This window comes from Loxodonta africana, chromosome 12 (assembly GCF_030014295.1).
Source record: "Loxodonta africana isolate mLoxAfr1 chromosome 12, mLoxAfr1.hap2, whole genome shotgun sequence".
In the NCBI taxonomy this organism is placed as follows: domain Eukaryota; kingdom Metazoa; phylum Chordata; class Mammalia; order Proboscidea; family Elephantidae; genus Loxodonta; species Loxodonta africana.
This window is the reverse complement of record NC_087353.1, coordinates 53,542,659-53,680,670: the sequence shown is the minus strand read 5'-3', so window position 1 is coordinate 53,680,670 and position 138,012 is coordinate 53,542,659. Positions and strand designations below refer to the sequence as shown.

The 138,012-nt window shown below is 49.1% G+C and overlaps 7 protein-coding genes across 15 annotated transcripts; 4 read left to right on the top strand and 3 right to left on the bottom strand.

Moving 5' to 3' along the window:
- Positions 1–32,390: 32,390 nt before the first annotated feature.
- Positions 32,391–34,299, bottom strand: HBZ (hemoglobin subunit zeta). Its single transcript, XM_003417807.3, has 3 exons — positions 33,828–34,299; positions 32,752–32,956; positions 32,391–32,651 (listed from the first exon to the last, which is right to left on the bottom strand). Exons 1-3 carry the CDS (start codon positions 33,920–33,922, stop codon positions 32,523–32,525), a joined length of 429 nt encoding a protein of 142 aa, XP_003417855.1. The 5' UTR covers positions 33,923–34,299; the 3' UTR covers positions 32,391–32,522.
- Positions 34,300–45,407: 11,108 nt separating this feature from the next.
- Positions 45,408–74,189, top strand: NPRL3 (NPR3 like, GATOR1 complex subunit). 4 transcript variants are annotated; one of them, XM_003417707.4, is made up of 13 exons: positions 45,411–45,803; positions 48,142–48,211; positions 55,295–55,424; positions 57,568–57,642; positions 60,890–61,043; positions 61,842–61,923; positions 67,102–67,239; positions 67,336–67,492; positions 69,389–69,495; positions 69,887–70,016; positions 71,771–71,960; positions 72,406–72,598; positions 72,706–74,189. In XM_003417707.4, exons 1-13 carry the CDS (start codon positions 45,686–45,688, stop codon positions 72,869–72,871), a joined length of 1,710 nt encoding a protein of 569 aa, XP_003417755.1. In that variant the 5' UTR covers positions 45,411–45,685; the 3' UTR covers positions 72,872–74,189. The 4 variants fall into 4 exon arrangements, with proteins under 4 accessions (XP_023413366.1, XP_003417755.1, XP_064151325.1 ...); XM_023557598.2 differs by lacking the exon at positions 72,706–74,189 and having other exon boundaries at positions 45,408–45,803; positions 72,367–72,477; XM_064295255.1 differs by lacking the exon at positions 57,568–57,642.
- Positions 73,287–82,917, bottom strand: MPG (N-methylpurine DNA glycosylase). Its single transcript, XM_023557599.2, has 4 exons — positions 82,751–82,917; positions 79,026–79,268; positions 76,169–76,373; positions 73,287–73,723 (listed from the first exon to the last, which is right to left on the bottom strand). Exons 1-4 carry the CDS (start codon positions 82,772–82,774, stop codon positions 73,353–73,355), a joined length of 843 nt encoding a protein of 280 aa, XP_023413367.2. The 5' UTR covers positions 82,775–82,917; the 3' UTR covers positions 73,287–73,352.
- Positions 82,918–87,849: 4,932 nt separating this feature from the next.
- RHBDF1 (rhomboid 5 homolog 1) lies at positions 87,850–100,292 on the top strand. 3 transcript variants are annotated; one of them, XM_023557596.2, is made up of 17 exons: positions 87,850–93,616; positions 93,697–93,812; positions 94,633–94,846; positions 95,320–95,529; positions 95,621–95,743; positions 95,815–95,972; positions 96,365–96,622; positions 96,696–96,807; positions 96,922–97,014; positions 97,099–97,260; positions 97,826–97,926; positions 98,032–98,095; positions 98,472–98,566; positions 98,957–99,032; positions 99,097–99,197; positions 99,299–99,452; positions 99,615–100,292. In XM_023557596.2, the coding sequence occupies exons 1-17, from the start codon at positions 93,500–93,502 to the stop codon at positions 100,032–100,034; spliced, it is 2,574 nt and encodes an 857-aa protein (XP_023413364.1). In that variant the 5' UTR covers positions 87,850–93,499; the 3' UTR covers positions 100,035–100,292. The 3 variants fall into 3 exon arrangements, with proteins under 3 accessions (XP_023413364.1, XP_023413363.1, XP_023413365.1); XM_023557595.2 differs by having other exon boundaries at positions 87,852–93,616; positions 93,682–93,812; XM_023557597.2 differs by having other exon boundaries at positions 87,853–93,616; positions 93,682–93,812; positions 96,922–96,996.
- A 483-nt stretch (positions 100,293–100,775) lies between these two features.
- On the bottom strand, positions 100,776–102,953 carry SNRNP25 (small nuclear ribonucleoprotein U11/U12 subunit 25). Its single transcript, XM_064295256.1, has 5 exons — positions 102,846–102,953; positions 102,332–102,422; positions 102,083–102,188; positions 101,545–101,619; positions 100,776–101,128 (listed from the first exon to the last, which is right to left on the bottom strand). Exons 1-5 carry the CDS (start codon positions 102,885–102,887, stop codon positions 101,071–101,073), a joined length of 372 nt encoding a protein of 123 aa, XP_064151326.1. The 5' UTR covers positions 102,888–102,953; the 3' UTR covers positions 100,776–101,070.
- Positions 102,954–103,114: 161 nt separating this feature from the next.
- On the top strand, positions 103,115–107,314 carry POLR3K (RNA polymerase III subunit K). Its single transcript, XM_003417809.4, has 3 exons — positions 103,115–103,443; positions 105,525–105,612; positions 106,827–107,314. Exons 1-3 carry the CDS (start codon positions 103,333–103,335, stop codon positions 106,952–106,954), a joined length of 327 nt encoding a protein of 108 aa, XP_003417857.1. The 5' UTR covers positions 103,115–103,332; the 3' UTR covers positions 106,955–107,314.
- A 124-nt stretch (positions 107,315–107,438) lies between these two features.
- On the top strand, positions 107,439–130,986 carry IL9R (interleukin 9 receptor). 4 transcript variants are annotated; one of them, XM_023557602.2, is made up of 9 exons: positions 107,439–118,478; positions 121,225–121,332; positions 121,588–121,699; positions 121,793–121,971; positions 122,119–122,264; positions 122,742–122,940; positions 123,348–123,453; positions 124,544–124,628; positions 125,674–130,986. In XM_023557602.2, the coding sequence occupies exons 1-9, from the start codon at positions 118,448–118,450 to the stop codon at positions 126,190–126,192; spliced, it is 1,485 nt and encodes a 494-aa protein (XP_023413370.1). In that variant the 5' UTR covers positions 107,439–118,447; the 3' UTR covers positions 126,193–130,986. The 4 variants fall into 4 exon arrangements, with proteins under 4 accessions (XP_023413370.1, XP_023413369.1, XP_023413368.1 ...); XM_023557601.2 differs by having other exon boundaries at positions 121,213–121,332; XM_023557600.2 differs by having other exon boundaries at positions 107,439–121,332; positions 122,745–122,940.
- The last annotated feature ends 7,026 nt before the right edge of the window (positions 130,987–138,012 follow it).

Below are 138,012 nucleotides of genomic sequence, written 5' to 3'. Positions count from 1 at the left end.
CCAGAGATGTAAAAGACCTATACAAAGAAAAATACAAGACACTATTGCAAGAAACCAAAAGAGACCTACGTAAGTGGAAAAACAAACCTTGCTCATGGATAGGAAGACTTAACATTGTAAAAATGTCTATTCTACCAAAATCCATCTATAGAAACAATGCAATTCCAATCCAAATTCCAACGACATTTTTTAATGAGATGGAGAAACAAATCACCAACTTCACACAGAAGAGAAAGAGGCCCCAGATAAGTAAAGCATTACTGAAAAAGAACAAAGTGGGAGGCCACACTCCACCTGATTTTAGAACCTATTATACCACTACAGTAGTCAAAACAGCTTGGTATATAGACCAATGGAACAGAATAGAGAATGCAGACATAAATCCAACCACATATGAGCATCCGATATTTGACAAAGGCCCAAAGTCAATTAAACGGGAAAAGACAGTCTTTATAACAAATGGTGCTGGCATAACTGGATATCCATCTGCAAAAAAAATGAAAAAAGATCCACACCTCACACCATGCACAAAAACTAACTCAAAATGGATCAAAGATCTAAATATAAAATCTAAAACAAAAAGATCTTGGAAGAAAAAATAGGGACAATGTTAGGAGCCCTAATACATGGCATAAACAGTATACAAAATGTTACCAACAACACAGAAGAGAAACTAGATAAATGGGAGCTCCTAAAAATCAAACCCCCCATGTGTCTGTTAGTTTGTCCTATTGTGGGGGCTTGTGTGATGCTGTGATGCTGGAAGCTATGCCACCAGTATTCAGATACCAGCAGGGTCACCCAGGGAGGACAGGTTTCAGCTGAGTTGCAAACTAAGACAGACTAGGAAGAAGGACCCAGCAGTCTACTTCTGAAAAGCATTAGCCAGTGAAAACCTTATGAATAGCAGTGGAACATTGTCTGATATAGTGCTGGAAGATAGGCCCCCCAGGTTGGGAGGCACTCAAAAGAGGACTGGGGAACAGCTGCCTTCTCAAAGTAGAGTCAACCTTAATGACGTGGATGGAGTCAAGCTTCCGGGACCTTCATTTGCTGATGTGGCACGGCTCAAAATGAAAAGAAACAGCTGCAAACATCCATTAATAATCAGAACCTGGAATGTACGAAGTATGAATCTAGGAAAATTGGAAATCGTCAAAAATGAAATGGAACGCATAAACATCAATATCCTAGGCATGGACTGGTATTGGCCTTTTTGAATTGGATAATCATTTAGTCTACTATGCTGGGAATGACAACTTGAAGAGGAATGGTATTGCATTCATCGTCAAAAAGAACGTTTCAAGATCTATCCTGAAGTACAACACTGTCAGTGATAGGATAATATCCATAAGCCTACAAGGAAGACCAGTTAATACTACTATTATTCAAATTTACGCACCAACCATTAGGGCCAAAGATGAAGAAATAAAAGATTTTTATCAGCTGCTGCAGTCTGAAATCAATTGAACATGCAATCAGGATGTATTGATAGAGGAGGTGGGGCCAAGATGGCTGACTAGGTAGACGCTACCTCGGATCACTCTTGCAACAAAGACTTGGAAAAACAAGTGAATCGATCACATACATGACAATCTACAAACCCTGACCAACAAACACAGATTTAAAGAGTTGACCTGAGTGACAGAGACCGAGAATGAACAACTACGGGGAAGCAACGACTGTTTTCGGAGCCTGGAGCCAGCGTCCCAGTCAGGAAATCTTGGCGCCGGGCTTTGGACTGGATGCAGGGGAACTGAGCACGGCATCCTGTGACTGCGCAAACACGGGGCGCAGCCCTACTCCCCTGAACTGACCTCGGGAGGGGGCGCAGCCCGTCCGCATGGGCAGCGTCGCAACGCAGCTGGAGGGAGGAGAAGTCGCAGGGAGGCAGTGACTGGTTTTGGAGCCGGGAGTGCGGCATCCCAGCTGGGGAACCTTGGCGTGGGGCTTTGGACTGGGCACAGGGGAGCTGAGCATGGCATCCTGTGATGGTGCAAACATGGGGCGCACCCCCAGCCCCCTGAACTGTCCTTGGGGGAAGCCCAGTCAGTGCACACAGGCGGCGCAGCAACGCGGCTGGCAGGAGGAGAAGTCACCAGGAGGCAGCGACTGTTTTTGGAGCCGGGAGTGCGGCATCCCAGCCGGGGAACCTTGACGCTGGGCTTTGGACTGGCAATGGAGGAACTGACCTTGGCTTCTGAGACAGCGCAAGCACGGGAAGCGGGCCTGACCCTCGGGGGCAATCTCTACCCAGCCAGCACAACAGGTGACGTGCCCCTCAGGAATCTCAGATAAAACAGTCATCCAAAGCAAGATAAGTAACTTTGTCTATGTTCTGGGGTGCTACAATCTCCTGTTTATCTGAACCCTCCCCTCCCCTTCCCAGGCGGCTTCATTAACATTGGAATTTTCTGAGACAGAGGGAGAACTGCTCCGCGGTTTTTCTTTTCCTTTTTTTTTTTTTGGTCTTTTCCTAACCCATTCTTCTGGCCTGAGAGAAGCAACCACAAAAAACCCAGGGACCAAAAATCCTTCCCTAATTGGACTAAAAACACAGAACCAGCTCCAGCCAAGCATATGTGATCCACAGTCTCGGGCTTTCATCCCTACAGGAAACAAGGTGGCTATTATAATGCAAAGGCATTTCTGATATGGATCTGACTGCGATAGTTTTAGCGGATTTACTGGAAAGACAAGTTTCCCAGGTCTGATATCTCTGCGTATTCAACAGAGCCCTCACTGACCCACAACAGGGAACTGAGGGCTGAAGCTCCCCCCAGACCACCTAGCCTCCTGCCTTAGGGGTTTAAGGAGGGTGACACCTACCAATCTGTAGAGGTACTTGCATTGGGGGCCTAAGGTGCAGCTGCAGAGCCCACCCATCAAGATGCTTTAGGAATAGAGACACACCTACCTCACTGACACTTGGGGGAAGGCTGTCAGCATCCTGCCCCTCCTGGAGTGTGAACCCCAGCTGCTACTAGAATCTGGTGCACACAACTATCACCACTACTTCTCTAGGTGGATAGGTGACAGTCTGCATCACACACTTGATGACCCAAAATCAGATTCTACTCAAGAATAGTGAATGGACTCAGGCATATATATCTGGTAACAGCCCAAACCAGCTGGTTATAGGTCATAAGTGAGTCAAAGGCTACAACAATCAAGACAGTGCAATCTAGTAGCCCATCTACGTATACTGAAAGAAAACAAAACATGATAAGACTCAGTGAGCAAATATAGAATAAATCACTACAATATCTTAGTGATGGCTCGGAAACAGCAGTCGATATCAAACCACATAAAGAAGCAGACCATGATTGCTTCTACAACCCCCCAAACTAAAGAATCAAAATCTTTCCCAAACGAAGATACAATCCTGGAATTGCCAGATACAGAATATAAAAAACTAATTTACAGAATGCTTCAAGACATCAGGGATGACCTCAGAAATGAAATAAGGCAACCTACAGAAAAAGCCAAGGAACACACTGATAAAACAGTTGAAGAACTAAAAAAGATTATTCAAGAACATAGTGGAAAAATGAATAAGTTGCAAGAATCCATAGAGAGACAGCATTCAGAAATCCAAAAGATCAACAATAAAATTACAGAATTAGACAACGCAACAGGAAGTCAGAGGAGCAGACTCGAGCAGTTGGAATGCAGAGTGGGAAATCTGGAGGACCAGGGAATTAACACCAATATAGCTGAAAAAAAATCAGATAAAAGAATTGAAAAAAAATGAAGAAACCCTAAGAATCATGTGGGACTCTATCAAGAAGAATAACTTGTGTGATTGGAGTCCCAGAACAGGGAGGAATAACAGAAAACACAGAGAGAATAGTTGAAGGTCTGCTGGCAGAAAACTTCCCTGACATTATGAAAGATGAAAGGATATCTATCCAAGATGCTCATCGAACCCCATTTAAGACTGATCCAAAAAGAAAAACACCAAGACATATTATCATCAAACTTGCCAAAACCAAAGATAAAGAGAAAATTTTAAAAGCAGCCAGGGATAAAAGAAAGGTCTCCTACAAGGGAGAATCAATAAGAATAAGTTCAGACTACTCAGCAGAAACCATGCAGGCAAGAAGGCAATGGGATGACATATACAGAGCACTGAAGGAGAAAAACTGCCAGCCAAGGATCATATATCCAGCAAAACTCTCTCTGAAATATGAAGGCGAAATTAAGATATTTACAGATAAGCACAAGCTTAGAGAATTTGCAAAAACCAAACCAAAGGTACAAGAAATACTAAAGGAAATTGTTTGGTCAGAAAACGAATAATATCAGATACCAGCACAACACAAGGTCACAGAACAGAGCGTCCTGATATCAACTCAAATAGGGAAATCACAAAAACAAATTAAGATTAATTAAAAAAAAATGCTCAAACCAGGGAATCATTGAAGTCAATATGTAAAAGATCACAATAATCAAAAAGAGGAACTAAATACAGGTGGCATAGAACTGCCATATGGAGAGGGATACAAGGCGATATAGGACAATACAAGTTAGGTTTTTACTTAGAAAAATAGGGGTAAATATTAAGTAACCACAAAGAGGTATAACAACTCCATAACTCAAAATAAAAACCAAGAAAAACATAACAACTCAGCTAACATAAAGTCAAATACTATGAAAATGAGGAACACACAATTTACAAAAAAAAGTCTCAGCGCAAAAAAGTAAGTGGAAAAATGAAATTGTCAACAACACACATAAAAAGGCATCAAAATGACACCACTAAACACATACTTATCTATAATTACGCTGAATGTAAATGGACTAAACGCACCAATAAAGAGACAGAGAGTCTCAGACTGGATAAAGAAACACGATCCGTCTATATGCTTCCTACAAGAGACACACCTTAGACTTAGAGACACAAACAAACTAAAACTCAAAGGATGGAAAAAAATATATCAAGGAAACAATAAGCAAAAAAGAGCAGGAGTAGCAATATTAATTTCTGACAAAATAGACTTTAAAGTTAAATCCACCACAAAGGATAAAGAAGGACACTACCTAATGATAAAAGGGACAATTGACCAGGAAGATATAACCATATTAAATATTTATGCACCCGATGACAGGGCTGCAAGATACAGAAAACAAATTTTAACAGAACTGAAAAGCGAGATAGACACCTCCACAATTATAGTAGGAGACTTCAACACACCACTTTCGGAGAAGGACAGGACATCCAGTAAGAAGCTCAATAGAGACTCGGAAGACCTAATTACTACAATCAACCAACTTGACCTCATTGACTTATACAGAACTCTCCACCCAACTGCTGCAAAGTATACTTTTTTTTCTAGTGCACATGGAACATTCTCTAGAATAGACCACATATTAGGTCATAAAACAAACCTTTGCAGAATCCAAAACATCGAAATATTACAAAACATCTTCTCAGACCACAATTCCGTAAAAGTGGAAATCAGTAACAGAAAAATTAGGGAAAAGAAATCAAATACTTGGAAACTGAACAATACCCTGCTGAAAAAGACTGGGTTATAGAAGACATTAAGGAGGGAATAAAGAAATTCATAGAAAGCAACGAGAATGAAAATACTTCCTATCAAAACCTCTGGGACACAGCAAAAGCAGTGCTCAGAGGCCAATTTATATCGATAAATGCACACATACAAAAAGAAGAAAGAGCCAAAATCAGAGAACTGTCCCGACAACTTGAACAAATAGAAAGTGAGCAACAAAAGAATCCATCAGGCACCAGAAGAAAACAAATAATAAAAATTAGAGCTGAGCTAAATGAATTAGAGAACAGAAAAACAATTGAAAGACTTAACAAAGCCAAAAGCTGGTACTTTGAAAAAATTAACAAAATTGATAAACCATTGGCCAGACTGACAAAAGAAATACAGGAAAGGAAACAAATAACCCAAATAAGAAACGAGATGGGCCACATCACAACAGACCCAACTGAAATCAAAAGAATCATATCAGATTATTACAAAAAATTGTACTCTAACAAATTTGCAAACCTAGAAGAAATGGATGAATTCCTGGAAAAACACTACCTACCTAAACTAACACGATTAGAAGTAGAACAACTAAATAGAGCCATAACAAAAAAAGAGATTGAAACGGTAATCCAAAAACTCCGAACAAAAAAAAGCCCTGGCCCGGATGGCTTTACTGCAGAGTTCTACCAAACTTTCAGAGAAGAGTTAACACCACTACTACTAAAGGTATTTCAAAGCATAGAAAATGACGGAATACTGCCTAACTCATTCTATGAAGCCACCATATCCCTGATACCAAAACCAGGTAAAGACATCACAAAAAAAGAAAATTACAGACCTATATCCCTCATGAACATAGATGCAAAAATCCTCGAGAAAATTCTAGCCAATAGAATTCAACAACATATAAAAAAAATAACCCACCATGACCAAGTGGGATTTATACCAGGTATGCAAGCCTGGTTTAATATTAGAAAAACCATTAAGGTAATCCACCATACAAATAAAACAAAAGACAAAAACCACATGATCTTATCAATTGATGCAGAAAAGGCATTTGACAAAGTCCAACACCCATTTATGATAAAAACTCTCAGCAAAATAGGAATTGAAGGAAAATTCCTCAACATAATAAAGGGCAATCATACAAAACCAACAGCCAACATCACTCTAAATGGAGAGAGCCTGAAAGCATTTCCCTTGAGAATGGGAACCAGACAAGGATGCCCTATATCACCGCTCTTATTCAACATTGTGCTAGAGGTCCTAGCCAGAGCAATTAGGCTAGACAAAGAAATAAAGGGCATCCGGATTGGCAAGGAGGAAGTCAAATTATCTCTATTTGCAGATGACATGATCTTATACACAGAAAACCCTAAGGAATCCTCCAGAAAACTACTGAAACTAATAGAAGAGTTTGGCAGAGTCTCAGGTTATAAGATAAACATACAAAAATCACTTGGATTCCTCTACATCAACAAAAAGAACATTGAAGAGGAAATAACCAAATCAATACCATTCACAGTAGCTCCCAAGAAGATAAAATACTTAGGAATAAATCTTACCAAAGACGTAAAAGACCTATACAAAGAAAACTGCAAAGTACTACTACAAGAAACTAAAAAGGACCTACTTAAGTGGAAAAATATACCTTGCTCATGGATATGAAGACTTAACATAGTAGAAATGTCTATTCTACCAAAAGCCATCTATACATACAATGCACTTCTGATCCAAATTCCAATGTCATTTTTTAATGTGGTGGAGAAACAAAGCACCAACTTCATATGGAAGGGAAAGAAGCCTTGGATAAGTAAAGCATTACTGAAAAAGACGAAGAAAGTGGGAGGCCTCACTCTACCTGATTTCAGAACCTATTATACAGCCACAGTAGTCAAAACAGCCTGGTACTGGTACAACAACAGGCACATAGACCAGTGGAACAGAATTGAGAACCCAGATACAAATCCATCCATATACGAGCAGCTGATATTTGACAAAGGTCCAGTGTCAGTTAATTGGGGAAAAGAAAGCCTTTTTAACAAATGGTGCTGGCATAACTGGATATCCATTTTCAAAAGAATGAAACAGGACCCATACCTCACACCAAGCACAAAAACTAACTCCAAGTGGATCAAAGACCTAAACATACAAACTAAAACGATAAAGATCATGGAAGAAAAAAGAGGGATAACGTTAGGAGCCCTAATACAAGGCATAAACAGGATACAAAACATTACCAAAAATGGCGAAGAGAAACCAGATAACTGGGAGCTCCTAAAAATCAAACACCTATGCTCATCTAAAGACTTCACCAAAAGAGTAAAAAGACCACGTACAGATCGGGAAACAATTTTCAGCTATGACATCTCCGACCAGCGCCTGATCTCTAAAATCTACATGATTCTGTCAAAACTCAACCACAAAAAGACAAACAACCCAATCAAGAAGTGGGCAAAGGTTATGAACACGCAGTTCACTAAAGAAGATATTCAGGCAGCTAACAGATACATGAGAAAATACTCTCGATCATTAGCCATTAGAGAAATGCAAATTAAAACTACGATGAGATTCCATCTCACTCCAACAAGGCTGGCCTTAATCCAAAAAACACAAAATAATAAATGTTGGAGAGGCTGCGGAGAGATTGGAACTCTTTTACACTGCTGGTGGGAATGTAAAATGGTACAACTGCTTTGGAAATCTATCTGGCGTTATCTTAAACAGTTAGAAATAGAACTACCATACAACCCAGAAATCTCACTCCTCGGAATATACCCTAGAGAAATAAGAGCCTTCACATGAACAGATATATGCACACCCATGTTTATTGCAGCTCTGTTTACAATAGCAAAAAGCTGGAAGCAACCAAGGTGTCCATCAACGGATGAATGGTTAAATAAATTGTGGTATGTTCACACAATGGACTACTACGCATCGATAAAGAACAGTGACGAATCTGTGAAACATTTCATAACATGGAGGAACCTGGAAGGCATTATGCTGAGCGAAATTAGTCAGAGGCAAAAGGACAAATATTGTATAAGACCACTATTGTAAGATCTTGAGAAATAGTATAAACTGAGAAGAATACATACTTTTGTGGTTACAAGAGGGGAGGGAGGTAGGGTGGGAGAGAGTTATTTACTGATTAGTTAGTAGATAAGAACTACTTTAGGTGAAGGGAAGGACAATACTCAATACATGGAAGGTCAGCTCAACTGGACTGGACCAAAAGCAAAGAAGTTTCCAGGATAAACTGAATGCTTCAAAGGTCAGTAGAGCAAGGGCGGGGGTTTGGGGACTATGGCTTAAGGGGACTTCTAAGTCAATTGGCAAAATAATTCTATTATGAAAACATTCTGCATCCCACTTTGAAATGTGGCGTCTGGGGTCTTAAATGCCAAAAAGTGGCCATCTAAGATGCATCAATTGGTCTCAACCCACCTGGATCAAAGGAGAATGAAGAACACCAAGGTCGCACGATAACTATGAGCCCAAGAGACAGAAAGGGCCACAGGAACCAGAGACTTACATCATCCTGAGACCGGAAGAACTAGTTGGTGCCCGGCCACAACCGATGACTGCCCTGACAGGGAGCACAACAGAGAACCCCTGAGGGAGCAGGAGATCAGTGGAATGCAGACCCCAAATTCTCACAAAAAGACCGTACTTAATGGTGTGACTGAGACTAGAGGAATCCCGGCGGTCTTGGTCCCCAAACCTTCTTTTGGCCCAGGACAGGAACCATTCCCGAAGGCAACTCATCAGACATGGAAGGGACTGGACAGTGAGAGATGCTGATGAAGAGTGAGCTATTTGTATTAGGTGGACACTTGAGACTGTGTTGGCATCTCCTGTCTGGAGGGGGGATGGGAGGGTAGAGAGGGTTGGAAGCTGGCAAAATTGTCACGAAAGGAGAGACTGGAAGGGTTGACTCATTAGGGGGAGAGCAAGTGGAAGTATGGAGTAAGGTGTATATAAACTTATATGTGACAGACTGACTTGATTTGTAAACGTTCACTTGAAGCTCAATAAAAATTAAAAAAAAAGATGCATTGATAATTACTGGTGATTGGAATGAGAAAGTTGGAAACAAAGAAGAAGGATCAGTAGTTGGAAAATATGGCCTTGATGATAGAAACAATGCCGGAGATGGAATGATAGAATTTTGCAAGACCAACGACTTCTTCATTGCGAATACCTTCTTTCACCAACAGATGGAACACACAGAAATCAAATTGACTGCATCTGTGGAAAGAGACGATGGAAAAGCTCAATATCATCAGTCAGAACAAGGCCAGGGGCCGACTGTGGAACAGACCATCGATTGCTCATATGCAAGTTCAAGCTGAAATTGAAGAAAATCAGAGCAGGTCCACGAGAGCCAAAATATGACCTTGAGTATATCCCGCCTGAATTTGGAGACCATCTCAAGAATAGATTTGACGCATTGAACACTAGTGACCGAAGACCAGACGAGTTGTGGGATGACCTCAAGGACATCATCCATGAAGAAAGCAAGAGGTCACTGAAAAGACAGGAAAGAAAGAAAGACCAAGATGGATGTCAGAGGAGACTCTGAAACTTGCTCTTAATGCAAAAGGAAGAATTAATGAAGTAAAAGAACTGAACAGAAGATTTCAAAGGGCCGCTCGAGAAGACAAAGTACTATAATAACATGTGCAAAGAGCTGGAGATGGAAAACCAAAAAGGAAGAACACGCTTGGCATTTCTCAAGCTGAAAGAACTGAAGAAAAAATTCAAGCCTTGGGTTGCAATAGTGAAGGATTCCATGGGGAAAATATTAAATGACGCAGGAAGCATCAAAAGAAGGTGGAAGGAATACACAGAGTCATTATACCAAAAAGAATTAGTCAATATTCAACCATTTCGAGAAATGGCATATGATCAGGAACCGATGGTACTGAAGGAAGAAGTCTAAGCTGCTCTGAAGGCATTGGCGAAAAACAAGGCTCCAGGAATTGATGGAATATCAATTGAGATGTTTCAACAAACAGATGCAGCACTGGAGGTGCTCACTCATCTATGCCAAGAAATATGGAAGACAGCTTCCTGGCCAACTGACTAGAAGAGATCCATATTTATGCCTATTCCCAAGAAAGGTGATCCAACAGAATGTGGAAATTATAGAACAATATCATTAATATCACACGCAAGCAAAATTTTGCTGAAGGTCGACAGGGAATTGCCAGAAATTCAGGTTGGTTTCAGAAGAGGATGTGGAACCAGGGATATCGTTGCTGATGTCAGATGGATCCTGGCTGAAAGCAGAGAATACCAGAAGGATGTTTACCTGTGTTTTATTGACTATGCAAAGGCATTCTACTGTGCGGATCATAACAAACTATGGATAACACTGTGAAGAATGGGAATTCCAGAACACTTAATTGTGCTCATGAGGAATCTTTACCTAGATCAAGAGGCAGTTGTTCGGATCGAACAAGGGGATACTGATTGGTTTAAAGTCAGGAAACGTGTGCGTCAGGGTTGTATTCTTTCACCATACCTATTTAATCTGTATGATGAACAAATAATATGAGAAGCTGGACTATATGAAGAAGAATGGGGCATCAGGATTGGAGGAAGACTCATTAACACCCTGCATTGTGCAGATGACACAACCTTGGTTGCTGAAAGTGAAGAGGACTTGAAGCACTTACTAATGAAGATCAAAGACCGCAGCCTTCAGTACAGATTACACCTCAACATAAAGAAAACAGAAATCCTCACAACTGGACCAATGAGCAACATCATGATAAACAGAGAAAAGATTGAAGTTATCAAGGATTTCATTTTACTTGGATCCACCCACGGAAGCAGCAGTCAAGAAATCAAAAGACGCATTGCATTGGGCAAACCTGCTGCAAAGGACCTCTTCAAAGTGTTGAAGAGCAAAGATGTCACCCTGAAGACTAAGGTGCGCCTGACCCAAGCCATGGTATTTTCAGTTGCATCATATGCATGTGAAAGCTGGACGATAAATAAGGAAGACCAAAGAAGAATTGACGCCTTTGAATTGTGGTGTTGGCGAAGAATATTGAATATAGCATGGACTGCCAAAAGAATGAACAAAGTTATCTTGGAGGAAGTGCGGCCAGAATGCTCCTTAGAGGCAACGATGGTGAGACTGCGTCATACATCCTTTGGAGATGTTGTCAGGAGGTATGAGTCCCTGGAGAAAGACATCAGGCTTGGCAGAGTACAGGGTCAGCAGAAAAGGGGAAGACCCTCAACGAGGTGGATTGACACAGTGGCTGCAACAATGATTTCAAGCATAACAATGATTGTAAGGATGGCGCAGGACCGGGCAGTGTTTCGTTCTGTTGTGCATAAGGTCGATATGAGTCAGAACCGATTCGACGGCACCTAAGAACAACAACAAGCAAAAATCAAACACCTATGCTCATCCAAAGACTTCACCAAACCAGTAAAAAGATTATCTACAGGCTGGGAAAAAGTTTTTAGCTATGACATTTCCCAACAACACCTGAGCTCTAGAATCTACATGCTACTGCAAAAACTCAACTACAAAAAGACGAACGACCCAATTAAAAAAAGATATGAACAGGCGCTTCACTAAAGAAGATATTCAGGTAGCTAACAGATACATTAGGAAATGCTCACGATCATGAGCCATCAGAGAAATGCAAATCAAAACTACAATGAGATTCCATCTCACTCCAACAAGGCTAGCATTAATCCAAAAAATACAAAATAATAAATGTTGGAAAGGATGTGGAGAAATTGGAACACTTATACACTGCTGGTGGGAATGTAAAATGGTACAACCACTTTGGAAATCGATTTGGCAGTTCCTTAAAAAGCTAGAAATAGAATTACCATACGATCCAGCAATCCCATTCCTTGGAGTATATCCTAGAGAAATAAGAGCCTGTACACGAACAGATATATATATGCACACTCATGTTCATTGCAGCACTGTTTACAATAGGAAAAAGATGGAAGCAACCAAGATGCCCGTCAGTGGATGAATAGATAAATAAATAATGGTATGTTCACACAATGGAATACTACACATCAATAAAGAATAACGATGTAACCGTGACTCATTTCATAACATGGAGGAATCTGGAAGGCATTACGCTGAGTGAAATTAGTCAGTTGCAAAAGGACAAATATTGTATAAGGTCACTATCATAAGAACTCAAGAAATAGTTTAAACAGAGAAGAAAATATTCTTTGATGGTTACGAGAGCGGGGAGGGAGGGAGGGTGGGAGAGGAGTTTTCACTAATTAGATAGTAGATAAGATCTATTTTAGGTGAAGGGGAAGAAAACGCACAATACAGGAGAGGTCAGCACAACTGGACTAAACGAAAAGCAGTTTCCTGAATAAACCAAATGCTTTGAAGGCCGTGTAGCAGGGACAGGGGTTTGGGGACCATGGTTTCAGGGGACATCTAAGTCAATTGGTATGATAAAATCTATTGGAAATCATTTTACATCCCACTTTGGAGAGTGGCACTTTGGGTCTTAAATGCTAGCATGGGGCCATCTAAGATGCATCAATTGCTTGAAACCCACCTGGAGCAAAGGGGAATGAAGAACACCAAAAGATACAAGGTAATTATGAGCCCAAGAGACAGAAAGGGCCACATAAACCAGAAACTACATCAGCTTGAGACTGGAAGAACTAGGTGGTGTCCAGCTACAACTGATGACTGCCCTGGTAGGGAACATAGCGGAGAACGCCTGACGGAACAGGAGAGCAGCGGGATGCAGATCCCAAATTCTCATAAAAAGACCAGACTTAATGGTCTTACTGAGACTAGAAGGACCCTGGAGGTCATGGTCCCTAGACCTTCTGTTAGTCCAAGATAGGAACCATTCCCAAAGCCAACTCTCCAGACAGGGATTGGACTGGACAATGGGATAGAAAATGATAACGGTGAAGAATGAGCTTCTTGGATCAAGTAGACACATGAGACACATGAGTAGTTCTGATCTACTATCTAATTATTGAATACCCGTCTCCCACCATCCCTCCCTCCCCCCTCTCGTAACCATCAAAGAATATTTTCTTCTCTGTTTAAACTATTTCTTGAGTTCATATAATAGTGACCTTATACAATATTTTTCCTTCTGCAACTGACTAATTTCACTCAGCATAATGCCTTCCAGATTCCTCCATGCTATGAAATGTTTCACAGATTCCTCACTGATCTTTATCGATGTGTAGTATTCCATTGTATGAATATACCATAATTTATTTATCCATTCATCCACTGATGGGCACCTTGGTTGCCTCCATCTTTTTGCTATTGTAAACATTGTTGCAATGAACATGGGTGTGCATATATTTCTTCGTGTAAAGGCTCTTATTCCTCTAGGATATATTCCAAGGAGTGGGATTGCTGAATCGTGTGGTAGTTCTATTTCTAGATTTTGAAGGAAGCGTCAAAGCGATTTCCAAAGTGGTTGTACCATTTTACATTCCCACCAGCAGTATATAAGTGTTTCAGTCTCTCCACATCCTCTCCAACATTTACTGTTTTGTATTTTTTGGATTAATGCCAGCCTTGTTGGAGTGAGATGGAATCTCATTGTAGTTTTGATTTGCATTTCTCTAATAGCTCACGATCGTGAGCTTTTCTTCATGTGTCTGTCTGAACGTCTTCTGTAGTGAAGTGTCTGTTTCATATCCTTTAACCATTTTTTTAATTGGGTTATTTGTCTTTTATGTAGTATCGTGTCGATTTTTAGAGATCAGGTGCTGATTGGAAATATCATAGCTAAAAAGTTTTTCCCAGTCTGTAGATAATCTTTTTACCCTTTTGGTAAAGTCTTTGGGTGAGCATAGGTGTTTGATTTTTAGGAGCTCTCAGTTTCTGCATTGTCAGTAATGTTTTGTATGGTGTTTATGCCATGTATTAGGGCTCCTAACATTGTCCCTATTTTTTCTTCCATGATCTTTATTGTTTTAGATTTTATATTTAGGTCTTTGTCCCATTTTGAGTTAGTTTTTGTGCACGGTATGAGGTATGGGTCTTGTTTCATTTTTTTGCAGATGGATATCCAGTTATGCCAGTACCATTTGTTAAACAGACTGTCTTTTCCCCATTTAACTGTTTTGGGGCCTTTGTCAAATATCAACTGCTCATATGTGGATGGATTTATGTCTGGACTCTTAATTCTGTTCCACTGGTTTATGTATCTTTTGTTATACCAGTACCAGGCTGTTTTGACTACTGAGGCGGTATAATAGGTTCTAAAATCAGGTAGTGTGAGATCTCCCACTTTGTTCTTCTTTTTCAGTAATGCTTTACCTAACCGGGGGCTCTTTCCCTTCGATGTGAAGTTGGTGATTTGATTCTCCATCTCGCTGAAAAATGCCTTTGGAATTTGGATCGGAATTGCATTGTATGTATAGATGGCTTTGGGAAGAATAGACATTTTTACAATGTTAAGTCTTCCTATCCATGAGCAAGGTATGTTTTTCCACTTATGTAGTTCTCTTTTGGTTTCTTGCAGAAGTGTATTGTAGTTTTCTTTGTGTAGGTCTTTTATATCTCTGGTAAGATTTATTCCTAATTATTTTATCTTCTTGGGGGCTACTGTAAGTGGTATTGATTTGGTGATTTCCTCTTCAATGTTCTCTTTGTTGCTGTAGAGGAATCCAAATGATTTTTGTATGTTTATCTTGTATCCCGATACTCTGCTGACTCTTCTATCAGTTTCAATAGTTTTCTTGAGGATTCCTTAGGGTTTTCTGTGTATAAGATCAAGTTGTCTGCAAATAGAGATAATTTTAGTTCTTCCTTGCCAATCTGGATGCCCTTTATTTCTTTGTCTATCCTAATTGCTTTGGCTAGGACCTCCAGCAAAGTGTTGAATAAAAGTGGTGATAAAGGGCATCCTTGTCTGGTTCCCGTTCTTAAGAGGAAAGGTTTCAGGCTCTCTCCATTTAGGATGATGTTGGCTGTTGCTTTTGTATAAATGCCTTTTATTTGGTTGAGGAATTTTCCTTCTATTTCTATTTTGCTGAGAGTTTTTATCAGCAGTGGGTGTTGAACTTTGTCAAATGCCTTTTCTGCATCAATTGATAGTATCATGGGATTCTTGTCTTTTGTTTTATTTATGTGGTTGTTGTTAGGTGCCGTCGAGTTGGTTCCGACTCCTAGTGACCCTGTGCACAGCAGAACAAAACTCTGTCCAGTCCTGCGCCATCCTAATAATCATTGTTATACTTGAGCTCAGTGTTGCAGCCACTGTGTCAATCCACCTTGTTGAGGGTCTTCCTCTTTTCTGCTGACCCTGTACTCTGCCAAGCAATTTACGTGGTGGATTACATTAATTGTTTTTCTAATGTTGAACCATCCCTGCGTACCTGGTATGAATCGCACTTGGTCATGGTGAATTATTTTTTTGATATGTTGTTGAATTCTATTGGCTAGAATTTTGTGGAGGATTTTCATCTAAGTTCATGAGTGATATAGGTCTGTAATTTTCTTTTTTTGTGGTGTCTTTACCTGATTTTGGTATCAGGGATATGCTGGCTTCATAGAATGAGTTTGGGAGTATTCCATCCTTTTCTATGCTCTGAAATACCTTTAGTAGTAGTGGTGTTAGCTCTTCTCTGAAAATTCGGTAGAACTCTACAGTGAAGCTGTCAGGGCCAGGGCTTTTTCTTTGCTGGGAGTTTTTTGAGTACCTTTTCAATCTCTTCTTTTGTTATGAGTCTATTTAATTGTTTTACATCTGTTTGTGTTAGTTTAGGTAGGTAGTGTGTTTCTAGAAATTCATCCATTTCTTCTAGGTTTTCAAATTTGTTAGACTACAATTTTTCATAGTAATCTAATATGATTGTTTTAATTTCAGTTGGATCTGTTGTAATATAGCCCATCTCATTTCTTAATCAGTTTATTTGCTTCCTCTCCTTTTTTTTTTTTTTTGGTCGTTTTGGCCAATGGTTTATCAGTTTTGTTAGTTTTTTCCAAGAACCAGCTTTTGGTCTTGTTAATTCTTTCAATTGTTTTGTGTTTTCTATTTCATTTAGTTCTCTAATTTTTATTATTTGTTTTCTTCTGGTGCCTGAGGGTTTCTTTTTTGCTCTCTTTCTATTTGTTCAAGTTGTAGGATAATTCTTTAATTTTGGCCCTTTCCTCTTTTTGTGTGTGTGCGTTTATTGATATAAATTGACCTCTGAGCACTGCTTTCACTGTGTCCCAAAGGTTCTGATAGGAAGTGTTTTCATTCTCATTGGATTCTATGAATTTCTTTACCCATTCTTAATGCGTTCTATGATCCAGTCTTTTTTGAACAGGGTATTGTTCGGTTTCCAAGTGTTTGATTTCTTTTCCCTGCTTTTTCTGTTATTGATTTCCAGTTTTATGGCCTTATGGTCAGAGAAGATGCTTTGTAATATTTCAATGTTTTGGATTCTGCTAAGGCTTGCTTTATGAAGTAATATGTGGTCTATTCTAGACAATGTTCCACGTGCACTAGAAAAGAAAGTATACTTGGTTGTTGTTGGGCGGAGTGTTCTATATAAGTCTATGAGGTCAAGTTGGTTGATTATGGCATTTAGATCTTCCTTGTCTTTATTGAGCTTCTTTCTGGATGCCTTGTCCTTCACCGAAAGTGGTGTGTTGACGTCTCCTACTATTATTGTGGAGCGGTCTATCTCACTTTTCAATGCTGTTAGAGTTTTTTCTTTTATGTGTCTTGCAGCCCTGTCATTGGGTGCGTAAATATTTAATATGGTTATATCTTCTTCGTATATTGTCCCTTTAATCATTATGTAGTGCCCTTCCTTATCCTTTATGATGGATTTAACTTTAAAGTCTATTTTGTCAGAAATTAATATTGCCACTCCTGCTCTTTTTTGCTTGTTGTTTGCTTGTTGTTTGCTTGATGTATTTTTCCATCCTTTGAGTCTTAGTTTGTTTGTGTCTCTAAGGTGTGTCTCTTGTAGGCAGCATATAGACTGATCGTGGTTTTTAATCCATTCTGCCACTCTCTGTCTCTATTGGTGCATTTAGTCCATTTACATTCAGCATAATTATGGATAGGTATGAATTTAGTGCTATCATTTTGATGTGTTTTTTTGTCTGTTGTTGACAGTTTCTTTTTCCCATTTAATTTTATGTGCTGAGTAGATTATCTTTATACATTGTCCTTTCCTCATATTCGTTGTTGCTGATTCTGTTTCTGCTGAGCCTCTTTTTTTCTTGTATTTTACTTTGATGAGTAGAATAGTTCGTCTCCTTTGTGGTTACCTTATTATTTATCTGTATTTTTCTAAATTTAAACCTAACTTTTATTTCTTTGTATCACTGTATCTTCCTCTCCATATAGAAGGTCTATGATTACATTTTTTAGTCCCTCTTTATTGTTTTAATGTTGTCTTCTGTTATATAATAACATCGCTGTTACCGTGTTTTGAGCTTTTTTTAAAAAAATTTTAATCTTGCTTTTTTTTTTTTTTATTTCCCTGTTTGGGTTGATTTCTGATTGCACGGCCGAGAGTTTTAGTCTTGGGTTGATACCTGATATTACTGATTTTCTAACGAAAGAACTCCCTTTAGTAGTTCTTTTGGTTTTGTTTTGGCTTTTACGACTAAACTTCTGTTTATCTGGAAATGTCCTAATTTCACCTTCATATTTAAGAGACAGTTTTCCTGGATATATGATTCTTCACTGGCAATTTTCTTCCTTCATTTTTTTAAATAAGTCATCCCATTGACTTCTTGCCTGTGTGGTTTCTGCCGAGTAGTCCGAGCTTATTCTTTCTTGCTCTTCTTTGTAGGTGACTTTTCATTTATCCCTAGCTGCTCTTAAAATTCTCTCTTTATCTTTGGTTTTGGCAAGTTTGATTATAATATGTCGTGGTGACTTTCTTTTAACATCTATCTAATGTGGAGTTCGATGAGCATCTTTGATAGATATCTTCTCATCTTTCACAATATTAGGGAAGTTTTCTGCCAACAAATCTTCAAGAATTCTCTCTGTATTTTCTGTTATCCCTCCCTGTTCGAGTACTCCAATGACTCACAGGTTATTTCTCTTGATAGAGTCCCACGTGATTCTTAAGGTTTCGTCATTTTTTAAAATTCTTTTATCTGATTTTTCTTCAAATATATTAGTGCCAAGTGATTTATCTTCAAATTCAGAAATTCTGGCTTCTACTTGCTCAAGTCTGCTCCTCTGACCTTCTATTGAGTTGTTTAATTCAGTAATTTTATTGTTAATCTTCTGAATTCCTGATTGCTGTGTATGGATTTTTCCAACTTATTAAATTTTTCTTTATGTTTCTGAATAATCTTTCTAATTTCTTAAACTGCTTTATTGGTGTGTTCCTTGGCTTGTTGTGCATATTGCCTTATTTTCTTCCTGATGTCTTGAAGGGTTCTGTATATTAAACTTCTGTATTCTGCCTCTGGTAATTCCAAGAATGCACTTTCATCTAGAAGATCCCTGGATTCTTTGTTCTGAGAGCTTGTTGAGGTGATCATGGTCTGTTTCTTTATGTGACTTGATATTGACTGTTGTCTCTGAGCCATCTACAAGTTATTTATTCATTTATGCTTGGTTACTGTCAGTAGTGGGTTTTTTTGGTTGGAGTGGACAGTGTCGTAGCTTCTTGCTTTGTTTTGTTTTGGTATACCCCTATGGGTTGCTTGAATGAGCTAGCTTGATTATTTTCACCTTTGGAGCTCTGACACCGTCTCCCCAGGTCACTAGAGCTGTTATCAGGTATATCAGTCTAGGAGTCCATTCACTTTTCTTGTATGAATTCAGCTGAGGTGTTCAGGTAGCTGATCATCAAATATGTGGTACAGGCTTTGTCCTACCGTCTTAGAGGGGCAGGGGTGATTGGTGTAGGTACCCTTATCTGGTTGCAGCAGGGGGTCACGCTCTGAACAAGGCAGGGGGTTGAGAACTGACCCCTGAATGTCTCTGAGAAAAGTGCATCCCTGTTCCAAAGAGTGTGCAGGTGGATGGGTTCTGCAGATGGACTATGGTCACCCAGTGTTTTTTGTCATAAGGACTGGGATGTACCAGTTATCCTTGGACCCTTGTCATGAGTGGCTGGGTGACCTGAGTGGAGCTACCAGTCCTTAGGACCCTGATACGGGTAGGGGAGGACCCTGTTTAATAGGCAAAGCAGTGTCAAACTTCAAATACCCACCTCTCCTCCGCATAGCCGAAACACTTGGAGTCTACCAACAAGGGCCTATTCTCCTGAAATAGGCCCACACAGGTCCATGGAAAGGGGAAAGGTGCTCAAAATCCACGGACTGTTTATGCCTGGACAGAACCTGCTTCTGTCCTGAGCTCCCCCAGTTAGTGGAGCTGGTAAATTATCTTTTTCCCCAAATGCAAATTTTTTCCTTCTCCAAGGCAGGGAGGATGGCTCTAGGTGCACAACAGGGCCTGTCTTGGGACAAGGGAATTCAGCCGCTGAAACCGGCTTGGGAGTGCGGTAAAATATACACAGTCCTTATCTTTTGCCGAGAGTGCCATTCTTTTCTGGATCCGCAGGTGTGAGTAGGCTGTGTGGCTTGCTGCTTCTCCTTGAGGAAACTGTGGCAGAACGCTAGTACCAGCCCGCTGCTGTGGCTCTGGGAATGGTGCCTGAGGGCTCCCCGTAATTCAGGTTCAGTAACTCCTCTCCACTTCTGAATGGTCTCTTCCTCCTGCTGCCCCTCAGTTCATTTTCTAAGCTTGTGTTTGATGCTCAGGGATCCTAAAAAAAAAAAAAAAGCAGGGATCCTAGCTTGTCATAAATATACTCGTTTCACTTGTTTTTTTTTTTGGGTCTTTGTTGTAAAGAGGCTCGCCAGAAGCGTCTATTCTGCCATCTTCGCTCTGCCTCCTTCCATCTTCTTTTAATGCTTGCTGTGTACTTCAATATTTTCTCTGTAGAATTCTTCCTAGGCTTGAATTTTTTCTTCTGTTCTTTCAGCTTGAGAAATGCTGAGTGTGTTCTTCCCTTCTGGTTTTCTACCTCCAGGTCTTTTCATGTTTCATTATAATACTTTACTTTGACTTCTAGAGCCACTCTTTGAAATCTGCTGTTCAGCTCTTTTGCCTCATCATTTCATCCTTTCACTTTAGCTACTCTACGTTCAAGAGCAATGTTCAGAGTCTCTTCTGACATCCATTTTGGTTTTTCTTTCTTTCCTGTCTCTTAAATGACCTCTTGCTTTCTTCATGTATGATATACTTGACATCATTCCACATCTCATCTGGTCTCTGTTCTTTAGCGTTCAATGTGTCAAATCTATTCCTGAGGTGCTCTCTAAATTCAGGTGGGATATACTCAAGGTTGTACTTTGGCTCTTGTGGGCTCGTTCTAAACTTCTTTAGCTTCAACTTGAACTTGCATATAAGTAATTGATGGTCTTTTCCACAATCGACCCCTGGCCTTGTTCTGAGTGATGATATTGAGCTTTTCCACCATCTGTTTCCACAGATGAAGTCGATTTGATTCCTGCGTCTTCCATCTGGTGACGTCCACGTGTACGGTTCCTGTTTACGTTGTTAAAAAAGGTATTTGCAATGAAGGCGTCATTGGCCTTGCAAAATTCTATCCTGCAATTTCCAGCTCTGTTTCTATCACCAATGCCGTATTTTCCAACTACTGTTCCTTCTTTGTTTCCAACTTTCACATTCCAATTGCCAGTAATTATAATGCATCTCGGTTGCATGTTCGATCAATTTCAGACTGCAGAAGTTTGTAAAGATCTTCAATTTCTTCATCTTTGGCCTTAGTGGTGGTTGCGTAAATTTGAATAATAGTCATATTAATTGGTCTTCCTTGTAGGTGTATGGATATTATCCTACCACTGACAGCATTGTACTTCAGGGTAGATCTTGAAATGTTCTTTTTGATGATTAAGGCGATGCCATTCATTTCCAATTTGTCATTCCCAGCATAGTAGACCATATAACTGTCTGATTCAAAATGACCAATACCAGTCCATTTCAGCTCACTAATGCCTAGGATGTTAATGTTTATGTGTTCCACTTCATTTTTGATGACTTCCAGTTCTCCTAAATTCATACTTTGTACATTCCATATTCCCATTATTAATGGATTTTTGCAGCTGTTCCTTCTCATTTTGAGTTGTGCCACATCAGCAAAAGAAGGTTCTAAAAGCTTTACTTCATCCATGTCATTAAGGTCAATTGTACTTTGAGGAGGCAGCTCTTCCCCAGTTGTATTTTGAGTGCCTTCCAACTGAGGGGTTCATCTTCTAGAGAACCTAGCTTAAGACAACTGCCAATTGCTTTTCAGGTGATGTTATGGACTGTGATGGTTAAGGTTGTGTATCACCTTGTCTCGGCCATAACTCTCAGTGGTTTGGCAGTCATATAATGCTGTGATCTCTTCCATGATGAGATGTGATATTATGTGATCCCCTCCATGATGGGATCTGCTGTGAGTAGCCAATCAGTTGAAAGGAGTTTCCTTGAGCATGTGGCCTGCATCAAATATAAGTGGACATTCTGGCAAGGCTCTGGGGCTTTTGCTAGCTCTGGATCATGAAGCTGGCTCATGCTCATCTGACCTCCAGAGCTAGCAGCTTACCTGAGGTCTTGCCTGCTGATCTTGGGATTCATCAGTCTTCATAGCCTATGAGCAAGAGCCCTGCTCTCTGACCTGCTGATCTTGGGTTTGCCAGCCCTGTGGGTATGTGAATCAGGAGAAGCCCCTGTCTTGACCCACAGACTTGGGACATGCTCTCTATAACCAAGTGAGCCATTTCCTTGATATAAATCTCTCTCTCTCTATTTACCCCCCAGGCGTCTGTCAGTTTGTTGTTCTGTGGGGGCTTGTGTGTTGCTGTGATCCTGGAAGCTATGCCACCAGTATTCAAATACCAGCAGGGTCACTCATGGTGGACAGGTTTCAGCTGAGCTTCCAGACTAAGACAAACTAGGAGAAAGGACCTGGCAGTCTACTTCTGAAAAGAATTAGCCAGTAAAAACCTTAGGAATAGCAGCAGAACATTGTCTGATATAGTGCTGGAGGATGAGCCCCTCAGGGTAGAGGGTACTCCATATAAGACTGGGGAAGAGCTGCCTCCTCAGAGTAGATTCGATTTTAAGGACATGGATGGAGTAAAGCTTTTGTGACTGTCATTTGCTGATGTGGCAAGACTCGAAATGAGAAGAAACAGCTGTAAACATCCATTAATAATTGGAACCTGGAACATATGAAGTATGAATCTAGGAAAATTGGAAATAGTAAAAAATGAAATGGAATGAATAAACATTGATACACGAGGCATTAATGAGCTGAAATGGACTGGTATTGGTCATTTTGAATTGGACAATCATATGGTCTACTATGCCAGGAACAACAACTTGAAGAGGAATGGCATTGCATTCATGGTCAAAAAGAACATTTCAAGATCTGTCCTGAAGTACAATGCTGTCAGTGATAGGATAATATCCGTATGCCTTCAAGGAAGACCAGTTAATACAACTATTGTTCAAATTATGCTCCAACCACTATGGCCAAAGATGAAGAAATTGAAGATTTTTACCAGCTTCTACCGTCCAAAGTTGACTGAGCATGCAATCTGAATGCACTGATAATTATTGGTGATTGGAATGGGAAGTTAGAAACAAAGAGGAAGGAACAGTAGTTGGAAAATATGCCCTTGTTGATAGAAATGATGCTGGAGATTGCGTGATTAAATTTTGCAAGACCAATGACTTCTTCATTGGAAATACCATTTTTCACCAACATAAACAGTGACTATACACATGGACCTCGCCAGATGGAATACATGGGAATCAAATTGACTACGTCTGTGGAAAGAAATGATACAAAAGCTCAATATCATCAGTCAGAACAAGGCCAGGGGCCACCCATGGATCAGACCATCAATTACTCATATGCAAGTTCAAGTTGAAGCTAAAGTAAATTAGAACAAGCCCACGAGAGCCAAAGTATGACCTTGAGTATATCCCACCTGAATTTAGAAAGCATCTCAAGAATAGATTTGACACATTGAACGCTAAAGAACAAAGACCAGATAAGATGTGGAATGACGTCAAGTATATCATACATGAAGAAAGCAAGAGGTCATTAAAAAGAAAGAAAAGACCTAAATGGATGTCATAAGAGACTCTGAAACTTGCTCTTAAATGTTGAGTAGCTAAAGCAGAAGGAAAAAATGATGAAGTAAAAGAGCTGAACAGAAGATATCAAAGGGTGGCTCAAGAAGACAAAGTACTGTAATGAAATGTGCAAAGACCTGGAGATAGAAAACCAAAAGGGAAAAATACACTCAGCATTTCTCACGCTGAAAGAACTGAAGAAAAGAATTCATTCCTAGAGTTGCAATACTGAAAGAGTCTATGGGGAAAATATTAAACGACACAGGAAGCATCAAAAGAAAATAGAAAGAGTGAGTCACTATACCAAAAAGTATTGGTTGACATTAAACCATGTCAGGAGGTAACATATGATCTGGAACCGATGGCACTGAAGGAAGAGGTCCAAGCTGCGTTGAAGACATTGGCAAAAAAGAAGACTCTGGGAATTGAAGGAATACAAATTGAGATATTTCAACAAACGGATGCAGCGCTGGAAGTGATCAGTTGTCTATGCCAAGAAATTAGGAAGACAGCTACCTGGCCAACCGATTGGAAGAGATCCATATTTATGCCTATTCCCAAGAAAGGTGATTGAACCAAATGCAGAAATTATCGAACAATATCATTAATATCACATGCGAAAAAAATTTTGCTGAGGATCTTTCAAAAGGGGCTGCAGCAGTATATTGACAGGAAACTGCCAGAAATTCAAGCTGGATTTAGAAGAGGATGTAGAACCAGGGATATCATTGCTGATGTCAGATGGATCCTGGCTAGAAGCAGACTACCAGGAAGATGTTTACCTGTGTTTTATTGACTATGCTAAGGCATTTGACTGTGTGGATCATACAAATTATGGATAACATTGTGGACAATGGGAATTCTGGAACACTTAATTGTGCTCATAAGGAATCTGTACATGGATCAAGAGGCAGTTGTTCAAACAGAAAGGGGATAATGCATGATTTAAAGTCAGGAAAAGTGTGCGTCAGGGTTGTATCCTTTCACCATGTTTATTCAATCTGTATTACTGAGAAAATAATCCAAGAAGCTGGACCATACAAAGAAGAACATGGTATCAGGATTGGAGGAAGACTCATTAACAACCTGTTTTATGCAGATGACACAACCTTGCTTGTTGAAAGTGAAGAGGACTTGAAGCACTTACTGATGAAGATCAAATACCAAAGCCTTCAGTATGGATTATACCTCAACATAAAGAAAGCAAAAATCCTCACTCCTGGACCAATAAGCAACATCGTGATAAATGGAGAAAAGGTTGAGGTTGTCAAGGATTTCATTTTACTTGGATCCACAATCAACACCCATGGAAGCAACAGTCAAGAAATCAAAAGGCTCATTGCATTGGGCAAACCTGCTATAAAAAAAAAAAAAAAAAAGACATCTTTAAAGTGTTGAAAACCAAAGATGTCACCTTGAGGACTAAGGTGTGCCTGACTCAAGCCTTGGTGTTTTCAATCACCTCATATGCATGCGAAAGTTGGACAATAAATAAGGAAAACCAAGAAGAATTGATGCCTTTGAATTGTGGCATTGAATTGTGGTGTTGGTATATTGAATATACCATGGGCTGCCAAAAGAAGGAACAAATCTGTCTCAGAAGAAGTACAGCCAGAATGTTCCTTAGGACAAGGATGGCGAAACTATGTCTCACATACCTTGGATGTGTTATCAGAAGGGATCAGTCCCTGGGAAAGGATATTTTGCTTCATAAAATAGAGGATCAGTGATGGGATGGATTGACAGTGGCAGCAACAATGGGTCCAAGCATAGCAACAATTGTGAGGATGGCGCAGGACTGGTGTTTTGTTCTATTGTGCATCGGGTTGCTATGAGTTGGAACTGACTCGACACCACCTAACTACAACAACGTTTATATTTATACACTTGTTTTGCTTCTCTATAGAGCCCAGCCTAAGACATTGACTTTAGCTCCATAGTGAGCTCTTGGCATGCTCACATGGTGGGTGTGGGGAATTTGAGGGTTAACAGTTTCTACATGTACAATTTAGTGACATTGATTACATTCTTCAAGTTGTGCAACCATTCTCACCCTCTTTTTCTGAGTTGTTCTTCTCTCAGTAACATAAACTCACTGTGCCCTAAGGTTTCTATCAGTCTTTCAAGCTGCTGTTGTCAGTTTGATCCCATATAGATAGTTCTTAAAAGAGCATGATGCTCAAGGCAGGCCCCTGGGGTCAATTTTACAAACTTTCTAGGTACAGGCGTTTTGACCCTGTCTACTCTTGGGCAAATATTTTCTCAGGTCACTGTCACCCCTTTTCTCTGGCATCATTCCCCCACCCTCCCCGTGCCTAGAGCTCTTTGGGCAGATGGCCCAGGCCCTCCCCATCTGAAAGGTCACGAGTGCCAGAGGGAACCTAGCCTGGGACAGCCATCCTGACCCCAGGCTGCAGAAGGGGGTAGGAGGCCCCCACAGGAGCCTGCAGCCCCCTTTATCTCAGGAATTCCTCCCTTGCAGCCCCCTCTGGCCAGAACCCAGAGAGGCCTTCCAGATAGAATGGGGGGAGGAGATGAGACAGACTCACAGGACCTATGTGCTGGTGGGGTGGGGAGGAGTGGGGTGGGGTGGGCAGACTTGAGAGGTTGTGTGGTAAATCCACCTGGACTCCAGCCTTGAGCTCCCTCCTGCCAAGTGGGCAACCTTGCATTCCAAATGCCAGGGCAGGGAGCGGCAGAGAAGACCATCCATGGCCCAAGAAAGGGACAGTGAGAAGGGCAGGAGGAACAAGGGAGACCCAAGGGCAGGAGATAAAGGCCCCTCACAGGGCCCGGGAAGGCAGCCGGCAGCCCCCTTCCAGTGGGCAGGACCTTGGTCTGGGCAAGGTCTCCCCTTTCCCCAGGCTTAAGCTCGGTGTCCAGGCCTCTCCCAGCCTTTGCCTAAGTGGAGAGCACCATAGGCAGCTCCCTTCACTCCAACAGCTTTGCACCGCTTCTTTCTTCTCCTGGATAGTTTTGGGGCCCCCAGACAGTGCTGAGTGAGTTGTTTTCAATGTTAACTGTAAATGCCAAATGTCCCAGGCTCAGTCTTGTCCTGTCCCCTCGTCCCCCCGTCTGCTACTGTGGGGTCTGTGCCCAAGTGACCCTGGTGGGTCCTCTCCGATGTCGTCCCTGTGTATCTGCATTGTCTTAGACAAATCACATTTTCAGCAGCCTCCTGCTCTGCCCCACCCCCACCACGGTGACCCTGGACCTACCCCACACACTCACATCACTGTCCCTCATTCTACTGAACCCCCTCCCCCAGCTCCCGTCCTCATGTCCCCTGCTTCACAGTCCTGCTGGGGCTTCTCCACCCCTCAGCCTGAAGCCTGTGCCCCATGTGAACCACACTGACCACTCGATTTAAAGCCACAGCCCCAGCCCCATCCCACCTGCTCTTCCAATTTCCCCACCCACTCCACTTTTTCTTCTTTTCTCAGAAAAAAAAAAAAAAGTTTTTGTTTTATTGTGTATTATCCTCTAGAATGTAAGCTCAGGAAGGGAGGAACTTTTTGTTTTGTTTATTGATCTATCCCAAGCATCCAAAGCACAGTGCTGCCCATAGCAGGCACCCAGAAACCCTCAAGCACCTCAGCCTCACCAGCTTCTTGAGGGGTGCCCACCATGCTTCGCACAGAGCTGGTGGGTCCCCGTGACACTGAGCCTTGTGGGGCAAATGCACAGGAGGGGTTGAAGCATACTTGGGCTCACGTATACCTGCTCCATGGTGGGCAAAGAGGCTGGTCCTGTCTTCAATGAGCTGGCCTTGCACACTTGTCTTCAGTTTCACCAGCACAAACAGGTGATGATCCTTTGAAATATGAGGGTCCTCAGGGTCACCTGGAGGTGGAAAAACAGGCCTCAGGAGAGAGGAGAGGCCTGTCAGTGGCCAGCTTGGGCCTCAGGAAAGAAAAATTCCTCAGACCCAGTGAATAGATTGCTCAAGGCCAAAGGAATCCAGTTGCTGGCGAGTCGATTCCAACTCATGGTGACCCCATGTGTGCAGAGTAGAACTGCTCCATAGGGTTTTTAAGGTTATGATCTTTCAGAAGCAGATCACCAGACCTATCTTCCAAAGAGCATCTGAGTGGGTTCGAACACCAATCTTTTAGCTAGTAGTTGAGGCTTAACAATTTGCACCACACATGTGTCATGAGTTTGCCTGATTGGAATGCTGGTAACATACAAGGGATTGAGCAGATAGTTAATATTTTGAGGAGAAAAAAGAGAGTCAAACCTGTTGCTGTTGAGTCGATTCTGACTCATATTAACCCTATAGGACAGAGTATAACTGCCCCATAGGGTTCCCAAGGAGCACCTGGTGGGTTTGAACTACAGATTTTTTGGTTAGTAGCCAAACTCTTAACCCCTGCACCACCAGGGCTCCCTATTAGAGAAGGGAAGCACAAATACGAAAAGGGGGTTGGCCAAAATGAACCATGTGGTGTTGGAATGTAATTGGAGGCGCTGGTGTGAGGTCATGGTTTCTACTATATTTCGATTAAAAAAAAAAAAACCAAACCCATTGCCATTGAGTCAATTCTGACTCATAGCGACCCTATATGACAGAGTAGAACTGCCCCATAGAGTTTCCAAGGAGCACCTGGTGGATTTGAACTGCCAACCTTTTGGCTTTTAACCACTATGCCACTAGGGTTTCCATATTTAGATAGGCATAGAAACAGATATAGATATATGTATGTATGTGTATACATAAACATGTTTCCTGGCTCTGTCCACAGCCTGGGAAGAGTAATACTCTAGAAACAATGAACGTACCCAGTGCCCAAATCCTGGGTATCAAATATCACTCTCCACTAAGAGGAAACAGATCTCTGTGAGAAATGGCTGATTTCAGCGCTGGGGCAGGTAAAGCACAAGATGAGCCTGGAGACTCTTATGCCAGAAAGAAATAGTGTACTGAAAAAATGATGGAGACAAGTCAAAGGACACAGGTGCCAGCCTGAAGGGGCTTCCACTGGCCGAAATCTGAAACAACTTGAGCCTCAAAATAAAGAATGATGGTAACAGATTATAGTCCACTGAATACAATGGGAATTTATGATTCATGCCAATATAAAAAAGGAAATAATGGAGGACAGCTCTTCCTTACAGTAGAGTATCATCTAGTAAGTATGGAAGGAATGATGGAGAATTGGGCAACCATCGTAGTAACAATTGATTCAGACAATAACCATCAATGGATGCTAAGATCAGGGGGTGAAAGTTGTCTAAAGAACAGGATATTTACACAGTCTCAAACTATTGCTTTGCAAAATACTAATGAAGAATCATAAAACTCTTATTAATAACACTGTATTGGAGAAACGTGGCAGACACCATCTAACCAAGTAGTCAAAATGAACTTCTCTAGTAAAGGAACAACTCAACATCATACACCCAGGTGAGCTGCAATAAGAATGACACAGCATCACTTCTGTGATATTCCTGCCCAAAATGCACAGCCTGAATCTCACCATGAGGAAACATCGGACAAACCCAAACTGAGGGTTTCTACAATGTAACTGGACTTTGCTCTTCAAATTATTAAGATCACACAAGGAAAGATTGAAGAGCCAGGTTGAAGGAGACTGACCTGACACTCAAATGCAATGTTTGATCCTGGACTGATGAAGGACATGATTGGGGAAATGGACAGAATGAGACTGAGCTCTGTGCATTAATTGGTTGGGATTAGTGTTAACCTCCTGACTTTGATGGTTGTTTTTTGGCTGTGCAGGCGAGTGTCCTTGTTGATTTTAGGAAACTCACACTGAAGTATTTAGGGTAATGGGAAATCATGTCTGCATTCTACTCTCAAAAGGTTCAGAAAGAAAAGAGAGAGCAAGTGAAAGTAGGAGAATGGATAGAGAAGGTAGATGTGGTAGAACGTTAATAACTGAGGAATTTGGATGAAGGCTATTTGGAATTCTGCCTTCTTTTTTTTTTAACATCTTTATTAAAATATAATTCACATGTCATACAACTCACACAGTAAAGTGTACAATTACATGTTTTCTAAGCATATTGACAGTTTTGCAACCATCACCATATTCAATTTTAGAACATTTTTATCACCCAAAAAGAAGCCCTGTTCCCACTAGCAGCCACTCCCCATTTCTCCTACCTCTGTATTATTTGCAGATTTTTGATAGTTTGAGATATTTCAAAAGAAAAGTTTACAAGGTTATGATAGTGTTATTATGAACAACGAACTAAGCAAACATAAAAAAAAAAAAAGAGCAAACGTTAGGGTTTTTTTGTTGTTGTTGTTGCAACTCCTTCCATTATAGCCATGGTACTGTGTTCAGAAGTCACTTGGGACAATTACTTTCTCTAACATTGTTAGGTTAATTTATTTTATTTGATTTTCAATGTTGGGGTTTTGGATTTTGCTCTTTTAACTTTATTTTTCAATAAGTAAAATATTTACATGATTCAAAGATCAAAATTATGTAAAGAGTTATACTTGGAGAAGCTTTGCTCCGTTCTTCTATATCCCCATCTCACACTATGGATGGATAGTTTGTATCATTTGCCGTCTGTCCTTCCATTGTTACTTTTTGTAAAAACAAGTATATATGTGTGTGTATATGTGTACATTGCTCAGCATACAGATAGAACAAGCGTGGTCAGAGGGTACAACCCTAACTCATACCTTTCCTGATGTTAAACCATGCAGTTAGTATCTCCTTGTTCTGTCCAAACAACTGCCTCGTGGTCTATGTACAGGTTCCTCATCAGCATAATTAAGTGTTCTGGAATTCCCATTCTTTGCAATGTTATCCATAATTTGTTATGATCCACACATTCGAATGCCTTAGCATAAAATTTTTTTTTTTTTTAGCATAGTCAATAAAATATAGGTAAACATCTTTCTGGTGTTCTCTGCTTTCAGCCGAGATCCATCAGATATATGGGCTATATCCTTTCACCATACTTCTTTAGTCTGTATGCTGAGCAAAAAATCCAAGAAGCTGGACTATGAAGAAGGATGCGGCATCATGATTTTGTGAAAACTCATTAAAAACCTGAGTTATGCAGATTACACAACCTTGCTTGCTGAAAGTGAAGAGGATTTGCAGCACTTACTGAGGAAGATCAAAGACCACAGCCTTCAGTATGGATTACACCTCAATATAAAGAAAACAAAACATCCTCACAACTGGACCAATAAGCAACATTAGCAGTCAAGAAATTGAATGACATATTGCAATGGGCAAATCTGCTGCAAAAGACCTCTAAAGTGTTGAAAATCAAAGATGTCATCTTGGAGACTAAGGTGTGCCTGACCCAAGCCATGGTGTTTTCAATCACCTCATGTGCATGTGAAAGCTGAACAATGAATAAGGACGACCAAAGAAGAACTGACGCCTTTGAATTATGGTGTTGGCAAAGAATATTGAATATACCATGGGCTGCCAAAAGAACAAACATCTGTCTTGGGAGAAGTACAGTTGAAATGCTCATTAGAAGCAGGGATGGCAAGACTTCATCTCACATATTTTGGACATGTTATAAGGAGGGCCCAGTCCCTGGAGAAGGATACCATGTTTGGTAAAGTAATGGGTCAGCGAAAAAGAGGAAGACCCTCAAGGAGATGGATTGCCACCTTGGCTGCAACAATGGGCTCAAACATAACAATGATTGTGAGGATAACACAGGACTAGGTAGTGTTTCATTCTGTTGTACATAAGGTCGCTATGAGTTGGAGCCAATTCGTCAGCACCTAACAAGTATGTATATATATGTGTGTATATAATATATATGTACACACATATATATACATGTACATATATATGTATTGCCCTTCTTTTCTTACACAAAAAGTAGCCTGCTATATACACCATGCTACGTTTTTCTTTTCTTTCTGTCTCTCTTTCCCTTTTTTTACTCAATAAATCCTGGCTATCACTTCTAATTTTATCACTTCTAATCCATCACTAGAAACTGTCCTCATGTTTCTTTGGGCTCACAGTCTCATGTGTGGATATTTTTGGTTTATTTCGTCAGTCACCTGTGATGGACACTTGAGTTTTCCAATGTCTTGCAAATAAAGGAGCCCCAAGTCATTTTGCATCTGTGTCCTGTCCCCTCAACAATGTGTCCTGCCCTACCTCCCATATATAGGAGAGGTCTCTTTCTCAGCTGCAACAGATATGGTCAGACTCCTGAATTTTTGCCCATCCGGTAGGTGAGAAATTGGCCCTGGTGGGTTTTTAGTGTGCTGTTAACGTGCGTTTCTCCTATTATGAGTGAGGTCAAGTTTCTTTCTTACCCTGAAGGAACATTTTCTTTATTTCTGTGAACTCCGATATCCTGCCAGTCTTCCCACTAATTGTGGGCTCCCTGGGTGTCAGGAAGCTTTGCTTATTTTAGCTGCTGTATGCATAGCGGTGGTGCTTGGACCCTGTTTTGGGTTCAATAAGTGTTTGTTTAGTCTAGGAATGAATACATCTATCACTCCCCTCTTTGTTCCATTAGGGGTTGAATGGGATCAGATCATGCATAGCCAGGAAATAGTATAAATTCCGAGAAGAAGGAACACTTATGTGACCCAGGTAGGGCTATTTCTGAGGGGCTGAGTGGGGCCCAGCGCTGCCCTCCGAGGAGAAAGGGCAGAGAAGCCACTATGGTATCCCACCTGGTCCAAGTAACCCATACCCCAGGCCCAGACCTTCCGACCTCCGAGAGATCCTGGGATCAATGCGAAAGATCCCTACAGCCCACCCAGTGACCTCAAGGCAATGCTCTCCTTACAGCGGCCTAGTGACCACATAGACCAGGTGGAAGTTGATTTGTTTATTGGCGCTTCCTGCGGGACATGAGGGGCCTGAGGCCTGGGGCCGGGAAGGGCCTCAGCCTGTCTTCGGGGGACTGGGGACAGCGCTCAGCGGTACTTCTCGGTCAGGACGGAAGACACAACGGACAGGAATTTGTCCCAGGCGGCGTGGGCCTCGGCCGTGAAGTCAGCGGGGAAGCGCGTGCCCAAGGTCACCAGCAGACAGTGTGACAGGAGCTGGGGGCGGAGACGGCTCAGGGCCTAGCTTGGGCCACTCTGGCCGAGACCCCGCCCCGCCCCTCTCCCCGCCCACCCCGGCCCGCTCCGCCGCGCCCACCTTGAAGTTGACCGGGTCCACGCGCAGGATGTAGGCGTGCAGCTCGCTCAGCTTGGACAGCGCGCCCGAGATATTGTCGATGCTCTTGACCGCGTCACCCACAGCGGCCACCACCTTGGAGCCGTGCGCGCGCAGCTGCGCCGAGCCAGGGTGCAGGTCGAAGTGCGGGAAGTAAGTCTTGGTCTGGGGGTAGCTGGCGAAGAGCCTGGTGGGGCAGGGGCGTGAGCAAGACTCTCGGGCCAAAGCGTAAGGGGCGCCCAAAACCAAGTAGTCAAGATAAATTATATTTAATGCAATGTTAAAAAAATAAAAATACAAAAAGCCCGTGATGAACAAAACTTTAAAATTCTAAATACGAACAGAGTCGGTATTGCTGATTTTTTCTGTTGTCCAGGTTCCAGTATGACACTGCCTCATCGTTCATTCATTCAACAGATGTTTGTGGATACCCAGTGCTGGGCAACGCTGGGCACTGACTCAGTCCATGCCTTTATCATCCATCCTCACCTACCTACCCCTACTCACTGACCCCATGCCCTCTCCTTCCCACCACTCACCTTCACTCACATCCTCCACACTGACCCTCCTCACTGACCTCACTGATCCCCTCACTGACCCACCTTACTCACCCCCCCCACTGACCCTTCCTCAGTAACTCTTCCTCACTGACCCCCCTCACTAACCCTTCTCACTCTTGCCCCTCACTGACCCCTCCTCACTGACGCCTTGACACTGACCCCTTCTCACTCACCCCTTCTTGCTGACCCCCCTCACTGACCCCTCCTCATTGACCTCCCTCACTCACCTCCCTCACTCATCCCTCATCACTGGCCCTCCTCACTGACCCCCCTCAGTGATCCCCCTCACTCACCCCTCCTCACTGACCGCTTCCTTACTGTCTTTTCCTCACTGATCCCTCCCCACTGATCCCCTCACTGACCCCTTCTCACTGACCCCCTCACTCACCCCTCCTCACTGATCTTCCTCACTCACCTTTCCACAGTAACCCCTCCTCACTGACCCCTCCTCACTACTGCCCTTTCCCAGCCCCGTTTCATGTCCTGTTGCGTGCTTACCTCTCCAGGGCTTCGGTGCCAATACTGTCAGCCTGTGTGGACACCTTGTTCCACATGGACACGATGATGGTCCTCTCGGCCTTGGTCAGAGACATGGCAGTGGCAGGAGCTGGTGGAGCTCAGGACTGGCCTCGGTGGTGCTTAGCCTCCAGGGCCTGTTTTATGGAGCTGAGGGCCTAGCCAAGACCCTGGGAGAGGGGAGGGGGCTTTGGAGTTGAGGTCTCTTATCAGATCTTGTGATAATGGGCAGTCAGGCCTGGTGGGATTGGTGAAGTTAGGGGCTATCGTTCCTGCCACCCTCACTCCCCTTCCAGGGGGCGTTGGCCACAGCTTGACCACAAGTGGAGTGAGATAGGGGCCTAGACACCCAGAAGGTCACCCTTGCATCTGCAGCCTGACTCCTTATCCATTCTGGAATTGCAAAATGGGGGGAATGCTTGGAGCAGGGCCCAACATTCACCCCCTTGGCTGGAACGTGCCCTACCTGCTTCCCTCACTGGGCTCATTGGACTCCTCAGTGGGCTCCCTTTGAACTCCTGGGCCAGCCCCAGCCAGCCCCATGGCAGCCCCTCCTCCTCTAGCTCTACATTCTTGTTTTTTTTTTTCAGGAAATCAATAATTCTGAGAACCCAGCATTGAGGAAAGGTGTGCTCCCCTGACTAGCTGGACCAGGTGGCAGGTCCATGAACTAGAGTCCATGCAATATTGTGCACTCTTAGGGAATCAGTAGTGTACTCTACAACAGTCATTGGAAGATAATGAGACAAACGTTTCTTTTTTTTTGACTATGTTGATCCCTTTTTTAAAAATTGTGGTACAAATATATATAACAAAACATTTGTCATTTCAACATTTTTTACACTTACAATTCAGTGACATTAACTATGTTCATTAATTTGTGCAACCACCACCATTATCCAAATTTTTCCACGACCCATAACAGAAACTCAGTGCCCCCTCTGCTCCCACCCCTGGTAACCACTTATAAACTTTGATGTCTATATAATAGCCAATTCTCGGTATTTCATGTAGGTGAGATCGTATAATATCGAGGCAAACATTTCCTTCAGTTTTATTTTCGATATACAATAAATTGACTTTTTAAAGTGTACTGTTCTACAGTGAGGAATCTGTGAAACATTTCGTAACATGGAGGAACCTGGAAGGTATTATGTTGAGTGAAATTAGTCAGTTGCAAAAGGACAAATATCGTATAAGGCCACTATTGTAAGAACTTGAGAAACAGTTTAAACTGAGAAGAAAACATTTTGTGGTTACAAGAGGAGGGAGGGAGGGAGGGTGGGAGAGGAGTATTCACTAATTAGATGGTAGATAAGAACTACTTTAGGTGAAGGGAAAGACAACGCACAATACAGGAGAAGTCAGCACAATTGGACTAAACCAAAAGCAAAGAAGTTTCCTGAATAAACTGAATGCTTCGAAGGCCAGCGTAGCAGGGCAGGGGTTTGGGGACCATGATTTCGGGGGACATCTAAGTCAATTGGCATAATAAAATCTATTAAGAAACCATTCTGCATCCCACTTTGAAGAGTGGCATCTGGGGTCTTAAATGCTAGCAAGCGGCCATCTAAGATGCATCAATTGCTTGAACCCCCCCTGGATCAAAGGAGAATGAAGAACACCAAGGACACAAGGTAATTATGAGCCCAAGAGACAGAAATGGCCAGATGAACCAGAGACTACATCACCCTGAGACCAGAAGAACTAGATGGTGCCCAGCTACAACCGGATGGCTGCCCTGACAGGGAACACAACAGGGAACCCCTGAGGGAGCAGGAGAGCAATGGGATGCAGACCCCAAATTCTCATAAAAAGACCAGACTTAATGATCTGAGAGTGGAAGGACCCCAGTGATCATGGCCCCTAGACCTTCTTTTGCCCCAGGACAGGAACCATTCCTGAAGCCAACTCTTCAGACACGGATTGGACTGACAATGGGTTGGAGAGGGACGCTGGTGAGGAGTGAGCTTCTTGGATCAGGTGAACACTTGAGACTGTGTTGGCATCTCCTGCCTGGAGGATAGATGAGAGGATAGAGGGGGTTAGAAGCTGGCGAAATGGACACAAAAAAAAGAGAGTGGAGGGAGAGAGCAGGCTGTCTCATTAGGGGGAGAGTAATTGGGAGTATGTAGCAAGGTGTCTATAAGTTTTTATGTGAGAGACTGACTTGGTTTGTAAACTTTCACTTAAAGCACAATAAAAATTATAAAAAAAAATTAAAAAAGTGTACTGTTCTATGAATTTAATACAGGTATAGATTTGTGTAACCACCACCCCAATAAGGATACCCAACAGCACCAGCACCCCAACACTCTCACTTGACGCCCCTTTGCAGTCTCATCCCCCCACCCCACACCTCTGCTAAGCACTGATCTCTTCTCTTTCACTAAAATTGTATCTTGTTTTTCAAGAATGCCATATAGGTAGAATCACACACTGTCTTAGTCATCTAGTGCTGCTATAACATAAATACTGCAAGTGGATGGCTTCAACAAAAGGTTTATTTTTTCCCAGAGCAATAGGCTAGAAATCTGAATTCCAGGCACCAGCTCCAGGAGAAGGCTTTCTCTCTCTGTCGGCTTTGGAGGAAGGTCTCTGTGATGCATTAGTCTTCCTTTGGTCTGGGAGCATCTCATCACAGGAACGTCAGGTCCAACGGATGCACTCTGCTCCTGGCACTGCTTTCTAGGTGGTATGAGGTTCCCACATCTCTGCTCGCTTCTCTCTTTTATATCTTAAAAGAGATTGGCTTAAAACACTACCTAATCTTGTAGACCTCATCAGTATAATTACTGCTAATCCATCTTATTACTTCATAGTGAGAGGATTTACAACATATAGGGAAATCACATCAGAAGATAAAATGGTAGACAATCATGCAATCATGCAAGGGAATCATGACCTAGCCAAGTTGACAGATTTTTGGGGGGACACAATTCAATCTATGACATACAGTATGTAATCTTTTACGATTGGCTTCTTTTAAATAGCATCATGCCTTTGAGAGTTATCCAAGTTGTTGCGTGTATCAGTAGTTCATTTCTTTTTATTGCTCTGTAGCATCCCATAGTATGTCTATACCATACTTGTGTACCCACTCTCCTATGGAAGGATGTTTGGTTTGTTTCCAGTTTGGAGCTATTACAAATAAAGCTGCTATGAACATCGTGCAGAGGTCTTTATGTGAACATATGTTTTCACTTCTCTAGGGTAATACCATATCTAGGAGTAGGTTGCTGGGTCATATTGTAGGTGTATGCTTAACTTTATCAGAAACTAACAAACCGTTTTCCAGGGTGGCTGTGCCATTTTGCATTCTCACCAGCAATGAAGGAAAGCCTGAGCTGACTGCAATTTTGCCAGCCTTCTTTTTTTTTTTTTTTTAGCAATTTTATCAGCTGTGAAATAGCTGTCATGGGTTTAATTTTCATTTCCCTAATGATTAGTCATGTTGAACATCTTTTCACATGCGTATTTCCCATCTGCATATCCTCTTTGCTGAACTATCTGTTCAAGTCTTTTGCCCACTGTGTAGCTTGTCGTTTCATCTATTCCCCAAGGTTTGCTTTCCAAGAGCAAATCTCACCTGGGTTAGTGGCTCAAGTTCAGCCTGCCCACATCAGAGCCTACCCTTCCAGCAGGCAGCTGGTCTTTTCCTGGCCCTGCCACTTGCTCACAGGTGTTGGTAGGTCGAGTTTCTCTTTCTTAAACTAGAAAAGTTCTAAGGCTCTTCAAGCTTCATTTTCTGTGGTTCTCTATCTTTCACTCAGGCAGGAAGGGAATAGAGTCTCTGTAAAGCATTGGCAGGGTTGCCTCTGTGGCTGCTATTGGGGGCTCATGAAGGAGGGCTCGTTTTCAAATGGGAGGCAGTCAGTGCCCAAGAGGCTGGGAGACAACAGTGGTGACTCCTAAGTCAAAAAGTCTGCACTGTATAATCCCAGACTGTCAGAGCTGAGTAGGGCCTCAGAGAGCATCCAGGCTCATTTCCAGAGGGAGAAACTGAGGCCCAGAAAGGGGCAGTGACTTGCTCTAAGTCCCACTGCAAGTTAATGAGAGAGCTCCCAGGAAGCTGAGCCTTTTTCCACTGCAGGAGGGGCAGCCCTCTCTGGACTGTCAGGGACGGGGTAGGAGGAGTCAGAGAGAGAGGTCTAGAATAGACTCCAAATCCTTGCTGCTCAGGTGTGGTTGGGGTCCAGGGACTTGGGTATCTCTCATGACCTGCTGAATCAGAACATGCATGTTAAAGTTGAGGCACGCTGGGCGGAGACTTCACCCCCCTAGAGAGATTACTGTGAGGGGACACAGAACTAGGGATGCACCCCCTCAACTTGGGCCAGAGGACACCTCCTTGGTGCATGAAACACAGTAGACACGTGTTAGAGGTCTCAGGAGGTGCTCACCTGTGGTACCTAGGGACCCTGGGCCCCGTTCTCCAAATGAAACTTCCTCAGCATGGAGAGTGGCGCTCAGGCTCTGGGAGAGCTATAGGCAGACTCTTCTCACAACTGAGAGGAGAAGCAGGTTGTCTGAGCTCCCCACACTCCCTTTACCATCCCACATACCTGTGGCTCAGCATCTGTGCCTTCCTTCTGAGCTGGGTCTGCACTCCTTCCAGCAGTCTGCCAGTTTAGAACTGTGAATGTGACTTTGAGAGGACCAGTTTGGAAAGAGGTTGTCAGGGTGGGATGAGGTCTGCCGAGAAGCCCAGGGTTGAGGGCATGTGTTTGCTTGTTGGGTTGCTGCAAGAGACTGGCTACTAGGTCCTCCTCTGACTACAAGGGCCTTAGGCCTCTTGGGGCTGTTGTTTGGGGTTTCTGAGACATTACTGCTCCCTGGGTGGGTACCATGACAGGCTGGGACCTACCTCCTTACCTCCCAAGGGTAAGGGGACAGCCATTCCCTGCAGGGCCAGCCCATGCCCCAGGGCCCCAGGTCACTGACTCACCCAGCTGCTGTTCCAGCAGGCTCTGGGTTTCATCAGGGCCTCACCAGCATCAGGCAGGCAGACGGTTTGGGGCTGGGATTTTGGTGGAACCAGAGGCAAATGTTTCCTACATGCAAAGTTTTGGTAACAGACATGTTGCTGAATTATTCTTAAAGAAAATTGTGGTGCTTGGACAAGCCCTGTGAGTTAGGAAACATATATACAAACATACACAGGTATGGAGAATCATCGGTATGCCCAGTGCTGTGCTGGAGCTGTCTTACTGTGCTCACTTCATCTGTGCTGAGCTGTGAAGTGGCATGCTTGTCAGGGTTGAGGCAGGAGCATGTCTAACATCCCCTCTACTTAGCATACAGGGCAATGGGCTCCCTTGGCTGCTGGTGCCCATATGTGGATGAACTACCCAGGCCTGCAGGTCCTGTCTACCCTCCTGGGAACCTCTGCCAGCACTGCCTGACCCCCTCCTTCGTGTCTCTCTCTTATTTATAATTCACTGCTGCTCTTCCCTCATGGGGCAGGGTCCCCCAGAGGTCTGCCTGGTGCCATCCGAGTGGCTCCAGCATGCTTGCCAGGAGTGTGGCCTTGTCTCTCTGGGGCTCATCCCAGCCTGAGGCCTGCCTGGCCTTCTCTGGACGCCCCTTTCTGCTGACTGGTTAAGAAGGAAACTCTCGGCCATCAACCCAGCACCCAGGGCCTCCCCCGGCCACATGGGATGGGGGTGTGAGGCTGTTGCCCCCAGACTCAGGCAGTCCTGTGGCTTTGGCTCTGGAAAGGAGAGAGGGTGCACAGGGAGAGAAACAGTCAGAGAAGACAAAAGGAGGCAGTGGGAAGCATACAGAGCCGTGAAGATGAGCACAGGCAGGTCTCCATGAGGCATGTGCCAGGAGCACCCTCAGCCCAGGGCCCTGGACCAGTGGGGCTGCCCATCCCCTGACAAGGGTGGTGCTGGCCGTGGGCTCCAGGTTCCCTCTCCTAGGGCTCCATGCAGGGTACAGGTCTTCAGCTTCTCTTGGGCCCCAAAGCCTCCTCTCTGCCTGCTGGATCACCCTCTCAGGCCCCTAGCCTCACAGGAGAGGAATCCACAGGGGGCCACTTTTGTGTCTGGAACTTCCAAGCCCTGCAAAGCATTGTGGGCAGGCTTTGTTTCTTTTCCCTCTTCTCTTTGTTTAAACCTTTTTTCATTGTGGAATGAAGCACAATACACATTTTATAGCTTAATGAATGGTTATGATGCAGACCTCAATACCCCAATCACCTCCCCAGAGGTGACCCCACCCTAACTCACTTTCTTGCTTTTCAAGGGCTTTCGCCACCCAGACGTGCACCCTAAGCCTGTCCGTTTTTAGCTGACATCAATGGAGTGCTAAGTCCCAGACACGGTGCCAAACACTCTTCTTGCTGGGTCTTTGACCTCACATCGCTCTGTGAGGGAGGTTTCATTTTATTATTATTCTGTTTTTTAAGGTAAGGAAACAGAAACTGGGGGGAGGGGTTATGAAATTTGTCCAAGGATTCAGTGCAGGTGGGAGGCAACCCAGACCAGGAAGGTGACCTCTGTTAGATGTGAGCTGGGCTGTTTGCTCTTCAGGGCTCGGGCTATTGTGCCTTGGTTTCCCCACCCACAATACTGGGAGACCCAACCCCAGCAGTGCTTCAGGATGCTGAGAACTACTGGTCTCTGGGCCAAATTCCGAGCCCAGGCAGGTCCTGAGTAGTGGGTGCTGAACTCAGAGAGGTGCCTGGTCATGCTTGAGGGTGGGAGGCCAGGGTGGCCCTGGCAGGCAGAGTAACTGTCTGAGCCCCAATTTCATTGTTTTAGCCTTTAAGAGGGGTTACAACAGCCCCACCTCAGGATGAGGATAATCTGTGCCAAGTCCCCACTGTGCAGGCTCAGTGCGTGGATTCCATTATTATTGTTACTATCCTTGTGGCTGGTCTCCCTGCAGGGTAGAAGGTGTAGCCAAGAGGGTAGGGGTTTCGAGGTGGTCTCCCAGATAGTCAGCTGGGAGCCCCACCCAGCCCTCAGAGCCCCACCCAGCCCTCCCTCTGGCAGATGGTGGCAGCCCTATCTCAGCCAACCTGGTGGCAGGATTGATAAGGCCCAGTTGATCCAAGTGGCCTCCACCCTTCACCACCCCCCATCCCTGTGCTCAGGCTGGAGTTTCCAAAACTCCATTTACCTTGAAAAAAACAGGCAAAAAAACTAGAGTTACAGAGGGTGCACCATGTAGGCTTAGAGGTTTGGGGTCAAAGCAGAGAGGAGTCTGAGGCACAGCTCTGAGGGGAGTGGAGGTTGACCTGGGCACACCATTGTCACCACTGCCCCCTTACACGTCCCTCCTCTTCTCCCCATCTCTGAGTCCTCGTCCCACATCTGACACCCACATCCTCGCCACAAGGGAAACATAGGGACCTCCATCACTGCCACTCTGTCTCCCAGGCATCTGGCCTCTCCTGGCTTCTTTCCTCCCTATCCTTCCCAATCCCTCCCCACTGCCCTGCTGGACTCAGTCCTGCTCTGGCCTTCATTTCTATTCCAGAGATTCTCCTGGGAAGTGTGGGAGGAACTCAGAAAGCTTTTGATTGTACATAAATCTGTACAATAAGAGAAAATCTGTAACACAGGGTGACCACCCAAGTCATCAAAAAAGGACAAACGACCCACAGAAAACCAGGTCAGGAGGACAGAAAGGCAATGTCAAATGACAGAATTCTCCACCTCAGCAGTAACCAAAGACAGGCAACATGGAATAAGATACTACTTTCTTGCAACAATTTTTGAAAAATTTAAAATAAAATCAATGCTCTTCAGCCATATGCAGGGCAATGAATCCATCTGTAATGCCTAGGACATTTCAAATGCATGTCCCCTTTGCCCTGGTGATTTTAACCCAAGAATCCACCCTGCAAAATACGAGTATGAGACAGTGTTAGCACAAGAACAGTTACTTCAGCAAGAGAATGTTTATCCCGTAGTCAATTGGTTACGATCTGATGTATTTGATGTGTTCGGGAAAGATTTAGAAATAGTCACCTCCAGGGATAGGCAGGGTGATTTTTTATTTACTGTTTTTTTTTTTTTTTTAATTTAACAGCTTTACTGATATCATTAACAAATGATACAATTCACCTATTTAAAATGTACACTTCAATGGTTTTTAGTATATTCGGAGTTGTACAACTATTATACCACAATCTAATTTTCTAACATTTTCATCACCCCCCCCAAAAGAAAACCTATGCCCATTAGCAGTCACTCCCTATTTCCCCCCAATTTGTTTCCAGTCCTAGGCAACACTAATCTGCTGTCTCTATGGATTTGCTTGTTCTGGACATTTCACATAAATGGAATTATGTAATATGTGGCCTTTTTGGCTTCTTTCACTAACCATAATGTTTTCAAGGTCGACCCATGTTGTAGCATGTATCAGTGACTGAACGTTATTCCACTGAATAAATAGACCACATTTTTTTAATGCATTCATCAGGTTGATAGACATTTGGGTTATTTCCACTTTTTGGCTATTATGAATAATGCTGCTATGAACATTCCTACACAAGTTTTTGTGTGGGCATATATTTTCATTTGTCTTGGAATGGAGTGAAATTGCTGGGTCATATGGTAACTCCCTATTTAACCTTTTGAGGAACTGCCAAACAATTTTCCACAGGAGCTGAACCATTTTACAATCCTACCAGCAATGTACAAGGGTTCCTGTTTTTCCACATCTTCACCAACACTTGTTAATTTGTCTTTTTTTTTTGTGTGTGTGTCTTAGAAAAACTTTAATGTAGATTAGATTAACTTTTTTTTTTATCATGGTAAATATACATGTAACATTTGCCATTTCAACATTCTTTACATGTACAATTCAGTGACACTGTGTTCATCATGTTGTGCAACCATCACCATTATCCATTTCTAATTTTTTCCATCACCCTTAACAGAAGCTCAGTGTCTCCTAAGAAATGAATCCCTCCCCCCCATCCAGTCCACCCCAGGTAACCACTAATAACCTGAGGTCTGTATGCACTTGCCTATTCTAGGTATTTCATATAAGCGGAAGCATACAGTATTTGTCCTTTTGCAACTTATTTTACTCAGCATGATGTTTTCAAGATTCATTGATGCTGTAGCATGTATCAGGACTTCATTTCTCTTTGTGGATGGTAGTATGTACCACATTTTTATCCATTTCTCTGTTGATGGACATTTGTTTCCATCTTTTGGCTATTGTGAATAGTGCTGCAGTCAACACTGGTGTACAATTATTTGTTTGCATTCATACGTTCAATTCTTTGGGGTATATACATAAAAGTGGAATTCCTGGATCTTATGGTAATTCTATGTTTAACTTTTTGAGGAAGTGCCAAAATGTTTTCCACAGCTGCTGTACCATTTTATAATCCCACCAGCAATGGATAAAGGTTCCTGTTTCTCCACATCCTCACCAACACCTGTTGTTTTCTGTTGTTATTTTAAATCATAGCCATCTTAGCGGGTATGGAGTGATATTTAGTCTCTTTGATTGTAGTCACCCTAGTGGGTATGAAGTGTTCCGTCATTGTGGTTTTGATATGCATTTTCCTGATGAGCAGCTTTTTATCTGTGTTTGCCATTTATAAGACCCTCAATGAGATGGATTGACACAGTTACTTCAACAATGGGCTCAAGCATAACAACGATTCTGAGGATGGTGCAGGACCTGGCAGTTTTGTTCTGTTGTACATAGAGTTGCTGTGAGTCAGAACTGTCTCATCAGCACCTAACAACAACATATTTCCTTTAGAGAAATGTCTATTCAAGTCCTTTGCCCACTTTTTAATTGTTTTTTATTGAGTTGTTAAAATTTTTACAGCTGGATTCTGTAAGTCCCTCATCAGATATATGATTTGCAATTTTTCCCCCCATTCTGTAGATTGTCTTTTCACTTTCTCGATGGTGTCCTTTGCGCACCGAAGTTTTAATCTGAATAAGTCCAATTGAGCTATGTTTTCTGTAATCTCTTATGCATTTAGTGCTAAGAAACCATTGTCTAATCCAATGTTCTTAAGTTTTACTTTTTTAAAAATAATATTTTACTGCGATTTTGGTGAAAGTTTACACAGCAAATTAAAATCCCATTTAACAATTTCTATACAAATTGTTCAGTGACATTGGTTACATTTTCCAGTGTCAACATCCTCATTTCTGCTTTGGTTGTTCTGTTTTCATTAATCTAGCTTCCTCCCTCCCTCCCCCCTTACCTTCTCATCTTTGCTTTAGAGTAAAATGACTATTTGATATCACATAGATGATTTTTTAAAAGATCACAGTACTCACGGATGATATTATTTATTTTATGAACCAATCTGTTATTTAGCTGAAAGGTTACTTCCAGGAGTAGTTTCAGTTCAGTTTAAAGGGTATCTCGAAGTGATAGTCTTGGTGGTTCCTCTAGTCTCTATCTGGGCTTTTTTAGAATTTGAGTTTTGTCCTACATTATTCTCCTATTCTATCAGGGCCTATCTATTGACCCTGAGCAGAAGGTTGGTAGTGGTAGCAGGGTACCACCTAGTTCTTCTGATCTCAGGGTAGATTAGTTTCTTCTTTGAGTCTTTGGTTTCCTTCTCTTTTACTCCAGATAAGTACAGAACAATAGTTTATCTTAGATGGCTGCATGCAAGCTTTTAAGACCCCGATGCTATTCATCAAACTAGGATATAGAACATAAATTTTATGAATTATATTATGCCAGTTGATGGAGTTATCCCATTAGACTCTGATCCTTAGCCTTCAAATGCAGTAAACCAATCCCAGGAGGTGTTTGCTTATGTCTAAGAAGTATCCCTAACTGTGCCCCCTAAACTGTGCTTTGTTATATATGCGAATATACATGCAACATATCTTTACATGTACATACATATGCCTATAGATTATACCTACACATGCACACATATACTCTTTTTCTATACACATGTAGCATACATACCCATCTATGTAACCACACTTTTTTTGGTTGTTGTTGCAAAACTATATATCATCTACCAAAATGTTCCCTATTCTTGCGTATTTCCTAGTGACGGCACTTACCTTGGTAAACTTGTGCACATTTCACCCACCTTTGGTGTTACTTTTCCCATTACCCAAATACCAAGTGCCTACTAATGGGTTCGACTCAACGGCACTGGGTACTAATGGGTTACTGTGAATCGGAATCCATTCCACGGCAACTTTTTTTTTTTTTTTAATCTAAGAGTGACTCCTCCTCCCCCTCCATCCAGGTAACCACCAACAAACGTTGGTTTCCATGTGTATTGTAGATTTACGTTTTCTTCTCAGTTTTAGTTCTCACATTTAGGTCTGTGATACTTCGAATTGATTTTTTTTTACTTTTAAGCGAAGCTGAACTTTCCGCCCGAAGCAAGTGTTACTTTTATAAGTGAAGAAAACAACATTTAGATAAAAGCGGTCTTAAACGCCGAGAACCTCCCCCTTGGCAACTGCCCCGGTTCCGCCTCCGAAGACCGGAAGGCAGTGCCACACTGTGTGCGGAAAAAGCCCCGCGCCTGCGCACAACCGCTCTCGCCCACGCAGACGCCCCTCTGGCGCCCGGGCTCCTACAGTGTCGCATTTGGGCTCTTAGCCGAAGTCTCGCGAGGGCGGCAGGAGGCACTTCCGGTACTTGCGCAGGCAGCGCGTCAGTTCGTTTACTGTGCCGGGGCTGTGTAGCTGCCCCGCCCCCGGTCCGGTTGTATTGGGGCTTCCTGTAGCCGCAGCCCGGTCAACCCCCAACTCCCTCAGCCACGCTCGGACCCCGGGTCCCTTCTCAGGGCTCCCTCTTTGCCTCCGCCCCCACCCCCACCCCCGTGTTCTTGGGTGTGACTACTTCAGACCATCTCCCACGGCAGGATGGGGGACAACACCAGCCCCATCAGCGTGATTCTGGTGAGCTCAGGGAGCAGGGGCAATAAGCTGCTGTTCAGATACCCCTTCCAGAGAAGCCAGGAGCACCCAGCGTCCCAGACAAGTAAGTGGGCGCTGGGCAGCGGGCGTTCCCACGTATGCGCCTGGTGGCCACGGAGTGGCGCGGTTGTCCCCTCTCAGTCAGGGTCTTGCATTCTTTTCCTGAATGCACGTCGGTGCCTTATCATCGAGTGTGTGGAAGTATAGAAAAGAAACAAGAAAAAAATCACTCAACTCACTATGCCAAAGCAACTATTGCAGACATTTGGTCATTCTTCCAGTCTTTTAAGAATTATATTTTTAAACATGTAAACATTGTGTGGATGTATTCATCTGGAAAAAATGTAAAATTACAAATACGTCTGAAGCTTTCTTTGACCACCTCCCACCAGTTTTGCTCCTCTTCCGCACTTCAGAAAGAATTATTTATTTTGGTAATTGCTCTTTCTGTAGATAGATAAAAATCTGTATTCATGGTAAAATAGGAGGTTTTTTCCCTCACATACATGTGTTGTTCTGCAGCCTCCGTTTTCTCCACTGAGCAACCTGCCTTGAAGCCCTTCCCAATTTAGTATAATAGAGATCAACGGCATTCTTTCTTGCAGCATATCATTGCGTACTTCTCCTATGGATGGCCATTTAGGATACTTGGAGTTTTTCACTATTACGAATGATTTTTAACTTAAAAATTGTTTTAAAATTACTTTTAAACTTGCTAATATGGTACAAAATTTTAAAGGTATAAAAGGGTTTAGGTTATGAAAAGAAGAAGTTCTTTACCACAGTTGACCCCCAGTTACCCAGTTCCCCTTTGGGGGGCAGTTAGTATTACCATTTTCCTGTGCATGTCTTCAGAACCTTCTGTGTAAATACACAGAACTTTTATTTCTAAACACAAGTGATAGCACACCATACACACTGTCCTGATCCTGTTTTTTTCACTTTACATGTTGGATAGAAAATCAAAATGTACAGAGCAACCTTGTTCTTTTTAATGACTGCAGTGAATCTCTGTTGATGGATGCTAAGTTGTTCCCAATCTTCTGTTAATACAGACAGTGCTGCTGACTGTATATATGTCGTTTTGCTGATTATCTATAGAATCCAGAAGTGGAATGGTTGGGTCTAAAGGATAATGAGTATTTTTATTTTTAATAGATCAGCTTTCTTCATCTTTGCTAATCTGATAGGTGAGAAATTGTATCTCATAGGTATTTTTTTTTATCGTGATGAAAATATACACACCAAAATATTTGCCAATATACCTTCCACATTTACAATTTATTTACATTGATTACATTTTTCATGATGTAAAAAAAAAAAAATTTTTTTTACTATCATTACCACTATCCTCTTCCAAAATATTCCGCCACCGTTAACATAAACTCAGTGCATCCCAAACAAAAACTCTGCCTTTCTCTCTCCTTCCCACTCCTGGTAACCATTAATAATCTTTGGCCTTTATAGATTTATTTAATATAAGTGAGACCATACAGTATTTGTCCTTTTGCAACTGACCGATTTCACTCTCAGTATGGTTTCAAGGCTCATCTATGTTGTGGCATGCGTCAGAACTTCATTTCTCTTTATAGCTGCACAATATTCCATTGTGTATACATCACATTTTGTCCGTGCATTCATCTGCTGATGGACATTTTGGTTGTTTCCACCTTTTGGCTTGTGTGAAAAGTGCTGCAGTGAACGTTGGTTTATAAGTTTCTGCTTGTGTTCCTGCTTTTGCTTCTCTCATAGTAGATTTAATGTGCATTTATTTCACTTATGAATGAGAGTGAGCATATTTTCCTATTTTCAGAGTCATATCTTTCAGGATTGTTCTGGCTATCCTTGCTTACTTTTCTATGTGAACCTAGAATCAGCTGCTTTAGGCCTCACTCCCAAAACTGTTGGTATTTTTATTGAAGGTAGCTTTAAACGTATTGAAAGGGCATCTTTATGTTCAATCTTCCTTTTCAAGAACATGGTATGTCTTCTAGACTTCTGTCTCCCTTGTTAGCATTTTAGAGTTTTCTTCATGTGTCTCTTGCATTCATCTTTTTAGGTTCATGCCTAGGTGTGTAAACTTTTTAAAATTGCCATTGTAAATTATTATTGTTTATGTATGTGAAGGCTATTCATACATGAACATTTAAAAATTAATCCTTTTGCCTATGATTTTTCCAACCTAGTTGCCATTATACAGAGAGGGTGTCTCTGTGTGTGTACACAAACACACACACACGTATTTAATCCCTTTTTTTTTTTTTAAACTTAATGTGGTAGCAAAAGCATCTCCCCATGTTATTTTAACTCCTGGGAAACCATCCCTTTTAATGGCTCCATAATTCACTAATATGTGGATGAATCCATTTTCCCAGCTGTTCTCCCCTTTTGCCCTCACTCAGATAAGCCGAGTAGCAGATATGCTGTTAACAGCACAGGCGACCACTCTGAGGACCAGGACGGGGACTCCAGGTAAGGGCTCTGCTGCCACCTCAGAACTGGGCCAGTCCTGTCTGCCAGCCCTTGACAAAGCCCCCCTTCTTCTGCCCCATATGCTTTCTCCCCTAAAAACCCACTGCTCTTTTTCCAGATGTTAAGTTGGTGCTTCCAGATAGCTCAGAGCTTGTAGTTGCATTGCCAGTGTCCGCCTCACTGCCTAATTTGAGCATATGTTCCAGCTGTGGGCTGTGTGGTTGGTAAAGCTGGCCATGTCATGCAGGGCATTTAATGCCCTATGAGAAGGATATAAGTTGAAGCAGACCCCAGTGCTGTCCTCAGACACTGTGCCTCCTGCACGTGTCCTGAGGTTGACCCCGAGGTTGATCCTGAGGCTCATATGCAGCACAGCCTGGCCAGGCTCAGGTCTTGATATAGGTGGCGGGACTGAGACTGGGCTAGTCTGAGCCTTGAAGTTCTTTTAGGGCCCTGTTCCTTCCTGAATTTTGGAACCTCTGCTGTCTCTGGGGAGAGCTATCAGGGTGGAAAACATCAAAATTGACCACTTCTACCTTCTTATGTTGATTTTAAAGCTTAGTAAGTGATAACACAAGCCCAGGTGAGGGAAGAAGATTATAAGTTGCCTGTCCTGGGTCCCCTACGAGGGGTAAAGGACTCATCCTTCACTGTCCCAGGGCGAAAGTAGCTGAGACCTCTAAATTGGGCCTTTGCCGTACAACACGCTCATCCAGTGTCCTCTCCAGTTCCCTCACAGGCAGCACATTGACCATAGCTATATACAGTTTTAAAAGTGTGGCTTTTGTTCTTTTTGTGGGAATGTTGGGAACCCTCAGCAGGACTAGTTACCATCTCCAAGGGGAGCTGGTTTTAGAAGAGAGATGCGCAGGAGGGGCCTGGGGTGGGGTGTGTGTGGAATATTCTGCTCGATGTAGAGTCCTGTGGCTGTCTTGTCCTTTAAAGGTAGCAACTTGGGACATACTCTTTTTGTCACAGGTGCCTAGAAAGCTTTTAGCCCCCTGCACACTGGTGTGTACATTTTGTTCTCTGCCCGCATTGACCAGCTTTGAGCAGGGCTGACCCCTGCCCGCTGTTCTCCTTCTGCCAAACTCCTTTGAACACCAGCAGACTTGAGGCTCAGGCTGGTCACATACTCAGAAAACATTCTTGAAACAGCCTGCGTGGAAGGTCTTCTGGAAGGGCCTGCAGTACCTAACTCCTATGGTTAGTTTTCAGAGGTATATAATGAAATAACCAAAATAGCCAGGAAGATGTTTTCCAGGGAATTAATTGACTGTTTAATGAACACGGAAAATCGTGAGAAGGGAGTAATATATTGTGGGTGTGTCGATGGGGCCCACAGACAGGAATAGTCCCCCTAAAACAGCTGCTTCTCTTTAGAATCTTTTTTATTAAATTTAAGGATGAATTCGTTTGATAGTTTTAACACATTATAGCATCTGTTAATGTCTCCCCCCACCTCCCTGTTTTCAGAGATGGAGAGTAATACCTTAGGGTTCAGTTCCCCTCTTGCTTAATTTTGTTAAAGAAGCCTGCCGGCACCCCCTGCTTCCCTGGCACCTGTGGGAACCCCTGTCATAGTTCAGAGTCCTCTTCCTGGAGCAGTGCAGTAAAGGTGCATCAAGCCCATTCTCTGGGGTTTCCTTGGTTGTCACTGTTAGAGCTGGTTTTCTCTTTGAAGCCAGCAGGATATCCCTGTTTGTCAGTTTGCCAGAAAGAAATGATGCTAACAGGCTGCACAGTAACTTGTGAGTGTGGTGATGGCCCTCCTTAGGGAGGTGAATGCACAGAGCTGCACTGTCTAGTACTAGCCAGTGTGACCATTTGAATTTAAATTCATTGAAATAAAATAATTAGCTTCTCAGTCGCACTAGCCACAATTCAGGGGCTCAGTGACCACATGTGACTGAATGGTGCTGATTTGGAACATTCAGTTCCGTTGGACAGAGCTGGTTTAGAGAGTGGGCTGGTTTTATAAAGTGAATCACCTGTGTATCAAGGCATAGGAATTAGCTGTCACTTTTTTTTTTTTTCTTGTCTAGAACTCAGTAAGGAGAGAAGAAAATGGACGTTGTTCATTGTCTCTAAGACTTGACATTCAAGTTCAGAAAAGTTGTAGTGTTCCTCTTGGTTGGGTGTTAGGGGCCAGATGCTCCGTGATGGTGTCATGGGTCCCCCACACCTGTAGGGGCAGAAACCATCAAGAGAGGTGTGAGAGAGAGCCTGGTGCCCCTCAGAAGGGCTGGCGTGGGCATGTTCTGTCCTGCTGTGGGCATGCCCCCTCCTGCTGTGGTGGCTGTCTCTTGTCCTCCTCCAGGCAGTCACGAGCAGTGCTCTGACCACTGTCTCAAAGGAGTGCTGGTGGCTTGGGGAGTTTTTTTTTTTTTTAACTTGTTTTAGCATCACATAGTCAGAACTCATTTTCCTTTAGGTACAATTCAGAAGGCCTTCCTGACCTGTAGTGGTTTCTGTTCCCATCCTGTAGCTCTCAGTAGGAGGAATCCGGCAGGCACTACTGACTTCTTTAGGCCCGGCCACCTCTTTCAGAGCCATGGGTCCAGTTTAAGGGCACAGTCGGGTTTTGGGTGGGATGCAGGGCCTCAGCTGGGCGTTCACAAGGCTCCTCCAGGGCCTCTGTGCAGCTCTCCCCCAAGGAGTGGGTTTAGAGCTCTTACATGACATGTTAGAGAGATGCCTCCTACTTTCTGGGCCCAAGGGCAGCACACGGAGCACAGACATGCAGCATCACCTCCAGGCTTGGGCATCTCCCACCCTCTCTGAGCCCTCAGCCACTGTGTCTGTGGCTGTCTGGTCCCCATAGGTCAGCATGGAGTGACAAAGGCAGCACAAGGTTCCATCTCATCTCGGCCTGATCTCATCTCTGCCTTCAACAGTGTGTGGTCCTCGGAAGACTCCCTACCCTGTGAGCCACAGCCCCTTGGTAGGATGATAGTGTAGTCCATGCCTCAGGTTGTGGGGCACCCCTGCCCCTGCCTCCCTCAGAGGGCCAGACACAAGCACACCCTGGTCAGGATGCTGCCAGCATGTGGAAAACCCCATGTGCTCCTTCCAGATCCCACTCAAGCCCCACTTCCATGCAGGTGAAGGCTTCATTGTGATGAGTCTAGTTGTAGGAGATAGAGCTGTCAGACTCTGGGCAATCTGCAGAAAGTGCATGAAACGTTTTAACCTTTGATAGTGTGTAGCTTGATGGGCGGAGGACTGGAGCTGCTGGAGAGCGAGCCCTGTGCTGTGTGCATTTCCAAAAGCTGGACCGAGTCAGGCTTCCAGCAGACAGCTCATGTCCTCTGACTTGACCACACTTCCCAGTTCCACTCTGTACAAGTTCCCGAGGGATCCTGTGTGCACACACATGCAGCTCTGCCTTGACTGCCTTGCATGGGGCTGTGCAGAAGCTCTGTTGGGGCTGTGGCCACCTGCCATTCAGAGGGGCTTGGGCAGCTGCAGGAGCCCCAGAACCGGGCTGATGGTATTTATCTGTTCAGAGGTATATGGGTTTCCTTGTCCCTGTGGAGATGGTGAGAAACCTATTCTTGGAAGGGTTAAATACTTGTGCACAGGCATCTGGCTAATATGTGTGGAGCTGGAGTTTGGACCCAGTCCTCCAGCCTACACTTGCTGCTGAAAAGTGATTCCTGTTCGCGCCAGCTTGTATGTACATATCAGAGTTTGAGCTTTACTAAGAAAACTGCGTGACAGGTGTTCAAGGTGGGGAATGTTTTTGTATCTTCTTTCCTGTCCGGTAAGTTGCTTGGCTTTGACACTCAGCATTTAAGCTTAATGATGGTGCTTCTGCTAGACTTTAATACTGTTTTCATAAAACACCTTGTAATTTTTCATGGTTTCTAAAAGCAGTGTGTTTCTGTTTGGTCTTGATGGTCGTGTTCCCATTCCAGCGAGCCCTGTCCTCCAACCGATGAGCAGTTGGTTGCAGGGTAAGACCAAGACCTCCCACCGTCTTTCTGCCTGAGTCCTGCTTCCTTCTCGTCTCGTAATTGTGCTTAATTCCTGATCTCCTCAATGCTAAAGAATGAACTAACGAAGCACACAGCTCTGGCTTGTACCTCACTGCCGGTCCCATGGCCCTCTGCCCTCTCCTCCACCCTGGGTTATGTAGCTACTCTGTATTATTTTCCTTTCCCTCAAGGGGCCAAGTCATGGTTGGCGGCAGCCTCAGCCCCGACTTGGGGGCAGCCCTGAAGGTGGGGAAGCAGCAGCGAGTCCTCATCTTCCCAGCCTCTCCACCTGATAAAAGCCCCACTCCTTTCTCCACTTCTCAGAGGTTTGGTGGGGGCCTCTCTCAAGGGTGGATGTTGGGTGTGATGCTCAGGCAAAGACGTTTTCCATGGAGTTTAGACAACTTGTTCACGGGGTTGTGGGTGAGATGGGACCCCCCCCTTTCCTGAGTCACCTGTCCTGGTTGCCTCCCCCAACAACAGTCCTCTTTCTGGGAGTTGGAGGTGACTAAGTCAGACTGTGCAGGTAGCGTGCATGAGCATCCAGCAGAGAGGTGGTTGGAGGGTCCTTCAGGCTGCCTCAGAAAGCCGGACTGCAGGTGTGTCAGCAGGGATAGGAGATCCTGGCTGATTTTCCAGCTACGTGGTTTCATTTTCCTAAGTTTGTTTTTCTTGAATTTCCAAGATGTTCCAGGAGTCTCTAGTTTTCTGTGTTGCAATACATGTACCAGGTGATTACATTTACATCAGTGCAAAGGAAAAGAATTTTTGTAATTTTGGAAACTTGCAAATCACTGTTGTCACTTGTTTATGGTTTAATTTGCTGTTTATAACAATTGTGCTTTTTATCTCATGACATATTCTGTGTTTCTATGTATGTTATATTACCATATGTAAAGTATAAAGCTACTCAAGCATTTTTTCATTGTAACATAAAATGTTAAGCTGCGGTGAGTGGATTTCTGTGGGGGGCCAGGCTTGCTCAGCTGCAAGACAGGCCCAGTCACCACCCTGCTGGCCGCCCAGAGTCCTGAGATTGCCTCATGGACAACGTGGTTCTTGATTCTTATAGCTCTTGGCCACCCAGTTGCTCTCACTGCAGACCCTGGCGGCCATGCCTTTTCCCTGCCCTTTCCAGGCCCAGGGGGAAGCACTTTTATTTGGCTTATGGCAGGGCACCTGGGAATCGGGTATTTATAGCTGTGAACTGGGGCATCTCTGCTTGTCTCTGAGGAGCCCAAGTCCCAGTCCACAGCCAAACTACATCAGGCCCCTGGACTGGTGACTGAGTTTGGGGCCTGTCTATGACTCATCATAACAGCCATGGTTCAGTGGAGATTTTTGGCTATCACAGGAAAAGTGAGCTTTCTGGCGAGGGCGAGGTCATTTCTCTGTTATCTGCGTGTCTCCGGAGTCACTGGGCAGTGCTGCGGGTGCTGTTTGGATGGGACATGGAATGTTGGCACTGGATCAGTTTATAAAGCAGAAGTGTTTGGTTTTAATTCGCTACACTCTTCCTCATCGTGACCACGTACCCCGTACGGGAGTTCTAGGACAGAGTAAGCCACTTAGAGGGATTTCCTTTGAAGTTTTTGAAGGAAGCATGTGTCACCTTCTGTGTGTCTGGTCTAAGATGCTGGACTCTTCCGTCTCTGGTTTTATCACAGCAGAGAACAGCATTCCAGGCACATGCTGATGGGCAGCCCAGAAGCCTGGGCTGAGCATCCCGGCCCCACTCACACTGACATCATGGGAGCCCCAGCTGCAGTCCTGGCCACACCCTATGGCACTGGTGTGTTCTTCAGCCACCAGGGCCACCCTGGATGGTTAGAGGACCTCGTGAGTCCTGGCCAGTGCCCAGAAACCAGCACAGCTCCCCCAGAGCCTTGGCAGTGCTGGGCCTCCCCACTGGGCTCAAGAGGCTGCTCCTCCCAGCAGGCAGGGAGCCCTGTTGTATGTTGGGGCACCTGGGAGGAAAGGCCCTTCCTAGATGCTTTTATCCCACCATCATTTGCTCTAACAGTTTGAAGTGCAGCAGCAGTTTGCAGCAGATGTCCCCCTTTCATCACAAAACAGGCTTTATGGTGTTAGCGTGGTGTTAGTTATCCCATTAGCTTGTCGCCTTCCCAACTGTAGGGTCTCCCAGAAGAAAGGTGTCTGGGGCATCTGTCCTCCATTGTGTGGTTTAGGAGCTGTAGGGGTCTCTCTGCCTGGGGCAGTATGTGGTCCCCAAGAGCATGTGATCTCCCGAACAGGATGTTAGAAATGCTTTCCATGAGTGGGGAAATGGGCGCGGTCTCCTCCCTCTCTAGTTTGGGCTGTGGTCAGTGCCCATCCACACACAGCCTCTCCCCTTCAGGTGGGAGGGAGCAGGGTGTTAGTAGGAGGCAAAAGTGTACAGATAACACCTTGACTGGGAGTTTGGCAGTGCCGATATCCACAAACTGTTTTTACTCACAGTACAACCGTTTTCACTTCTCTCTGGTGCCCATTCATATTTATCCCTATGCTAGTATCATTTTAAAATAGTCGTGGCTGTAGTGGGCCTGTAAATTTGTACATTTTTAAAAGTTTCCTTCCTGATACAAAGTGGAAGGTTTAAGCATTCGCAATAAGGAAAGAACTAGGAGGCTGAGTTGTGAGGCATTCCTTAGCGCACTGTCCCTATACTGAGCGAGGCCCCTGTCTCCTGTGGTGACATTGGATGAGGGGTGCCAACCTGGTCACAGACCCGGTCACACTAGGAGAGCTGCCCTTCTCCCTGAGCCTTAGCAAACCTTTAGGGCAGGGCCAGCTCATGCTGATGCGCCTCCTTCTAAAGCACACCTGCGCCTTATCTACCTCCTGAATCTCGTAAAGCACCGAGAAATGACTGCACGTGCCCAGCTGCTTCTTGCGCCCTTCCACCTTGTAATTCTGGTGATTTAATGTTCCTGATCTTGGGAATCACCCCAGAGATGACTGATAGACACTTCCAGTTTGCAGTGGGGCACAGCAGCTCCATGAAGCTGCCCTTTACTGAAACCTGGGGCAGTGGGCATGGTGTTGTGGCATGTGTTAACTTATTTCCTCTCTACTCTTTTTTTTTTTTTTTAATTTTAAGGTTTTCAGATGTTATTCTGGCAACAATTTTGGCAACCAAGTCTGAAATGTGTGGCCAAAAATTTGAACTGAAGATAGATAACGTGCGGTTTGTTGGGCACCCAACGCTGCTGCAGCATGCTCTGGGGCAGGTATGGTTCCCCCTGGGCAGGGATAGTTCTCCCTGGGCAGGGACAGTTCTCCTTGGGCAGGCATGGCCCCTCCTGGCGCTGAGGGCTGATTCCTGCAACAGTGGCTTGCGCTGTGCATCGTTACAGGCTCTGGGGGTACACTGGGGAAAGAGAGAGAGGCCTTCCTCACCGCCAGGTGCTTCAATCCCAACCCCAAGCTTTTGCAAAGTCCTCTGTATTCTGGTTCTATGCTGACTCTGGCTGTTCCTCACGTAAGGATGTCTGCTTCCAGGGAGGCCAAGGAAATGAGTTAAGCAGTGTCTGACAAACCCTTGAACTTTCTATGAAGTGGCACAAGCATTTATTCTTACTTATGCAATGATATAAGAACTAATGCTGTTGAGCACCTTCAATAGTGCCAAACTCTTTATATGCACTGGAGGAGCTTCACCAGGATGAGATGCCAGGTCCCTGTTGGCCACTCCAGAGGACAGCTCCTAAGACCCTGCAGGCAGAATCTGAAGGGTTTCCATGTAGAGATGTTATTTAGGCCTATTTGCACGATCTAGGAATTGTGTGGGATCCCAAGCCTGCTCTTTAAATAAGTGCCTGGAAGGAGTTTCCTGGGTGCTGGGTGTAGCGGGACATGAGGCTGTCCCATTTCGCCTGGCAGGTGCTCTATGTGGCCATGGATGCCATGTTCCTGCCTCACTGCGGCCCCCACAGACGTGGCCCATCCCCCTGTGGAGAAAGGAGCAGAAATTTGGTGCCTGCCTGTAGCTGCCCACCCTGGGTCCCAGAGCTCCAGTGCTGCCTGCTGGCAACACCGGAATCAGCTTTGTAGAGTTCAGGTGTAAGCCCTTGGAGGAGGTGGGGGGAGATGATGGAGCAGGGTCCAGAGAGAAAGGCTGTTCTGAGTAAGGCAGTTGCCACTGCCTCGCCCAGGCCTGCTCAGGCCTCTGCCGCCCTGGGCACTGTTGTGAGTGCTGTCACATCTGCAGAGAAGCCTGGGTGGACCCAGGTAGACACTGGACAGAGGGGTCAGGCAGACAGCATTCCATCCATTTCAGCCCCACTTTGTCCTGGCTCCTCTGAGCACTTGCATTCATGGGAAGGTCCTGTGCCACTGAGCCCAGCCCTAGACCTTCCACCTGTAGTCATGGGTAGCCTGGCTCTGCCTCTCCGTGTGGCAAGCATGTGCCTGGCTCTCAGGGACCCCAAACTCTATTTTCTTCTGGCTCTGCTACACCCTGGTGCATTTTCCTGGGCCTGAAGTACAATGACTGTAAAAACAGAGTGGTGTCTTATCTCCTTTAACTTCACAAGGAAGGAAACTCAAGATTAACAACCCAAGGCTGATTCCCATGAGGCGGAAGTCAGGCATGCCTCCTCTTTCTGCCATCTTTACCAATTCTGATGCCAGCTGTCCCTTCCATGGCACTCTCTACTTCTCTGCTGGGTTCAGTAATTCATTGTAATGGCCACACAGAACTCGCAGATGATACTCAACGATTATGGGGTTTATTAGGGAAGTAACAGGTTACATTTCAGATTCAGGAATGCTCAGGATACAGTTTTTCCATCGGGACAGCTTCTTCCCGGTCATACTGCAGGCATGCCTTTTTTTGGCCTCTCAGCCTGTGCCCTGCTCAGGCAAGTGTTGCAAAGCTCTTTTAGCTCTGCCGGTAAGTACTGAGAGGCACCCCACTCCACTAGTAAACCTCAGCCTGTTGGTTTAGGCACTCAGCTTTCCTGCTGCCTAGGCTGGGAAGCTCCGTGTATCATTTCTCCTATGGGTCACTCTTGCTGCCATTTCTCTGCCACCACTTCTTGCTATCTTCAGTGTTATAGCTCTCTGTCTCCTGGATCCAGGAGCTTCTCAGCAGAGGGATCCAAAGGACACGCTGTGCTCTTGGTTCTCCTTCCTTGGTGGTGGTGGGATCCTCTCTTTCCCACCTTGGGGTGGCTCATTTCAAGCCCAGTGGGATGGCAAAACTGACCAGTCCCCTTGGTGGGCCACAATTACCCTATTTGCACTTGGGTGGGCGTTCCAAGACCATAGCGGGAAGGGCCACACAAAAGCAATCCATCGCACCGCAGTGGCTCTAAACAACTCTTCTTGGAAGCTGTGGCTTTGATTTATAGAATTATGTCTCTTTTACAGGTATCCAAAACAGATCCGTCCCCAAAGAGAGAGACGCCCACAATGATTCTTTTTAATGTGGTATTTGCTCTGAGGGTGAGTGGTCTGTGTAAACGGCTGAAGTGAAGACTAGGGAGGAGGAGGCAGAGGGGAGAGGAGGCAGATCATTTCCCGTGAGTGTGTCCTTGACTCAACAATTCAGAATGTGGCAGGTGTGGCTCTTCTGGGATGCAGAGCCCCCTCCTGGGGTGTAGCCCTCTCCGGTGGTACAGGCCCTCCTGGGTGCAGACAGAACCCAGCCCTCATTGCTTATTAGGCAGTTCCTAGCCCTGTCCCAGGCTATGTCTTGACCAGTTATAGGAAATTCCTTTTCAACGAAGCTGTCAAGATACAGAGATGCAGACAAACAGAAAATGCACCCCTGGGTGAGGCCAGGGTTATGTTATAAAGGACTTGGTGGTACCGAAGACACTTGTACTCAGTGATGGTTAAATAAGGGGATTCCTCAGAGTCACAGATGCCCTGGGGTCAGCTTTTGCCAGAGAACTGAGAGTCCTATTGGCCAGCACGTGGCTCTGCCCAACAGCTTATGTACAGAGGGTGTCAGGGGTGGTGACCAGGCCTCAGTGACCAAGAGCAAAGTGCAGTCCTTCAGAGGGGCAAAACAGGGCCTGTCAAGTGAGCTGCCACCAAGGCTCCAGGAGGGTCTTCTCCACAGAGGCTCATGGGTGCAGATGGTTCAGTCATAGCCATGACAGAGAAAAGCCCCTGTTGGATGGCCACCCTCCTAGTGAGTAGAGGACACAAGTTAAAACAGCACTGCTCATGACCAGGGGCTGTCCCTGGGGTATGAGGTTCAGGGAAGACACTGGCATCAACTTTCTACATTACCCTTGTAAAACGACCAGAGAGTGCAGTGAATTAAATAAACAAACACAAACTATGACAGTACTGTCCCTGTCAGCACTGTTAATGGGGGACATCATGGCCCCACCCCGGGCAGTGCAGGTGGGCCCCCTTCTGGAGAGCAGTGAGGGAAGGTCCTTTGATCCACAGTCCTACTTCAGGAGCATATCAGGACGTGTGCACGTTGTAAGACTGTACAAAGATTTTAATGGTCATAATTACACTGGAAACCCAGTGTCCTACATTTGGGGGTCCTGAGACACGGAGGTTTACGTGGAGTGGCACGTGGGTGTTAGAGGCCAGAGACGTGGACAAGGTGGTCCTTGGAGAGGTGCAACAGGAACGAAATAGCACAGGACTTCAGCTGGCTATATGTGCGTGAAGGGGAGAAAAATCTCATAATGCCAAGAGTTGGTCTTTTAGGGTAGACAAGATTTTTTCCTTCTTTCCAGTAGTCGTATAAAAATGTATACTCGATTTGAAGAGCCCTCACACACCGTCTGAGGTTCATAACCATCGAGTTTGCACCTTGACTACACTGCTTCCTCCTCTCGCTTATCATTGCTCAGGTATTTTCAGGCAAACCCAGACCTTGTGTCTGTTCACCCTGACTTATTTCAGACTGCAACTCTTTATCGACATTTTATTTTATGCCACGATGCTCCATTCATGCCTGAAAAAATACACTACAAGATGCTGGCATCAGCTCCGTTGAAAATGCCCCCAGTTGCTGAAACATGTTTCGCATTGGGCTGTCTGACCAGGCGCAAGCCTAGCCCCCCCAGCACAGGGCCTCTTAAATCCCGGCCAGCCTAGAACACCCTCTGCCCCCAACCTGATTGTCCAGACAGTCAGACCTGCTCTCTGTGCCTGAGTGTCTGCCAACGGGACATCAGCTCTGAGGCTTGATCACTCCCCAGTATGAGATTCTGGGGTGAGAACAGCTGAGGGTGCAGTTCTGTACTCTTTACTGCTGCTGTCGTGTCTGGTAGGTGCATGGCCCTAAGACTTCCACTGGGGATGGCCTGTCTTGGAGTAACTTAGTGTGTTCACCCACAGACAGCATTGGTGTGACCTGTTCTTTAAGGGAGTAGTCAGGTGACCAGGATCCTTGTCCTACCCTGTTCTGGTTGGGGGAGTTTTGCTACCCAGGATCTTTTTCACATGTATTTTGTTTTGAGGTGATCGTATTTACCCTAGAAAACCAGGCCCCAGTCCTGTGACCTTTAGGGGAGAGGCTGTTGAGGGGACACCCTAGACGCAGAAGGTGCAAGGCTGCTGCCTGGGGTGGGAGCATACTTGTTACCTTCACAGCCCAGCAGGTGGGACACTGCCAAGGTTTGAGTTGTTTGACTCTCTCCAGGTGGAAAACATGCCTGCTGAGCTCAGGCTTATTGGGTTTGGGCCAGAGGTCGACTATGGCCCTTGATGTGGGCCTGGGCCTGCTTACCAGATAAGCACTGGGGAGGCAGCACTTAAGGCCCCAATCAGTGGCACCAGTCGTCCCTCTGCCTTCTCCCCTCCACCCATAAAATGACTCATCAGTCCTGTTGGCCTCCTGAAACCCTGAGTCACAGCAGCCCACTATCTGTTCCTGGAGCACCTTTCTAGACCTGCCTGGCCCACTTGTGGCACTGATAGGCTCCAGAAGCCAAGGCAAGGCTCATCTCGTTACTGAGAACTGACATACCTCCACTAAGTGCTTGGCTTAGGTGGGGCATGGGAGTGGGGCCGGATCCACTGGGAAGAGCTTCCCACACTCAGGAGGAAAGTGTTTAAGGGAATGGTTGGAGTAGTGTGCCCTGTTGGGATAATAGTGTGCCCTGTTGCGATGTAGCCTTTGGTTCTGCCTCTACATCTTGCAGGCCAGGCATGGCCATAAGCACTGCACGGCATTTGCCCTGGGTGTTACTGCTCCAAGTACATGTTTGACCACATTCTGCGTCTCAGTAGCCGTGGTTTCTCTTTGAATGAGGAGGCCGGGACCCAGGTGACATGGCAGGTGGGTGGGCAGGTCTGTGCCCTGAGCCCTTCTCTGGACCACCCTGGCCAGGGCCCAAGTGGTAGTTGGCCTCCCCTTACCCTCCCATGCAGCCCCAACACCATGGCCCCACCATGTGGCATCACCCACAGGGGACCCCGCAGAGCCCTGCATTGTATCCCTGCGGTGACTTCCAGGATAGTGTTAGGCATGGCTGTCCCCACCACACCTCTATACCTCGTGCCGCTAGGCCACATATTCAGGTGCTGCCGTCACTTCTGAGGACAGTCTCGGAAAGGGATGCAGGGAACAGCCCATCTGTGGCCTTGAGGAAGAGGAGTGGGGGGTCCTGTCGTGTGGGCTCCTGTAGGGCTCAGCTCTGCCTGTGCCTATCCAATTTCCCCCACCCTTGCATTCCCGTGCATGCGTGTGAGCTGTGTGCGACCACCCCTGCAGGCCAACGCAGACCCGTCGGTCATCAGCTGTCTGCACACCCTCTCACGGCGCATCGCCGTGGTGCTGCAGCATGAGGAGAGGCGCTGCCAGTACCTTACCCACGAGGCCAAGCTGATCCTGGCACTGCAGGACGAGGTCTCTGCCATGTCTGACGGTGAGTGTGCCCATGTGCAGTCAGGGTGCAGCTGCTCTCCTGGCCCGATACCACCCACCTCTGTGCTGACGCTGGGCAGGACTCGGGTTACAGGAGTCTTCTAGGTGATTGGAAGTGAGAGGAAGGATTTAAAGTGTGCCTGTGGTGTCATATTGGGAAAGTCTGCTCAGCGGGTTTGTTCCAAATAAAGCTCTTGGACCTTGAATTTGCATTTTTGATTATTGACTGTCAAAATTTGAAGTATATTCATGCTTTGGTGAATTATTATAATAATTATAGGTGTAGTGATGCAGACTTCATGAGAATTTTTTTTAATCATTCTTTTCAGAGTCTTGAGGTCACAGGAAGTAAAAAAAAAATACCAATTTAAGTACATATTTTTTTGTGTGTTAGAGATTCATGAAAAAGGGTCAGTAAAAGACTTTCAGCCATGAAACTCAGTTGCATGACGTAAACTTATGTGTGGGGTGGGGAGTGGAGTAGGGGTGCCTGGTAGAGAAGGCAAAGCATGGGTTTGGTGGTCTGTGGAGACTCTCTCCGAGAGTGGCAGTAGAAGTGCTCCTGTGCTGAAAGGTGGGCCCAGTGAAGTCTAAACATACATGTTTCATGATACACTGAACAGATCGGCCTGCCTCTAGTTTTGATTCAGCTGGCTGCAGTGATTTTATGAAAACGTAGTGGAGAATTTCCTGATGTTTGATTTAAAGTTACTTAGTTTTTTTTTTATATGTTCCTTGTTGTGGCCTATAAAGGTTTCCTGGTTTGGAAGCTGTAAATCCTGTATTGTGATTCTTGCAGCAAACGAAGGCCCTCAGTCCCCCTTCCATCACATCCTGCCCAAGTGCAAGTTGGCCAGGGACCTCAAGGAAGCATATGACAGGTAAGACAGGTAACCATGCCCCCAGGCCACCTTGGGGTGGTGTTTCTCTTCTCTGTGGATGTTGAAAGCCCCTTGGAGGTCAGGGTGAAGGGCGACAAGAAGAGGTGGCCCTGTGGGCCACCGAGCTGCCATTCTAAGTGCCAGCACCTTTGTCTTATGAGTGCTGGGCCATTTCCACCACTACCTGCAGTTAGGTGTGCGGATCTGAAAGTGGTATGTACCAAGCATGACACAGAGCCAGGGCCCGAGCCTGCACCCCTATGTCAGCGGGTGAAGCTAGGTGTTGGGAGAAGTTGGGGTTAGGGGTGTTGAGTGTCTGAGGGCGGCAACTGTCAGGAAAAGATGTCACAGGAGCCTCACAGGTGTTCTGGTTATATCGGGTGGCTCAGCACCAACTTTATTTAAGTGCGAGATGGTATTTCAAGCAGCCATGACTTGTGTTCATGTTCTTGGAGCCACCCGCCACCTCCCTGCCTCATCTTACTGTCGGGATGTGTAGGTGTCTTTACAGGAAGGACACCTGTCTTTTGTGATATGAATTGCAGATAGTTTTTTGCCCATCTTTGACCTAATTTCAGTGACCTCTTGGTATGGGCTGTCCCCATTGCCATCAGGCAGTTTGAAACAGGCCCTGTCGGGGGAATGCTTTGATTTTTGGCCCCTTCTGCCCCATGTACCTGAACCTTGAAGGAGGCCTCAGCGATCCTGTGGTCCATCCCTGTCTTTGTATTTCACATTATCTCATTGGAGTTTTCTCTGTGATAAGATCATTACCGCCCTCCAGTCTTGAGTTGCTTGTCCCAAAAATCCCTTACTTTGAAAACGTAGCTTTATTCTGAGTGGGGAATCTGCATCCCTCAACTAGAATTAGACTCCAGGTTAACCTGGAATTTAAAAAAAGGCAACCCATCAACTTTACATTTCTAAAGGAAAAACCGGAATGTGATTTCTTTTGTCTGGATTGCATTGGGAAGTTAGAAGCTAATGGCAACCAGGACAGCCTGCTGCTGGGCCAGACTGAGATGCAGTGCCAGCTAGAGGACGTGGTTTTCTTTTCACCCACACTGTGCCCCTTGCATGGGCCTGGGTCTGAGTGAGAGGGAGCAGAGACTTCGTGAATGCCACCGTGGTGCAGCAGAGCACACGCACCCCCTTGTGGCATAGAACAGAAACCAGAAGCTGAGGCTCCTGATGTGCAGACGAGGGTGGTAGAACCGACACTGAGTACTTGTGGCTATGAGCAGATGTGGCTGCTGATAGAAGGGGTCACAGGAGTCACACAGTGACTTATTACACCGTCCTCTGGGTTAATGGCCTATGGGGAGCCATAGCTTAGAGAGTGCCACCTGTGGTCAGCCTGGAGCATTATGGCTGCAGAGGTGCCTGCACACTGCTAATGTCTGAAGGCAGCGTGGGCCACTGGCCCTTTGCAAACATCCTGAGTATCATAGTCCCTGTGTCCATAAAAATACACATACATATAAAATTCTGTTTGAAATTTCAGTTGGGCCTTTTGAAGTATAGCCCAGAGGTAAAGAGCTCCAGGCGCTGGGATCAGAGGGGTTCAAGGGCAGGCAATACAGTGTTTGTCCAAAGGAGAGCCCAGAAAGGACTAAAGTCAGGAATTAAAGCTCTTTCCCAGGTGCCGACTTGTGAGGGTAATGGAGTGAGGTGTCATATTCCACTTTGAACGTGGAGGTGAGGGCATATTGGAAAGTTATGTTCTGCCCTTGTGGTCCTGCTCCAGGCTTGGGTGTGACGGGCCACAGCTGTTTGAGGAGCTGGCGAGCCTCAGTGCGCAGTGTCATCCTGCCAGGTGTTTCATCAGTAGCCCTGCAAAGAGAAGTAAAGCTTCACAGAAAAGCTTGTAGGGCCAGGCCCTTCTCTGCTGAAAGGTCTCATCTTAAAATTACTGACTTAGGAGCACAGACAGACCTTTTCTGTTTCCTCCCCATAACGTACTTCTGGGGCAGCTCCTGGCTCACCCCAAGCCAGGGGGTTCTGGGAGCCAGTGGTGGTGGCAGGCACGTTCCTGGTCTCTTTTGCGGGGTTCAGGGACTCAGGCTGGGTCTGCCCCTGACCCTTTGAGCCTCCTGGAGGCTTTGTTGGCGTCTCCAGTTGCAAAGTGGCACCAGCCTCAACACATGCTGCCTGGAGGGAGGCAGAGGCCAGTGGGTAAGCATGTCTGGAGAAACGGAAGTGAGATCCCATGGAAGCTGAGGGAACAGATGGTGACAGTGTGACTGAGAGCAGGTGGCTCTGGAGATGTGGAGGGAACCACGCTTCACAGGCTCATACTGTAGGGCCTCAGTCTCTCATGTCCCCTTACAGCCCCGGCACTATTGACACACACGCCTGAAGCCTGTCCTGAGCCTGCCTGCCCCACCCACGTCCCCTTTATCCTGCTCCTCGTGTTCCCTCTCCCGTAGTGCTCGTGCTGCAGCACCCCGGATGGTGTGTTAGTCTCCCCGAGAGCAGGGGTTCATGCCCAATCTGGTATGTGAACACACTGGGTAATGCTGATGATACACATGGCACTGCGTAGGTGTGGCCCCACAGAGGCAGGTGGTGCCTCAGAGCCAGGCAGGCCTCCATGTTCTTTACTTCCGACTCTAGGTGCTGCAGCAGCTCCTGGGAGCTGTGTTTTAAACGGACCTGTGTTTTCACTTGGATAACTCCCCGGCCACGTGCAAAGTTTAGTGGAGGGCAGCACAGGTGCCCCAGCAGCCACAGCCTCTGCAGGTGATGGCACAGAGTGTGGTGCCCATCCTTGAGCTCCTTCGTTGTCCACTTCAATATACTTGGCTGGTGCCCTCTTCTGAAGAAGCCACAGTGGTCCTTCATCCAGGCCCCTTTGGTTTTCAGTCCCTAGGTCTTTCCCCACATCTTAGCCTGCCTGGTGCCTCATGCTCACCCTGTAAGACTGTGGAGTCAGCTGGTGACCCCATCATCCCCAGCAGACTTGGGACTATGTCCTGAGTGGCCTCCCCACCCAGCTGTAGCCAGGAAGTTCTGGCCACTGCTCCTAAGGGCTTCTTGTGGCAGCTGAGGCCTGGAGGAGGTGGCATCCAGTGCTCCTGGTGTCCCCAAGCGTGGCAACCACAGCATTTGCTGCACAGGATGTGGCAAGTGACAGCCAGTGCTGGGGTTCTCCTCAGACAGTGAGGGTCACATTGTGCTCTGTTCTCTTTCTGCTGCTTCCTCTCTCGTCCATTCCCAAATGAGAGAATGGAGGCTTGTCACTGCTGCCGATACGTGACCACAGATGCTGCCAGCGGGGCTGTGGGAGGGCAGTGGAACAGTCGGCCCACTGGACAGGCTTCGTGGGGAGGCACACGGCCGCACTCACCAGCTCTACCCTCCTGCACGCAGCAGAGAGGCTGAGGGGCCATTAGCTGCCTTCTGACTTGGGGCAAGTGTTGGCCACCCCCACTCGGCTGGATGTGGGTATCTTGTCAGGCCTGACCCCTGGGCATAGCAGACCAGGGTGAAAAGGGCAGGGGCAGTGAGCAGAGGACAGAGGTGGTGGGTGGGGGTGGAGAAGTGGACTCTCATAGGAGTCGTGGTGGCAGGAGCCCTGGGTTGCTGTGCTGAGTGGAGCCAGAGGCTCTCAGCCAGCTGTGCTTCCACCTGGCTCTTGGGGAGGGGACCCAGGTCAGGCACTGAGGGACCTCCTGGAGCCTCACCCAAAGCCCTCTAGACAGAGGGATCTGGGCTCAGGCTCGAACACCAACCCCCCCCCCCACTCCCCTCAGGCAGCTCAGACCATCAGTGGGGCAGGGGTGGGGGGGTGTGGCCCACCAGGAAATCAGCCCCCTGGGCCCGGGGATGTCTGTGTGGAGGGTTCAGTGCTGTCAGCGACTCTCTTCTTGTTCATAGCTGGCCTGGACCTGTGGCCGATACTCCCTATCTCTCTCAGCTTGGCTGGGCCAGGCAGGGTCACCTGGGATCTCCCCTTGGGGCCAGACCTGGGGTAGCCCTGACGCCTAAACCCTGCCCATGGGTATGGACCACACATCCCGTCTGGAGCCAGGACCCTCTGGGATGGACTTCTAGGCAGAGTCAGGCCACCCAGAGCAGGCAGGGGTTCTTCAGCCACTTTTCTTTTTCCTCAAATATTTCTGCATGCCTGCCACGTGCCAGACACTTGACTAGGTGCTGGCTGAGCTGTGAATGGGACCCAAAGTCCACTTTGCTCTCAAGCTGGAATTCTGGTTGGGAGACAAGCAGAGACGTGAGGAGCAAAGGTGCCACAAGTGTCGGCAAGTGGGGTGCCTGAGAGACAGGGCTGGAGGAATGTTGGAGAGATTTGGCCAGTCACATGGGGCTCATGGCTGAGGCAGGGCCATGGCAGAGGACTGGATGGATAGATGTTGGAATGGGTGGGTGGGTGGATGGACGGACGGATGGAGGGAGGGAGGGACATTGGGACAGGTGGATGGAGGGCTGAACAGATGGAGGGCGGATGGTTGGACGGAAGGTGGATGTTGGGTCAAGGCGTGTTGTAGGGCAGCCAGGACCGGGCGGTGCTCTGGGTTCTGGCTGTGTTCTGCAGGTAGAGCAGACGGGATTGGCGATGGTTCAAAGTGGGGTGTGGACAGTGTCACACTTAAGGGCCTGAAGGAATGGAGTCACCATCTCTGAGATGGGGAGTATGTGGGAGCTGCAGAGGTGTCAGGCTGATTTGATGGGTTGCTTACAGTGGCTGCTGATCTCTGCAGGTAAGAGGACCCAGCACTGCACTGGGGGAGCTGCCAGCACCAGCAAGCTCTCATGGGACCTGGCATCACCTGCTTGGGCCCTCCTGCCAGCCCCTCACTTTTGGAGACAGGTCCTCGGCCTGGCCACACCTGTGACTAGGCCTCCGTCAGGGGTCAGAGCAGGCCCTGGGTATGGCTGTTGGTCACGGCTGGGGCCTGCGTGGATGAGGGGGCCCGAGGAGCCTGGGGGCAGGAGTGCGCCCAGTTCTCACCCTGTGCAGTGCTTTCAGCCTCAGGACAGAGGCAGCGCCAGGTGTTCTGGCTGGACTAGAGATTCCAAGGCTGCCAGAAATAGTTTGAGGTTACCAACACATTGTTTTGCGGGCTGCCCCACGTCCCCTGGCAAGCCTGACCATGTGTCTGGGAGTACAGGGGGCGCCTTGGACACTGCACCCAGAGTCCCCTGTGCCCACTGCAGCCTCTGCTCCTCGGGCGTGGTGCAGCTCCACATCAACAACTGGCTGGAGGTGAGCTTCTGCCTGCCCCACAAAATCCACTATGTGGCTGCGAGCCTCATCCCACCTGAAGCCATCGAGCGGAGCCTCAAGGCCATCCGGTGAGTGTCCCTCATGGTCCTTCTCTCTCACCCCGCAGACTCTCCTCACTCATGGGCTCCAGTTGCCCTGTACACCTCTGTGTTCTCTGCCTGCAGCCCCTACCACGCCCTGCTGCTGCTCAGCGATGAGAAGTCCCTGCTGGCTCAGCTGCCCGTCGACTGCTCCCCGGCCCTGGTGCGCGTGATCAAGACCACCACGGCCGTGAAGAACCTGCAGCAACTGGCCCAGGATGCTGACCTGGCATTGCTGCAGGTGTTGCCCAGGGCCTGGGTGAAGGGGGTCTCCCATAGCAGGGCGGTCTTTGGTTTAGGCTTAGGTTCTGGTGTCTGAGTCAGACAGACCGGGTTTAGGTCCATGGGACTGACCTCGTGTGTCGAGGGTGGTGCTGGCTGTATGAGGGGTGAGGGAGGTGACTCCCATGCCGGGGCTGGGGGCACAGTTCAGGCAGGAGCACGTGTGGTTGCTGAGGCCACAGAGCCTCACACTGGGCAGTCTCACCTTACGGGGGGAACGGCCTGGAAGCTCAGACCAGGTTCTGGCCACACTCAGTGCCAGGACTTAAGTGCAGGGCATTGGCTTAGACCCATGGCCCTGACCACCGGACTGTGTCTGTGATCAGCCAGCAGTGCTTTGAGGTCTGGGTGCAGTATCTGAAGGTGAGGAAAAGCATGGGAAGCCAGAGGCTGTGGGCAGAGGCCGTTGAGGGGACGATCTTAGGGAACAGACCACTGACCTTGCTAGTCGTTCAGGAGCATTCAGGACCAAGCAGGGCAGTGGTACTGGTGGCTGGGGTTGGCAGTAGGCACTGTGCATGTGAGGCCAGACAAGGGTTCAGGAGTGGAGGGTCCACAGACACAGGGCTGTGAAGAAAATGCAGGGGCCAGTGTGCACCGTGTGGCCACCAGGGGGCAGCAGAGGCCCAGTCCTGGGACCCCACCAAGCACTGCCAACGTGGCACCCAGAGTTCCAAACCAGGCTGGGAAAGGGCAGCCCTGGGGGGATGTGGGCCCCTCTGGCTCTGTTGGCCATCCCTGCTGAGCTGCTCCCCCAGAAAGTGGGAGCCCCCAGTACCTTTCTTCCCTCACATCCACGAGGCCCAAAGCATGCTGTCTTTTTCCCAAAGAAGCCTTTCTGAGGTCTCTTGTTCATAGTAAAGGAGCCCTGGTGGCGCAGTGGTTAAGCACTCAGTCGCAAAACAAAAGGTCAGTGGTTTGAACCCACCAGCTGCTCCACAGGAGAAAGATGCAGCAGTCTGCTTCTGTGAAGATGTACGGCCTTGGAAACCCTATGGGGACACTTGTATGCTGTCCTATAGGGTTGCTATGAATTGGAATTCAGCTCAACAGCAGCAGGTTTATGTTCATACTAAGCCCCTCCTCCTCTGTCTCACTTCTCCCCCTACACCTGTGAGCCACATCTGTGAGGGCATTGACCAGATTCAACCTGGCCGTTTCCATATGGTCGTCTGGATGGAAGAACCCAACAAGATCTGTCCTACCATCGCATGGCATCAGTGTGGCATAGGCCAGTGCTGCAGAGTGAATGGAGCTGCAGGAGTGGTCCCAGAGGCACCCAGGACATGCCTGTTGATCACATTTAAGCTGTGAAAGGAGCCGGCTGCTCTGTCTGTAGGGCTGTCTGATGTAAAGTCCATGTGTCCTGACATCTTGCCTTGCCCTTGCAGTGGAAGCTGCGTTGGACAGAGCTTTGATATCCTTTTCATATCCCCTTCACTTTCTGCCTGGCCTCCTTGCAGCCCTCATTTGCTACTGGTGGCTTCTGCCTGTGTCTGTTCCTGGTATGGCTGTACATAGCCTCCTGGGGCTCCAGCCCTGTAGATACTTGTTGACTTCTGGGGGTGATGGCACTGGCCCCACAGGCAGTTCAGCCAAGCCCAGGTGTGCCTTGAGCCAGAGAGCACACTGAGGATGGGCAGGTCTGTGCTTTTCAAAATAGTGTTTGTTTACAGGCTCTGGTCAACTGTGGGAGGGTCTAGAATGTGGAGACTGTCCCCATGTCAGGCCCTGGTGGGTGCCTGTGTTCCAGGGGTGAGGGTCAGGACAGCCTCAGGCTGAGGCATGGTGAGACAGCACCAGGTGTCAGAGGGCCTTGTGGGGTGCTCTCCCAGCCACCCATCTGTGCCCACAGGTGTTCCAGCTTGCAGCCCACCTGGTGTACTGGGGCAAGGCCATCATCATCTACCCGCTGTGTGAGAACAACGTCTACATGCTGTCACCCAACGCCAGTGTGTGTCTGTGAGTGCCCCGAACTGCTGTGGCAGCAGCTGTCAGTGCAGAATTGGGTGAAGAAGCCTGGGTGGGGTGGGTTTCCCATGCCCCATGTCCCAGCTTTGTACCCTAGGGAGGTGCAGGTGGCCTGTGCTCAGAGGGGAAGGCCCAAAACTAAGGGGTTCTGGCTCTGGCCACCCCAGAGAATGTCCTTGAGCTCCACCTAGCTGAGGGCAGTGTCACAGGTGGACGTGTGCCATCTCCCCTGGGGTCCTGTGACCCCTTACTGCTGCTAGATCGCAGCCCCGCCATCCCTGCAACGCCTTGCAGGGCACAGTTCCCTGGAAAGCTCAGCATGAAGCCTGAAACACAGTGTGGGGGTTCTGCTGCTGACCCCCGCATGCTGCCTGCTGCTCAGGTACTCTCCACTAGCCGAACAGTTCTCTCGCCAGTTCCCGTCGCACGACCTGCCGTCCGTTCTCGCCAAGTTTTCCTTGCCTGTCTCTTTATCGGAATTCAGGAGCCCCCTGGCCTCCCCAGTGCCGGAGGTGAGTCACAGAGCTTGTGGGGGGCCAGGTGTGGCAGTTGCGGGTAGAGCGGCCCCATGCCCGCTGGCAGTCCTGACCACAGGGACCCTCAGTGCCACCATTGCTGCTGCAGGCTTTGTTTTTGAGGCCTGACCTGTAGTGACTTCCCGCCTGCCTGTCCAGGGTGACGTGGATGCTCTGCTGGGTCAGCACTGGGCCACTCCCTTCCCCCAGGGAGGCCAACCCGGCATTGGTGGGTGGAGCTCTAGTCAGGGCACATTTGGAGACCCAGCTTGACAGAGGACAGAGTTGTGTTGGTCCTGCCTAGGGGTTTTCCCCAGACTGAGGAGGCAAAGATGGCTTTTTTTCTCTTGGAGCCTGGGCCCAGTAACCACAGGGTTTGAGGATGTGATTGTCGGGACAGTTGTTTCCAAATCCACTCGGCACCGAGAGGGTCTGACTAGGACAGGCCCAGGGCCCCCTTCAAGGGCTGGGGCTTAAGAGGTGGCAGGCATGAGGTCTGTGGCCAGGACGGTGGCTTCCTTTATGACTTGGCCATGTCCCTTCATAGCAGCAGCAGGCCCAATGGGACAGGTGTTGGGGATGGGTGGTTGGTATTCTCAAGATTTCATCTTCAAAAGTAAAGTGCTTGTTAGTAAGTGCCAGATTGGCCAGGCTATGTTCACTCTGAGACTGAGTGAGACATCCCAGTTTTCTCTGCTTGGACACAGCCTCTCCTGGTGCTGTTTCCGGGCACTGAGTGAGGCTGGGCTGAACGAAAGCCCCTGTGTGTCCACACACCTCCGTCCCAGGCAGTCCTGGGGGCTAGCCGGCTCTCCCGGCAGAAGCTTCCATGGTCTGTATACGGTGGATTTTCCAGGCTGTGGCCCTTTCAAGGGATGGAGTAAGCCCGTCAGGACCTCACAGGCCCAGGTTGGGGCCTCCCTGACTCCCCACCCCCTGCATGCGGTTGGGATACACAATTGAAGACTTACTAAGCTTGTTTTATTTCTTACTTTGATTTTTAGTGTAGGTATTTTACATTCCTTTTACCTTTTCTTTGGTTTTGACCATGATTCGTCCCTTCCTGCCCTTTCTCTGGTCGCCCAGCCCCTCTCAGGAGGCAGCCCAGAAAGCAGCTCCTTGGTCTTTGCAAGGACATTGTGAATGTGCTGTCAGCACAGACTGTCGTGTCTATGCTGATGATGCATGCCGCATGGCTCCTTCCACATCTGGGAAGTGCTTGCACGCCAGGGAGGGTACTCTTTGTTGCTTAGGGAGGGCAGGGGTGAGGTCAGCGTCACACTCCAGGGGCTACCCAGCCTCAGCTGGGTCCCTGTCCCCGGCCTCCTTCTGACACCCACTGGTGCAGGCTTTCAGGTTGATCGAAGGAGGGCCTTTCTGCTCTTGGCTCCAGACTGCAGAAAGGGGGTCCCTGTAGGCCCAGCTCCATGAGGTGATTGGGGGGAGGCGGTAACAGAGTAGGAGGTGGAAGTCACTTGAGGGGTGTGAGACACCTGGGCCATCCTGCCCCACTCTGGGACAGCCCAGGGGTGAGGTGGGCGCTGCAGGTGTGATCTGGGTCGAGTGGGTGCTCTCTGATCCCCCTGGAGGGAAAGTTTGCTTTGCAGATCTGGCCAGCTGCTAGGATTCCTGTTCTAAGGTGAGGGACCTTCCTGTCCTGGCTGCCCCCAGAGGTGACTTGTGGGGTCACATCTGCGAAGGGAACGAGGTGGGGGAGCCCCTCCCCACTGCTGACCTCACCCCACCTGCAGACACAGCTCATCCAGATGGTGGTGTGGATGCTGCAGCGCCGGCTCCTCGTCCAGCTGCACACCTACGTCTGCCTGATGGCCGCGCCCCATGAGGAAGAGGCCCGGCCCCAAGAAGAAGATCTGCCCCTTGCTGCCCGTGTTGGGGGCCGGAGCTTCAGCACACCCAACGCCCTCAGCTTTGGCTCCCCAAGTAAGAAGGCCCCTAGGACATCCTTCTGGCAGTGGGGGCGGGGGGCCAGGAGGCACATGGGTACTTTGAGTGACAGGGTACGTTCCCATGGCTACACACACACACACACACACACACACACACACACAGTCACACGTGCACTCTCATGCTCTCGTATGTAATCCCCACACACGAGTGCTTACACACTCCACCCTACTCCCCTCTCAATGCAAGAACTGCTTACTCAGAGCCTCTGTTCAGGGCCCTCATGCTGCTCCTCAGGGGGAGGTGCTCCATGTTCTGGGTTGACCACCACACCAGGGGTTCATGGAGATGGTGTCACACCTTGGGGATGAGGTTCAGCTGAGCTCATGGGCACTGAAGGGGCTTCGACGGGGCCATGGCATTCTCAATCTGGGGTCCTCAGGGTCTGGAAACCCAGAGCCCTGACCTGTGTGCCCCACAGCCAGCAGTGATGACATGACCCTCACCAGCCCCAGCATGGACAACTCTAGTGCTGAGTTGCTCCCCAGTGGGGACTCACCACTCAACAAGAGGATGACAGAGAACCTGCTGGCCAGCCTATCGGAGCATGAGCGTGAGGCCATCCTCAGCGTGCCCGCTGCCCAGAACCCCGAAGACCTGCGTATGTTCGCCAGGTAGGGCTCCCTGGCCGGGATGTGACCCTCCTGTGGGGTGAGCAGCATGGGGTGGGGGTTAGGGCCTGGGGCCAAGCAGGGCTAAGGCTGGTACCCCCAACTCCCAGGCTGCTACACTACTTCCGGGGCCGCCACCACCTGGAGGAGATCATGTACAACGAGAACACGCGGCGCTCCCAGCTGCTTATGCTCTTTGACAAGTTCCGAAGCGTGCTGGTGGTGACCACCCATGAGGACCCCATCATTGCCGTCTTCCAGGCGCTATTGCAGTGAGCCCCAGCTCACCAGGCCCTGAGGCACAACAGTGGCGGGGCCAGCAGTCTCTGATGGCCCCAGTGTACTTCCCTCAGACCTCCTCCCTCTTCCCGACTGCTCCCAGCCTCTGTGTTTCCCCCAACAAGGCAGGAACACCTTACCTGTCACTCCTCCCTCCACGGCTGCCCTTTGTGGCCCTGCCTCTGCCTGTCCTGCTGAGAACCTCCACACTTGCATGCTAGGGCCTGAGCTGTCATCTCTGCAGGTCCCTGCAGGACAGGCAGGGGTGGGGGGGTCCTCCACAGCAGGGCTGACAGGAGCATCCAAGCCAGGCCCCCCATGCACAGGACCCCTGCCCTTTCTGTCAGTGAGCAGGGCTGGCTGCAGACTGTGCTGACACTGAGGGACTCCAGCCAGGACTCAGACACCAGTGTTCTAGAAACAAAAGGATTTATTTGGTTCCTAAAGAATTAAAAGCCTGTTGGAGCAGACCCTTGGCTCAGGCCTGCATCTGCTCGGCTGCCCTGTCCACCATACTGACAAAGGGGTTGCCCTGCACGTAGAAGCGTAGGAGCTTCTGAGCCCACTCCCCCTTGCAGCCGATACCCACCCGGGTTGCAGCCACCACAACTGGCTCAGGTCCTGGGGGGCCGCGCTCCATCCACATGGCCCCATCTGTGGCCAGGTCCCGCTGGTCAAAGCTCTTGTCAATGGCCAGGGCCTGGCACAGCTTGGAGGGGCCGCTGCAGAGCTCGTGATCCTTGAAGGCCCGGCCAGAGGCACCCTTGCTGAGGGTGCTACGGAGCCGCCGCATGGTCTCCAGGCCCTCCAGGGGCTCTAGCGCTCGCAGCAGGACACATGCCCCATCCCCTGCAGGATAGATGGACAGGCTGGACAGGAAGCCTCCCAGGGCTCCTGCTCCCCCCAGACCCCCGTGCATGTCTGTTGCTGCAGGAGGATGCAGCTGCCTCCCATGTGGGAGGAGGGAGGGTTCCTCATCTTTAGACCCCTTGGCCCAACTCCTCTTACTCCAAGCCTACACCCACTGACTGGCCCGCCCTGGACCCCACTGTGGAGAACCTGTGAAAACACACCTGGTGGGGGCGGTGTCTGGCATTGGGCCTCCTTCCTCCTGGGCCTTCCCCTGGTCTGGGATCAGCAGCTACCAAAGAAGTCCCAGAGCCTACTCCCACCCCTGGCTGGCCCAGGCTCCCTGCCAGGCTCCACAGATCCCTGCCCACCGTACACACCTGAATCCATGCTGGGCACTTGGGAAGCTGGCTGGGGCAGCCACTGCCCTGTGGTTCCAGAGGGTGGGAGGCCCACATAGTGACCCTTGACCCTCCTGGGATCCCCTCCCCCACCCATCTCAGAGGCCTAAGGTGGTGACTCCACAGCCCAGGGATGTGTCTATCCAAATTGTTTTGGGAGGCAGGGAAGGCCCCTAGATTCCCAAGGCCAAAGGTCAAACAACTGATAACCACCAGTGGACCCCTCCCCTGGGACCCCTACCCAGACTCACCTGTGTACCTTCCACACCACACTGGCCAGAACCACCTGCAGGTCTGAGAGGCTCAGCCCTGCTCTTGGGCCCCCTTCCCAGCCCAAGGTTCCCAGATTCAGACCCCTACGTGAGGCCAGGGCTGCACTCAGGACCACTGGCCTACGGGAGCCTCCCTGGAGCCTTGGTTCAAAACCATCCTGACGGCACCTGGGAGCCTGCTGTGGGTAGACGCAGGAGCCATGTGCCCAGCCCAGCCTCCTAGGCCCAAGCTTGTGAACAGGTGTCCCTTAACCAGTTTCAAAAAATACAAGATAGTGGGCTAGGGAAGTCCTGAAACATGGCCCTTGTCTGCAGCTTCTGGGCTGCTCTCAGCCCACCAGTGTGCAGAGCTCTAGGGCTGCCTCTGGGCAGGAGCAGATCCCCAGGACCCCCATCTTTTGAGTCCCGCAGATGCCTCTCATTTTCCTACTTCAGAGACAAGCAGCTTGGCTGCCCGTCTGCCCAGCACACCCTCCCACTCTGGGCCCCTTCCCACGGAGCATGAGTTTCCACATCGCAACCAGTAAAGCAACCTTGACATCCTGCTCTTCCTGTGACGCTCCGATCCCTCGCTCCCCTACCATTGACCATCCCTCAACCCTCCTCCCTCCTCAAACCCAGCCCCTTTGCTCCACCTCAGCGGGGACACCCCAGCCAGTCCTCAGCCTCCCCTTTCTCTGCTCCCCTGCATGATGCTGGCCCTTACCGTCATCAGGTCTGTGTGTAGGGTCCTGCCCTCCCAGGCCTGGACATCCCCGGGGCAGCTTAGTTATATGCCCAGGAAGTGACTTGTCACACCCCCCGTTCCCTACCCTGGAAACCCAGCCCCCCGGGATCCTCCCTGTTTCTTTACTGGGTTCTGTCTCTACATCTCTCCCCATTCTCTGAATTCTGTCCTGCCCTGCATAAGGGCCTTGTCAGTGACAACCGAGCTCTTCAGGGTGCGGCCAGATGGGCCCCCACCATCTGACACCCACTCTTTCCAGTCTTGATAAACACCTGCTCTGTGTAAACTTGGGGTCCAATCTCAGGTTCTCACCCTCACCCTTGGCTGTGGCATGGCTCAGGCCACCAACTACCTGCTCCAGTGGCCCGGCTCCTAACCCATCCAACAAACATGAGACCTACCCCTTATGGCCCCCCCAGGTAATTGCACATCTTGAGGTGAGGGTTTAGACAGTGCCAGGGGTTGAGGGCCCATTCGGCTGCTTCCTCCCTGAGCACAGACCACCCAGACACAGCCCCTGAGGGAGCTGAGCAGGTTCCCCACCTCAGCACTGTTGATGTTTGTGGCTGAACTGTGCACTGTAGGTGCTGAGCAGTATACCTGGCCTCTGCCACCCACCCAACTGTTGACAACCAAAAATGTCTCCAGACATCACCCAGAGTTCTCTGGGGGTAAAGTGGCCCCTGTGAGAAGCACTAGTCTAGACCCTGTAACTGGCTGCCTGGCAAGGGCTCTGCCTGAGCTGAGCACACCTCAACTCCCTATTACCCTTTTTTCCCCAGGACCAGCCCCTCCCGAGTCCATGTGAAGCCAATAGTGATGCCAGGGGCCTAGACCCATCTCTTCTGTATTTGGTCCTGTCCCCTCAGCCCCTCACATTCTCCCTGGTCAGTGCCACAGACTGTGCTCCTGGAAACCAAACCTGCCTGGTCATACGCTCACCCATGTCTGGGGTATGCCAGCTGAGGGGCTCTGCCCAGCCCTGGCTCCTGCTGGCCCAGCCCCCGCACACCTTCCCCCGCCCCGCCCCGCTCCCTCTGCTCACCCCGGCTGGAGACATTCAGGCAGAAGTACATGCCGTAGATGGTGTACACGTACAAGGTGCCCGGCTTCATGAACATGCCTCGGTTCCGGGCTGTCTGCCGGCCACCCCTCGAGTGTGCAGCGTCATCCTCTGGGCCCAGGTACGCCTCAGTTTCCACAATGCGGCTGCGCAGCTCCGTGTTGTCTGTGAGCCGCCGCACGAGGACCTGCAGGCCACACTCAGTCTCTGCTTGGGGCCAGGAAGGGCTGGCCTCCAAACACCACCCTGCCACTCCCTTGGGCCTGGATCCCACACTCTGGCTCAGGAGTGCCGCAAGGCGCCAGATTCAGCCAGGCGCCCCCGCTGCCTTCTCCCTTCTGGGAGCCAAAAGGCCACTGTCCAGGCCTCAGCCACCAGCTGTCTCCTCCCAGACCACCAGTCCTGCCCACAGGTTTGCAGCCCCCTCAAGCAAACCAGCACCTGTCCCCCTGCCTCCTCCCCCAGAACCCCCAAGAGGGACCCCAGTGCTTAGCACGGGGCTGGGTGGGTGGGCACAGAGGACATGGCCCTGAGTGTGTCCTGACAGGAGCCACCTGGAATCCTCCAGAGCCCATGGGGCCCACACTCTACAGGCTGCAGGGCAGCCACAAAGGACTCCCACATGGCTTCCACCAGCCTGGCTCTGGAAGGCTGCCTGGGTTTCCAGGTCTTTTCAAAGAGCCTTTCTAAGCTGCCCCTGCAGTGCCCTGGTCAGTGCAGGCAGGAGTGGGAAAGCTGGCTACAGTCCACTCACTGGGACCACACCTGGGGCAGGCAGGGAGATGCCTGTCCTTTGGGACCGACGAGCTTTGAGCCCAGCTCGGGGGCTATCGCTGGAGGGCAGGGGCTCTTGGGTCAGCAGAATACACTGGAAAGCAGCCCAGGCCACAGAGAAGGGGGAAGGCCTTGTGCGATGCCAAGTGTGCCCAGAACCAAGGCCTCTGAGCCTGTGAAACTTTCTCACCCTAACATGGTGACTGTTGCCTGGCGGTGCAGCATGACTGGCCAGAGCCCAGGGATGACTGGAGGCTGTGCCCACTGCCAGGAGCCCCAAGGCCTAACTCCTCCAGGGGTTCCTAGTGGACTCTTGAGGCCAGCCTATGTCCCCAGGGGCATCTCCAGCACCCGCCCAGTCTTGAGGCCAGGTCATCAGCCAGAGGCTAGGTCTGCCCATGCTGCAGCCCAGGATTCCCCATGGTGCTTGTGTCATGGGACTGGGAGGGGACCTGGGAGGGCTCAGTGGGGGAAGCAGTCTAGGAGACCTTCCTGGGGACAGCAGCACCTCTACCAAGAGAGGAGAGTGGAGAGAGGTGGGGGTTGATGTTTCCACTGGAAGCCAGGAGTCTCCTTGTGCATTCAAAGTGGGAAAGATGGGAGCAAACACGTTGGGGCTTTTCCAGACCATCTCTTCAGGAGCCTTGGAGTGAGTGTTCCTCACGTGGCATCAACCCAGTATCCATGGGCAGTGCTTGTCCTGAGCACAACGACCGGTCACTGTGTGCTCCTGCCATTCCTTCCTGAGCCACGCTGGTGGGTCCCACTTTCAGAGAGGCTCCTTCAGCCCCATCCTGGTTTTCTGCTCTGAAGTTCACCCTGATAGCACTGCACACACTTCCTCCTTGGTTGGGGAGCCCGAGAACCCTGGGTCCTGGGGGAGGTGACCCTCTCTTCAGCCCCAGATGGGTCACGACAGCAACTCATTTTTCTTGCAAGTGACCTGCTTCCAGCATGAGTAATGACCTGATCTTGGCTGACTGAGGGTCTGAGAAGGTCTGGAAAAGGCTGCCCTCCCTGTTTCAAAAGGGCCCTTGGGGTGAACCACCCTCTTTTCTGGATGACGGGGGCCTACTGGGAGACCCTGCCATGCACCAAGGGCAGCTGCACAGAGACTGATCTTGGTCCTTGACAGCTTCCCTGAATTCTTGGTCAATCCCAGGACTCACCTGCCTCCACATATCTTTTTATGTGAGGTCATAAACCCCCTATAAGTTAAGGTGCTTTCAGAAGAGTCTTTGGTCCTTGCAGCCTAAAACCTCCTCATGGGCAAACTCTGGTTCCTCCTCCACTCAGCCAAGTCCACATTTTAGGGTCTGGTCCTTTCAGCACCCAACTCTTCACACTAGTTTTTCTATTAGCCACAAAAACCAACTCTCCTTAGCTATTTTAACCTAAAAGTATGTCAGAGCACCTCTAGGAGGACCAGAGAGCCAGGCTTGGGTTTTTTTGCATCAGGAACAACGCCCAACTGGTGCTCCAGACTGATCCGGAAAAGGTTCTGCTGCTGGCACACACCACCATGTGTGTTCACACATGATGTAAACCATACCAGATACTGCCGGGACAGACCCTGGAGGCTGCAGCTGGGATGGGTCCTAGGTGGACCTCCCACTCCAGGCCTAGGGAGGGCACGTCTGATGGGCAAGCCAAGATCCAGGACCAGTGTTTGAGCTGTGGGGTGGCTCCTGCCCTGTCTCAAGGCAAATTCAATGCTTGAGCCCAGTGTCAGCCACAGTTCTCACGTGTGTAAAAACCAAAACTACTGAGCCTCAGGTGGCACTTACACTGGGGGCTGTGAGGGTTCAGAGTAGAGAGAGGCAGCCCCTCACAGATGCTAGAGGTTAATACTGCCTTTGGTTCTGTCAAGAAACCTGCCCTGAAGGAGACCCAGGTGGACAAGCAACAGATGTGGCATTGAGCAGGGACAACTGTGGGCCCAGTTGGGGCATCCAGCCTTTGGCCTCAAACCTAAGTCCAGTGGTGAAAGCCAGGTGAGACACCTGCGTGGTGATGACTGCTTCCACAGAGGCTGCGTCTGCCCAAGAAGCTGTGTGTACGTTACCTGTCCCAGAAATGCCCGCGCCAGATGAGCCCCCGGCTGGTCGAAAAACTCAGATCCCAGTCGGGCCGGATGGTTCAAGAAATAGATGCTACGCTGGGGGCCTGTGGTAGTGGGTGGCCCCAAGCAGGCATGAGGCCCCGAACAGGGCTCCTTGGGGTAAGGCGTCCTGGCAGCGTCAGGCAGGATCTGGCTCGTCTCTGCATCTGACAGGCGCTGCTTCTTTTGTCCCACCCTGCGGGAAAGCTGTAATGGGAAAAAACAGAAGCAAATTGTCTGAACGAGTGGAGACAGGTCGGTGTACGCTTGCGAATCAGGCTCAAGATGCTTGAAGACTGGATTCGATGGCTCTGCCTCAGTTTCCTCATCTGCAAAGTGGGGTGACCACCTCATAGGACTGAAGTGCAAACAGTATGCTGCACCTGATGTACACAGCCCAGTGCTGGACACCAGGAGGCCCTTGGGCAGTGATCATGGGGACAGGCAGGCAGCAGCAGGGTGGCCCCTCTACTCCACATGTGAAACAGCCTAGGCTGGAGGGAAGGCTGAGCACCTTGCACACGGTGGAAGACAGAGTGCAAGGCCACCGTCTGCAGGACCTGGGAGGGGGTGATGGCACCCTAAGGCTCTGGACTTCTCCGAGGGTGGTCACCCTGAGCCTCAGGCATCAGGGCTGGACCCCCTCCACTTTCTACTCATCACTCAGCCCTTGAGCAAACTTCCTGAGCTTGTTTCCTGAACCTTGCTATTTGCTCTCCACCCTGATCCAGAATTTAAAAATACAGACTGCTAGTTTCTGGTCAAGCATGTAGAGAGCTTAGAAGTCTTCACTCCCATGTCCACAAGAAGAGAAAAGCTAAAAAAAACAAAAACAAACAAACAAAAAAAAAACAACTGAAAATCAACAACTCTTCTTAGATCCGTCAGAGAATTGAGGTAACAGGGCAAACCATCCCCCAGAAAACTGGACAGACAGGCAGATACAGATAATCACTGCTTACCAGGACTAGGAACCACCAGCTCCGGATTCAGCACAGGGCAGGAACACTTAAAGGGCAATTGACTAAGTGTTGGAGACTGAATGTGGATGACCTGGAGAGGTAAAAACTCCTGGACGCCCAGACTTATGGTCCCCATGCTTCTGTGAGGAGCCTCCAGGAGCTCCACCAGGTTCTCACTGTGAAGCTCAGAGAAAAATTCCCCATACTTCCAGTACTTGCAGCAGGGGTGGGGGAGAAATAACCATTTTGAAATAACTCTGTCTTAACAACGGCCTGCCCTCAAGGGAAACTATCTGACCAGAGCCAAACCAACAGGGTTTTTATCAAAGCCTAATTGACATGGAGGAAGGGAAATACCCAACTCCAGCCCCCTCCAGCCTTCCTTTCACTTAAGGAGTGAAGAAAAAAAAAGCCGAGAACACTTGTGATGATCACAGCCAGTGGCACAGGCTCTCTAAAAAACTTAGACCTAATCATAGGGTTATAGAACACTTCCCCTCCTTCCATATCTTGCCAGCACATCAACATCAACATCAACAGAGCTTTTAGGAGATTACAATGAAAAGAACCTCAGTTCCTTTTGCCTGATACATGATGTATGAATTTCAGCTCTGCAAGTCTCCACTGATAGACAAGTGGTGGCTGCACTGGCCAGGAATCAAAACCAAGTCTCCTGCATGGAAGGTAAGAATTCTGCCGCTGCCCTCTGTGTTCATGGACAGGAAGACTTAATATTATTAGGTCAATTATTCCCAATTTGATCTATAAATTCAATGCATCTCAATCAAAATTCCAGCAAGGTATTTTGTGGATATTGTCAAACAGATTTTAAAGTTCATAAGGAAAGACAAAACACCCAGGACAGCCAACACAACACTGAATAAGGACAGAGTTTGAGGACTGGCTCTTTAGTGATAGTGTGGTATTTACCCACTACCCACCGACATCGAGTTGATTCTGACTTGTAGTGACTCCATAGGGTTTCCAAGGCTGTAAACCTCTACGGAAGCAGACTGCCACATCTTTCTCCCGCGGAGCCGCTGGTGGTTTCAAACCACTAATCATTCCGTTAGCAGTCAATCCTTTTAACCACTGAGCCACCAGAGCTCCTCGCTGTGGTATTAAAAAAACCAAAAAAACCAAACCCATTGCCACTGAAACAAACAGATCACTAGAACAGAATAGAGAGCCCAGAAATGGACTCACACAATATAGTCCACCTATCTTGGTCAAAGGAGCAAAGGCAACTCAATGGAGAAAGCAATCTTTTCAACAAATGGAGTTGAAACAACTGGACATCCACATGCCAAAAATGAATCTAGACACTAACCTTACATCTTTCACAAAAATTAACTCAAAATGGATTATAATCAAAACAATCTGGCACTAGTATAAGGATAGACTTACATATCAATGAGAAAGAGTTGACAGGCTAGAAATAAACCAATACATCTATGGTCAACTGATTTTCAAAAAGGATGCCAAGTCCATTCAGTGGGAAAAGAACAGTCTCTTCAACAAATGGTGCTTTAACAACTATTTCTGCATGCAAAAGAATGAAGTTGGACACACCACACACCGTATAGCAAAATCAAAAATGGATCAAAAAAAACCCAAACCCATTGCTCTTGAGTCAATGCCTACTCATAGCGACCCTACAGGACGGAGTAGAACTGCCCCATAGGGTTTCCAAGGCTGTGATCTTTATGGAAGCAGACTGCCACACCTTTCTCCCAAGGAGCAGCTGGTGGGTTCCAACTGCTAACCTTTCAGTTAGCTGCCAAGCACTTAGCCACTCTGCCACCAGGGCACATTACAAAGAAAATGGATCAGTGACCTAAACATAAGAACTAGAACCATAAAAACAGAACTAGAACTTAAGCTGGAACCTGCATCTCGCTCTGCACATGACAGACCCATTGTTTCTAACATTAAGTGTTGAGGTGCTGAGATTCCACGTTGGACCAAGACGGGTCTAGGTTGCTGGGAATAGATGCTGACGTGTCTGTCTCTGCAGCCCAGCCGCTCTACCAAGGCCATGGGCTCTGACTCCCTGGAAGCTCTGGCCCCTGCTCCACTTGTGAAACGGCTCAGGCTGGAGGGAGGGCTGAGCACCCACCTGCCCCACGAGGCCCGACGCCCGGTGCTCGGGTCTCCCCTCGGGGACGGAGGTTCCGCCAGGCCGCGGCTTCCCCATCCCAGACCTAGCATTCGAATTTGCCTTCAGGTTATGGAAGTTTGGGGCAGGGGTTGTGGAAAGGCCACCCTCCACTCGCAGTTGAACTGTGCACCTAGGCTCCTCGCGGGCGCGCCTCCCAGTCCTAGCCCTGGTGAGAAATGTAGGCTTATGGGGAGAGGGGCCCCAGGAAATGCCACCAGGCATCTGTGCCTGTTTCCTCAACTGCAAGAACAGGGAAGAACCACATCGGCAGCACAACACGGTTCTGAGGATAAACAGGACCAGGTGCACCCCTGGCTGGACGTTAGGAAGAACCAAAGTGATCCCTCCTGTGGGGAGGCCTCGGAGCGAAACCCAGGGCAGGAGTGGACCGGACTGCAGAGACAGTCGCGGCAGAGTCCATTCCCGACAGCCTGGACGCTACGGGTCCGCCCAGGGGGCGTCCGTCCCCAGAACCGCCGAGTGTGTGTGGCCAGACGTGGGGCAGCAGAGCTTCCTGGGGTTAAACCCTTCCAGCGCCTCCCAGCGAGGCGCCAGGGAGCACTCACCTGGGCCCCGCTTCGCGCAGGCATCAGGCGGCTAGGGCGGGCGGGAATCCCTGACGCGGATCCCGCCTCTGACCGAATCCGGAACACACGCAGGTGGAACACCAGCAGCGACACCGGGTCAGGAAGCGCCGCCGGGGCCGGGGGTGGAGTCGGCGCCTGCGCAGCGGGGAAGGAGGCCAGGTCGGGGCGGACGCAGGGCGCAGACTCCGCCTCAGGGAGGGACGGTGTCTGTGGGCGGAGCCTTGCGGAGTCCTGTGGGCGGGGTCTGACTGAGCCTCCAGGCCTGGCCCCTCCCATTGTGGCGTGGGAGGAGAGAGGGAGCGGTGGGCGGGGCGAGACCCTTGCCTTCCACGCCCAGTGATCCGCCCCCACCTGTAACCCGATTTACCGACTGCTGCAGAGCCCACCCTACCTGCAGCCAGTGCTTCAGACCGCCAAGAGGACGGGTCCGACATGAACCTTGACTCCGTCTTCGACGGACCCCTTTGGGGATGTCATGGTTTTGGCGGATAGGTTGTAGAGTGTTCTGAGGGTTCACTGGGGTCTGTGAGTAGCTCCAGGAGGGCTAGAGTGGGTGGAGGCGTTTGGGTACAGACGGCAGCTTGAGGGGCGGAGTGGGCTGGTGATACCCTGTCCAGGAAGTGGATGGAAGGCCTGGCCAGAAGCCCCCACGCGGGCCGGTGGTCACAGGCTAGCCTGAGAAAAGAAAGAGGGAGCAGCAGGGTTCTGTCTCCCAGGGGAGCCCCGGCCACTCCTGCAGCTAAGGATGCTGGGGGAACCAGGTCCACTTCCTGGGGGTGACCTGTGGGATCGCCACCACCCTGCTTATCTGGCTGGCTGTGCTGACCCCAGGTCTGAGGCCCGGAGAAGGTGCAGCCTGGGGAAGGTCTCGCCCTCCACCTCTGACACCCCCTCCCCGCCACCCTGACCTCTCCCTCTTCTGCCCTGGGTCTAGGCAGCAAACTCCCAAATCAAGTGATTCCCACATGAGTGGGTAGCTAGGAAAGGAAATGCCAGGCCCAGAGGAAGGAAACCACCATGGTGGAGTTTCACACATAGGGCTGGTTTGTGGGGAAGCCCCAGGAGGGAGTGGCACACACAACCAGCAACTGTGGCTCAGTTGACACCAGCAGAGCCATTCCTCACCCCTGCCTGTCTGCTAGGACAGGCACAGTCCCACCCTGGCACCCCACTTCCCAGTTCTCTGAGGGACTTGTCCCTAGCTGTCTTTGATTTCTCTGACCCTGGGTGGGGGTGGGGGCTACCTGCTTAGCAGGGCAGCCCTAGGGGCCTGAAACAGCTGGTGTTGGGTGGGACGTATCGGGAAGGACAGGCCCATGTCAGATGGGCCTGGTGCCTTGTCCCACGTCATGGCCAGCAGAGCAGGACCCTGGTCTCCAATGGCTCCAGCCCAGGCCCGAGTCCCAGTTAGCTTACCCCAGCCCAATCAAGCTGTCCCACCCAGGAAGCCCCAACCAGGACTTCTTGGGGAGGGAGGGGCAGTGCCTGCTGTTTGTGGCACTGTGTGCTGCTTCCCATGGGGTGGGGGAGCGGGGTGGAGGTGGTGAACAATGGGTCATAAACCATCGGCTTCTGAACGTGACCCCTCCCCACCTCCTTCCTCCCACACCCATTCTACCCCAACAATCCCACCCCCCTTCCTGTGGGTCCAGCCCCACCCTGTCTATGGGAGGGAAACTGAGGCCAGGTGTTTAGCAGGCCTGGACTATCTCCCTGGTGAGGGCAGGGGAAGTGTACTGTTCTTTTGTGCTAATTTTTTTCTGATTTCACAAGTGGTGCATGTTCCTTGTAGCCATCCAGATTCTCTTCCTGGAGGACCCAGACATAGCAGGAGGCAGGAGGAGAGGCTGGGCCAAGGGCAGCCTGGCAGGTCCTGAGGCGGAAACACTTCTCCAGAAGTTCCTGCGCCTAAGCTGTGGGGGATTTCACAACATCTGCCCCCCCCCCCGCCCCCACTTCCTGGTTTGTGCTCTGGGGCCTTTGCCACAGACTGGAAGTGGTGGGCTGAGCATTCCCACTGTGGTCTGGAGGGCGGGCAGGCAGGGGTGAGGGGAGGTGGTACAGGCCAAGGGCTGGCCCTCCTCTGTCCCCTGGGTCCAGGCGGGGAGAGGCTTAGAGGAGGAGGCAAGGATGTCAGTGGAAGATGGAGGTGAGGACACCTCAGGCCTTGAGAATCTGGATGTGGGAACGGGGCCTGTGGTCAGCATTGGAGTCAGCCTGAGCTTCTTGGCAGAGTGGCTCCTGGCACCCTGAATGTCTGGGCCTTTGTGGCACACTGTATCTGATGGGCCCTGGGGGATTAGGGGCTCCTTGGGCAGAGGGGCCAGCCACTGGGCTTGTCCTGCCTCCTGGGGCTGTGCTGCCAAGCTGCTGGGCCTTGGGCTCAGATGCCTAGAGGATTCCCCCTGCCATGCCCTGAGTCAGCCAAGGGGGCAGCTGCCTCAGAAATAGCCAGTGACTTCAGGCCTCAGACTGGCCTGGCCCACCTCCGCCTCCTCCCCAAATAGCCAGGGTTTGTCCTGGTCAACCCTGCAGCTTTGTCCCCTGGCAGAGGCAACTGCGTGGGGTGATGCAGTGTGGCCTGGGAGCTGAGCCGAGGATTCCAGGGTGGCCTGGAGTTAGGGTCTGAGAGCTCTAGGGTGGTCCAGATGCCTGTCTGGCAGTGCCATGTCTTCAGGGCCTCATAAAGGGGAAATAAAAGGGTGGATGTGTGTGTCCAAGTCAGGGTTCCTCCACCAGAGCGTGGGTACCTGTAGGGCAGGCATGAGGTACTAAGTCAGAGACTGCATGCAGTGGGGCAGCCCCTGAGAAGGCAAGGGAGTGGGAGGGCCCTTGGAATCCCCTGGATCAGTGCTGAGGCAGCTTTTATCCCTGTCTCTGGATGCAGATGGCCCTGCCCCGTGAGGGGGCAAGGTTGGGCAAGGCAGTCCTCCACTGAAGGTAGCTCCTGGGGAGGCCCCATTGAGCACACGCTAAGGCCAGTGCTCTGGTGCCACCTTGGAGGGGTGTCCCTGTAGGGGGACCCTGCCACCACAGGAATCCAGCTGTGCAGGTTTGGAAGTGAGCTGGTCCCAGGGAGCTGGTACCCCCTGCTGGTCAACCCACCACATTTGTCACCTGTCTGGGCACCCAGGCCATACAGGAGGTCATCCCTGGCAGGGTTGAGAATGCTGGGCATGAGGACTGTCCTGCCTCTGGGCGAGAGCCTGGAGTGAAAGGGATGCATCTGAGGCCACAGGAGCAGGCTCCCACCTGCTGGTTGTCACCCCTCCACCCCTCGAAGATTTTCTCTCTCACTCTAAGAATCAAGTGGATTCCATCCGAGTTCACAGGGCCCACACTGACCAGCATCACCCTGTCCTTTGTGCCCACAAGAAAACTTGTGCCCACAAGGTCCTATGGCCAGTGGACACACATCACCATCACCTGAGTGTGAACTTATGTTTTCAGCAAAAGGAAGGGCCGTCCTGTACCCGTGACCCACAACAAGCTAGCTCTTTCACTCCTGGCATCCACTGGACTGCTGGCCCAAGCCCTGGGGTGGGTCCACCCTGAACATCTGCATGGACAGCTTGCACTTCTGACTGGCATCATGTTCACACTGTCCTGTGCACCTGTCTCCCCAGGTCGGGCATTGGGAGTGTACCTGGGCCACCATGGCCTTCAGAGTGTCCAGCTTGTGGTGACAATTCCAGGGAGATTTTCAGTGGAGGAGGAAGGTGAGGGGAGGATGTGTATAATTTCAAAACCTGGGAGCAGAGAGTCTGGTCCACTTTCTCCCTCATACTTACACTCTCACTCACACATTCACACTCACCAGCAGGAGTGTTCACAGCAGATGGAAACGCCTGGGCCCCGATGCTGGTGCACACACAGACCCGCCTGTTCCAGGACTTTCTCTGGGTGGGTCAGCCCCATCGACTCCTGCCATGTCAGGTCAGAGGAATGCTAGGGAGTTCCCACCAGCAGCCTCAGCTGAAAGCAGAAAGGTCATTTTGTGTCCACCTCAGACAGTGCAGAATGAGCCACAAGGCCTTACCAGGGAGGGTGGGCAAAGGCTGGGACCAAGGGCAGGGCACAGAGTGGACATAGGAAGTGCCTCTGCTGCCTCTGCTCTCTGGGTTTCAGAAGCCTCAGCAGCACCTGAGATCCCACTGCTGGGGCCCTGCTTCCCAGCCTGTGGGGGCACAGGGGCACAGGGAGGGGCAACTGTTCGGAGTGTGAGTCTATGGACAGGTGTATGAGTCCATGTGTGAGTAAGCATGAGCGTACACCATTACTGTGTGCAAGCGTGAGTGGGTATACAAACGTGTGCGTGAGTATACAATTACTGTGTGCATGCATGAGTGATATATGAGCAAATGTGTGAGCATGAGCCTGTGTATATACATGTGTGAGTAAACGTTCCCCATGAGTGTGTTCCCATGGGATTGGATTTTTGTGGGATAAGTGGCTTGTTAGTGTGAGTATTAAGGAGACGCAGCAATACCACCTCCCCAGGCCTGTGTCCCCAGGTCTCAAGATGAGGTCAGGATTCACTCTGGGGTCCCAGAGAGCTTGGATTCTGGGTGCCAGAATTGATTCGCTGACCACCAGGCTCTGTCCAGGTGGGCCACCAGATCCTCAAAGTACGGCCCATCCCTCCCCAACCAAGGCGATCCCCCCCTCCCTTCAGCCGCAGGTGGCCCCGCAGGCGCCCCTCCGCGGCATGAGAGCGGAGCCTGGCGGCCTTCTCGGAGGAAGTGACTGGGCCGGGGGGGGGGGTGGGGACGGTGAGCCCGCGCGCATTCCAGAGCCCTGAGTCAGTGCGGCCGCCCCCTCCCGCCGGGCCCGCCCCCGGCGCGCACGCCCCTCGCTTCATGGCATTCCCAGGCGGGCGGGCAGACGGGCGCGCGGTCTGGGACTCGCCCCGGCGCACCTCCCGGCCGGCTGCGGCGGCCCCTCCCAGGATCCTTGGACCTCCGGCGGCGGCGGTGAGAGGCGCGGCGGGAGGGGGCATGGGGCTCGGTGGGGCTGGCGGCAGCCCAACGGGGGGCCCATCCTCGGCCCAGCGAGGTCCCCGGGAGGCTCCGAGCGCGGCGGCCCGGGTGGGGTCCGAGGCAGGGTCTGTGGTCCAGGATCTGGTCTGCGGCGAGTCCCCGCCCGGCGGGCCCGGACTTTCCTCCCGGAGTTTCCCGAGCCGCCCGCGGAGACGGCCCAGCCCCGCTGGATTCCTCCAGGACCGGCGCGCCGCAAAAATAGCCTTTGGCCGGATTAACACGTCCGGCGGCCTGAGGACAGCTCGGCTCCAACCGCCGCCCAACAGCTGAGGGACCCAGGCAGCGGGAGGGCTCGAAGTCCAGGGGTCCCCAGACTTTTCTGGACACCCTTCACACTTCCCTTCCGGCCGGCCGCGGCTGTCGGTGTCTCCCAGTTGAAACTCCAGCTCAGAGGGTGGAACTTTCCGGGACTGACCAAAGATGGGAATAATATCTGTAGTAAGAACAGCTGCCACTCAAGCGTGGGGAACCTGACCTACCTTCGGCTTCAGCCCCTCATTTGCCAACACTGAACGGGGTGCCAGGAGCTCCTTCAAAGACCCCAGCCCAGGCCATGAGCAGCAGGCCATGCGTGAGCCTTCAGCCACTGCCCAGTGCCTTGGAGAAGGCCCTTTCCCTTGGTGGGGTGACAGCAAGACCCCAGCGCTCAGGGCAGAGGTGGGAGGCTGTCTGTCTGTATTGCTGGGGGCATGTCTGTGGGGTAGGAGAGCCCCCACTTAGGCCAGGCCTTGGCCCAAATGGTCCAAACCAGAAGGGTTTCCTTCGTCTGGGTGTGCAGCTCTGAGTTGTGAGCCTGTCTAGGTGGGTGGGGCCTGGATCTGGAGGCCCCAGCCCCATGCTGGGAACCCACTCACCCCCCACCTTGGGACTTCCTGGCAGAGACAAGATTCAAGGATGAAACTGGCTTTTCAGGTTTGGCCCAGCTGGATGCTGAAGCCAGGAGAGTCCCTGCTGAGATCGCCCCACCCCCATGGAGCCATCTCCAGCCCCCTTGCCCCCGACCCTGAATTGTGTGCAGCGGGGGGTCCAAGCACCTAGCTGTGGCTGAACAGGCTCCCTGAGCCAGAACCCCTTTCACCACAAACATTCTGGGTGTACTGGGTCCCCTGAGAATGGGGTTGGGGCAAGGGGGAGGGCACAGGAATTGCTGGCTCCAGACTGAAGGCGCTGGCCTGGGCCCCTTCCAACCTCTTCACCAGCCGACTGGCCACCTCCCCCCACCACTGCCGAGACAGGCAGACCAAAGGCCAAAGAGCTGCTACATGACCCAGCTTCATTTCCAGGCACAACTCCCCACCCTGGGAAGCATGCATCTGGGGGGGCTCAGTTCAGGCACAGCCCCCAGGCTGCCTCCTGCCTTTCAGGGACTACCTTGGGCCTTCTGCCTGTATCTTCCCAGCCCCAGTGGCTCCTCAGGGGCCTCTCAGTTGCTCCTGTGGGGCCTCAGCCCCCTCCCTGAGATGTGAGGACCCCCCCCCCAGTGCTGGCTCCAGTTACCCACCCTGCCCCCACCCTCATATCAGTGACAGAAGTGACTCTTGGCCCAGGATCGAATTCCTTGGCTGGAGACCCCTCTGTTTCCTGGGCTGGGTCTGTTTGGGGGCAGCTCCCTCCTCCCTCAACTGAGATGCCCCCAGTGGGAGGTGGAGGAGTGGGGGCCTCGGGGACCTGGCAGCCCCCCACAGCCCTGAGGCTGAGGAGCCTAGGTGGTCTGGCCTTTTCCTGGGGTCTTTGGCCAGGGCTCGCAGTGCCAGCAGGCTGGGTCCCATCCACCTCCAACCCCTGGTCGGATATGGCATGAGGCTTTTAACCCACTTTAGGTTCTGTGACCTGTTTTCCTTCAGGGTCTGTGACAGTTCAGTGGGGTCAGGCAGGGTCAGGACTGAGGCAGGTATGGTGACTCTGTCCCCCTAAGTTCTCATTTCTGGCTCTGCCTGATGTAGGGGCCACACCAGGAGAGAGCCTGTATGGGGTCAGTCAGAGGCCTTTCTGGGCCATTGTGTTGGAGTGCAGCCTCTCCCCTTTCCAGCCTGGGGGGCTTTTCACTTAACTCCTGGGGCCTGGCCATACTCCAGACTGGGGACCCAAAGTGTCCATCTCAGAGGGCAGGATACCCTGAATCTGCTCTCACTAAATTCTAGCTCTACCCCCTTGCAGGCTGTGTGGCCTGGACAGGTCCCTTAGCCTCTCTGAACCCCCGGGTTAAGCCTGTGTGAGGCCATCGAGTCAGGAACTTCCATCCTGGCTCTCTGAGTCCCCAGGCCTCATGTGTGGGGTGGGCAGTGGGCCATGGGCCGTGTCCCCCGCTACCTCCGGATAGTGCTCCCTCTCTGCCCCTGTGCATTGTCCTGTGGGCTGCTGGCTGGGCCCCTGCGCAAAACCACGTTTCCTCCTCGGAAAAGCAGAAGCGACTGTATCTCAGGGTCCCTGGAACATTTGAGGGGTGTCTTGTGTTTACAAGGAAACTCTGGTGGCATAGTGGTTAAGAGCTTGACTGCTAACCAAAAGGTCAGTAGTTCGAATCCACCAGGCACTCCTTGAAAACCCTATGGGACAATTCTGCTCTGTCTTATAGGGTTGCTGTGAGTTGGAATTAATGGCAATGGGTTTGTTTTTTTTTATGGTTTGTATTTGCAAAGGGCCTGGCAAATGTTATTTCCCCACACAATGCTGTTTACAGATGAGGAAACTGAGTCATAGAGAGGCCAGGTGCCTTTCCTTGGCCACATAGCAACACATGTGTAGAAGGACTGGGTTCTAAGCTGCTGGCCAGCTGGTGGCCCCCACCCCAAGGGGAAGCAAGGGTTGAAGATCAGATTAGTTGTCAGGCAGAAGTCAAGATCAGAGGCTGGGGTGCAGGCGGGGAGGCCAGAGGAGATAGGCCCTCTTGGGACAGCTCAGGTGATCTAAGGACACGTTTGGACAGGTGTCCCAGGGTGGGGCCATTGCTCCAGCTGACCTTGGCGGCACAGTGGACAGTCCCTTGGGTGGGGGAGTGCCTGGGTCTGGTGGGTTTGGCCCTCGGCCATCCACTCTGTTTCCAACCACACTTGTCTGCCTTGTCCTGTGGGTGTGTGTGTCGGGGAGGGGGGATGCAGGCCGGAGTCCTGTGTCCGTGGCTCACACCTAAGGGTGGGTAGGGGCAGAATTTGTCCACCCCTGACCCCTCCTGCCTGTCAGCTGCATGAGAAGGTGAAAGATCCTGTTCCCAGCACCCCCCATGGACTCTGCTCGCTCCTCATACCTGTCACCCTGGCCACCACCTCTCTTTGGGCCCACAGTCAGCTCCAGCCCTTCTGTGGTTGATTCACTGAGTTGTGGGCGCCTACCGTGTGTCGGCTCCGACATGGCCCCTGGCTCTCAGTAGAGAACCCTGAGGGTGCCTGCACCAGTGGTGGGGTTGGGCATCACTGCACTGGCTCCTCCTCCACCCACGCTAGGGCCAGCCTGAATGATTCCCAGTCCCTGTCCCAGTCCACAGACCTGAGTCATTGGGACCGTCTCCTTGCCCCCAGGCCCTGCCTCCTATGGCTGCAGCAGCCCCCTTTCTGAGTGAGTCTGTGGGGCTTCGACATGCAGGGCTGACCCTCTTGCTCAAAGCCTTGAGCCGCAGTGGCCCCTGTGGCCCCCGGGACTGGATCCTTGTCCCTGTGCCCGTACTCCTCCTGAGCCGCTTGGAGCCCTGGGTGCCCACAGTTTTGTGCCTTCTGGTGGACTAGGCCCCACGTTAGCATTTGCTTCCTATGTGGTTCTCACCTTTGCAAGCCCTCTGAGGTGTCCCATGGGCTGGGTTGGGCACAAGGGTGGCTGTGAGCTGTGTGACCTTGCACTGATGGGTCAGCAGCCCAAGCTGTATTGATGCGGTTGGAATTCCCCAGGAGGGGCTGCTTGGAACAAGAACCCACTGTACAGCTGCGGCGGGGGGGAGGCAGACACTGAGCCCACTGTCTCCTCTGGCTCAGCACCCTTCCTGCCCAACCCTTTGTTCAGCCTGGTCCTGCCCCCTCAACAGCCCTCTGAACCACTGTGGACCCCTGCCTCCATGAATCCCATTCACTTGAGGTCCAGATGGGGAGCTGGGCACACAGGGGTGGGGCCAGCCTGTCCCTGCAAACCCTCTTGCCACCACCCCAGTACAGAGCGGGAGTGAGGAGGAAGGATGAGGGGCGGGGATGCAGGCAGGAGGCCCTGGCCTCAGGGCTGCGCTGGACATCCCCTGCAGCCCAAGTCCCTCCCTGTGCTTTTACAGATCCTGCCTCCTCATTCATGCCACTCAGCTCTTTCCAGAGCCCCCTCCACCGAGCCTTCTAGAATCGGGGGTCGGCCCCTGTTGTGTGCAGGGGTGCGGCAGGGAAAGGCCCCATGATAAAGGAGGGGTGAGTGAGGAAAGCCCGTGCGGGTGCGTGTGTGTGTGTGGAGGTGTGAGGGGTCCAGTAGCAAAGGATCCTCAAAGTCCTATGTGGAAAGCATACTGGACAAAGGTGGAGAGAGGCTCCTGGAAGGGTGGCCGCCCTGCTCATCTGCGAATCCCAGCGGTGGCCCCTCTTCCCTTCTGCACTGGCCCCTTTTTAGGCTGAGTCATGTGGTGGTTGGTGGTGGGCACAAAGTCTGTGGGCTCAGGGGGCAGCGAAGGCCCTGCCCGCCAGCCTCAGGCACACTGTAGACAGCATAGCCCCCTGAATTGCTAAGGAGGTGCGCATCCTGTCCAGTGCCTGGTGCTAACCTATGAGGCCCCACGGGGCCATGCATGGCCTTGGGGGCCTGGATGAGGGAGCACCGCACCGGCCTCCTGAAGCCACTGGTGTCCTGTGCAGGGATGAGGTGCCCAGGATGCCTGGGCACCGTGGACAGGCAGCCTGGCTGGGTGAAAGGATCCCTCTGAGTCTTGGTTTCCAGGTGGGTGGGGGGTGGTGCGGCCCTCGAGCTGCCTTTCTGCCGTCGCTGGGCACGTGGCGCCCCCTGGTGTTAGCGGCGGGGTCTGCGCCCTGGTGGCTTCCACTGAGCAGAGTGGTGCCTCCACCTGCTGCTTCTTGATCTGGAAGGGCATGTCCCTTGGCATTCACGCCAGTCTGTCTGCATGTGGCTATTGATCTGTGATATGGAGCAACAGCATCCTGTACAATGCACCCGCACCCCGTGTAGCGTGTTGGGCGCTAGTGGTCCCATCTCAGGCGGGGCCTTGAGCAGCACACCCCAGGCTGTCTGTGTCCCCCAGCCTGGGTCCTCATCACCTTCTTGAGCCTTTGCTCAGGTATCACCTCTCAGGGTGGCCTTGCTGTCCCCAGCCCACTGTTGTGCCGTTCAGCACCGACTTAGCAGTTTGCCTCTGGTCTGGAACCTAAGCTTAGGAATGCAGGATTCTTGTCTGTTTTTCCTTATTTCTCCACTGCTGTGTTGCAAGCACTAGGAACAAGCCTTGATTCATAGCAGGTGCTCAGATATTGGCCATGTGAATCCACATTGTCTTGGACCTAGTGGTGCCAGAAAGGCCTGTGGGGGAGCATGGCAACACAGAACTGTGGCTGGGCCCCATGGGGCTCCCATACCCATGCCAAATCCTTGCAGGCATCCTCCCTTCCCACCTCCCCAGGGATAGGCCCAAGTGTCAGTGGTCAGAGGTCGGCTCCATGGTCATTACTGAGCCACACCCTGTGCCCCCAGGCCTGCCACGCCCTAGCTAATCTGAACCATGAGTGAGGTTCGCAGGGACAGCACAAGCAGCCTGCAGCGCAAGAAGCCGCCCTGGCTGAAGCTGGACATTCCAGCTGCAGCACCCCCAGCCACAGAGGAGTCCAGCTACCTGCAGGTAAGCCTTGGCTAACGGGCTTTGGGGACGCCCTGACTGCCCCCTCACCCTAACTCATTTCCTAGCCCCTGAGGCGCCAGGTTTTCCTTCGGAGTGTGAGCATGCCAGCCGAGACCGTCCGCGTGCCTTCGCCCCACCCTGAGCTCCGGAGACCTGTGCTGCAGCGCCAGACGTCCATCACGCAGACCATCCGCAGGTACTGCTCCTGGGTAGGCCTTTGCGCTGTGGGTAGGCCCTCCTGTCAGGCTTTGTTCTTGCTGTTCATCCCCACCTGACCCTGACCTCCTCCTCCGGCACCCACTGTGTCCCCCCACCTACTCTGCTCCCCTCAGTGCATGCTGTCTTGTTCTCTGTCTTTTTCCCACCTCCACTGCTGGCCTCCCTCCCAGCAGCCGACAGGTACGCTTTGAGCGTGTCCACACTCTGCCTGTCTGGGGCCCCCAGGCTGCCCGCAGGGCCCTCCTGCAGCGCCAGTCTCTCTCTCGGTCCCTGCTCAGGTACTCCAGGGTATGCATGCTCTGGCATGTGCATGGCACGTGGCCTTTTGGGAGCTGCCAGCATGGCTGGCGAGCCCTGGGGCTCCTAGTGGCAGGTGCTGGCCATGTTTCTGCTTGTATGTCTGAGTGGTGTGGGCAGCCTGTCCAGGCTGCAGTGGCTGCTGTCTGAACCTGTAGTGTCCCAGGTCATGGCTGCTACCTGGACCAGGCTCTTGAACTGACCTAAGGGCTGAGCCCCCAGCTCCTCCCCTGTCTCAGGGATGGGTGAGGACTCATTGAAATGCCCACCTGAGCAAGGTGCCTGTGTTTCTAGTGGGAATTTGGAGTTGGCTACTGCTTAGTGGGTTAACAAAGGCTCAAACTCATACTTCTACTCTTTTAATCAGATCATGCCCACTACACCCCTGCCCCAGGGAGGGATCAGAGGCCTGGGGTGAGGCAGGCCAAACACCCAGGAAGAGGGCTTGAGGGCTTGGGAAGGGGGTCTGGTGGCCCTGTGCTAAGGCCTTCCTGTGGCAGGGGCACTGCTGACTGGTTTGGAGTGAGCAAGGACAGTGACAGTACCCAGAAGTGGCAGCGCAAGAGCATCCGCCACTGCAGCCAGCGCTATGGGAAGCTGAAGCCCCAGGTCATCCGGGAGCTGGACTTGCCCAGCCAGGACAACATCTCACTGACCAGCACCGAGACACCACCCCCACTGTACGTGGGGCCGTGCCAGCTGGGCATGCAGAAGGTGTGCCCTGCCTGCTGCTGCTGCCCTTGCAACCCTTCCCCCCGCCCCCATGGTGTGGATGTGCAGTGGACACTGTCTTGCACTGGGGCTGGGGGCACAAGGTCTTGAGCGGAGGTGGCTCCTCAGGAGCTCACAGTCTGGAGAGGGCAGGTACTCAGCAAATGGTGATGCGAAGGCACCTAAAGATACACTGTAGGCAAAGGGGCCTTGGAGGAGGGGATAGAGTCCTGGGCTGTGCTTTGGCGCCATGGAGAGTATCCCAGGCCAAGTGAGCAGCCTATGCACAGGCCCTACTGATTAGGGGAGGGACCTCCCCCCAGATACTGTGGGTGGAGATGAGGCCTGCACAGCTGACCAGGGGCCCACAGGTTGAAGCTGATCCCTCTCTATGCAAGCCCAGGTTGGTCTGGTGGGCAGGGAGCCCTCACAGTGCCCATCCCCGTCCCTGACACCAGAGGCCTTCTCCCACACAGATCATTGACCCCCTGGCCAGGGGCAGGGCTTTCCGATTGGTGGATGACACCTCTGATGGCCTGAGCGCCCCGCACACACCCATCACGCCTGGCGCCACCTCCCTCTGCTCCTTCTCCAGCTCCCGCTCGGGCTTCAACCGGCTCCCCCGGCGGCGGAAGCGAGAGTCGGTGGCCAAGATGAGCTTCCGGGCAGCTGCGGCACTGGTGAAGGTGGGTGGGGTGAAGTGAGGGGGTGGGGTGAAAAGGTGTAATGTGGCAGCCCCCCATTTACCCCCTTGGCCACCCCCTTAACTGCACGTAGGGCCGCTCGGTGCGGGATGGCGTGGGGCGCAGGGCACATCGCTGCAGCTTCACTCCCGCCAGTTTCCTGGAGGAGGACACGGCTGACTTCCCTGACGAGCTGGACACGTCCTTCTTTGCCCGGGTAAGAACCCCTGGCAATGCCGAATACTGCTCCGTCCTCCTCCGTGTACCTGACCACGCGTGTTTGCTCAGGAAGGAGTCCTCCACGAGGAGCTGTCCACCTACCCAGATGAAGTGTTTGAGACCCCATCGGAGGCGGCGCTCAAGGACTGGGAGAAGGCCCCGGAGCAGGCGGACCTCACGGGCGGGGCTCTGGAGCGCAGTGAGCTGGAGCGCAGCCACCTGATGCTGTGAGTGCGGTGGGCCCTTGGGAACCCGCTGGGGTGTTCAGGGACCGGAGTGCCCAGGGAAGGGGCCGCGTTGTTACTGGGAGCCCAGCTCGGTCACCACGGCTGGGGACCCAGGGCTGTGTGCGGACAAGTCTTGGATGCCCCCTGTGGGAGGGGAGCTCAATCCTAGAGCCCATGGGCTGAATAGGACCAAGGCGGCAGTGGGAGCATGAATTAACACTTGTGGCCTCATGTCTGTTCCTGGTTCTCTCCTTCCTGCCATGTGGAGTGGGGCGCGGCTGTTGCTTCACCACTAGGAAGGGGTAGGACAGACAGACGGGCGTCCTGGTCCCGCCGAGGAGGGACCACAGCAGGCGGGGATCCGGGCGGGAGCTAACCGTGACGCCCTCCAGGCCTCTGGAGCGTGGGTGGCGAAAGCAGAAGGAGGGCGGCACGGTGGCCACGCAGCCCAAGGTGCGGCTGCGGCAGGAGGTGGTGAGCGCAGTAGGGCCGCGGCGGGGCCAGCGCATCGCAGTGCCAGTGCGCAAGCTCTTCGCCCGAGAGAAGCGTCCTTACGGACTGGGAATGGTGGGCCGGCTCACCAACCGCACCTATCGTAAGCGCATCGACAGCTACGTCAAGCGGCAGATCGAGGACATGGACGACCACAGGTGGGCGAGCGGGGCGGGCGGTGTCCGCGGGAGGGGCTGGGTGGGCGTGACCCGCTGACTCTCCGCCACACAGGCCCTTCTTCACCTACTGGCTCACCTTTGTGCACTCGCTTGTCACCATCCTGGCGGTCTGCACTTACGGCATCGCTCCAGTGGGCTTCTCGCAGCATGAGACGGTGGACTCGGTGAGCCTCCCGCCTTCCCCAGACTGATGTGTGGGTTCAGGCTGTACACCCCTCTAGCGGCTCTGGGAACTAGAGGACCCAGTGGGCGCGGCCTGATCCGCCCCCCTCGCCCAGGTGCTGCGGAATCGCGGCGTCTATGAAAACGTCAAGTACGTGCAGCAGGAGAACTTCTGGATCGGGCCCAGCTCGGTGAGGGCTGCGGGCCAGGTAGGGGTGAGGGCGGCGGGCTGGGCGGCGCTTCGGGGGGGGGGGGCCTGGCCGCAGCTCCACGTTCCGCTTGCTCGCCCGCAGGAGGCCCTCATCCACCTGGGCGCCAAGTTCTCACCCTGCATGCGACAGGACCCGCAGGTGCACAGCTTCATCCGCGCGGCTCGCGAGCGCGAGAAGCACTCCGCCTGCTGCGTGCGCAACGACCGCTCTGGCTGTGTGCAGACCTCCGAGGAAGAGTGCTCGGTGTGTGTGGCCGCCACCCCCTTCTCCGCGCTGCTGTTGGCGTGGAGCCAGTCACTGCTCTCCACCTTCATGGAGCCTCTGCCTGGTCTGCGCAGGCCTCCCTGCGCATTCCTTCCTTTTACCCTCAAACTACTCAAGCGCGCCACACTATGACATCCACTTTAATGTGCATTTTCAGATGTGGGTACGATCTTTCACCATGTGTCCTGGTTGTGTGCACGCGCCTTACTTTTACATAAGTGGTATTGCCTTATTTTTTCACGAAGCAATTAAAAAAAAAAAAAAAAAAAAGACCCATCTACGTTTTCATTATGAGGGGCAGTAGTTTAGTTCTGATTTTTGACACAGTTATTTTCTGATTTTAATCTAATACAAATTATGCTGTTGAATAAAATCTCCCCTGAAATCCACGTGCATTTCCGGAGTGTAAATTCCTAGAGGTCGAGTTGTGCGGTCAGAGGGTGCCAGGCTGCCCTCCAGGGAGGATAAAAATAGTTTGCTTTGACTCCTGCCTCCCTCGGCCCCCTCACTGCTAACTGGGGGCTGAGCCCTGTGTCTTCCACAGTCCACACTGGCACTTTGGGTTAAGTGGCCCATCCATCCCAGCGCCCCAGAGCTCGCTGGCCACAAGAGGCAGTTTGGCTCTGTCTGCCACCAGGACCCCAGGTTAGTCCCCACGGCTACCCCTCACCAACTGGGAGGGGAGGACTGTGGCACAGGAAGGCTTCCAGGGGCCTGAAGTTTTTCTGACCAGGTGCTGTGCTCTTGTAGGGTGTGTGATGAGCCTTCCTCTGAGGACCCCCATGAGTGGCCTGATGACATCACCAAGTGGCCGGTGAGTAGGGATCTTGGAGGTGTCACCCTTGTCATGGAGGATAGGGAGCCACATTTTACCCACCAGTGATACCATTGAGGGCTCCATCTAGGCTCCACCACAGCTACCTGGTGCTGTGGCCTGGCCTTCACCAGCTTGTCCACCAGTGCCTGCCTTTGAGCAAATGATCTGAGCAAGGCCCGCAGACATGTGGAGATCAAGTGGCATTGTTCCAAATACAGAAATGGGCTGGCTGAGGTTTAGGGTGCAGCAGCCTGTGCCAAGTCAAGGGAGGCCTGTTTCCTACCCTACTAACCTCTCCCTCCAAGCGTGGTGTGGTGCCCAGAGTTGGGGGAGGCCCTGGTCCAGCTCCAGCTCATTCCCATCTGTGACCCAGATCTGCACCAAAAACAGCGCCGGGAACCACACCAACCATCCCCACATGGACTGTGCCATCACAGGTCGGCCCTGCTGCATCGGCACCAAGGGCAGGTGTGTGCCATGTGTGTACTTGTAGGATGGGAGTGTGCATGCAGGATGGATGCATGTGCATGCATGAGCCTATGCATATGTGTGTGTACACATAGGACAGATGTGTATGAACGCATGTAGGCATAGGTGCATGCATGCATGAGGATGTGTGTACGTGGCTGCATGCAGTTGGTCCCCAGGCTCAGCATTGGTGAGGGACTATGCCCTTCTCTCTCACAGAATTCCGAAACAATCCAAAACACCAAGGGGAATGTGCTTAAAATGGTCTGGACTTATCTGGGGTCATCAAAGGCAGGCGGGTGGGTGGGGGGCACATGCCTCTGACCCTGGGGCCTCAGTAGTCCCCCCTACCATGGGGGGCACCCTCCCACCCTCAGCCTGACTTTCCAGGTGTGAGATCACCTCCCGGGAGTACTGTGACTTCATGAGGGGCTACTTTCACGAGGAGGCCACACTTTGCTCTCAGGTAGGTCTTGGGGCAGAGGGTGATGCCCCCCGCCACCGTGGGTGCTAATGGCCACTCTGTGCAGGTGCACTGCATGGATGATGTGTGCGGGCTCCTGCCCTTCCTCAACCCTGAGGTGCCCGACCAGTTCTACCGCCTGTGGTTGTCCCTCTTCTTGCACGCAGGGCAAGTGACACACTGGGCATGGTGGGGTGTGCTGGGGAGTGGCCAGGCTTGGATGGCAGGCTCCCACCGTCCTGAGTATCCCCTCCCCTCCCCCACCTCAGGATCCTGCACTGCCTGGTGTCCGTCTGCTTCCAGATGACCATCCTGCGGGACTTGGAGAAGCTTGCCGGTTGGCACCGCATCTCCATCATCTACCTGCTGAGTGGCATCACTGGCAACCTGGCCAGTGCCATCTTCTTGCCTTACCGTGCAGAGGTGAGGTGTCCCTCGGGTGGGTACACTCATGCACATCTGTCCACGTCCAGCACTGGATCAGGTCCCTCTGTTTGGCCCTTGGTTCTGATTGGTTCCAGGCCAGGGAGGTGGGGCAAGAGGAAGTGAGACCTGGGTCAGCTCCGGTGCCTCGAACCCCCACAGGTGGGCCCGGCTGGGTCGCAGTTTGGCATTCTGGCCTGCCTCTTTGTGGAGCTGTTCCAGAGCTGGCAGATCCTGGCGAGTCCGTGGCGTGCTTTCTTCAAGCTGCTGGCTGTGGTACTCTTCCTCTTCACCTTTGGGCTGCTGCCTTGGATCGACAACTTTGCCCACATCTCTGGCTTTGTCAGTGGCCTCTTCCTCTCCTTTGCCTTCCTGCCATACATCAGCTTTGGCAAGTTTGACCTGTACCGCAAGCGCTGCCAGATCATCATCTTCCAGGCCGTGTTCCTGGGGTTGCTCGGCAGCCTGGTGGTCCTCTTCTACTTCTACCCTGTACGTTGTGAGTGGTGTGAGTTCCTCACCTGTATCCCCTTCACTGACAAGTTCTGTGAGAAGTACGAGCTAGATACGCAGCTGCACTGAGCTAGGCCCGAGGGGTGGGGGCTGCAGCCATGCTCCAGCAGGCCTGGAGCCCGGTGCCAAGCCTGCCTCTGCCCTTGCTGGCTGGCCAGATCATGTTTCTGAACACAGACCTCTGTGCCTTGTTCACTTCTGTTGAACCTCTCATGTCACCATGTTTGTTACACTAATGCCCATAATCACCTTCTAACTAGTCTCTTTTGACAACCACCTCACGCGGCCAGTAAACGAATGGGAGCGTTTTAGCTGCCGTTACCTTAATCCTAGCTGCCTCCTCCTTCTGGGATCCGATCGTGTGGCTGTGGAGGGAGGTCCTTCAGCCGGGTGGATGCACGGTGCCCTTCCTTTGGTGACTGGTAGGTGATGGTGGGGTGGGGTGCCCCAATGATGCCCTTGCCCTCAGCCCTGCTGGAGAGCCCCCATGCTTGGTCCAGCCAACAGCTGTAGTTTCAGTCCCATGCTCCCTCCTTTTCACCCAGTGAGCCCCAAGGGGCCTCTGGTCCAGCCCATATCTGTGTTACACACATTCTACCCTGGTCCCACAAACAGAAACAAAGACAGCTGCTCTGCTTGTCCCCCTTGCTGTACAGATCACGGCATGAGCAGTTTGCCATCTGGGGAACCATGCAGCCACAGGGCACAGGTGGTCACCCTGGACCTCAGGGCCCATGTGTTCCAACCCTGCTCCCTTTCTCCACCTCCCTATGGGGCAGCATTTGTACCTCCTGGCTGGGGTACTCTGGCTTTTTGACTTTCAAACTAAAAAGCAAACATTTATTTTGTATATGAGGCTGTCCTGTGGGATCCACATGTAGTCAGGTTTGGGCCTCAGGAGGGCTTCAGATCAAGTAAATGGAAGAGAAATGAGGACCTGACAGTCATGGAGCTCACATTGTTGGTTCCAGATGGGGGAGGAAGGAGGAGGCAAAGCACAACTGGGGTGAGGCTGCAACCTGCCTTTCTGTGAAGGAGACAGTGGCCAAGGGTAATGTCCTGAGGAGAAGAGTTTGTCCCCCACACCTCTGTCCTTGCTGGAGGCTCACTTTTGTCTCAGCTTTTTGATAAAGGAGACCTCATCCCGATTCCGGATGCCATAACTGAAAGAGAAAGAAAGGTCGGATGTGTCTGATGGGCAGAAAGAGACACCAGTGACTCCTACCTGGGGCCTGTGAAAAAGAAGGGAAAGAAAGGGGAGAAGAGGGGTTGGTGCCAGGGAGAAGGAGGCAGAGCGAGGAAGTGGCTCATGCTGTTCAGTGGGTGGCCCTTCCCCTCTACATGCTTACATTTCCCTCCATCTGACCTGTGCACATCCACAGGACCCTGATGTTCTCACAGTGGTGAGAGCCAGCCAGGACTGCTGTAGCCAACTCCTCTGCCTGCCCTTTTAGTGGGCATGGCTGAGATCCGGCACATAGGTGTTTTTGGGAAGCCCCTTCCTTTATGAGAGTACAGGGACTAGAGGCAGACAAGGACCAGACACCCCTCAGCAGCTCAAGATGTGGCCAGGACTTACTCTCGGAGCTTCTTCCTGTCTTCTGTGAGCTTTTCTCCCACAAAGGTCAGATAATAGGTCCTCCACACGTAGGACCTGCAAGAGGGAGACTCAGGAAACAAGGAGTTCTCTTCCTGCATGATGTGCACACCAGGCCTGAAGGAGCTACAAGGGGCACTGGTCCCAAAGGGCTGCATAGGGGTCGAACACCCTTGGCAGAAATGCACTGGTGCAGAGTAGGAGAGAGAGAGAGAGAGAGAGGGAGGGAGGGAGGGAGGGAGGGGTGGGCCCTGACCGAGCAGTGCTGTCTGTAACCAGGGAGACCATTTCATGTCACACTGGAAATGCCTAAAGGTGCCCCCAAGTGAAGAGTCAAGCAGCGGAGGCGGGACAACACAGATGAGCATGTTTAGAAAGGAGGCAGTGGCAGGAATCCATGGAAGACCTGTCTCTGCCTGAACGAGCTCGAGACAGGGCACTCACCCCTCAGTCATGGCAGAGGACCAGAGAGCACAGGTCCAACATGTGTGCATGCTGGCTTGGGAATTGCTCCACTCACCAGCTGATGTGCTGAATACCCCCTTCACGCTCCTGCCGCAGCTGCACATATCTTTGGATGGCCTTCTTCAGGTCCAGGACTGTGGCGTTCTGCACGACGACCACAGCTGCAGCCAGGGATACAAATGGGAGAAGACCTCAGGTCAGTGGGCACCACAGGCCAACCTCGGGGCAGCGCAGGTTCATGGTGGCCTTGATGTCTCTGGCAGCCCTGAGAAAGCACAGTGGCAGGGAGGAGGGCATCACTTACGCATGACCTCTCCGTCCATCTTGCACACACAGACAGTCATGGCCTGGCCATACTCCAGTGCTATCTGGGAGTTGACCTCTTCCAAAGTAACCTGGAAAAGACAAAGGTGGGGTGCTCTTCTCATCATCCCAAATGACAATGAACAAAACAAGTTGACAGAGGCCAAAAAGTGGTGTCCATGTTTTACGACAAGCAAGTAGAGGAAAGGATCCTTGCCTATATTAGGGCTCGCAGTTCTTCAGCACCCCGATCTCGAATTTCACCCATACTTTTCAAGTTTAAGGATCAAAGTGGACAGAGGCTCCAGTAAAAGAAGGGCATAGAAACAGGGTCGCTATGAGTCGGAACCGACTCGACGGCACCTAACAACAACAGAAATAGGCAGGAAAATGCGCCCTCCGAGGACCAGCCCTGTGCTTCCTCCAGCTCAGGGGCTGCAATATCCACACGACCTCGGGGTCCGCTCCCCGCCGCTCCTGCCCCGGCCTCGCTGGGAAAGACCCCGGCTGCGCACCTGGATCGGCAGATCGCAGAGCAGGGGGTCCTGCACCACCATGGCGAGACCCTCCTGGAACACGTCCACCACCTCCGAGTGCGGTAGCGCCTCGTCGTCGTCCTCGTCGACCTCCGACGCCTCGGGACGCGCCTCAGCCTCAGCCCCCTCCAGGGCTGCGTCCGCCGTGGGTCTCCCGCCCCGGCCAGTCGGCGAGAGGTGGACGAATTGCGTGCACAAAAGGACTGTGGACCGCAGAGCGAGCCTGGACAGCCATTGGTGCGCTTGGGGGCGGGGCGGGCCACCTTGACCAATGAGAAGTGCAAGACCGTCTGCTGCTGGGCACGCTGGGAGCGCGAGGCCAGCGTGCCTATTGGTGGCCTGAGGAGTGCCTTGCCTGGGCCAATGAGAGCTCGAGGCCGGGCGAGCGCCGGCGCCCAGCGGACGCGGAGGTTGCCGGGAATCAGGATGCTGCAGGGGCTGGCGGAGTCGGGCTGATTCGGCGGCTATGCTGCTTTTCTGCCCGGGCTGCGGAAACGGGCTGATTGTGGAGGAGGGGCAGCGCTGCCACCGCTTCGCCTGCAATACCTGCCCTTACGTGCACAACATCACCCGCAAGGTGGGTCCCACCTTCTCCCGCTATCCGCTCATGCCCACGTCGGCTCTGCCTTTGAGACGATCGGAGCCAGCCTCTAATCCCGTAGAACAGTCCCGGGGTTATCGCAGAAAAATGCTGGCTAGGCTCCCTGCGCAGTGTGCTCTTCACTGAGCCGAGTCAAGTCCCAGCAGTCCGTGCTCAGAAACCTCCAGTGGTTCCCGGCCGGCTGGGAGTAAAAGCAGTTCTCACAGGGCACCCCCAGGCTCTAGCCCTGACCCCGCCCGCCTGCTTCTCGGATTTCGCCTCCTCACGTCCTTCTCCCTCTCGCTCTTTTTCCCTAACAGCACCGGCCACTGCGGTATCTCCCGTCATGCTCCGGCGCTGCTACCTGCAGGACCTTTGCATAGGTTGTTCAGCTGGGCGCACTTTTGCTCTGGATCCACGTGACTTGGTGGTCCCGTCTTTACTTAAATGATTACACTAAAGTTACAGCCCTCTCAATTTTATTCTCCTACCCGGTTTTATTTTTTCCATGGGACACGTACCTTCTAATATACTTTATAATTTACTCATGTGCTTTGTTTATTAATACTAAAACATAAGCTGCAGGAGTGCAGGGAGTTTTTCTCTGTTATGTCCCTTTCTGTATCCTAGTCTGAATGCCTGGAATGGAACCTGCATTAGAATGGGTGTTTAGTAAAAGAAGGCTGCATACTGTACTATAGGAGCCCTGGCGGCACAGTGGTTAGGCGCTCGGCTGCTAACCCAAACGTTGGCGGTTTAAACCCACCAGCTGCCTCTCGGAGAGAAAGATGTCGCAGTCTATTTCCGAAAAGATTTACAGCCTTGGAAATCCTATGGGGCAATTCTCCGTCCTAGAGGGTCTCTCTGAGTTGGAATTGATTCTGTGGCAATGGGTTTGGTTTTGGGTATACTGTATTATAAGTGGACAATATTTTAGTATTTTTCCATTGATAATACATCTTGAGGAGCCCTGGTCGTGCAGTGTTTAAGAGCTATGGCTGCTAACCAAAAGGTCGGCAGTTCAAATCCACCAGCTGCTCCCTGGGAAACTCTATGGGCAGTTCTACTGTGTTGTATAGGATTGCTGTGAGTGAGAATCAGTGCAACGGCATTGGGTTTAATACATCTGGAACACTATACTTTTCAGAAGTAGAGTATGTTTGTGCTGCCTCAGTTTTGTTATTTGCATACACTCTAGTGTATAACTGTGTTGTGGGAGTTTAGAGTCCCAAAAGACGGGAAGAGCGAACCCTTATGTAACCCTGAAAGTTTCAGGGATGTCTGATAAAAGAAGCCAACTGTAAGCTGCTTTGAAACCTCTCTCTACCTGGGTGGGGGGTGTCTGGGCTACCCAGCTAAGTGGTATTCTTTGGTTTCCATTTTATACGTTTCTCTCATATTGGATTATCATGTGCCCTGGAGAGGTGGGAGAGAAGGAGGGCCACACCTAACCCATTTTTCTTCCTCTGATCATCCCAGGGAAACCCTGGTGGCATAGTGGTTAAGTGCTACAGCTGCTAACCAAAAGGTCAGCAGTTTGAACCTGCCAGGCGCTCCTTGGAAACTCTATGGCACAGTTCCACTCTGTCCTATAGGGTCGCTATGAGTCGGAATTGACTCGACGGAAATGGGTTTTTTTTTTTTTTTTGTAATCCTCCCAGAGATCTGTGACTGCTCAAACTACCCCTCTCCTCTTGGTGGGCAACCTGTTCACCAGAAAACCAAACCCACTGCCGTTGAGTCGATTCCGACTCATAGTGACCCTATAGAACAGAGTAGAACTGCGCCATAGAGTTTCCAAGGAGCACCTGGCGGGTTCAAACCACCGACCTCTTGGTTAGTAGCCAGCAGCCATAGCACTTAACAACTATACAACCAGGGTTTCCAACCTGGTCACAGGTTCTCTATATTCACAGCCCTGGCCTGTGAGAGCAGGAACTTTGTTGTTATTTACTGTTCCTCCACTGCTTGTTGGAGGAAGCAAGTCTGGGAAGACACCTGAGGACTGTTCTGGTTTGGTGGCCCAGGGTTTGTACCAATCACTTCCTTGGAGAGTCTGAAGACTTTTTGTTTGTTAGGTGACAAATCGGAAGTATCCCAAGCTGAAAGAAGTAGATGATGTACTTGGGGGAGCAGCTGCCTGGGAGAATGTCGACTCCACTGCAGGTGAGGGGAGCTCTTTTCATTACAAAGCTGTAGAGAATTACAAGGCTGCCCGCTGCATCTCCATGTCAGAGTCTGTAACGGTGTACTTCTCATGGGGCTTCTAAAAGTAGAAGTCATACTGTGTGCTTTCTTCCTTAAAAATTTATTCGTAAGACACATAATATTGGTATAACCCTTGGAGTCATACAGACTGGGTTAGATTCTTGGTGACTTTTTGTCATGGGGCCTTGGTGAGCCCCTTGGCCTCTCTGGGGCTGATACATGCTCATGGGCTGTGCAAAGATTAAGTGAGTTTTACAGCGCTTGAGTTCAGGAAGCACTCAGCAGATGGTAGCTGGGGTCACAGTGGCAATAAAAATCAGAGTATAAGGAGAAAATATGGTCTTTTTGTTTGAATGTTTAAATGTTTAATCACTCCTTGCCAAGAGAGATAGCTGTGACCAGGGAAGGAAAGAGGAGAGCCCCAGATCTAACCTGTATGGAGAGGGGGAAGTGCTAACTCAAGGTTAGCACTCCTTTTTCTGTCCTATAGAGAGGAACATCCAAATTCGCTAGGTTAAAGATTAACATCTGCAGAATCTGCTGTGGAAAGATGAAATGTGTGCTCAGTGTTGGGAATGTTCTTTTTAGAGGGCTGTCAGTTTCTCAGAGTGACATCTTGAAGGTAAACATGTCCCTTGGAGCACTTTGAAGAGGAATGGGAAGTGTCAGGAGATCTTGATAAGAGCAGCCTTAGTGCCAAATGCCAAAATGGGCCCCTGAATGTGATGGGAAATGGTGCGTCAAGGGTGGGTCATTGAAGAATTACAGGAACTTAGTTGGGATACCAGAAAGCTTGTGTTCATGCCTGGGGAGGATGACGCCCTTGCCAGGGAAATCAGCAGGTATAGGCCCAGAGTCACCTTCTGTATTATCTCCCCAACGGGCCTCCAATCAGACATGAATAGGAAAATGGGACCCTGAGAAGGGAGGAGGGGAGTTTTTAAGGTCTCATGTCCCCTGATTCCCCTATGGTTGGAGCACAGTGGGAATGATGCCCCCATTTGTAGATTTAATCCTGTGATCACTGGCTGTGCCTTCACCAAGCTATGAGGAAGGTCATATTAGCAGAGGTCTTCCTTGGCCCCAGTGCCACTGACTTCAACAGGTGTGCTGGTCATGAGCATCGTTTCTGTGTTATGTGGGTCACTGTTGTGTTTTTTTTTTATTGCCAGAGCTGTGTCCCAAATGTGAACATCCTCGTGCCTACTTCATGCAGCTTCAGACCCGCTCTGCTGATGAGCCAATGACCACCTTCTACAAGTGCTGCAATGTCCAGTGTGGACACCGCTGGAGGGACTAGGGGCCAGGCAGGCCCAGCCGTGTTGGCTTCTGGTCCCCTATAATGTGATGAATCCCCAGTGGGACTGTGATCTGTGTCTTGAGTGCCATGGGCCTTTGATGGTGTGATGGAAAGGCAACCCTTTTGTGTGAAGAGACAAGGAGTGTAGGCATGCAGCCCATCTGCCAGTTGGAGTGGACAATTTCGTTGATGTCCAGGGAGTTTTTGTGCATGGGAAGAAACACGCTCCACTATGTCTGCCCTTCGTAAGGTCCAGGCTGTTCATATTTCTGTGTATCAAGCAATTGACATTTCCTCACTGTCAGCTCGCAGTCTTCAATATTTATACTGTCATGCAGATAATAAAGACATAGAAACCTAGTATATTGAACTTGCCTAAATATTTAATTGTTTATTGCAAACTTAAGCAAAATTTCTCCTGAATATTTAAAATGAAAAGTACAATATTACCTTCTCTGTGTTTTAAATACCTTAAATTGACAGCATACCTTAAATCACAAGATTGATGACTAAATTCTAAACTGGTTACAAAAATGCTAATAACACAGATTTAAATCTGTTTATCGTTCCTTAATTCACTTTTTAAACCCTCAATTTGCTTTTTGTTGTTGCTAGTTGCCACTGAGTTGATTGTGACTCATGGCAACCCATGTGTACAGAGTAGAACTGCATATATAGGGTTTTTATGTCTGTGACCTTTTGGAAGCAGGTCACCAGGCCTGTCTTCCAAGGTGCCTCTGGGTGATTGAAAGCGTGAGCCTTTCAGCTAGTAGTCAAGCGCTTGCATCACCCAAGACTCCTGATTTGCTTCCGAGGATTGCATTGAATTTAGTTGATTTTTGAATAGTCTTTTTATTATTTTAATTTTTATTGTGCTTTAAGTGAAAGTTTACAAATCGAGTCAGTCTCTCGTACAAAAATTGATATATATCTTGCTATATACTCCGAATTGCTCTCCCCCAAATGAGACAGCACACTCCTTCCCTCCACTCTCTATTTTCATGTCTCTTCTCCCCTCCAGACAGGAGATGCCAACATAGTCTCATGTGGTACTTGATCCAAGAAGCTCACTCTTCACCGGTATCATTTTCTATCCCATAGCCCAGGCCAGTCCCTGTCTGAAGAGTTGGCTTTGGGAATGGCTCCAGTCTTGGGCTAACAGAAGGTCTGGGGACCGTGACCTCCAGGTCCTTCTAGTCTCAGACCATTAAGTCTGGTCTTTTCATGAGAATTTGGGATCTGCATCCCACTGCTCTCCTGCTCCTTCAGGGGTTCTCTGTTGTATTCCCTGTCAGGGCAGTCATCGGTTATAGCTGGGCACCATCTAGTTCTTCTGGTTTCAGGCTGATGTAGTCTCTGGTTTATGTGGTCCTTTCTGTCTCATGGGATCATAATTACCTTGTGTCTTTGGTGTTCTTCACCCTCCTTTGCTCCAGGTGGGTTGAGACCCATTGATGCCATCTTAGATGGCTGCTTGCTAGCATTTAAGACCCCAGAAGTCACTGTCCAAAGTGGGATGCAGAATGTTTTCTGAATAGATTTTATTATGCCAGTTGACTTAGATGTCCTCTGAAACCATGGTCCCCAAACCCCTGCCCCTGCTACACTGGCCTTCGAAGCATTAAGTTTATTCAGGAAACTTCTTTGCTTTTAGTTTAGTCTGGTTGTGCTGACCTTGCCTGTATTGTGTGTTGTTGTTCCCTTCACCTAAAATAGTTCTTATCTGCTATCTAATTAGTGAAAACTCTTCTCCCTCCCTCCCTCCCTCCTCTCATAACCATCAAAGAATATTTTCTTCTCAGTTTAAACTATGTTTCCAGTTCTTATAATAGTGGTCTTATACAATATTTGTCCTTTTGCAACTGACTAATTTCACTCAGCATAATGCCTTCCAGATTCTTCCATGTTATGAAACGTTGCACAGATTCATCATTGTTCCTTATGGATGCATAGTATTCCATTGTGTGAATATACCACAATTAATTTATCCGTTCATCCATTGATGGGCACCGTGGTTGCTTCCATCTTTTTGCTATTGTAAACAGTACTGCAGTGAACATGGGTGTGCACATATCTGTTCGTGTAAAGGTTCTTAATTCTCTAGGATATATTCCAAGGAGTGGGATTCCTGGATCGTATGGTAGTTCTATTTCTAGCTTTTGAAGGAAGTGCCAAATTGATTTCCAAAGTGGCTGTACCATTTTACATTCCCACCAGCAGTGTATAAGTGTTCCAGTCTCTCCACAGCCTCTCCAACATTTATTATTTTGTGTTTTTTGGATTAATGCCAGCCTTGTTGGAGTGAGATGAAATCTCATTGTAATTTTGATTTGTATTTCTCAAAAAAAAAAAAATAAATAAATTTTTTTTTTTCTTTTAATGACTAATCATCCTGAGGATTTCCTCATGTATCTGTTAGCTACCTGAATGTCATCTTCAGTGAAGTGCCTGTTCATATCCTTTGCCCATTTTTCAATTGGGTTATTTGTCTTTTGTTGTTGAGTTTTTGCAGTATCATGTAGATTTTAGAGATCAGATGCTGATTGGAGATGTCACAGCTAAAAACTTTTTCCCAGTCTATAGGTTATCTTTTTAGTCGTTTGGTGAAGTCTTATAGATGAGCATAGGAGCTCCCAGTTGCCTAGTTTCTCTTCTGCATTGTTAGTAATGTTTTGTGTACTGTTTATGCCATGTGTTAGGGCTCCTAGTATTGTCCCTGTTTTCTCTTCCATGATCTTTATTGTTTTAGATTTTATATTTAGATCTTTGATCCATTTTGAGTTAGTTTTTGTGCATGGTGTGAGGTATGGGTCTTGTTTTATTTTTTTGCAGATGGATATCCAGTTATGCCAGCACCATTTGTTAAAGAGAGTGTCTTTTCCTCCTTCAGCTGACTTTGGGCCTTTGTGAAATATTCATACGTGGTTAGATTTATGTCTGGATTCTCAATTCTGGTCTACGTATCTCTTGTACCAGTACCAGGCTGTTTTGACTACTGTGGCGGTATAATAGGTTCTAAAATCAGGTAGTGTGAGGCCTCCCACTTTGTTCTTTGTTTTCAGTAATGCTTTACTTATCCAGGGCCTCTTTCTCTTCCATATGAAGTTGGTGATTTGTTTCTCCATCTCATTAAAAAATGTCATTGGAATTTGAGTCAGAATTGCATTGTATCTATAGATGGATTTTGGTAGAATACGCATTTTTACAATGTTAAGTCTTCCTATCCATGAGCAAGGTATGTTTTTCCACTTACGTAGGTCTCTTTTGGTTTCTTGCAGTAGTGTCTTGGAGTTTTCTTTGTATAAGTCTTTTACATCTCTGGTAAGATTTATTCCTAAGTATTTTATCTTCTTGGTGGCTACTGTAAATGGTACTGATTTGGTGATTTCCTCCTCGGTGTTCTTTTTTTGGTGTAGAGGACTCCAACTGATTTTTGTATGTTTATCTTGTATCCTGATACTCTGCTTAACTCTATTTTTGCAGTAGTTTTCTTGAGGATTCTTTAGGGCTTTCTGTGTATAAGATCATGTCATCTGCAAATAGAGATACTTTGACTTCTTCCTTACCAATCTGGATGCCCTTTATTTTTTTTTATCTAGCCTAATTGCTCTGGCTAGGACCTACAGCACAGTGTTCAATAAGAGTGGTGATAAAGGGCATCCTTGTCTGGTTCCCAATCTCAAGGGGAATGCTTTCAGACTCTCCCTTTAGGATGATGTTGGCTGTTGGCTTTATATAATAAATGCCCTTTATTATGTTGAGGAATTTTCCTTCTATTCCTGTTTCCCTGAGAGTTTTTATCATGAATGGGTGTTGAACTTTGTCAGATGCCTTTTCTGCATCAATTGATAAAATCATGTGTTTCTTGTCTTTTGTTTTATTTATATGATGGATTACATTAATTGTTTTTCTAATGTTGAACCATTCCTGCATACCTGGTATGAATTCCACTTGGTCGTGGTGAATTATTTTTTTGATATGTTGTTGAATTCTATTGGCTAGAATTTTGTTGAGGATTTTTGCATCTAAGTTCATAAGGGATGTAAGTCTGTAATTTTCTTCTTTTGTCGTGTCTTTACCTGGTATTGGTATCAGGGATATGCTGGCTTCATAGAATGAGTTTTGGAGTATTCTGTCCTTTTCTATGCTCTGAAATACCTTCAGTAGTAGTGGTGTTAACTGTTCTCTGAAAGTTTGGTAGAACTGTTCAGTGAAGCCCTCTGGGCCAGGGCTTTTTTTTCTTGGGAGTTTTTTGACTACCTTTTCAGTCTCTTGTTATGGGTCTCTTTAGTTGTTCTAACATGTGTTTGCGTTAGTTTTTAGGTAGGTGGTGTGCTTCTAGGACTTCATCGATTTCTTCTAGGTTTTCAAATTTGTTTGAGTACAGTTTTTCGTAATCTGATATGATTCTTTTAATTTCAGGAGGGTCTGTTATAATATCGCCCATCTCATTTCTTATTTGGGTTATTTGCTTCCTCTCCTGTTTTTCTTTTATAAGTTTGGCCAGTGGTTTATCAGTTTTGTTAATTTTTTCAAAGAACCAGCTTTTTTGGTCTTGTTAACTCATTTGTTTTTCTGTTTTCTATTTTATTTAATCCTTCTCTAATTTTTATTATTTACTTTGTTGTGGTGCCTGAGGGTTTCTTTTGTTGCTCCCTTTGTATTTGTTCAAGTTGTAGGGATAATTCTTTGATTTTGGCACTTTCTTTTTTGTATGTGTGTGTTTATTGATATACGTTGACCTCTGAGCACTGCTTTCAATGTGACCCTAAGGTTCTGATAGGAAGTGTTTTCATTCTCATTGGATTCTTTGAATTTCTTTATTCCATCCTTAAAGTCTTCTGTAACCCAGTGTTTTTCGAGCAGGGTATTGTTCAGTTTCCAAGAGTTTGATTTCTTTTCCCTGCTTTTTCTGCTATTTCCACTTTTATGGCCTTATGGTCAGAGAAGATGCTTTGTAATAATTCAATACTTTGGATTATCCTAAGGCTTGCTTTATGACCTAATATGTGGTCTGTTCTAGAGGATGTTCCACGTGCACTAGCAAAGAAATTTACTTGGCTGCTGTTGGGTGGAGTGCTCTGTATATGTCAATAAGGTCAAGTTGGTTGATTGTGGCATTTCGATCTTCTGTGTCTTCACTGAACTTCTTTTGGATGTCCTGTCCTTCATCGGAAATGGTGTGTTGCAGTCTCCTACTATAATTGTGGAGGTGTCTATCACACTTTTCAGTTCTGTTAACATTCGTTTTGTGTATTTTGAAGCCCTGTCATTGGATGTGTAAACATTTAATATGGTTATATCCTCCGGGTGTATTGTCCCTTTAATCATTGTATAGTGTCCTTCCTTGTCCTTCGTGGTGGATTTAACTTTAAAGTCTATTTTGTCAGAAATTAATACTGCCACTCCTGCTCTTTTTTGATTGTTATTTGCTTGATATATTATTTTCCGTCCTTTCAATTTTAGTTTGTTTGTGTCTTGTAGGCAGCATATAGATGGGTCGTGTTTTTTTAATCCATTCTGCCACTCTCTGTCTCTATATTGGTGCATTTAGTCCGTTTACATTCAGTGTAATTATAGATAGGTGTGAGTTTCGTGCTGTCAGTTTGATGTCTTTTTTTGTGTGTTTTTGACAGTTTCTTTTTCCCACTTAATTTTTTCTGCTGAGTGTTTTATCCTTATATATTGTCTTCTTATTCGTTGTTGATTTTGTTTCTGCTGAGTCTCTGTTTTTTTCTTGTATTTTATTTTGATGAGTAGGATAGTTAGGCTTCTTTATGATTACCTTAATATCTGCCCCGATTTTTCTAAGTTTTAACCTAAAGTTTATTTCTTTTTATCGCTTGTCTTACTCTCCATATGAAAGACCTATAACTGTATTTCTTGTTGTTGTTGTTAGGTGCCGTCGAGTCGGTTCCGACTCATAGCAACCTTATGCACAACAGAACGAAACACTGCCCAGTCCTGTGCCATCCTTATAATTGTTGTTATGCTTGAGCTCATTGTTGCAGCCACTGTGTCAATCCACCTCGTTGAGGGTCTTCTTCTTTTCTGCTGACCCTGTACTTTGCCAAGCATGACATCCTCCTCCAGGGACTGATCCCTCCTGACAACATGTGCAGAGTACGTAAGACGCAGTTTCGCCGTCCTTGGTTCTAAGGAGCATTCTGGCTGCACTTCTTCCAAGACAGATTTGTTCGTTCTTTGGGCAGTCCATAGTATATTCAGTATTCATCGCCAACACCACAATTCAAAAGCATCAACCCTTCTTCAGTCTTCCTTATTCATTGTCCAGCCCTCACACCATATGATGTGATTGAAAATACCATGGCTTGGGTCAGGCGCTCCTTAGTCTTCAGGGTGACATCTTTGCTTTTCAACACTTTGAAGAGGTCCTTTGCAGCAGATTTGCCCAATGCAATGCGTCTTTTGATTTCTTGACTGCTGCTTCCGTGGCTCTTGATTGTGACTACTGATTTTGGTCCCCTTGCACTTAACCTTAGAACAACTGTTCTTGCCCAAAGGCTGAGAGTCTTAAAAATTCATTTTCTCTGAACAGTCTTTGCTGCAATAAAACATGAGTTAGTTAACTCACCATCCATAAATGGCTTTCCTTGCTTAGTTAACAAGTGAACCCCTAAGAGACAATTTCGTTATGGTCTCATTTTCCTTTTTTGCTGAGAAATTCAGCTTGACGAGATACTCTTTTACATTTTCTAATTTTTCTGACTGTTGCTTTCCTGTGAGTTGGGAATATTTCCTGTGATGAGTGCTTGGTCTCATAATGTGGACATAGTGTATTTCAGCATAGCTGTAAGGTCACTGCATAACAAACCCGGTGCTTTGCCACCTTTTTTGTTGTTAGGTGCTGTTGAGTTGGTTCTGACTCATAGTGACTTCATGTATAATAGAATGAAATACTACCTGGTCCTGTGCCATTCTCACAATGGTGGTTATGATTGAGCCCATTGTTGCAGCCAGTGTGTCCACCCATCACATTGAGGGTCTTCCTCTTTTTCACTGACTGCTTTACCAAACATGATGTCCTTCTGCAGGGACTGATCCCTTCTGATAACATGTCTAAAGCATGTGAGTTGAAGTCTTACCATCCTCACTTCTCAGGAGCATTCTGGCTGTACTTTTTCCAAGACAGATTTGTTCATTCTTCTGGCAGTCCACGGTATATTCGTTATTCTTCACCAACACTCTAATAATTCAAGTGTCAGTTCTTTGGTCTTCCTTATTCATTATCTGGAAGCCCTGGTGGCATAGTGGTTAAGAGCTACAGCCGCTAACCAAAAGGTTGAATCCACCAGGCACTCCTTGGAAACCCCATGGGGCAGTTCTACTCTGTCCTTTAGGGTCGCTATGAGTCAGATGGACTCAACATCAAGGAGTATTCATTATCCAGCTTTCACATGCATATGAGACAATTGAAAACACCGAGGCTTGGGTCATGTGCACCCAAAGTCACATCTTTGGTGTTCAACACTTTAAAGAGGTCTTTTGCAGCAGATTTGCCTAATGCAGCATGTCATTTGATTTCTTGATTGCTGCTTCTGTAGGTGTTGGGTTGTGGATCCAAGTAAAGTGAAATCCTTGATACTTCAATCTTTTCCCCCTTTATCATGATGTTGCTTATTGGTCCAGTTGTGAGGATTTTTGTTTTCTTTATGTTGGGGTGTAATCCACACTGAAGGCTGTAGTGTTTGATTTTCATCAGTAAGTGCTTCAGCAAGCAAGGCTTTGTCATCTGTATAACACAGTTTGTTAATGAGTCTTCCTCCAATCCTGATGCTGCATTCTTCTTCATATAGTCTGGCTTCTTGGATTATTTGCTTGGCATACAGATTGAATAAGTATGGTGAAAGGATACAACCCTGATGCACACCTTTGCTGACTTTCAACCACACAGCATCCCCTTGTTCTGTTTGAACAACTGCCTCTTCGTCTGTGTATAGGTTCCTCGTGAGCACAATTAAATGTGCTGAAATTCCCATTCTTTGCAATGTTATCCAATGCCTTAGTCATCTAGTTCTGCTGTAACAGAAATAGTGGATGGCTTTAACAAAGAGAAATTTACTTCCTCACAGTAAAGTAGGCTGAAAGTCCAAATTCAGGGTGTCAGCTCCAGGGGAAGGCTTTTACTCTCTGTCAGCCTTCTCATCAATCCTCTCCTGGACTAGGAGCTTCTTTGCACAGGAACCCTGGGTCCAAAGGACACGCTGTGCTCCTGGCACTGTTTTCTTGGTGGTATGATGTTCCCCATCTCTCTGCTTGCATCTTTCTTTTGTATCTCAAGAGATTGCCTCAAGGCACAATCCAAACTAACACAACTGTCACCCATCCTCCCTCATCAACATCATAGAGGCAGGATTTACAACATACAGGAAAATCACACAATACAGGGAATTGTGGCCCAGCCCAGTTGATATACAGATTTTTGGGGGAACATAATTCAATCTATGGCATCCAGTAACAATATAATCCATACTTTGCTTCTTTAAAAACGTGACACTCAAAGTCTACTTTCCTGTTCTTGTTTTGACATGGTGAGTATGCGCTGGTAATAAAAAATAAAAAGTTGCAGTGTGGCAGTATATGTGGCACTCGAAACACTTTTACTGGGAAGAGTGCAACTAGTTATCTCTGCTCTAGTGCAAAAGCGGCCATAGAGCCCGGTTCATTTGTGCACACTGAACATATGCACAATGAGATTGGCATTTCATATCATTTTAACGTTTCATGAAATTTTGACAATTTTTTTTAAACTGTTTAAGAATATGAACCATTCTTAGCTCACAGGTTTTACACAAATAGGTGGTGGGCTGGATTTGGCTTACAGGCTGTAATTTGCTGACCCTTGGTGTGAGGATTTCTGTAGTTCACGATATGAAATGCTTACAACATGCCTGACTTACAGTGTTACTTGGCCTTTTTTTTCACAGTGCTTGTTTTCTGTGGGCATTTGGTGCCTCCTGGTTGTGTGCTCGTTGTGGTTGAGGACCACCACCATCTGTGGATGTTGTTTTCCTACTTGTCTCCATTTCTGTGGGCAGAAGGGTGGGTGTCAGCAAGGGTGTGTCTCCAGTGTGTTTCCTGGGCCCAGAGGTGCTGGCCTTCTTCCCTCATGAGTATGCAGCTGTGGGCAGACTCCTAGTACTGCCAGCACATGTGCAGATATGGGGACGGGCTGTACCCTGGGCCGTTCCACATTCAGGACCGTGACTAACCCCAGCTGCTGTCTAGGCCCCCTCCGGCTCCCTCCCATTGCCTAGAAAGGCCCTGTGCCCACTTCCGCACGAGTCCTCCCCCCTGTGAGTCTTAGGGTCTGGTTTCCCCTCTGTCAAGCCAATCAAACCTCAGTTGCTTCTCTTCTTTCAGGCATTCCTTATGGTTGACACTTCATTTTGTTTTCTGTACCATTGTGATTTATTCTTTTTATTTCAGACATGTTTTTCACATATACTTTTGGTTATTTCTTATAGTTTTATGTCTTTGTTGTAATTTCCTGTTTATTCATTATGAGCATATTTTCCTTTATATCTGTGAGCATAGTTAGACTATCTGCTTTAAAACCTTTGCTTTTTCCAACGACTGGACTTGGGGTCATTCTCCATTGATTGTCTTCCCTCTTAAGATTGGGTCACATAGTTTTGTTTCTTCATATGTGTAATAATCTTGGATTTATCTAGTAAATTGTGAATAATATACACTCTCTTGATTTGGTTACGATCCTTTGGAGAGTGTTGATTTTTTTTGTTTTAGCGGGCTCTAAACTCTGTGTTGCCAGGTTGGACAGCAGCTGAAATCTGTTTGAGTTGTTGAGCCTTAGGTGGGATGCTTGGAGTTGGCCTGTAGATGTGGTTCAGAGTCAGCCAGAGATGTGGGTAGAGTTTGTGGGATTGGGGCTTTCCTCTCTGGCTCTTTCTTTTCAGGGTTTCCTCCCTCACTGCCTAGCCTTTGAAGTCTCCACTTCTGGGGTCATGATGTGCGGTCATATGCTCTGCTGGTCTTACATTAGTGAGTTCTGTCTCCTTCAGCAACGTTTGAGGGGCTCTGACAGAAGGAAGCTAGTTGTGGCTCCAGTGAGTAGAAAAGTATGTTCTTGTGATAGCTAAGATGGGGCCAAGCTGGCTAAAATTTGAAGATTAGAAAAATATGATGCATCCTTGGCCATTGCTTAGGTGTTTCATGGGCTTGAGCCTTTGATTCCGTCTCTCTTGATGCATCCTGGCATTCTCAGATTCCAGAGAGCTGTAGATCTGGGGTATTCAAACCTTGCCCAATATGTTGGGATGCACAGTACATGTGAACACACTCATATACACCTAAAAACGTAATGCATTCATACATGCACACGCATACAAACACATGCACATGCATACACATGAACACGCACATGCATACACATGAACACCCACATGCACGCACACACATGCAAACATGTATCTGTATACACATATGCATGCATACCCACATGTGCATATGGCCTCAGCTCCTTGGTACGCTTACATATACATACACATACACTTACATACACTACACCGTGACCTTATTTGGTACCACAAAAAACATAGGCCAGTAACTATCTGAAAAGGTGTTTATCTTCACTAATAATCAAGGAAGTGCAAATTAAAACAATATCTAGTTTCCTTCACCAGTCAGATCCACAGTGATTAAAAAGGCTGACATTGTATTCTGTTGGCTGCAGACATTCTTTCACTGTGGATGGGGTTAGCAGTGGGACATCTTTGGAGGGTATTTTGGCAGTATGGATCAATGTCTTAAACAGGCTTTAAACCTGTTAACCCTTGGAGCACACAATCCACCTCTAGGCATTTTTCTACAGAAGTACTTCTGGTGATGAAAGATTTGTGCTCAGAATTGCTCACTCCCTTCATTTAAAAAAGCAAACAGCCCAAACAATCCAAAGGTCCATTGGCAGGGGGTTATCAGTCATGCTGCAGAGCTGCTAATGGCAGATGTTGACCTGGAAAGGTGTGGGGGGGAGGGGTGTGTGCCTCACTGCTTGAAGAAGCACTGGGTGAGATGAAAGAGGACTCCCGTATGCATCTCCTGTGTTACTTGTTTTTCTTTAAATGAGTCACATTACTTTCATGTTTAATACTTCCCACTCGCCCACCTCCAACTCACACAGGTTGCCTTACCTGGGGGAAGGAGAGCTTGCCCTTAGAAGGACGAGGCTAGCTGTTCCATGCCTGACCTGGCCTGCACCTGCTGGGCTGCCTCAGGGCTGCATTTGCTGGGAGGAGTCACCTCACTGGTTGATACAGCCTGCAACCCGCCTGGCCCCCAGCTGCTTGGTATGTTTCTGTGACAGTGGTTTGCGGTGGCTCATGGTTTCCATGTAGGCGGCGTGTCTGCCTATGAGCAGGCTCACGTTATCACTGCTGCACTTGTCTCTGAGCCAGGCGAGGGGCTTTGTTCCTCACCAGGACAGCTGTACTGCACACCTCCAGCTCCGGAGGCATGATGGGATGGGGCAGGTGCTTCCAGGGAGGTGAGTGTCTCAGGTAGTCTCAGTCAGAGAGGCCACCGTGGCTCAGGTTGATGGGTGGCGTCTACCATAGCCTCATGCCCCGGGTCTGAGGCATCCTCAGGTGCCCTTGCTTGGAAATCACGAGAGGTGCGAACTCTGCTGCACTGACCAGGGGGTGGTCCGAGTGAATGCTCTGGACAGGACGGCTGGGGCACTGAGTTTGTTAGAGTTTCTAATTATGGAAGAAACTACTTCCTGCATGGCTGAGATGACCCTTGAGATGAGGGTGGGTGGGTGTTCCTGGGCCACAGGCAAAGCCCGTGGCTTGCTGGCCTTGGAGGGCTGTAGGGCAGGTGTATCCTGTGGTGAGGAAGAGACAGCAGGGGAGGGTGTGTGGCCGGAGCACCCTGCCCAGGTTCCTGAGGTCTGATGGGTAGTCTTCATGGGACCCTCCTCCCGACGCAGCTCATACCCTACTACCCTTGATCTCCTGGTGCCCTGAGGTCTCTGCAGTGCTGGTGTCTGCGTCTGGCCACATCCCTTCCCAGCTCCAGCCTGGCTTTTCCTCCCTGAGGGCATCCCTCACACACCCCCCATATAAAGAGCCTTTGAGTCAGCACAGTCAAGTGTGAGGCCAGTTGAGCAGTGCCTGAGGCCCTTCCCGGGGCTGGTCCTGGTAACTGTGCAGGCTAGACCCTGACTCTGAGGCTATGGAGGAAATGGGCCCCGAGAAGTGACCCAACTGGCCGTGGGGGGAGCAAGAATATGGAGGAGGTGCTCGGGGGTGGGGTGAGCTCTGTCCAGAGGGGCAGATACCGCTTCCCCTCTTGTCCACAGTTGTCATGTGACCTGGGGTTGTCCCAGGTGTGGTCAGGACTCCCTGGCCTCATCCGGTGACTTTTCTTGGACTGGGAAGTGTGTGGGTGGGGGTGTCTGTGGCCAAGGATTGGGGTAGCCTTGCCTTGGAAATGTCCCCTCCCAATGCCTGAGGACCCCTGGGAAGAGGGAGGCTTGGGTCTGCCTGCAGCTTCATCTCAGAGAAGGTGAAGTGTATAAAGCATTCGTAGTGTCTCCTGAAGGGAGTGTGGGCCCTGTAAGGGTACACAGGCTTGTGTGGGAGCCAGAGGGGCACATGCCAGGAACAGAGGGGACAGGCGCCTGGCACGTCCTCAGTCTCTTTGTCTGTAGGAGGGTGCACAGACAGTGGTCTGGGCACAGGTGAAAGAGGCCACCCTCAGGATGCCTGTCTCTGTGCTCTCCCAGGCTGGGTGCTGGCCCCTGCTGGTGCCCTGGGAGGGTCCTGCCTTCCTGTTGGGGTGGGCACGGGGCCAGAGCTTGGAGCCACCCTGCTCCTGGGTTAGCTAATGGCTGCCTGACTGTATAGACACAGGGTCCCTTCACCTAGGGCCTGGGCAGCTCTCAGCAGGAGGTGGTGCTCAGCTGCCCCATAGCCTCCTCTCACCTCGGCCTGCTTTCATGCACCTGAGAGCTGGCTGGGATGTCAGCAGACTGCTCCAAGAGGGGACAGGTGAGACTTGGGGACAGTTCTAGGGAAAATGAGGTCTTCTTGCTCATCCGTCTTAGTGGAAGTCTGTCCTGTGGGCATGTGGGCAGGCTACCAGGGTATGTGTGTGGGGGGGGTCAGGTGTTGGTGTGGTGTCTTCTGCCTGGTAGGGTGTACAGCTCTGTGAGGATGTGTGGCTCTGTGCTGGCTCCCTGAGACCTGCATGCTATAGTCTGTGTGCACACTGTTACTTTTTAGTCTCCTTATCATGCATTGGACTTGCATAACCAGGCCAGCTGCCTTCCTGCCTTGGGCTATCAGTGTGCCATCTGGAGCTGCAAATAGGGTGATAGGGTGTCGGCAGCCTCCCCAGCACCTAGGCACTTCCTGACACCCAGTCTGGTTCCAGTCTTGCCTGGGGGGCTCTTCTTCACAGGGCACTGTGGGCAGGGGTAAGAAGAGGAGTTCAGGAGGGGCAGTTTGTTGTACATATCGCTTGCTGTGTTGCCCTCCATCTTCCTGTGCAGAACCTCAGGGCTGGTCTTTATTGGAGGGAGACAGAGAGGAGGGGGCTGTGCAGAGGTTGGCTGGACCTACCCAGGCTGTGTGGCCCTGGGCTGGTCTCCTCCCTGACAATGCTGTATCTCACACAGCTGCTCTGAGATTTAACGTGGAACATGGGTGTTATGCAGTCATCTTGGGATGTGGCACCAGGAGCTTAATGAATCGTACCCATGGTTGTTGTCAGTAACGACCAGCCCCTGTCCTGCCACCCCTGCAGGGTGGGACCTGGGCCCAGACAGGACCATCCTTGGCAGACACAGAGATGTGGCTGGTCCAGAGCCCAGGTCCACCCAGGAGTTTGGGGCTTGAGTGTCGTAGCCATGAGCCTGGGCAGGTCAAGTGATTTTGACCATTAGGATCTTCAGTTCCTTATTGGTGAAAGAAAGCTGGTGGTGACCCACCTGCCTCACAGGACATGGTGAGGGTGGAGTAGTGACCCCTTAGAGCACTCTGCTGGAAGCTCGTTAGCGCCCCAGGGGAGAGCATGCTCATGGGAGAAGACCTTACAGGGAGCACATCACAGGGAGCATCTCACGGTGGCACCCTTCAAGGGCAAGACTTCATGGGGAGCATCCTCACAGGAAAGACCTTATGGGGAGTACCCTCATAGGGAACATCTTTCATAGGGGGCACCTTACAGGGAGGACCTCATGGGTGGCACCCTTCATAGGGGCACCTCATGTGTAGGATCTCTTGCAGGGTGGACCTGCAAGGCCCTAATGCAGGAAGCGGGTGCGTGGCTCCTGGTCTGCACCTTTGTCTGCAAATGCGTCTGCCGGGGAGCCCCTCTTCCAGGGGAAGGAGAAGGTGAGGGCCAGGTGCTTGGGTGGGGGTGGGGGAGGTGCTGTCATCTGTCAAAACTGTTGGGGGTGCATTCTGCACCTCCTCTGTGTGGTCTGTCCCACAGGGGCTTTCTTTGGGACTGATGTGCCCAGTACAAGGGGCCCGAGCCCATTGTCCCCCTGCCCTGCCCTTGGTGAATTCTCCTGGGGTCATCCCCAGAGGATGGCTCTTTAGGGTGTCAGTTGCCAGCCCGCCACGGCCTGTCATTCACTGTCCCAGAGCCAGGGCTTGGAACTGTCACCTGCCTGAACAACAACATCCTCCGGATCGACTGCTACTGGTCAGCCTCAGTGCTGGACCAGGGCGCTGACCACTGGCTCCTCCTCACCAGGTGAGGGAAAAGGGCAGGCGCGCCTGGGTGGGGCAGGGGCAAGGGCAAGGGTGGGGTCGCCACGATAGTGGTGCTGACATATGTCCTTCCCAGCGACCACACTCCAGGCAGCAAACACAGGTGTGTCTTTCGGGCCGGTGCCTGCTCTGTGGAGCTGCCGCCCGAGGAGGTGCTGGTGCCCACTGACAGTTTCACCATCACGCTGCACCGCTGCATTGCTGGGCAGGAGCAGGTCAGCCTGGTGGACCTGCAGTACCTGCCCCGGAGACATGGTGAGCCGGGTGCCCTGGATGCTGGACAGGCCCTGTAGCCCATGCCCCACCACCCCTGGCTCAGCCGATACCCCCAGTCCTGCCATGTGAGACTAGGCCCGGGAGGACTCCTGGGGCTGCAGCCTCACGTGCTTCCCTCTGTTCCAGTCAAGCTGGACCCCCCATCTGCCTTGCAGAGCAATGTTAGCTCTGACTATTGTGTCCTGACCTGGAGCATCAGCCCTGCCTTGGAGCCCATGGCTGGGCTACTTACCTATGAGCTGGCCTTCAAGAGGCAGGAGGAGACCTGGGAGGTAACACTCGACTGCTTCTCCTAGCAGGCAGCCCACCCACAATGGGAGATGTAATTGTGGAGTGTGGAGGGACCTGGCCATGAGAACAAGAGGGGACCACGGCCAGGAGTGTGTGCACCTGTGTGTGTGTGTATATGTGCATTTGTGTGCAATGACACGTGGGTGTGTATGTGCGTGTGTACACATGGCTGTATCTCTGTGTTTATGAGCCTGTATTTGCCTGTATGTGCATGTGAATGTGTGTGCCTGTGTGTGTATGTGCATGTGACTACATGTGTGTTTGTGTACACATGTTGCACATGGGTGTATCTTTGTGCATGCATATCACTGTGTGTGCATATGTGTGTTTCTGTGTGCACACTGGTGTGCCTTTGTGCCTGTGTGTGCCTGCCTGTGCATGCCTGTACATCCTCAAGGGTTGACCCCAGCTGGTCACCCCCAGCCCCCCAGTATCTGCTAACTGTCCTGACCCCACAGCAGGCCCGGCACAAGGACCACATTGTCGGGGTGACCTGGCTCATTCTGGAAGCCATGGAGTTGGATCCTGGCTCCACCTATGAGGCCAGGCTGCGTGTACAGATGGCGCAGGAGAATGACATGGCTGAGGAGGAGCGCTACGAGGGCCAGTGGAGCGAGTGGAGCCTGCCTGTGTGCTTCCTTACTCCCCAGAGACCAGGTGGGGCGGCGCCCCTGTCTGCCCCCTGTCACCCTGGAACCCCCTTCCTGAGGCAGTCACCCCCCCACCCCGCCCCAGTTAATCACCATGAAACAACCCCCCACCCAAACTGCAGGGACTTCCAGGACCCAGTAGCTAGAAGTGAGTGTATCTGGTGGTGGAGTGTGGGCGGGGAGGGCTGGACATTCCTTAGGGGCAGGCTGGGCCAATCCCTGCACACAGAAGAAGGTACTGGAATGCCCTGACCCTGACAACTGAATTTCAAGTGGGGAAATAGGCCAGGGGTACTTTAGCAGGCAGGAACCAAACTTCCCGGCTGTCCCAACCCTGTCCCCTTGGCCCAGAGCACGGATGGGTGAGCCTCCCAGTGCTGCAGCTGCTCACAGCCCTGGCCCTACTGCTCACAGGCCCCCTGACCCTACCCTGGGTGCAGCCAGACAGCACCCTCATTGCTGTATCCATCTTTCTCCTGCTGACTAGCCTGATCTACCTCCTGTTCAAGTTGTCACCCAGGTGTGTAGCAAGGAGTGTGGTGGGTGTGGTAGGTGGGGGTACCAAGGGCCAAACCCCTAGGCCCCTGGATGCTCTGCCCCACCCCCTGTCCACCATGGTCTTTGATGAGGCTGAGCCAGGTGGGGGCTCCCAAGTTGCCAAAGGAGGAAGTGGCTGCAACCAGGGCAACTGATGAGGGACCCCTCATGAGTCCATGGGAGGTACTTGGCATCCCTGGCCAAGCTGCCTGGTTTCTTGTCTCCGCTTGGGAGTTTGTTCACTCGTTTGCTTCTTCTGTGAAAACAGTTCTGGACACCTGGCGTGTGCTGAGCTCTGTAATTGGGCCTTGGGTTGGGGGGATCACAGGGAGCAAGATAGAGGGCCTCCTCTGGTGTCAGGTTATGGGGGTGCAGGGGCCAGGCAGGGAGGGGCTCCCAGAGGGGACTAGCCGGGTCAGAAGTACTGGGTGGTGAGTCAGGAGAGGGCCTGGTATGCAGGGGCGAGAGGAGGTCAGACAGCTGGGGCAGAGAGAACAGATGTGTGGGGAAAGGTGTCCTGGGCCCAACCAGACAGCAGAGCCAGGGAGGCTGCAGGTGGGAGGCTGTGGTTGGGGTACAGGGATGAGGGGGACCTGAGTGGAGGCTGGCATGGGTGTCCAGGGGGAGGCGATTCGGCTTCAGCTGGCAAGGGAAGTGGAAGGAATGGAGGGTCCTAGGAGGAGAGATCTGTGGGACCTGAGGGTTGGTGAGGAGGGAATTGGAGGAGCCATGGGGGCAGTGGGTGAGGTTGGATGTGGGTGTGTTGGGTGGGAGTCCTCGTCCGGGTACGGCAGGGAGCTGGGAGCCATCTGCGATGGAGGCCGTGGAGGTCACTTCCGCCTGAGGGCGCCATCACAGCCTTACTGTAAACCAGGTCTGTGGGACCGTCAGCCGGTCACCCCACTGTGGACACAGTGAGAGGGCAGAGCGTGGCAGCTGCAGGAACAGTGCTCACAGTGGCAGGGGCTAGGAGGTGGTGGAAAGGAGCTGAGTCCAGTAGAGCTACCTGCCTCTGGAGTTGGGCTTCAAGGAGCCCTGGCTCCCAGGGCTGTGACTGTCCTCTCCCGGCACAGAGTGAAGAGAGTCTTCCACCAGCATGTGCCCTCTCCAGCTGCATTCTTCCAGCCCCTCTACGAGGTGCACCATGGGAATTTCCAGGTGCGTGCACAGCTGGATCTGAGGTCCAGTGGCCCAGGATGTGGGCTCCAGGCCTCTGTTGGTGCTTTGAGCTTTTTTTTTTTATATCTAAGAAAACCCCAAACTAAATCCGTTGCTGTTGAGTCAATTCCGACTCATAGCAACCCTGTAGGACAGAGTAGAACTGCCCCTTAGAGTTTCCAAGGAGCACCTGGTGGATTCAAACTTTTTGGTTAGCAGTCGTAGCTCTTGACCAGTATACCGCCAGGGTTTCCCTTTGGTATATCTAGTGGGTTGAAATTTTTGCAGTGTCTCAAATGTGCAAAGAATTAGCTTACTGTATTTCCTATTTCTTTCTGTTCTGGTGTCTTCAATCCCATCCTGTGCTCCCTCTCCCTTGGTTCAAGGCATCTCCTGTGATAGTGGTCAGTTCAAAGTGTGGACCGTTTGGGGCTGTCTCCTCCTGTGTGGGCCTCCACCTTCCCCTCCCGAGGTGTCTGTCCTGCAGCCACAGGGAGTGTGTCAGAGGACTATGCTGCCCTCGTGGTGGCCGCTGTGTGGCCCCCCGATCTCTGGGTGCGGGTGGCACCTCTGCCTGGTCTGGACTTCGCACTCCCCTCCTGGTTCCCTTTTGGGACACATGGAAATGCGTCAGATACCCTGGGATCTGACTCCAGGGTCTCTGTCCTGGGATCACCAGGGATAGGGTGGAGAGCCAAGACAGCTCCCCACAGGTGCTCCTGTCTTCTGTGTGGATGTGTACATGGGTTGGGTGGGGGTGCCCTGTGTCTTGCTGCTGAAAGGTCCAGGGTTTTCTGCCCTCCACATCTGTTACCCTCTGTACCTTGGTTCATGCTGCAAGGAGCACGAGGCCTGGTGTGGGGTAAGCTGTTGAGGGGCTGAAGGAACTTGGGGTCCTGGGCAGAGATAGGACTGACACATGGGGGGGGGGTCACTGCTCAGCCTCAGGGTTGTGCCAGGGGGGCTCCCTGAAGGAGGAGGAGCTGCTGGTCCCAGGGTGAGTCCCATGGCCTGTCTGACCCTCTCGTACTATGCTCTGTTCCAGACCTGGACAGGGGCCCATGGAATGGGCCTGCAGCTGAGCCAAGAGGGTGTTGGCGCCCAACCAGGAGCCCCAGGGGCCAGCTGCCAAGAGGCTGTGGCACTGCTCACCTATAGCCCAACAGGCCCCTGGCCAGCTGCCTACTTGGAGGAGGAGGCAAGCCTGCCTGTCCTGGGCTCAGAGGATATGCTGCCGGCAGGGGTCCTGGAGTGGGGGGGGCAGCTGCCTGCCTACCTGCCACAAGAGGATTGGGCTCTTGTGCCCCCCACTAGGCCAGGCCCCCCAGACTCAGAGGGCGGCAGCAGTGACTACTGTGCCCTGGACTACTATGGGGGATGCCATCCCTCAGCTCTCCTAGGACACATGCAGAACCCTATGCCTACCCCCACCTTGGCCTGTGGCCTTTCTTGGGACCAGGAGGACCCACACCTAGACCCCCAGCACCCTCAGCATGGAGGTCACAGTCAGAACCAGGACCCCCATGAAGGGGCTGCTAGAGCACCTCTTGCCCTCAGCAGGTGATGGTCTGTCCCTCACCTGAGGGGCACCTGGACTACCGTCTAGACAGAAGTGGCTCCTCACCCCTTTCCACTCACACCTGTAAGGAGGGGCCTCAGCAGGTCTTGGAAACGTGTGGTGTCCATTTTGACTGTGGTCCCATAGCCGGTCTCCCACCCTGTCCTGCCCCCACCCCTTGAAGGGTCAGTGACCACAGGTGAGATATCCTGACCAGGGGATGCCTCATCTTTTTTGCCTTTCTGAGATTAAAGGACACAGTGGCTACCCTAAACTGCCAATAGCTGGAAGGCGGGGCCCACAAGAGGGTGTACAGGTGAAGGGATCCCGAAAGGTGTGTAGGAAGGAGGGGTCCTGGAGGAGGTATACAGTGGGATGAGGCTCAGAGGAGGTGTGCGGGGGTGGGGTTTTTGGGCCCCAGGGAACAGAAGGGTGGATGCTCAGTGACTGGCTTCAGGGGGACCCCCTCCTGCACCTCCTTGCCCTCGTCCCTCCCAGGCCCAGCAGTGGGTGGGTGGAGCAGTGGGAGCCCAGCCTCTGGAGGCACGTGGTCTCTCCCCAGCAGGCAGGCAGGAAAGCTCTTCAGGGGTTGCGATGGATCTCGGGCAACTCAGGAGGGCCTGGCTGCTGGGCTGTGGGCTGGTGTCTGGTCCTCCTTCCAGTGAGGTGATGGGGCTTGGGGAGCTGAAGGTTTGAAGTCGGTTAGGACTGATGCCCATCTTCCCTGAGCTCTCCTGGATGTTCACATATCCCTTTGTCGCAGCAGAGAGGAGCGCTTGCAGCCCTGCTACCTGGGGGGCAGTGCACCTGTGTGTTTGTGTAGCCCTTGGGTTTAATAGGGTGGTGGGTGTTCACATGTCCCTTTGTCGCAGCAGAGAGGAGCGCTTGCAGCCCTGCTAGCTGGGGGGCAGTGCACCTGTGTGCTTGTGTAGCCTTTGGGTTTAATAGGGTGGGGCAATTCCCCAGATTGTATCTTTAGCATCCAGAGGCAGGGAGGGGTGTGGACGGACGTGAGGTGCAGGCTTCCTCTGCTCTGACCAAATCTAAAAGTACTATCAAAAATTCACTTCCTGGAGCCCATGGGGATGCCCTGGGCTGGTGTATTTATAACAGCATCTCTGTGGTCACCTGCAGATCAGACATGTGATGGCCACAGCAGGGACATGTCTCTTGTGGGGACGCACATTCATCTGACCACAAACCCCCTGCTGAGTGTCCCCTGGAGCAATCAGCCTGGAGCCCTGGGCCCCCACTTGAAGGCTGTGTGTGGAGGCTTGGCCCCTTGGCACCCTGAACCTAAGCCCCCCACTGCTCAAGGGTGACAGTACCTCACAGGGTTTGCTGTGAGAAAATGCTACATTACTCTGATTGAGCTGGGGTAACCCTCAGAGGCATGTACAGAGGCAGGATTATAGTAGAGCAAGGTTCAGGGAATCTCTAAGCTCCCTGAGTTCCCTGAGAGGCAGGGCCTGGGATCAGGGTTATGAAACAGCCATTGGTTGAGGAGCAAAGAGTGTGGCTGTGTATCCAGACTGATTGGATTGTGGAGGGCCTTGAATGCCAGGCTGAGGGAAGAGGACTCACTGCTGAGGGAAGAGGACTCACTGCTGAGGGAAGAGATTCACTGCTGAGGGTGTCCTAGGGCCAGGTTCTTCTTGTTTCTTTTTTTTTTTTTAAATTGAGGTAAAAGTCACATAATGAAATTAACCGTTTCCAGTGTACAATTCAGTGGCATTTTAGTACATTCATGATGTTGTGCAACCTCCACCTCTATCTACCTCCAAAACATTTTATTCACTCCCAAGAGGAAATCCTGTAACTCCTCATTTCTCCCTGTCCCCAGCCCCTGGCAACCACTAATCTATTTTTTGCCTTTATGGATGAATCTATTCTGGACGTTTTATATAAATGGAGTCATACAATATGTGGTCTTTCGAGTCTGCTTTCGTTCACTTAGCATAATGTTTTCTAGGGTCATCTATGTTGTATCAGAACTTCATTTCTCTTTATGGCTGAATAATACTCCATTATATGGATAGACCACAATTTGTTTACCCATTCATCAGGTTTCCAATTTGGGTTCTGGTTCAGCTTAATGGTTACATCTTAGGGTTTGTGTTGAGCTTGGGGTTTGGGTTTGGTTTGAGTTTGGGATAGAGTTAGGTTTCTGATTCAGATTTGAGTTCGGGTTCATGGTGTGGATTCAGGATAGGTTTTGGGTTCAGCTTAAGGGGTTTGGGTTCAGGCTTGGATTTGGGTTAGGGTTAGAGATAGTGTCATCCTTGCTTACTGCACCAAACTGTTAAGTCAAGGTCTGAGATTGCCAAGAAAGACACAACTTACATAGAACAAGATCAGCTCCAATAGTGGGCATCGGTCCCCCATGGCCAGTGGGTCACTCCCACAGCTGACACAGGGCTGGTGGTCTGCATGCACCCCTCTTTCATGCAGCAGTTGAAGGACTTGTTCCCTGCCTGCTGGGAATAGATAGAGAAATGGGGTTGGTCAGGTCCCATATAACGCAGACACGTAACAGTAAGCAGAACAAGGAAAGTTTACTGTGTACCCGGAACAGTAAGAGGATTTCCCCAATAAGGAAGAAGAAACTAGGACAGAGGAAGGCTAAGGTCCCTTCCATTATCAGGGAATGTTCCAGGCCCAAGGCTTATGACAAGGCGGTCCAGGTGGGTGTGGGAAGGCAGTGTGATAGACTGCTTTACCACTTTGCCAGCAGTCAGTGTTATGGATTGAATTGTGTCCTCCAGAAATATGTATTGAAGTCCTCGCCCCTGTACCTGTGTATGTTATCCTGTTTGGAAATAGAGGTTTCCTTTTATCATGTTAATGAGGCTACACCAGTGTAGGGTGGTTCCTAAACCTAATCATTTTTGAATTATAAAAAGAGCAAAGTAGACCAGAGACACACACAGAGGGAAGACAGATGCCAGATAAGGATTGTCTACAGGCAAATAAATGCCAAGGATTGCTGGTTGTTGTTATTAGGTGCCATCAAATTGATTCCAACTCATAGGACCCTATGTACAACCAAACAAAACACTGTCCGGTCCTGCGCCATCCTCACAATGGTTTTGCTTGAGCCCATTGTTGCAGCCACTTTGTCAGTCCATTTCGTGGAGGGTATTCCTCTTTTTCGCTGACCCTCTACTTTACCAAGCACGATGTCCTTCTCCAGGGACTAATCCCTCCTGACAATAAGTCCAAAGTATGTGAGGCATAGTTTCACCATCTTTGCTTCTAATGAGCATTCTGTACTTCTTCCAAGACAGATTTGTTTGTTCTTTTGGCAGCCCATGGTCTATTCAATATTCTTCGCCAACACCACATTTCAAAGGCGTCATTTCTTCTTGGTCTCTCTTATTCATTGTCCAGCTTTCCCATGCGTATGAGATGAGTGAAAACTCTATGTCTTCAAGGTGACATCTTTGCTTTTTAACACTTTGAAGAGGTCTTTGTAGAAGATTTGCCTAAGGCAATGTGTCCTTTGACTTCTTGACTGCTGCTTCCATGGGTGTTGATTATGGATTCAAGTAAAATGAAATCCTTGACAACTCCAATCTTTTCTCCATTTATCATGTTGTTAATTATTGGTCCAGTTGTGAGGGTTTTTGTTTTCTTTACGTTGAGGCGTAGCCCGTACTGAAGGCTGTGGTCTTTGATCTTCATCAGTAAGTGCTTCAAGTCCTCTTCACTTTCAGCAAGCAAAGTTGTGTCATCTGCATATCGTAGGTTGTTAATAGGTCTTTCTCCAGTCCTCATGCCCCATTCTTCTTCATATAGTCCAGCTTCTTAGATTATTTGCTCAGCATACGGATTGAATAAGTATGGTGAAAGGATACAGTCCTGACACTCACCTTTCCTGACTTTAAACCACACATGATCCTCTTGTTCTTTTCAAAGGACTGCCTCTTCATCTATGTACGTGTTCCTCATGAGCACAATGAAGTGTTCTGGAATTCCCATTCATCTCAATGTTATCCATAATTTGTTATGATCCACACAGCCAAATGCCTTTGCATAGTCAATAAAACATAGGTAAACAGCTTTCTGGTATTCCCTGCTTTCAGCCAGGATCCATTTGACATCAGCAATGATGTCCCTGGTTCCATGTCCTCTTCTGGAGCTTCCAGGCTAAGACAGGCTAGGACAAAAGGACTGTGATCTCCTTGTGAAAATTAGCCAATGAAAAGCCTATGGCTCGCAACAAAATATTGGTATAGTGGTAGAAGGTCTGGGTTTGAGCAATCAGTCAAACAGTTAATCAAACCAATCAATTAATTTAATCAACCAATTAATCAGTTGATCAACTAATCACTAAGCCAATCAACCAACTAATCAGTCAAGCTGATCAATCTAGCCAATCAAACCATCATTCAACTAATCAAACAAATAAAACAATAAATAAAAAATAAGAATAAATAATGAATATAGACAAAAATATCCCTTCCCCCCACTGCTGTCAAGTCAGTTCTGACTCTCAATGACCTCACAGGGTTTCCAAGGCTGTAAATCTTAACAAAAATAGACTGCCAAATCCTTCTCCCTTGGAGCCCCAGGTGGTTTCGAACTGAAAACCTTGCAGTTAGCCAATCACAAATAGATAAATTAATAAGTAAATATAAATGAGACAGATATGACATAAAAAAGAAATAGCAAATAGTAACTAAATTCCAAAATAAATTTAAAAATAATTTCATTTATTTTAGTTAATATTCAATTTTAAATTATATTTGGTATTTTAATTATTTTACATAGTAAATATTTTATGTAATATATTTATTTAAAAATTTAATATAATTTGATTTTATTAATTTGATTTTATATAATGTGTTAAGTATTTTATGTATATCATTATTTAATTTTATTTAATATTTTCTGTCAAAATCTTTTCATGTTAATTTAATTTTATCTTATGTACTTTAATTTTATGTTTTATATTTAATATATTTTATATTTAAATTTTAAATTTATATTTAGTTTTATTTTTAATATTTTGTTTAATTATATTTATTATTTAATTTAATTTTATATAATTATTTTATTTTACTGTAAATAATATTTTATTTAATATTTAAATTCAAAATAATTTGTACCATAGTTAAATTTAACATTTAATTTTAATCTGATTTGATATTTTAGTGTTTTGCTTTATTTTACTTTAAAAGTAATGTTTAATACTTTATTTATGTTAACATGTTATGTATTAAATGCTATGGCTGCTAACCAAAGGGTCAGCAGTTCGAATCGTCTGGGCACTCCTTGGAAACTCTATGGGGCAGTTCTACTCTGTCCTGTAAGGTCGCTATGAGTCGGAATCGACTCAACGACACTGGGTATTTTATGTTATTTAATATATAATTTCATTTAATTTATTTGAAATGAATTTTATATTATTTTACATTTTATTTATTTGGAAATGATTCGCTTTTATTTAGTGTTTAATTTTTGTTTTGGTTTACTTTATTTTATATAATATTTAATTTGCTTACTTTCAGTTAATATTTAATTTTAATATGTTGCATTTTATAATCTTTTAATATATACATTTATTCCATTTCATAATTTTATTTAATATTTGATTTAATTGTTTTATATTAGTCAATTTAATGTAACATTAAATTTTATCTTATTTTTATGTCGTTTTATATAATTATTGTATTTTAGAGTTCATTTAATTTAAGTTAGTTTTGTTTTATTGTACTTATTCATTGTATTTATGTTTTTTTAAAATAATTTTTATTGAGCTTTAAGTGAACGTTTACAAATCAAGTCAGTCTGTCACATATAAGCTTATATACACCTTACTCCATACTCCCACTTACTCTCCCCCTAATGAGTCAGCCCTTCCAATTTCTCCTTTTGTGACAATTTTGCCAGTTTCTAACCTTCTCTACCCTCTTATCTCCCCTCCAGACAAGAGATGCCAACACAGTCTCAAGTGCCCACCTGATACAAGTAGCTCACTCTTCATGAGCATCTCTCTCCAACCCATGGTGCAGTCCCTTCCAGGTCTGATGAGTTGTCTTTGGGAATGGTTCCTGTCCTGGGCCAACAGAAGGTTTGGGGACCATGACTGCCAGGATTCCTCTAGTCTCAGTCAGACCATTAAGTCTGGTCTTTTTATAAGAATTTGGGGTTTGCACCCCATTATTCTCCTGCTCCCTCAGGGGTTCTCTGTTGTGCTCCCTGTCAGGGCAGTCATCTGTTGTGGCCGGGCACCATCTAGTTCTTCTGGTCTCAGGATGATGTATGTCTCTGGTTCATGTGGCCCTTTCTGTCTCTTGGGCTCATAGTTATCCTGTGACCTTGGTGTTCTTCATTCTCCTTTGATCCAGGTGGGTTGAGACCAATTGATGCATCTTAGATGGCCATTTGTTAGCATTTAAGACCCCAGACGCCACATTTCAAAGTGGGATGCAGAATGTTTTCATAATAGTATTATTTTGGCAATTGACTTAGAAGTCCCCTTAAGCCATAGTCCCCAAACCCCCGCCCTTGCTCTGCTGACCTTTGAAGCATTCAGTTTATCCCAGAAACTTCTTTGCTTTTGGTCCAGTCCAGTTGAGCTGACCTTCCGTGTATTGAGTATTGTCCTTACCTTCACCTAAAGTAGTTCTTATCTACTAACTAATCAGTAAATAGCCCTCTCCCACCCTCCTTCCCTCCCCCCACCCGTAACCACAAAAGTATGTGTTCTTCTCGGTTTAAACCACTTCTCAAGATCTTATAATAGTGGTCTTATACAATATTTGTCCTTTTGCCTCTGACTAATTTCACTCAGCATAATGCCTTCCAGGTTCCTCCATGTTATGAAATGTTTCACAGATTCGTCACTGTTCTTTATCGATGCGTAATATTCCATTGTGTGAATATACCACAATTTATTTAACCATTCATCCGTTGATGAACACTTTGGTTGCTTCCAGCTTTTTGCTGTTGTAAACAGAGCTGCAATAAACATGGGAGTGCATATATCTGTTCGTGTGAAGGCTCTTATCTCTCTAGGGTATATTCCAAGGAGTGGGATTTCTGGGTTGTATGGTAGTTCTATTTCTAACTTTTTAAGAAAACGCCAGATAGATTTCCAAAGTGGTTGTACCATTTTACATTCCCACCAGCAGTGTATAAGAGTTCCAATCTCTCTGCAGCCTCTCCAACATTTATTATTTTTTGTTTTTTGGATTAATGCCAGCCTTGTTGGAGTGAGATGGAATCTCATCATAGTTTTAATTTGCATTTCTCTAATGGATCCAGTCTGAGACTCTGTCTCTTTATTGGTGCGTTTAGTCCGTTTACATTCAGCGTAATTATAGATAAGTGTGTGTTTTTTTTTCTTTTATGTGTTTAGTGCTCTCCTTTTGATGCCTTTTTATGTATGTTGTTGACAATGTCATTTTTCCACTTACTTTTTTGTGCTGAGACGTTTTTCTTTGTAAATTGTGTGTTCCTCATTTTCATAGTATTTGACTTTATGTATGCTGAGTCATTATGTTTTTCTTGGTTTTTATTTTGAGTTATGGAGTTGTTATACCTCTTTGTGGTTACCTTAATATTTACCCCTATTTTTCTAAGTAAAAACCTAACTTGTATTGTCCTATATCGCCTTGTATCCCTCTCCATATGGCAGTTCTATGCCACCTGTATTTAGTCCCTCTTTTTGATTATTGTGATCTTTTACATGTTGACTTCAATGATTCCCTGTTTTGAGTGTTTTTTTTCTTTTTAAAATTAACCTTAATTTGTTTTTGTCATTTCCCTATTTGAGTTGTTATCAGGATGTTCTGTTCTGTGACCTTGTGTTGTGCTGGTATCTAATATTATTGGTTTTCTGACCAAACAATTTTCGTTAGTATTTCTTGTAGCTTTGGTTTGGTTTTTGCAAATTCTCTAAGCTTGTGTTTATCTGTAAATGTTTTAATTTCGCCTTCATATTCTAGAGAGAGTTTTGCTGGATATATGATCCTTGGCTGGCAGTTTTTCTCCTTCAGTGCTCTATATATGTCATCCCATTGCCTTCTTGACTGCATGGTTTCTGCTGAGTAGTCTGAACTTATTCTTATTGATTCTCCTTTGTAGTAGACCTTTCTTTTATCCCTGGCTGCTTTTAAAATTTTCTCTTTATCTTTGGTTTTGGCAAGTTTGATGATAATATGTCTTGGTGATTTTCTTTTTGGATCAGTCTTAAATGGGGCTCGATGAGCATCTTGGATAGATATCCTTTCATCTTTCATGATGTCAGGGAAGTTTTCTGCCAACAGATCTTCAACTATTCTCTCTGTGTTTTCTGATATCCCTCCCTGTTCTGGGACTCCAATCACATGCAAGTTATTATTCTTGATAGAGTCCCACATGATTCTTAGGGTTTCTTCATTTTCTTTAATTCTTTTATCTGATTTTTTTTTCAGCTATATTGGTGTCAATTCCCTGGTCCTCCAGATTTCCCACTCTGCATTCCAACTGCTCGAGTCTGCTCCTCTGACTTGCTATTGTGTTGTCTAATTCTATAATTTTATTGTTAATCTTTTGGATTTCTGAATGCTGTTTCTCTATGGATTCTTGCAACTCATTAATTTTTCCCACTATGTTCTTGAATAATCTTTTTGAGTTCTTCAATTGCTTTATCAGTGTGTTCCTTGGCTTTTTCTGTAGGTTGCCTTATTTCATTTCTGAGGTCATCCCTGATGTCTTGAAGCATTCTGTAAATTAGTTTTTTATATTCTGTATCTGGCAATTCCGGGATTGTGTCTTCATTTGGGAAAGATTTTGATTCTTTAATTTGGGGAGTTGTAGAAGCAATCATGGTCTGCTTCTTTATGTGGTTTGATATCGACTGCTGTCTCCGAGCCATCTCTAAGATATTGTAGTGATTTATTCTATATTTGCTCACTGAGTCTTATCTTGTTTTGTTTTCTTTCAGTATATGTAGATGGGCTACTAGATTGTGCTGTCTTGATTGTCGTAGCCCTTGAATCACTTATGTCCTATTACCAGCTGGTTTGGGCTGTTACCAGATATATAAGCCTAAGAGTCCATTCACTATTCTTGAGTAGAATCTGATTTTGTGACACCAAGTGTGTGGTGCAGACTGTCACCTATCCACCTAGAGAAGTAGTGGTGATAGTTGTGTGCACCAGATTCTAGTAACAGCAGGGTTTCACACTCCAGGCAGGGCAGGATGCTGACAGGCTTTAGGAATAGAGGTAGGTGTGTCTCTATTCCTAAAGCATTTTGGTGGGTGGGCTCTGCAGCTGTACCTTAGGCCCCCAATGCAAGTACCTCTACAGATTGGTAGGTGTCACCCTCCTTAGATCCCTAAGGCAGGAGGCTAGGTGGTCTGGAGGGAGCTTCAGCCCTCAGTTCCCTGTTGTGGGTCAGTGAGGGCTCTGTTGAATACGCAGAGATATCAGACCTGGGAAACTTGTCTTTCCAGTAATCCCCTAAAACAATTACAGTCAGATCTGTATCAGAAATGCCTTTGCATTATAATAGCCACCTTGTTCCCTGTAGGGATGAAAGCCCAAGACTGTGGATCACATATGCTTGGCTGGAGCTGGTTCTGTGTTTTTAGTCCAATTAGGGAAGGATTTTTGGTCCCTGGGTTTTTTGTAGCTGCTTCTCTCAGGCCAGGAGAATGGGTTAGGAAAAGACCAAAAAAAAGAAGAGAAAAGAAAGAAAAACCGCAGGGCAGTTCACTCTCTGTCTCAGGAAATTCCAATGTTAATAAAGCCGCCTGGGAAGGGGAGGGGAGGGTTCAGATAAATAGGAGAGAGTAGTACCCCAAAATATAGACAAAGTTACTTATCTTGCTTTGGATGACTGTTTTATCTGAGATTCCCTAGGGGCACTTCGACTGTGTGCGCTGGCTGAGTAGAGATTGCCCCTGAGGGTCAGGCCCGCGTCCCATGCTTGCGCTGTCTCAGAAGTCGTGGTTAGTTCCTCCGCTCCCAATCTAAAGCCCAGCACCAAGGTTCCCCGGCTGGGATGCTGCACTCCAGGCTCCACAATCAGTCACTGCCTCCTGGTGACTTCTCCTCCTGTCAGCCGCGTCCCTGCGCTGCCTGCATGCACTGGCTGGGCTTCCCCCAGGTCATTTCTGAGGGGTAGGGCTGCTTCCCGTGTTTGCACCGTCACAGGATGCCGTGCTCCGCTCCCCTGCGCCCAGTGCAAAGCACGGCGCCAAGGTTTTCTGACTGGAACGCTGGCTCCAGGCTCCAAAAACAGTCGCTGCTTCCCCGTGGTTGTTCGTTCTGAGTCTCTGTCACTCAGGTCAACTCTTTAGATCTGTGTTTGATGGTCAGTGTTCGTAGATTGTCGTGTATGTGATCGATTCACTTGTTTTTCCTATTCTTTGTTGCAAGAGGGATCTGAGGTAGCTTCTACCTAGTCAGCCATCTTGGCCCCGCCTTCTGATTACAGCTCTATTATGGAGGATTCAAATCAGGATCAGCATAAAGGAGAAATGCATGAGGCAGGTCTGGGAGGTCTACCAACAGGAAGATTCTATATCCCAAAGAGTGCGCATGTCTTCCAGGAACCAGCAAGCATATTTATTTGTTTACACCAGTCACAGTGGGGTCCTGCAAAAGACACTTCCATAAACTGAAGGTAATTAAAAATTACTTGAGACCATCATTGGGTGGTGAGAATATGTCAAACATGGAAATACTCTCATTTGAAAATTAGATAAGGTAAGAAGTGTATTTATAAAACATTATGGGTAGATTGCAAATAACCAAACCAAACCCAGTGCCTTCGAGTTGATTTCGACTTGTAGCAACCCTATAAGGCAGAGTAGAACTGCCTCGTGAAGGTTTCAAGGAGCACCTGGCGGATTTGAACTGCTGACCCTTTGGTTAGCAGCCGTAGCAATTAACCACTATGCCACCAGGGTTTCCATGGGTAGATTAGCTTCCTTTAAAACCAAGGAAGTAAAATGGTAATAAATTCTGGTTGAGAGTAAAAATGTTAAATGTGACTTGAAGTGTTCGCTATTGGAGAAGTGTCTCGGAGAAGCCGGCCGAGGCCCGCTTCCGCAGTCTAGGTGGTGGAGAGGGAGCGCTGCCCTCCCTGCTGACTGGACTTGGGTTTGGCCCCGAAGCGGCAGCGGGTCCCTCCCTGGGGCGGTGGGTCCCGCCTAAGGAAAACTCCTGCCCTCGCGGTGGGAGCGGCTTGGAGGACGGCTCCGGCCCAGCACTAGGCGGTTCCCGCGTTCAGGGACCCGGAGGGCTTCACCGGTGGTTCGCGCGCCCTCTTGTGGCCGTCCGCCGAATCGCTGAAATTCCGTGTCAGGTGATTCTAACCATGGATTTGGTTGGTGAAACTCAAGAGGGGTCACCGTCCCATGCCTTAATGGGAACCGTGGGGATAACAAAAAGTAAAGCACTAGCTCAATATTCGAAAGTCCATTGACTGTTAGAATGATCTGGAGGGAGAAAATAGGCGGAGAACAGAGGGGCCCAGAGATGGAGAAGACTAATTCTCCTCTGCCTTGGACTCTGATCTTCGGCTCCACACACTCGCTTCCCCACCAGGGCAAGGTTAGTCAATGGCGGAGCCTTCAGAAAATTTTCTAACTCCCCATCAGGCTGCCCAGACCAGCAGGAGGTGCCCCGGGGGGTAGGTCGTTGTTATTATTAGTTGTAGTGGTGGTGGAGGTAGTGGTGATGATGACACTGAGTGAGGTTTCTTGAGTCACAGAGATTTACTGTGCGTGATGACAGGGGTCCCCTGCACACATACGCACACCCGGAGCCCAGGCCCCTTCGTTCCCACCTGGTGCTTGTTCCTCGGATGAAGCTCTGGAAATTC

What these genes read in the sequence shown, in the direction of transcription:
- SNRNP25 (XM_064295256.1), bottom strand. Translation starts at nt 102,887, where the DNA reads ATGGTGGTGCAGGACCCCCTGCTCTGCGATCTGCCGATCCAG. An exon ending in GGTATTCAGCACATCAGCTG is followed by an intron (nt 101,620 to 102,082) that starts GTGAGTGGAGCA and finishes TCCCTCTTGCAG; the next exon opens with GTCCTACGTGTGGAGGACCT. An exon ending in GACAGGAAGAAGCTCCGAGA is followed by an intron (nt 101,129 to 101,544) that starts GTAAGTCCTGGC and finishes TTTCTCTTTCAG; the next exon opens with TTATGGCATCCGGAATCGGG.
- IL9R (XM_003417710.3), top strand. Translation starts at nt 121,176, where the DNA reads ATGGGTGGCACCCTTCATAGGGGCACCTCATGTGTAGGATCTCTTGCA. An exon ending in GGCAGGAGGAGACCTGGGAG is followed by an intron (nt 122,265 to 122,741) that starts GTAACACTCGAC and finishes CTGACCCCACAG; the next exon opens with CAGGCCCGGCACAAGGACCA. An exon ending in CTGTTCAAGTTGTCACCCAG is followed by an intron (nt 123,454 to 124,543) that starts GTGTGTAGCAAG and finishes CTCCCGGCACAG; the next exon opens with AGTGAAGAGAGTCTTCCACC.
- RHBDF1 (XM_023557595.2), top strand. Translation starts at nt 93,500, where the DNA reads ATGAGTGAGGTTCGCAGGGACAGCACAAGCAGCCTGCAGCGCAAGAAG. An exon ending in ATGACATCACCAAGTGGCCG is followed by an intron (nt 98,096 to 98,471) that starts GTGAGTAGGGAT and finishes TCTGTGACCCAG; the next exon opens with ATCTGCACCAAAAACAGCGC. An exon ending in TGCATCGGCACCAAGGGCAG is followed by an intron (nt 98,567 to 98,956) that starts GTGTGTGCCATG and finishes CTGACTTTCCAG; the next exon opens with GTGTGAGATCACCTCCCGGG.
- HBZ (XM_003417807.3), bottom strand. Translation starts at nt 33,922, where the DNA reads ATGTCTCTGACCAAGGCCGAGAGGACCATCATCGTGTCCATGTGGAAC. An exon ending in GGCACCGAAGCCCTGGAGAG is followed by an intron (nt 32,957 to 33,827) that starts GTAAGCACGCAA and finishes CTGCCCCACCAG; the next exon opens with GCTCTTCGCCAGCTACCCCC. An exon ending in TGGACCCGGTCAACTTCAAG is followed by an intron (nt 32,652 to 32,751) that starts GTGGGCGCGGCG and finishes CTCCGCCCCCAG; the next exon opens with CTCCTGTCACACTGTCTGCT.
- POLR3K (XM_003417809.4), top strand. Translation starts at nt 103,333, where the DNA reads ATGCTGCTTTTCTGCCCGGGCTGCGGAAACGGGCTGATTGTGGAGGAG. An exon ending in TGCACAACATCACCCGCAAG is followed by an intron (nt 103,444 to 105,524) that starts GTGGGTCCCACC and finishes TTTGTTTGTTAG; the next exon opens with GTGACAAATCGGAAGTATCC. An exon ending in GAATGTCGACTCCACTGCAG is followed by an intron (nt 105,613 to 106,826) that starts GTGAGGGGAGCT and finishes TTTTATTGCCAG; the next exon opens with AGCTGTGTCCCAAATGTGAA.
- NPRL3 (XM_003417707.4), top strand. Translation starts at nt 45,686, where the DNA reads ATGGGGGACAACACCAGCCCCATCAGCGTGATTCTGGTGAGCTCAGGG. An exon ending in CTCAAGGAAGCATATGACAG is followed by an intron (nt 61,924 to 67,101) that starts GTAAGACAGGTA and finishes TGCCCACTGCAG; the next exon opens with CCTCTGCTCCTCGGGCGTGG. An exon ending in CTGACCTGGCATTGCTGCAG is followed by an intron (nt 67,493 to 69,388) that starts GTGTTGCCCAGG and finishes CTGTGCCCACAG; the next exon opens with GTGTTCCAGCTTGCAGCCCA.
- MPG (XM_023557599.2), bottom strand. Translation starts at nt 82,774, where the DNA reads ATGCCTGCGCGAAGCGGGGCCCAG. An exon ending in CTGCGCGAAGCGGGGCCCAG is followed by an intron (nt 79,269 to 82,750) that starts GTGAGTGCTCCC and finishes TTCCCATTACAG; the next exon opens with CTTTCCCGCAGGGTGGGACA. An exon ending in CGCGGGCATTTCTGGGACAG is followed by an intron (nt 76,374 to 79,025) that starts GTAACGTACACA and finishes TGTGGCCTGCAG; the next exon opens with GTCCTCGTGCGGCGGCTCAC.